Source organism: Budorcas taxicolor, chromosome 21 (genome assembly GCF_023091745.1).
Source record: "Budorcas taxicolor isolate Tak-1 chromosome 21, Takin1.1, whole genome shotgun sequence".
NCBI lineage: Eukaryota > Metazoa > Chordata > Mammalia > Artiodactyla > Bovidae > Budorcas > Budorcas taxicolor.
The window spans coordinates 65334970-65479148 of record NC_068930.1 but is presented as its reverse complement, the minus strand read 5'-3'; the positions used below and the strand labels follow the sequence as shown (position 1 = coordinate 65479148).

At 42.4% G+C, this 144179-nt stretch overlaps 1 protein-coding gene across 1 annotated transcript; it reads right to left on the bottom strand.

The window, feature by feature from the left end:
• Positions 1 to 34289: 34289 nt before the first annotated feature.
• VRK1 (VRK serine/threonine kinase 1) lies at positions 34290 to 114045 on the bottom strand. The gene is made up of 13 exons (XM_052659958.1): positions 113989 to 114045; positions 80466 to 80630; positions 75711 to 75766; positions 67665 to 67734; positions 66704 to 66791; positions 62581 to 62689; positions 62370 to 62462; positions 59920 to 60052; positions 59023 to 59143; positions 58662 to 58720; positions 54801 to 54979; positions 38994 to 39084; positions 34290 to 34380 (listed from the first exon to the last, which is right to left on the bottom strand). Exons 2-13 carry the CDS (start codon positions 80623 to 80625, stop codon positions 34349 to 34351), a joined length of 1191 nt encoding a protein of 396 aa, XP_052515918.1. The 5' UTR covers positions 80626 to 80630; positions 113989 to 114045; the 3' UTR covers positions 34290 to 34348.
• Positions 114046 to 144179: the final 30134 nt, after the last annotated feature.

Genomic DNA, 144179 nt, shown 5'->3' with positions numbered 1-144179 from the left:
GGAGCCTTGCGGGCTACAGTCCATGGGGTTCCAAAGAGTTGGACATCACCGAGCAACTAACTTGACTTTGACTTTTTGTGGTTGTTTAAGCATAAAATCAGAACATACTTTTTCAATTTTTATTTATTATTTCTTTCCGATAGCTACTGAGATGTTGTTGTTTAGTCACTAAGTTGTGTCTGATTCTTTTGCAATACCCCCAAAAACATATGTCCAAGTGCTAACTTCCAGAACTTGTGAATGGGCACTTACTTAGAATTAGGAGTCTTCATGGGACTTCCCTGGTGGGCCAGTGATTAAGACATCACCTTCCAGTGCAGGAGATATGGGTTAAATCCCTGGTTGGGGAGTGAAGTTCCCACATGCCTCACAGCCAAAAAACCAAAACATAAAGCAGAAGCAATTTTATAGCAAATTCAATAAAGACTTTTTTTAAAAAATGGTTCACATAATACTTTTTAAAAATTACTAAAAATGAGTTAGGAGCCTTCGCAGATGGAATTATGTTGAGAATCTCCATACGAGAGCATCCTGGGGTTAGGGTGGGCCCTACTTCCATGATTGGTGTCCTTATAACAGGAAGTCAGAAGGAGACTGAAGGCCCACAGAGGCCTGGGGAAGATGGATGATGTTCAGACAGAGACTGGAGAGATGCTGTCACAGGCCGAGGATCCCCAGGAGCCCCATTCACTGGAAGAGGCGAGCAAGATGATCCCCAAGAGCCTTTGCAGGTGACACGGCCTTGATGACACCTTCATTTAGGACTTCTGGCCCTCATACCTGGGAGAAAACAAAGTCCCATTGTTTTAACCCACCTAGCTGCTAGCCCCAGGAAATGAGGTTCAGTTGTCATGGGATCTACCACTAGCCAACAGTGGGGACTGGGCTTTATTCAGAATTCAGGATGGAGTTGGCACACTGTAACTCCCAGCAAACCCACCAACTAGGTCCAGACGTGTTTTGTGTAGCATTAGCAACTCTGGCCTTGGCATGATGGCCTCCGCATGTGAGCTCACTTTTTCTTTCTCTTCTGCTGCTTCTTCTGCACAGCATTCCTAGGCAGAAGGAGACAAAGAGCTGCAGCGGGGGAGCCCTTTGCTGGCTCTCATCCCACATCCACCATTCTGTACTGTGCGGTCACAGATCTGCCATGCCCCTCCCTGGGCACTTGCTGGCCCATCTGCAGATGGCCTTGCAGAGAAATGAGTCAGCAATTAGACCTTTAAAATCCACCTGCAAAGGACCCTCTCATGGGCCTGTTAGCCACAGACCACCCTGAGTTGTCATGTCACCATGGTGATAGCATCTCATCCCTGGGGGTGGGAGGTAAGGTGGTTTCTGGATGTATCCAGTCAGCTAAGACTGCCATAACAAAGTACCACTCTGGGGCTACCAGCTGGGTGGGTTAAGTGAACTGAGACGCATCATCTCCCCAGCTCTGAAGGCTGGAATTCTGAGATCAAAGTGTCAGCAGCATTGGTTCCTTCTGAGGAAAAGTGAAAATGAAAGTTGTGTCTGGCTCTTTGAGACCCCATAGACTATACAGTCCATGGATGTCTCCAGGACAGAATACTGCAGTGGGTGGCCTTTCCCTTCTCCAGAGGATCTTCCCAACCCAGGAACTGACTCCAGGTCTCCCACATTACAGGCAGATTCTTTACCAGCTGAGCCACCAGGGAAGCCTTACGAGGAAGTGAGGGAAATCTGTTCCTGGGTCTCTCCCAGCTTCTGGAATCCTCAAGCGTTCGTTGGCTTGTAGACGGTTTTCTCCCTGGAGCTTCTCATCGGTCTTCTGTGGGTGTCTCCGTGTCCAGATTTCTGCTTTATGTCAGGATGCAAGGACTTCATTTTAACTCAACTGCCTCTATAAATGACTGACTGCAGTGAAGGTCACAGTCTGGGATACTGGAAGTTAGGACTTCAACATGTCTTATGAGAGGGACACAATTCAATCTGTAACCTTGAAACAGCAACAACAACAACAACAACAAAATGGGTTGATTTAGCTCCTCCTCACATCTAACCAGCTAGAGGGTGCAGATCTTCTAGAAGTCAGTCCACCGCTTATCACAGGGGAGGTGGGAAGGGCGAAAAGAGCGATCAAAGGTGGTATTTGTCGATTCGTTGTGACAAGTGGTCAAGGGCCTGGCCATGCTGTCTGGGCTTGAATCCCCAGCTTCATCTTTCACTAACTTGGTGAACACAGACAATTTTCCTAAACCTTACAAGCCTCAGTTCCTTCTTCTGCTACATGAGAACCAAAGTCAGGGTCCCCGTCCTGCTGGGTGACTCTGAGAGTCTGTAAGATGCTCTAAACACCCAGAGCAGGACAGGCACATGGGGTGCCCCAGATGAACCAGAAGTGTTACTGTTGCTTGTGTACCCAGTTTCTTGCAGCTTGTGGGGGTTCCCTTCGTGCGTGGGGAGTCAGTGTAAGAATTCAGAGAATATATAAATATAAACCAATATGCTGGCATAATTTTTACAGGTTTAGAAATGACCACTCACCTTCCTTGCTGATGCAAATGACACATGGGCCTGGTGGGTTGGAAAGATTGCCAGTTGCCGGTACGTGTTTCCACCAGGGGCGACTTCCATGGGAGACAGCAGCCCCACGGTTTCTCCCACTGTAGAGACTGGTAAATGTTTTATACTTATTTACAAGGCAGAGCAATTATGTGTAATTATTCCATAATGCAAACACATTATGAATACTTACAGCACCCCTTTCCCCTCCTCCTCATGAGGAATCTGGCTGAACCGTGCGTGAAAAATATTTTGTGTAATTGAAATTTGGAACAGGTGTAAGAAGGGAAAAAGGAGCCTTCTTGATGGAGGTGAAGAGAACTGCAATCAGATCTCCTGCTAAAAAGAAAAATCAGAAACGAGGGACTTCCCCGGCCGTTCAGTAGCCACAACTCTGTGAACCCAATGCAGGGGGCCGGGGTTCGATCCCTGGTCAGGGAACTAGATCCCACATGCCACAGCGAAGATCTGGTGTGCCACAACTGAGACCCGGTGCAGCAAAATAAATAAATATCTTTTTAAAAAATTGGAAAGCTGGCCTAGGAAGGACTGGGGAGGGGCTCTGTTATGGAGGAATCCTGCATATGAGAGAGCTTCAGACTCAATAGGCAGAGAAATCGAGACCTCAGAAGAAGAGGTCCCAGACACAGCGAGGCCACCCCTGAAAGAATCTTCATTTGATCCCTTGCCCACCTCCCACATGGGGGGTCTTGTTCACCGGTGTGTCCCTGTAGCCACAGCACCCCAGAAAGGTCTGGACACACAGTAGGCACTCAATAAATGCCTGTTAAATAAGCAAGCAAAGCAATGAACACATCACTCTCTGGAGGGAAGCCGGAGGGAGGAAGAATTAGCATTAAATGAGCGCTTACTATGCAGGACAGTCACGTGCTCACGTTCACTCTCACAAACACTCTTGGGTCTGGGGTTTGACCCCAGTGCACAGGGGAGAAGCCTGGGATTCAGAAACACTAAGATCACAGAAGTACCAAGCTACGGAGATTAGAGTCTCGCTCAGGACTGGGCTCTGTCCGCTGCACCCCTGACCTGTCTCCCACATCTAATATCAGCACCCTGATAAAAGGGGCATGCTGTCTGGGTGCCCAGAACATCTTAAGTCCAGCAACTGAACAGCACTCCCACGATCAAAGGAGCCATCAGACACAAACGCTGTTTTCAGAAAAGAAAAGGAAATCTGAGTAGCTGGGGGAGGCCGTTCATCCAGGGAGCTCATTTTCCCGACAGCTGCATGGAAACTTGAACTACAGCCTCTCAACCTGAACTTCGACTTGGCCTCATTCTATATGGAGTGGCGACAGTTTGCCATCTGTCCTGGGTCTGGCCTGAAGAGGACCTCAAAGGGCAGATCTCGTCTCTTCTTGGTTGGCCTTGACATTCCAATCCGTCTGTTCTTACTTAGGAAACAATACTGGCATTTATGGCCTGACCCCTCACAGATGGCCGGTCAGCCGTCTGCTCCCTCTGTCCCTCCATCTGAGAGAGCTGGGAAGGGACAGTCACTTTCAATCTTGGGTGGAGCCGATAAAAGCCCTCATGGCTGGAATTAGACGTGACGTGACAGACGACACTCATGTACCTTTGCCCTAAGTGTCAACTGGAGACACCCCATGGAGACAACACGGACTTGGGAATCAGACTGTCATCGGACCCCGGCTTCCTCCATGCTAGCTGTGTGAACTTGGACAAAATAATTTACTTCTCTGTTCAGCTGTCTTTAGCTTCAAAGATTGCCCCTTCCCCGGTGGATTACTGAAGATTTAATTTAATGGGATAATGTCTGTAAATCACCCTGGATCTGACATGGAAGGAGCTTCTTAAACAGTAGGTATTACTGTTAGTAGGTTACTTAGGCTCTCAGCGAGTGTGTCTTAAGCCAGAGAAGTCTCCAGGAACACAGCTGCAAATCTTTGCCTTTGTCGCACTAAGCTCTTCCCAGAACCCATCCAGAAAGTAAGTTCATCACAGAGCCATGAGAGATCTTGGAAGCAATTTGATCAGCCCACTTTACAGATGGGCACACCAAGGACCAGAGGAAAGGGATGCCAGAGCCACCCAGCGAGACCGTGGCAGAGCCAGGAGTGGAACCCCAGGTCCCCAAGTTCTCCATCCTCACTGCCCCAGCTCTGTATGTTCTGTATCAGTTACTCTTGCTGCATAACAAATAGCTCCCAAGTTTAGTGACTTCAGACAACCACCACCATATTCTTCTCTGTATTCATTTGCTGGGCTGCCAGAGTAAAATAATACAGACTGAGTGGCTCAAACCACAGATTATTTTTTTCTTCTTCTCACAGTTCTGGGGGCTGCAAGTCCAAGATCAAGGTGTCAGCAAGTTTGGTTTCTCCTGAGGCCTCTCTCCTTGGCTTGCAAATGGCCACCTTATCGCTGGGACCCCTCTTGGCCTTTCCTCTGTGCACCCACATCCCTGGTGTCTCTTCCTCTTCTTAAAGGAGACCAGTCAATATTGGAATTAGAGCCTCACCTTTATGAACTCAGTGAACCTTAACTGCCTCTTTAAAGACCTGATCCCCAAATATAGTCACATTCTTAGGTACAGGTTAGGACTATAGCATATAAATTTGGAGGAGAGAGACATGATTCAGCCCATGGTAACATCTCTCACTGTTTCCGCAGGTCAGGGGGTTCGGAGGCAGTTCTGCTCCCAGTGGGCAGTTCTGCTAAGGGTTTCTCCGGCTGTAGCAGTCAGATGGTGGCCGAGATGGAACCATGGGGGCTGGGGCACGTGAGGACTCTCCACACAGTCTCAGGGCTCCGCCAGGGGTCTCTTCACAAGGACTAGCTTGGGTTTCCCCTGGAGGTGGGATGGCTTACCTGGCAGCACAGGGCTCTGACCCAGGTGATCAGCCAATGAGCTTTCAGGTGTGCGGTCAGGCAGGGCATCACTTTTGCCCCTTCTGTGGGTCACATGTCTCCGGGTAGGAGAGTGCACACCCAGAATCCATGTACACCCAGAACCTCAACATGTCACTTCATTTGGACACAGGGTCTTTGCAGATGTGATTAGTTACAATGAGGTTCTAGACTTCCCTGGTGGTCCAGTGGTTAAGAACCTGCCTGCCAATGCAGGGACACTGGTTTGATCCCTGGTCCGAGAAGATCCCAAATGCCATGCAGCAACTTAGTCCATACGCCATGCCTACTGAAACCCAGGCACCTAGAGCCCACGCTCTGCACCGAGAGAGGCCACTGCAGTGAGAAGCCCGTGTGCCTCAACCCCACTCGCTGCAACCAGAGAAAGCCTGTGCACTGTGCTGAAGACCCAGCACAGCCAAACATAAATAAATTTAAATTTATTTTTAAAAATGAGGTCCTACTGGAATAGAGTGGGCCCTCAGTCTATTATGACAGGGTGTCCTAATAAGGAGAGGAGGATTCAGATCCAGAGACATGGAGGAGACACAGAGGGGAGGGGAGGGAAGACAGATGCAGAGACTGGAGGGCTGCAGCCCCGAGAATCACCAAGGATGGCCGGCTGCCACCAGAAACCAGGAAGGGGCAAACAAAGAGTCTCATCTAGAGCCTTCGGAGGGAGCGTGGCCCAACCAACACTGAGAGCCCTTGGTGCTCCTGAATAAACATCAAGAGAATAAATTCCTGTTGCTCTATCCAGCTTGGATAATTTGTTACCCAGCCTCAGTGAACCAAGACACAAACCCAGCCAGATTCAAGGGGAAGGGAATAGAGTCCAGCCCTGGAGGGAAGAGGTGAAGGTCTCGAAGAGCACAGATCTTCTTGCAGGGGCCACCTGTCACCAGTGCCATCTGCCCCAGACTCTCAATTAGACAACTATGACTTAAGTCACAGGCCTCCAGACCCTCCTGAGCCAATCCAAGCTCTCGGGGGTGGACCACACCCAGCTTGGGGAGCTCCAGAACCATTAAGATAGTGGTTGGACCTGGGGCCAGAGTGAAGGCTAACTCAGGTGGGCAGAGAAGCTGGGGAGGAATGGCCTCTGGACTAGTATGAAGCGAGTGCCCTTGAAGCCTGAATAGGGATGTTGACCAGGCAATGCCAAGAGTCTGTCTGAGCTTAAGGGAGATCTCATCTTTCCAGGGCCAGCTGGGGCTAAAGAGGAGGACCCTTCTGATTCTGGAGATGCTCTGCTGCTGCTCCAGGCTGTTGTCCTGCTCTCTTAACACCTCACCTTCCACTGGGGCCAGAAGGAACTACATTGCAGTGTTTTGCATCACAAGTGCCAACCTTGATTCAGTGTTAGGGGTCCGGGCTGGGGGCCAGGGTTGAGGTCCCCAGCTTTCCAGGGCTATATGCTAAGACCAGTGCCCGGAGGTATCAGCAGGAAATCCTAATCATTCCATCAATCGGGATGTTGTGTGTGTGTGTGTGTGTGTGTGCGTTAGTCACTTAGTCATGTCCGATTCTTTGCAACCCCATGGACTGTAGCCTGCCAGGCTTTTTTGTCCATGGGATTCTCCAGGCAAGAACACTGGAGTGGATTGTCATTTCCTTCTCCAACTGAGATGCTAAGCGCTGCCATAAATCAAAACTCTACCTCGATCTCAAAGGAAATGTTTTCCTGCCTAAAAGTGTCAGATCAGGGGTGGGGCAAACTCCAGGCAGACCGTATTCGTGAAGGAAACTCTAGTGCACGCAAAAGCAAACTCACAAGTGATTAATGCCACCAAGTACAATAGAGGTTTATTTCTCTTTATTCTCTGTATTTCTCTTTATTCATGTAAAGCCCAAAGCAGTGTTCTGATGGGCAGGTGCCCCTTCGCCGAGGTGTGATTCAGGGACCCAGGCTCCTTCCATTCTGTGGCTTCTGTATCTTCTCCCATATCGCCACATTCGACTGCATCACTTACAGAAATGATAAGCTCAGCGTAGAGGGTTGCTTACTTCCTGTCTCCCCAACAAGAATGCAGGGGCCGTGCGGGCAGAAAGTTGAGTCTGTTTTATGCTCTAAAGTATCACCGAATGCCACGCAGTGCTTGGAACATTGCAGACCCTCAATAAGTCTGTGTTGGCCTAATAAATAAAAGGACTGCCAGGGCAATCAGGGCCGTGTGCCTCCTGATTCACACCAAGCAGGACAAGGAGAGGGGATTTAAAAACTAATATTCCTCCAGCTATGAAATACAGACTCCCTTTTCTGGCTTTTGAATCTGACCAGGCCAGTTTAGGAGGCATGCTACCCCAAGACTAGGATCCCCCACCCTCACTGACTTGGCTCTTTTTATCAAGCTTCTCCCTCGTGGTTGCAAGATAGCTGCTATAGCCCCAAGCATTACATCTTCACACTGTAGCATCCAAAGAAAAAAAGAGAACTCCTCCAGCAAAAAGGAGGTCCCCATAGATACCTCTCTCTTCTTGTCAGAGAGGAAACTTTTTCTCAGAAGGCTTCCTGAGCAACTCATACTCCCAAATAGGAAGACAAGACTTCCCCTAGCTGCAAGAGAGCTGAGCAAAGGGGCTAGCAGGATTTTTGAGCCTCCAGCATGGAATGTGAACAAGGGTGAGGGGTAGGCAGCCAGGAATGTTTAGCACACAGCCTCATTCATGACCAGCTCAAGGTGGAGCACTGTAGAGGCCGCAGGGAGGAAGAATCCGAGGTATCCAGGCCATCCTGGGAGAGAGCCAGCATGAGCCACACACGGCTGTTAGTCAACCAATGGGAGCAGAGATGGACTCTATGCCCGACTCTCTATGCCCCAGCCAGCATCGTCCCCCAAGCCCCACTCCATGGGGTGTGAGCAAGAAGATCCTGGGAAGCACCCATGAGTAGGCTCAGTGGCGGCTTCCCAGCTGGCTCAGCGGTAAAGAATCTGCCTGCCAACGCTGGAGACCCAGGCTAATCCTTGGGTTGGGAAGAGCCCTGGAGGAGGAAATGGCAACCCACTCCAGTATTCTTGCCTGGGAAATCCCAGGACAGAGGAGCCTGGCGGGCTACAGTCCATGGGGTCGCAAAGAGTCAGACACGACTGAGATAACTGAGCATGCGTGCATGCAGGTTCAGAGGTGCCCACCTCCCATAAGAAGGAGCACGGGATGGAGATAAAGCACGTCACTGCTTTCGACCAATCCCTGCATTTCTGCCATGGCTCCTCTCCAAAATCAGCAGCAGCACGCTGACCAAGGGAGAAACTGGCAAACAGCACTGCTCACCCACCTCACGATACCCGTGCATCCTCCTGAAGCTGTTTTCCTCCTATTTAATTTCCTCCTCTTTGAGCCACTGTAATATACAGTACAATATATATATTTTTTTTTCCCCCGGAAAGGACAGCTATTTTATCAGCATTACCAAACACCTTCAATTTGAACTCAGCTTGTAACCACAGCTGAGGACTGCTTCACGTTTAGTCACTATTATGTTGGAATGTTATTCATTACTTTTTCCTATTTTCAGCAGTATGTTTTCTATCAATGTGTAAATCTTTTGTGACTCTTTTTTCTTTTAACACGATTGAATTCTTCTCTACCACACTATTACTTGAGGAGAACACATGTGCTAAACTCCAGAGTGTCTTTGACTTCTTGGAAAGGAAAAGCAAGATGGAACTGAATTGAGGCTCTTTTCCCTGAGCCCATCCTCAGGACCTGCGGTGACCCCACTTCCTCCACCTGCCAAATGAGAACCAGGCTCCGTGGGGACACAGAGCAAAGTTGGTCTTCCTGGTTGCCCCAAACTTTGGGGCTCGGTGGGTCATGCAAGCCCACAAGTCTAAGTTGGAGAGGAGGTGGGTAGCCCTGGAGACACCCCCAACAGAGGGGACAGCCTGCTCTGGCCAAGGGAGCAGTTACAAGTGATGACAAGTGGAAGCAGCCTCGGCACATAGGAGAGTCAGGCTAGGAGCAGAGCCTCAGAGCCGGTCTCCACAAAGAGGCTCATCCCCTTGGGCAGGGGGAGGGCCACCGTCGCTCCTGATCACAGTCTGTGGCCATCTTTAAAGTCAGGGCTCTCTACCTGGGAGTCTTGGCTGGTCTTCAGAAAAAGCAGAACCCACCAACAGGGGTTGGGGACCTGACAGTTTGGGAAGAAAGAGAAGCAGGAAATGCCTCCTAACTTCAAGGTCTGTCCAATGCCATCTCCTCCAGGAAGCCTTCCTGATTCCTCCACCCTCATCCCTGTTGCTCTTCTCACAACATTCACTTGGGTTCTGCGTGTTTCTGCCACACCTGAACTTCTCTCATTCATCAGTGAAAGCCCAGAGCCAAATTTCTTCTGTTTTTTAAGATTTTTTTTGATGTCAGCCATTTTTAAAGTCTTTACTGAACTTGATGCAATATGGCTTCTGTTTTACGCTTTGGGTTTGGGGACCCCGAGGCATGTGGGATCTCAGCTCCCTGACTAAGAATTGAATCTGCGTCCGCTGCATTAGAAAGCAAAGTCTTAACCACTGGACCACCAGGGAAGTCCTGCAGAGCCTAATTTCTACTCAACACTCAGAAAATACTAGCTGACTTGCTTGATGAGCTCAGGCATGTTCAGGGTGGTATGGCCGTAGACCAAGTTGACTTGATTGAGACAGTCAGGGGTGCAGACACAGGTAAAGATAAGGCTGAATAGCGCCAGCCTCTGCAGCAAGTCCTCTGAGCTCAGGGTGAGGGTGCTCTCGAAACACAGCTCCTTGAAGAACTGACTTAGAGAAAGGCAAGGCACATCCACAAAGAAGGCGATGGCACCCCATTCCAGTACTCTTGCCTGGAAAATCCCATGGACGGAGGAGCCTGGTAGGCTACAGTCCATGGGGTCGCTAAGAGTTGGACACGACTGAGCAACTTCATTTCACTTTTACGCATTGGAGAAGGAAATGGCAACCCACTCCAGTGTTCTTGCCTGGAGAATCGCAGGGACAGGGGAGCCTGGTGGGCTGCCGTCTATGGGGTCACACAGAGTCGGACATGACTGAAGCGACTTAGCAGCAGCAGCAGCAGCAGCAGCAAGGCGCATCCAAGGGCCAGGTCGTGGCTGAGTGGTCCTTTGGAAAGGTGAATCCCATCATTTCCGCATCACCTGGAGAGCCTGTAATTAACCAGCTCCTGGCAGGTGTGTTGCCATTTACAAAGAGCTCTGGAGGACAGGAAGAAAAATACATTTGAAATGCCTAGGCTAGTGTTGGGTTACTTAGTATCTAGAATGGGCACACTGCTGCTGCTGCTAAGTCCCTTCAGTCGTTTCTGACTCTTTGTGACCTCATGGACTGCACAGCCCATGGAATTCTCCAGCCCAGAACACTGGAGGGGGTAGCCTTTCCATTCTCCAGGGCATCTTCCCAACCCAGGGATCGAATCTAGGTCTCCCGCATTGCAGGCAGATTCTTTACCAACGGAGATATCAGGGAAGCCCACGAGCTTAAGAGACCACTGATTTCAGAGAGGTTAAAATAATTAAGAACATGCATATAAGAATCCCTGAAACTTGGTTATTTGCAGACTTGGAGGCCATCTGGGACTGATGGAGGAGAGGAGATTGAGACCAGGCAGTGGCTACAAGCACTGGTCAGGATGACACACACGACTGTGTAAATCAAAACAATAATTCTTACTAAGCTTATTAAGATGGGTGTCTATGTGGAGGGAAAGATAAAGAGGGGCATGGGGAGAAAGTGGAAGAAGTAACAAGTAATGAACAATAAGAACAATGGTGACAAAAGCGAGAAAGGGATCTTGAAAATATTAAAGGAGGTCACCCATTCAGCTCATTTAATCCTGACAACTCTGACAACCTCCAGCTGGTAAAATGGAAGCTCTGCAAGAATGGGATGGAGACCCAGGTCCAGGAAGGGGAAAACTATTTATTGAGCATCTATTGTATGCCAGGTGCTTGTTTAGCCTCCTAACAATCTGCCCAGGCAGGCACGACTGTCCACGTTCTATAGATGCAGAAACTAAGGCTCAGAGAGGGAAGCTTTCTCGTCTGAGGACACACAGCTCAAAAGGACCAGGCTGAGATTTGAGGGTGGGGATGAAGCTCCACAATTTGCCTGTTTCACTGGGTGCCCTCTAAAGGTTCAGGCCAGGAAAGAGAGGCAGAAGAAAGTCTGAGGAACTAGAGCCTAAGGCCATGTCTGCAGGGAGTTAAAGGGCCGTGAACCCTGGAAGATGGTGGGAATGGGGAGCTCCAGCCAGTGGAGGAGCCAATCCCCTCTCACTCTACGGGAACTACGAGCTCAGGCGGCTTCATCCACAGGGCTCAACATGCGGGAGGAGACACGTGGCCCAGGAAGGCTACAGCCAAAGGGCAGGCTTGGGAGACAAACCCCTGTGGGTGTCTTTGCTTGCATCCACACTCTGCCCAGACCTCCAGGCAAGTTTCAGGGCATCTGAGCCCCGTGCATCCTTCCTTCCAGCTGCCTACAAACACTTCTGTGCCCAGCTTTGGAGGCCGGGCAGGAGGCTGATAACCAAGGGACAGTTCAGAAACAATGGGGTTGGTATTAAATTATGGGCCAGTTGAAAGTCAGGAGGGCTTCTTGGAAGAAGCGATCTTTTGAGCTGGCAGGAAGAAAGGATGACAGCAGCTCGCCAAGGGGTGTGGATAGACAGTGAACATCAAACCCCCAGGGCATCAAATCCCCAGGGCTGTGACAGCGCTGTCCTTGCACGGCCCTATGCACAGAAAAGGTGGGGCCTGTGTTGCCCTGATGAGAGATCTGAGTCCCAGAGACACGAGGGCTCACTTCGGTCTCTCTACCTCCAAACCCTGCACCCTTCTTGCAGTATCCCAAAGCCCAGCAGATGTTCAAGGTAACAAAACCACTGGGGCACAGGCGCCCTTCAAAAGGGAAGCAAGCTGGGGTGGGGAGAGACTTCGAACAGCCCCCTGTAACTGGAGCTGAAGTCAGAAGGCAGAGAATAGTCATGAGACAGGTGGGAGGGGGAGGCTTTGTTCAAAACTCTGACAAGTCTACCCTGACACCCCCTACGCAACATGTAACATGCAGCCCCCACCCCCATCCTAGCATCCTTATCCCAGTTCCAGTCCAGTTATTCAGTCATTTAGTCACGTCTCTTTGCGACCCCACGGACTGCAGCACGCCAGGCTTCCCTGTCCTTCACTATCTTCCAGAGCTTGCTCAAACTCACATCCATTGAGTCGGTGATGCCATCCAACCATCTCATCCTCTGTCGTCCCCTTCTCCTGCCTTCAATCCTTCCCAGCATCAGAGTCTTTGCCAATGAGTCGGCTCTTCACATCAAAGGGCCAAAGTATTGGAGCTTCAGCTTCCCAGCGGGGAGTGGGGGGTAAATCCCAGCTCACACCATCAAATCACATGCCAACCAAGCAGCTTCACTGGCCCTTGGCCTTTGTGCCCTTCCCACGTTAGTTACTTTATGTATTTAGCTGTTGTTTCCCTCCAGGAGACTGCAGCCCCCATGGGGGCAGAATCTGCTTTCTTCTCTGCTGCATCCTCCGATCTAGAACAATCTCTGCAAACAGGCAGCCTCAGTCAAAGCTTTGTTGAATGAATGAACTCATGTCCGTATTCCACACTGTAGCAGCACTACAGCACCCACGGTCCTGAGCTACTGGAGAGGCCACTGTATAGTCTGAGCCAAGTTGGGACATGCTCAGATGCGCAGGAGTGGTTAATGGTTAGGAGCCAGGTTGCCAGTGTGGGATTCCTGATCCTATCTCAGGCCAGGTAGTTTTTTTGTAGTTTTATGGTTTTGTGCAGGGCACTGAATTATACCTTCCTCATGTGCAAAACAGGAATGAAAATAGTACATCCTTCATGGTATTTTGTGAGCAGGAAATGAGTTAACACACATCGTATTCAGAACAGTGCCTGGCACTTATGAAAGGCCAAAGAATTGATGCTTTCAAACTGTGGTGCTGGAGAAAAGCCTTGAGAGTCCCTTGGACTGCAAGACCAAACCAGTCAATCCTAAAGGAAATCAGTCCTGAATATTCTTTGGAAGTCCTGATGCTGAAGCTCCAATACTTCGGCCACCTGATGAGAAGAGCCAACTCACTGGAAAAGACCCTGATGCTGGCAGAGATTGAGGGCAGGAGGAGAAGCAGGTGACAGAGGATGAGATGGTTGGATGGCATCATCGACTCAATGGACGCAGCAAACTTCGGGAGACAGTGAAGTGCAGGGAAGCCTCGTGTGCTGCAGTCCACGGTGTGAGACAAGACTCAGCAACTGAAGAACAACAGTGGGAGTGTCAGCTGTGTATCTGTTCGTGTTTACCGTGTAACAAGCTACCAAAAGTAGTGACTCAAAATGGCAATCCTTTACTTAAGGCATGAGTCTGCCCTTTGGCAATTTCGATGGACGTCAACTATGAGGTTCTTCTGCTTGGCCTGGCTGGACTCATTGGTGCATGTGCTGGCAATCAGAGATCACGCTCACATGTTGTTTACAGGGGGACCTGGGTGTGTGTCTCTTTCATCTTCCAGCAGGCCCTCTCAGGCTTCGCTATGTGGAGGCAGGCGTAGTTCCCGAGAGCAGAAAGAGAAAGCAAGCCCCCACATGGAGGCACTTCCCAAGGCCCTGGTTGCCTCATTTTGCTAATATCCTACTCAACAAAATAGAGCCACCCCCAGCTTCAAGGAACAGAGAGAGACAGACCATACTTCTTGATGGGAGGCGAAGAATTTGTGGCTGTTTTGCAATTTACTAGCCTTTCCTTTTTCAGAAAGACCAGAGGCAGCTAAAGGGAACTCAGAAAGCCTTTGCTGATGGCCAGATCGGCTAGAAGACTGGGAGCCCTCTGGCGTGTGGGGAATGGGAAAATCCACCCATCTCCCCCTCGCCCTCCGTTAACATTACTTCCCAGTCCTCTGCCATAAAAACCAGTTACTTTGAGAGGCTGACTTCTGCCCTGTCTCAAATGGTCCTTAAACTTCGGGGGGTGGGGTGCCATCTCAGAGCAGACCCTCTTTCAGGGGGTGGCCCACCTCTGCCTGCAGCATCCTTCTGGGGTGGGGGGTGGTGTTCTCATCCTCAGTCCACACCATCCAGGCTGTAAAAGCCCAGTTTCACTCAACGCCTGCTCAAACAATAATTTGAAATCAACGAATTCTGCTCTAACGTCCTCCGCCCCCATGATTACTGAGCTCTAGACACAGGGAAACAGACTTTCTCCACTGAGCCCTCGATCTGTGATTACCGTTATTGCATAATTGAGGACATCAGGAGCAACCGAGGGCCTCGAGCTGCCAGGCCCCAGCTCCCACTCAAATGGCACCCTGAGTTCAGCTGCTGGGAGACGGGGAAATGTTGGGTAATTGAGACTAAAGACTGTTCTGTGCAGCTTTCTAATTTTCTACAGTTAGTTCCTTTTCATTCTGCAGTGGGGTCCTTTTGGTAATTGACTTTCAAAAACTACTTGTTACATATCGCATTTAAGCAGGAGTGTTCATGGCAGGGCTGAGCTACACAACAGGTCTAGAAGTGGATTTCAATAGGGAAGCCAGCTCTGCAGATCTAGGCTACCCCCAACCGTGCCTGCCACATGCAAGTGCTCAAGAAACATGAGCTATGAGACACATTCGCACAGTTAGCAGTGGACAGAAATCATGGCACGATCCACGTGGCAACCACAAACAGAACCCCATGTCTTCCCTCTCACATCACAACATCTGGTAAAAATCTCAGAAGGACAAGTGATAAATAAGGAAACTGAGGTACAAATTTGGATCAGTCCTTCCCCCATGCAGTTTATTACACACCAACTCTAAGCCAAGCTGGAAATACTGACACGACTAAGGTACAATGTTCACAACCCTGACAGGGACACTGGTCGGGAGAGAGAACAAGAAAACAAACCGTAGTAAAGCAGCAGGAACGTCTACATGAAAAGGATTGATACAAATGCCAAGATGGGGCTGAAAGGAGAGGAACTCTGTGGGCACTAAGGAGGTAAAAATCTAGTGGGGTCTTAAAAGGTGAGCAGGAATCACCCTGGTGGAGAGAGGCGTAAGGCACCCCAGTTAAGGCAGCAGACAAATGTGCTGTCTATTGTAGGGAAAGGAAGAAATTCCCCAGGACCCATGTGCCAAGGGCATGCAGAATGGACTGACCTCAAGCCCCTGGCCTGGACAACATCCACAGTTTTGGGGGCACGTGCTATCAGACTGTTTTGCAGATAAGCTGTCCGTTTCTGCTCACATGGGTCCTCACGCAAGGCTCCCATGACATCCTCTGGGGAAGCCACATACACTCCAATCTTGTTTGGAGTCTTGTTTTCAAATTGCCACTGGAGTCCCTTTGTAAGCCATGTAACACTTTTGCTTTTATAGCAATATAATGTTTTTGATCCCAAGAGCTATATTCCTCAGCGTAACTATTTTGTTGCTAGATTTGGATAACTCCAAAGAATTTGGAACTATCTCCAAACATTAAATCTAGCCTCAGAGATTGATGATGATCTCTGCACTGTGCATTTTCAAAGAAATGGGCAGGGGACCTGGTGCCCAAACGCTGAAGACCCTGAGTATCCATCAGTGGCTCTTGTCTTTCATTTAGTGGGATTATTAAGCTGGTCCAGTCCTCATCCCCACCTTGGGAGTTAGCCAATTTATTCACTCTGGCCTAAACAGGTCACTTTCATTTGCAATTCTTGTAACTCAAGGTCAGTCAGAGGAGCTTGGGACCCCAAGATTTGGATTGGGGTTCAGAGAGCTATAAGAGGTTCTGCTTACTTTGACAGACAACATACTTACTGAGATACAGACAATACAGGATGTTTGTTATCAAAAGTCTGATGAGTGTTTAAAAGCCACAGTTTGTATGCAGACGATGCTGGGAAGAGTAGCAAAGCATTTTCCATTAAAAAATGTTGACAAAGTCTTTTTCCAGGGAACACGATCCCGAACCCAGATACATGAACCCAGAGCCCACTTCTAGGCCAGTGCATGAGTCACAAGATTCCCCTCCGGTTGTCAAGTATGGGGGTGCCCCCCTGCACCAGGCTGGTGTGTGAGCCCTTAGTCCAGAAGCCCCCCGACCCCGCCACCTGGAGGATACTGCTGTTCTAGGGTGCCAACTCTGGCTCTCGGAATTACATGCTGTGAACTAAAACCCCAGGGCCACAGAGGGTAGCAGAGAGAAGGACTGGCATTTCCAGCCTGGGAATTCCAGATTGAGGTCCCTGGGTGGGGGCTATGGTCCCCCCTCGCTCCTGAGGACAACCAGGTGGGTGGCTGCCCCGCTTTCCCCTTGCGCCAACGAGGAGGGTGACACCGTCATTCACCAGGAAAAGTTCACTTCCCAAAATACCACACGCTGCAGGTAAACGGAAGAAAGGTCAGAATGATGTAGGCGTGCGTGTTATAAACCATCTCGTACATAAAAATTGCCTAATTACTGGGAAGATGTGGAAGAGCACATATTACTTTGAGCAGCGGACCCTCAGGGCTGTGCAGGAGTGGGGGGTGCGTCTCGGGATGCTGAGAACTTCATGCTTCCTCTAGCTGCAGAAAATGCCAGAATTCTTCATATCCCCATCCCCATCACGTTATTACATATAAAGCAAGCTCTGTACCAATAGAAGGGAACATCACGCATATGCGAATCTTCTGTCTTTTCACACTTAAGTAATGTGACCGATCATTGTTTTTGACTCTTTGCTCTTGGGTTTTCATTATGAAGATTCAAAAGGTGTAAATTTCATCCATTAGGTTTGGGAGCACACATAGCACGTTATCTGAATGAATTACATTTTGTTGACTTGTGTCTATTTCAGTCAGATTTCAAAATAAGATGGGTACACATGGTATGCCCCAATCTCCTTTTATCTTGCTGGGCACCCAGTCTCTCTGTGGCCCAATTCAGCAAATAGAGGCTCTTTACCATTCAAATACAGTCTCTTCTGCAGCAATACTGTTCTGTTTTTTAAAAAAACTTCCTAATTCAATTACCCCACCCAAAATCATTTATTAAATGTCTCTTATGTTGTAGACTTTGGGCTTTGCTCCCGTATTTCTGTGAACTTTTTGGAAAAAGACCACACAGTAGATATGTAATTATAAAACTAGCTGTTCATAAATGTAAGACAGGGAGCAAATAGGAGGTTGATGGGATCTAAGCCAGCATGATGGGATCAGGGAGGGTTTTCCTGGAGGAAGTAAAGCAGACTTTTAAAGAATTAATAAGAATTATTTCATTGCAAATGGAGAAGGCAATGGCACCTGGTGGGCTGCCGTCTATGGGGTTGCACAGAGTCGGACACGACTGAAGCGACTTAGCAGCAGCAGCAGTTCACTGCAAAAGAGAAGAAAGGGCTTTGGGGGCAGCGAGTGTCCTGAGCAAAGACATGGAGGCTGACGGAGCAGCTCATTTGAATAACTGCCAGCTGTTTAAGATGCATGACATTGTCAAGAATTGTGAGTGGCAAACCCTTTATTTCCAATTAGTTTTTCTGTGCAGTAAACAGAGCTCCTTCTTGAGTCTTCCTTCTTCTTCCCTTCAGGGTATGATGGTGACATCAGTGTTAAAAGTCGATACCGTTTTTTCTAGGAAATAGCCACTATCAGAGTACAGAAGCCAGGATAACAGAGATTCTAGGGAGATGGATGGCAGGTGGAAGAGAGCAGACAGTGAGGCTTTTGGAAGCGCCAGTGAGGGACCTCTCTGGTGGTCCAGTGGCTAGGAGTCTGCCTTCCAATGTGAGGGACACAGGTTTGATCCCTGGTCAGGGAACTGGGATCCCATATGCTCTGGGCAGCCAAGCCCACATGCTGCAAATTAAGACCCTACATGGCCAAATAATTTTTTTTTTTTTTTTAAAGCTGATGAAACAATCCAGGGGCCATGGGAAGCAACTCTCTGACCATCACAGGAAAAATGGCAGATGCTAGTTTCTGCAATTCCATTTCCCATTTCTGCATGTGTGAACACACACACCTAAGGGTCATCTGGGTTGACTCTTGGGTCATTTAGGTGAAGGGTTGAATAGATTCAAACAATAGATGAAGAGAAGGTCCCTCATGTCAGACAAGGAACTCTCCAGACATGGCTCACTGCTCCTTCCTCTGTAGTTATCAGGGCACACAGTCAGAGTAGATTCTTCCTGGGGAGTCCTGCCCTGGACCAGCTGTCCTCTGTGGACGGGGCACATACGAGTGGGATAAAATATCCAAGGAAGGAGTTCATGGTCTTAATATTTCTAATACTCTTCAGATAGCTACGTTCCATTAGTGATGTAGCATGGTGTAGTGGTAAAGAATCCGCCTGCCGGTGCAGGGGACACAAGAGATGTGGGTTTGATCCCTGGGTCGGGGAGATCCCTTGGAGGAGGAAATGGCAACCCACTCCAGTATTCTTGTCTGGAGAATCCCATGGACAGAGGAGCCTGCCGGGCTACAGTCCGTGGGGTTGCAAAGAGTTGGACACGACTGAGCACACACACACACATTAATGATGCGCTTTGGGCAGCTGATACTTCCTGCCTTTCTAACGTGGATCTTCCTAAAGGACTAAATTAATTTAAAAAGTGAAAGAAAAAAAATGCAGCCAAGGGCCTGAAATGTGATCTGGACTGGGGCTGTGGTCCCCAGACCTTTACTGAGCACGCATCCCATCACTGGTCCATCCACCGCTTCATGGTCTGACGTTTGTCAAGCACCTTCTAGATGCCAAGAGTCGTGGGAGACACAAACCAAGAAGTGCTTCCTGCCGGTGAGGAGCAGACAGTGAGAAGATGTGACCACGCTGTAGGAAGGGGGCTTGGGAGGGCCGCACCCCCACACTGTGGAAGCAGAGGAAGGGCAGCCCCCGTCCAAAGACAGTGATCCAGGGAAGGCCGCACAGGGGAGCACAAAGGTTTGGGACCCCTCCTCTCGGGGGAGGTGCTGGGGCCTGTGACCACAGTGTGGTCTAAGTTCGCCCTCTGTCTCGCCTGGCTTATTCCTTCACTCCCCATGGGCACTGATATACGACCCTGGGCACCTCTTCCCAAGTCTACCTCCTGTCACATCAGTGGCTAGAAATCAGCCGCGGGGGGTCTTTTACCCCAGGGAAATTGTCAAACTATAGATCAAGACTCCTCCCCGCCAGGAAGTGGTTGTTAAACCAGTACCTACATGCATGCCCCACTGTTGGTCCCCAGACAACTCAGCGAGCTTCCTGCCTCAAGACCCCGTCCCTGCTCGGGGCCCCTTTCCTGGAGACCCGGTTAAAGACACCAGGTGACTCTAGGTGGGTACATACTAGCCCTACCTTGACATGGGGACTTCGGGCACTTCACCTGATCATAGTGAGCCTTCTGTTTCCCAAATGCGTTCTGGGTTGTATTACACGGTGTGTGGGATGCTCAGGGCACCTGCAAGTTGGTGGAGAGGACACCTCATTCCAGCGCAGCCTGGGACCTAAGCCCCAGGGTCCCCGTCTAGTAAATGGGGATGTGTCCCTCAGGTTACTATAAGGAATGGAGGAGACCAGAGCCCAGCCCAAAGCATCTCTCTGCATGAGTGAAAGGCTCTCAGACGGTGGTCCCTCAGAATGGGATTCTTTACTCCCCCAGAACCCAGTGGCTCAAAAACGTGCCAAGTGATTAGACAGATTAGGCCACAGCAAAGAAAGAAACAGGTAACCAGCCAATCCAAACACAAGACTTTCACTCCCTTTTCTTGTTGCCAACGTAAACAGAAGACAGAGAATTCTAGGAGAGGTATGCAATAGCCACAGAGTCCAATTCTTTAGGACCGCTCCGCTTTGCTTCCACCGTCAGACTACCGGAGGGTGTTGGTTTTCGGCATCACGCTCTTGCTGCAGAGAGCAGGTTAGATTTACCCTCGCCCATCTGTATCCAGCTACAGTTGAGGGTTAACTGTTACCTTGGAGTGGGTACGTAGCTGTAGGTCTCTCCTTGTGGAGCCTAATCAAGAGGATTTCTAGTAACCCAAGATGGCAGTATCAGGCTTTTCTTGGAAGCAGATGAAAGCCACTTGTCTTTAGCATTCCATCGTGCACCTCACTGATCCCTAAATGATGTGTTCGGTAAGACAGTCTGAGACACTGCTTCCGCATGGCTGTTTGGCAGGGTGCTTTCCCAAACTCTGTCTCACATCATTTGGAAATTAGCAGCAGGTGCAATTCAGGTGGGGTTTAGCAAGTAGAAACACAAGACACCCAGTTACATGGGAACTTCAAATACAGAATGGATCGTTGTTTTTAGAAAAAGTATGTCCCAGGCAATACTGGGGAGATGTTTATATGAAGAAGTTACGTGTTCATCTGAAATTCAAAAATAACTAGGTATCCTATATTTGGGGGCTTCCCTGGTAGCTCAGCTGGTAAAGAATCCACTTGCAATGCAGGAGACCTGGGTTTGATCCCTGGGTTGGGAAGATCCCCTAGAGGAGGTCATGGCAACCTACTCCAGTATTCTTGCCTGGAGAACCCCCATGGACAGAGAAGCCTGGCAGGCTGCAGTCCATGGGGTCACAGTGTCAGACACGACTCAGTGACAAACACTTTCTTAGCCACCTGGGACATCTTCTAAGTGATCTCAGCTACTGCCCCGTGACCAAGTCCTGCCGCTTTGTCCATCACATCCATGTTCTTCTGGAAACAGAGGGGAGCTATGAGTTAAGAACCTCTGCCTTTTCTAAGTTGGTTTATTTCTGGTTTGGTGCTTGATTTCCAAACAGGGGAGGGTACCACATTCTCTGAGAAGTCGGTGGTGGGTGGGGAGAGGAGAGAGCGGAGGGTAGAGGAGATTGAGAGCCAGAGCTAGACAGACACAGAGAGACAGGGAGAGAGATCTGAAACTGTGTGTAGCACTGGGCTTGCCCTCAGCCAGAGAAGATGCTTGATGGATTCTCACCTGCATTCCTGGACCAAATGAAATAAAGAGGTGGGGTGGGGGCGGGGGCGGGAATCTAAAAGCTTCTGCACTTCTGCTGACTATAGGATCAGTGCTATCATTGCTCACCTTTGGCCACCCAGGCTTGCACCCAAGGGAGTTAACGACTGAGGCTGTCCTTGCAGTCTATCGGTAATTATAAAACAAGATCGTCTTCCATAAGCTACAAGCAAACTCAGCTCTCATTACTTAATATTGCTACATTATGATCTGATGTCAGTAACTTGTTATTTCAACCCCTTCCTGCTTAGGAATGAACGCCACTCACGTTGCTGACCAAGTATTCCCAGTTCTTCTTCCCCGGGAAGGCTGGGCCGTGGAGTCTCCAAGGACTCATACTGTTCGTTCACAAGACAGATTTTCAGCTCTCTGCCGACACTGACCTTCTCCACCACACTCCCTGAGACCACTTCTGTCCTCTTCTCCAAATGAAATTATCCGTTTTCCCACTGTTTCCTGGTGGGGCATGGTTTCTTAACCATCCTCTATCCTTCCTACACTCTTTGGAAGCACCTCCCTTTGTCTGGGTCCATGCGAATGGGGCACCAAGATGTGATCTATTGGTTGCAGAGTCTATCAGTCAAGCAGCTTCTGGCTGGTGACCGCCCTTCCACCGACCTGGCCCAGGGGACGGTCAGCAGCTTACGTCTCCTTCCCTTCCCTATGATTTGCTACTGGGCCATGCCTTCTTCATCCTGCTCTTGGTAAGTGTTAGTCACTCAGTCGTGTCCAACTCTTTGCGACTCCAGAGGTAGCCCAGCAGGCTCCTCTGTCCATGGGATTCTCCAGGCAAGAATACCGGAGCGGGTGGCCATTTCCTTCTCCAAGGGATCTCCCCGACCCAGGGGTTGAACCGAGGTCTCCTGCATCACAGGCAGATTCTTTTCCACTAGTGCCACCAGGGAAGCTGATACTCTTGGGTAACCAATACTTTTTCCCTGAACATTTATGCTTGGCAGATTAATTTCGTTTTCCCAGTTTTCCTCAACTTCCAGCCAGTCATTCATTCATTCAGCAAATATTTATCCCCCATCAATGATGTGCCAGATGCTGTGCTGCTACAAAGACAGGAGGCTCAAGGACTGCTAAGGGGGAGGGACCGATAATCAGAAAGGCTGTCCAGACTCTTCTGACTTCTGATATCATCCAAAGTATAAGCTGCTGTTGCTGGTAACTTATTTCATCCGTAGACATGACGTTTTTGGGGCTCCAAAAAAAAAGTGTCATGTCTACAGAAGAAAGAATGACAGCAAGATCAAACCAGTCAATCCTAAAGGAAATCAACCCTGAATTCTCATTAGGACTGATGCTGAAGCTAAAGCTCTAATACTTTGACCACCTGATGCAAAGTGCCAACTCACTGGATAAGACCCTGATGCTGGGAAAGACTTAGGGCAAAATGAGAAGGGGGTGGCAGAGAATGAGATGCTTGGATGGCATGACCGACTCGATGGATATGAGTTTGCACAAACTCTGGGAGATAGTGAAGGACAGGGAAGCCTGGTGTGCTGCAGTTCATGGGGTCACAAAGTCGGACACGACTGAGCTACTCCACACCAGCATGATACGCAGGTTCTTATGTCTTTATATAAAAGACAAAGGAAATGTGTAGAGGACTGAGCAAGACAGCAGGACAGTGAGGACTTGTCTGGGGAGCTCTGCCCTCCAGCTACGACCACCTGATATGATGCCCACATTTCTGCACTTTTCCCAGGACCCTTTGTTTTGCTTAAGTTTCACTCTTTTTATTCCTAACTAGTGGCAAAGGAAATATACAAGAGAGGAAGGGAGGAAGGGGGAAGGAAGGAAAAAGGGAAGGAAGAGAGGGCGGGAGGAAAGAGGAAGGCTTAAAATGAAAAAGTTACACCAGCATCATGTTTAAATAAATCCAGAATATGATGTGATGATGACACTTGAAGATTTGCCCGTTCTGTTATTTACTTTTTTACGGGTTACTCAAAAATCACCAACTGTGTTTCAACCATCACATACCAGCACGTCCTGGCTGTCCCCTAGGGCTCAGGAGGTCAGTGCTTGGACAGCTCGGTTCATGTGACGTGTCCTCCTGACTCTACACTTTTCTTGAGCTCTGAGCACTCCTTAGAGAAATATATTCCTTTAATAGTTCTGCTTGCCCTTTCCTCTGCCAACAATTACACAGCACCTGGCAGGCAGTGTGCACCCACTGGTGTAGCAGCACAGAAGCAGCCCCTGGAGGGCTTCCCTGGGCAGCACAGGACCCCAGGTTTCCCAGGGAGCCGGGGAGAGAGATGCAGGGCTGGAAACGAGGCGGCTCACTTGGACCCTAGTCTTCCGTCCCCACTCATTGTGGCCTTAAACAGTTAACATTATCTCTAAAATGTTTAAGGCTAAAATGAAGGAAACCTCCCCAAGACTGGGATGAAAAAAATTAGAGAAAAAACAAGAAAGAGGTCCAACAAGTAACTGCTAAGACATAAAACAGAGAAATTGAAAGGAAGGACATAAAGACGACAAGAACGCTTCTCGGAACTGAGCAGCAGTCTCCGCTGGCCGGGAGGGCCGTGGATGCCAAGCCACGGCGTGCGAGTCTGAGACAGCCTCCGCAGGGCTTGCTGCCCGCGTCTGCTCCTGCTCCTCTGCGGCTGATTCTCCCAGCGCGCCTCAGGTGGTCTTTTAAAGGGGGAAGTGGCGCCTACCACTCCCCTTGTGTCCGTGTGTAACATTCCAAGGACTTTCCATTTCAAGGAGAATAAAACCCAGAGTCTCTCCTACAACCCTGCATGGTGTGGCATCGCCGAGCTGCCCAACCTCATTTCTGCCAGTCTTTCTTTCGTCCACCTCTCCCCCAACTCTACTCCCTGCCCGTCAAAAAGCGCTCAGCTCAGGACCTTCACACTTCCTTTTGCCTCCAATAGAGAACCATCCTCTCTGGATTGCTTCCTCCTCCTCCTCACTTGCCAGGTCTCCACTCTGACATCATCTCATCAGAGGGAGAGGGGTCTTCCCAGATCTTCCCTGATGTTGTCCCACAGACGTCCTCCAAATTCATTTTTCTCTTCTATGTTCTTCACTGTCCTGTCATTATGTGAAATTATTATAGCTATCTGTGTATTTCTTAGTTTCCCCTACCCGATTATAAGCTCTACTGAGAGTGAAAACTTCATCTATCTTACTCATACACCATCTCCAGTGTTCTGAACAGTGCCTGGGACAAAGTAAATTCTCAATAACTGGCAAATAATTGATTTCCTAATACAGCAAATGACAAGATGCCTCGTTCAGTCGTGAACTATTATAACAGCAAAGTTAAAGAGAAGATCCTAAACGTTTATCATAGAGAAAAAGAACCAATGCATTGGACGTCCCTTTGGCAACATTAAATGCCAGAAGGCAGTGGTGCAAAATTCTAAAAAATCTGAAGGGAAAGACTTTTCAACCTAGGCTTCTATACCTAGCTAAATATCTATTACATACGAAGACAGATTAAAGATATACTTTTTCAGACATGAAAAGATTAAAATTAACCTCCCACACGTTTTTAAAGACGCTTCGGGAGGATTACTAGCACAAAGTAAGAGTGAGGATCAAGAGAGGAGCTGTAGAACAGGAGATACACTACAGCAAAGTGATACGGAGTTCAGTATTACAACCAGGAGATGCCCTCGGTACAGAGCTCTGCAGGAACCCAGGGACTAACTGACTCAACAGAGCAAGGCAGGCTCCAGCTGATTTTTAGCATATATATGTAATATACTATAGGTTCCCAAATGTTTTATGGTATACTCTTTTAAACCTACTGTCAATCACTTTTTTCCATCATCCTCTCTATACAGTTTTAAAAAGTATAGTAGACATACAATATTAGTTACAGAAGTGCTATATAATTACTATTTACTATTCCTATCGATTTATTCAAAATGAGTATTTCCTAAAAATTAGTTAAAAATGATGTGTGGATAAGGGAGGTCTAACATATATTGCAGACATTCACTTAAGGCCCACAAAGGCCATCCATCAGCTAGAGGGTCCCCTGAGAAACCATGGGAGGGCTGTTTCTGCCTTCAGTCACCACAGGAGAAACCATCAAGCCCTGACCTCTAGAGTTTGACCTGATTTTCAAAGCCAGTTCTATTTTTATCAAAGGCCAATTAGTTACATATACATTTTTAATAGTATATTAATTTGACAGACTTAAGAGTTGAACCATAAAGGCAGCTGAGTGCTGAAGAATGGATGTTTTTGAATTGTGGCACTGGAGAAGACTCTTGAGAGTCCCTTGGACAACAACGAGATCAAACCAGTCAGTCCTAAGGGAAATCGACCCTGTTTTGGAAGGGTTGATGCTGAAGCTGAAGTTCCACTTCTTTGGCCACCCAATGTGAAGAGATGACTCATTAGAAAAGATCCTGATGCTGGGAGAGAGTGAGGGCAAAAGGGGGCAACAGAGGCTGAAATGGTTGGATGGCATCACCGACTCAATGGACATGAGTTTGCACAGACCCTGGGAGACAGTGAAGGACAGGGGAGCCTGGTGTGCTGCAGTCCATGGGGTTGCAGTTGTACATGGCTGAGTGACTGAACAATAAAATTTGACTGCACATAATCTAACACGGGATAAAATGACCTTGCCCTCTTCTGTCAGCTTCTAGCAGAGGACAGAAACCACCAGAGAGGCCCTCCAGCATTTCTGGCCCTCTTCTAAGACAGGTGAAGCTCTTCATCCTCGTCAAGGAGGGTTACTCTTCTCACTGATGGCAGCCCAGTCATCTAGCCAAAGGCTACAGGAGCAAATCCCGATGAAAGATCGTGTGTGAATGAGGACTATGAAACACACTCACAGTGGAAATGTAACTATAATGAATGCTTGGGTTTCACTAGAATTTGTCTGCCAGGTGGCCTTCAGTAGGGAGGATAGCACCAGCAAAGCTACAGCTTCACAGTTCTGAGAGTGAAAGCTAACCCAAGTAACAGCCAGACACTGGGGAGGGGAAAATATTCAAACATGCTTACTGCTTTAAAAATTAAGATTAAACTACAATTCCTAATATCTTCTAAATGGGGTAATTTACAAAGCCACCATTTGGAGTAAAAAAAAACCCACACAAATAAACCTGTACATTTTTGATGGGGATCAACTATTCCCATTTCAAAACAGGTCATGGGCAAGATGGGTAGCCGGAGGTGGGAATGAGCTTCGGATGCACTCGTCTGAGTCACGGTGACAGGACCTATTTACCGGCTAGTTTCTCCCCACATCTTCATTCTCAGGGTCCTGACGATTCAGAGAGGAAATGTCAACTGAACATGCCTGTGCTAGTCTAATTTCTTTTGACAGCCTGTTTCACAAATTATAAAAAAAATTTTGAAATTAAGCATCTTTGAAAATGGAAAACAGACGAACTGTCCCAGTACGGAGGGAGTGGGCACGCCATGTAGAAAGTAAAATTGTGGCAAACCAATTTGCAAAGGGCTGGAGGTATCAGTGTTAGAAATGGTCTGAATTAAAAAGCACGAACAATAGAGACTATCAATTAAGCACGAGGGCTCTGAGCCTATGTGCTGGCTCGTCTACAATTTTTTTTTTTTTTTAATGTCTGGCAGAATGTTTTACAAACTAAAACCCAGCAAGACTACAATTCTACCAGAAGGTGCCTCAGATGGTTTTGCTAATAATTTTGATCAGCTGAAATGGAGAAAAGCATCATTTCAATTATTCACTTTTCAAAACCTGTCAATTTTAAGTTGGAATATTAAATGCCCCTTTTCTTCCTCCACCACCAACCAAATAAAACCAAATCCCAAAAGAACACTCACAGAAAGGAAAAGGGGGTCGGCAGTGACATTTTCCAGTATGTTAACATACTAAAAATCTTGATGTTGATTTCTTGCCACTCAGAAGGAAGTAGGAGTCCAGCTTATATGTAACTTTGAGGGAGAGAAAGTTCCTTAAGAGAGCGAGCTAGGGGGGAGGCTGGCATTGCTCCTGCCACAGAGATACAAGTGCGAACCACCATATATTGGCTTTTGTTTTAATAGCCTTTTAACCAACTTTGTTAATGGACTGAATGCAATTTAGATATGGAACTTGGCTAAAACGTAGCTTCAATTGGCTATTAAAATTTAAGAGCCAACTAAGATAGCTAATTACAAAAAAAAAAAAAAGCTCCAGTGATAATGCTAAGCAGAATTAGTAATAGCAAATGACAGTCTGTCTGGTCTTATTCCCACAGGGAAAGAAACTCTTAACTGAAGTCAACCAGAGACTGCAGCCAACCTAACTGCATCACTGGCATTGCGGCATGCAGACCTGGCAGCCTGCTGGGACACAGCAGAAGAGGCAGTCTACCGAGCCCGAGGCAGAAAGCAACCGACTCTCTTCTCCATTCCAGTTACAACAGGTTCCGGGAAATCCTTTTTTTATGCGGTTGATGGGGAGGTGGTCTTTCCTGAGGAAACCTCCCGGTAAAACCCTGTGAGGAGTGAGGACGAAAGCAGACAGGCTCCAGAAAGCAGTTCAAAAGGAAAAGAGCCTTCATGACACGGAATGAGATTCTCCTGTCAGATATTTAGGTCTGAAAGAGACGACAATAAATATCTGACTGCTAAAAAGTTGAGCTTGAGGCGGGGGGCGGTCAAGTGGTGGTGGTGGTGAAAGTTCCACTTCTTTGCTTCATTATAGATACCCTCATTATGGCATCGGGGAAGTGCAGACTGGCTCTCCTGTGAAGATTTATCGTGTGTGGTGGCCACTTTGAATCGGAGGTGCCGGAGTCTTTAACATTCCCTAGTCAAGTGTCTCCCTGCTGCGTCTGTAAATGTCAGTCCAGTTTTTTCACGGCTGTGCGCACAGATTAGAAACAGCAGGAGAGCCGGGGAGTATGACTACAATACCAGTCAGGACACTTGTCTTCGTGGCACTGCTCAAGTGATTCTTGGAATGCAGGACCCCGCTGTTTTCTAATATTTACACACAACTGGAGTCATCAAGAGCAGTAAATGCAGTCTAAAGGCAGTCTGCTTCTTTTGTTAGGGACTTTACATTCAAATAGGGACATCAACAATAACACCAGGAAAAAGAAAAAAAAAACCCACAACCACCATTTTTAAAAGTTTCGTATTCCCCTCCAACCCCCACCTCCCCTCCACCCCGATTTTGCTGCTAAAAGACCAACCAGGTATTATCAGGACTGTTCCCTTAGCGCGACCCTCTCTTCCGACCATCTTCTGTGAGCATCACACAGTTCACTGGGAACAGCAGGGGTTCTGGATTCTTGACCCCGAATTGTGATTCTGCAGGCTGCGGTTCCTCTGACCTCCCAAGGAACAGACGGGGCCTTGGAAACCATTTTGATGTAATTTCAGCCACCTTTGCTTTCTGAACACTTTGCATGACATATCAAAGACTTATCTGGGGCCTTGTATCACCTGGAATACAGACTTCTTTTTCAAAAGCATGGTTAGGAGCTTTAAGAAAGGGTGGTGTGTGTGGGGGGTTGGGGAGCCCACTGTAACTGCATATGTATCTTAAGAAATGTCTAAACGATCCTATTTTAAACGATAAATTATAGGGTAAGTTATGTATTTGGTCTTAAGTTTTCAAACATCTACCAAGAATTTGTGGAAGAGAAACCTGAGAGGTGCTTTTCACCTTATGAAACCTACAGTGATGTTTGTCAATTATTTCTCACTGAAACTGGAACAAAAAACAACACAACTTCGGTGGCTGGTACAAGGTGATGGAGTGCTTACGTGTGGACCACACTTCACACACTTTGGCAACCAGTGCTAAACAGGTAAGGACGTGCATAGCACTCCTTCAGGTAGACTGACTCATGGGTCAGCACCAAAATATTCTACAAGAGGTAAGAGAAACACATGAAGATAAAAATAAAAAAAAAAAGCTTTTTTTTTTTCAGGGGTTGGGGGTGGGCAGTGCAGTGTGGAATCTAAAGTGCCTAGAACATGAATGTCTTCTTAAGGATCTTAAAGGCACAGGTCTCCACCTTGAAAAGTTCAAGAAATAAACCATTTCTCTTGGCCAGGCAATCTAACAGAACAATGTGTACTTCCAGATGTAATCTTCCGAGATACACAGCCCTAGAACGTCACAGTGTTCAGGGTTAGCAGACCCTTCAGTTGCTTCACTATGAATTTTAAGTACATCCGTATGAGGAAAGCTTGAAACATCTCTCACATCTGAGAATACCGAGAAGGTGCGCCATGAACTTCTGTACCATGATTTTTGTGTTACGGTCAGAAAAATTGTAAAATGCAGCAATTTTTTAGTTATTAAACAAACTGAGGCCCAGGTGTTATAATGTGCTCATTTACATAACTGCGATCACATTTCTAAATCATGACCACTTGCTTCTAAGACACCAGAAGCAGGAAAACCTAGAGAAAAATGGAAACAGATTTCAGCCTACTGTCCCACCTCCTCCCCGCCCCCACCCAAGGCTGGATTCGTGCCTTTAAAATTCCTTCCTGCCTCTGTACTCCAACCACAAAGATGATCTTATTTCCACTGATAACTCGACCCCTGACAAATGGTGGACCTAACCAAGACAAAAAGAAGAGTTTTTCTGAAGAGGCTTTTGCAATTCACAAATAAATCTGTACTTTGCTCAATGGAGAAATTTTACAGGTAATTTCATGACAAGACTAAAAAATTCAGGACTACTACTCATCAGCTACAAAATGCTACTGCTATAATTAAAAAAAAGCTCACCAATATACAAATAACAAGCCTTAGTACAGTGGAAACAGTAGTTATTTTATTTGTAAAATAACAACCAAGTGGTATGAGTTGCCTAAACCATCTGGGCAACAATATACTGCACAGAATCACTAATACAGCGAGTGCAGCTGTATTTACCTAAAGAACCCCTTTCCAATGTTAATTCTTCAGTGTGTCTTGTATTTTTTATATCAGTAGAGCTTAATGAGTGACAGGTATGTAGAATAAACTGTGGAACTTTAAAAGACACACATGCAAAACTTTAACAGTGCAACTAGTACAGCTGGAAAAATTACATGAAACAAGACTGAAAAATAATACGACCAAAGGAAAAGAGTTTGATTTTTGTGGCAGTGGGGAGATCATAAATGAATTTTTTTTCTTTCATTTTGATTTCTGTTAATGTGGTTTGGGCAGTAAATAAGAATTAATAAGTAAAACGGCACTAATTAAATCAGCGTGATGCTGGCATAAGAACAGACAAGACAGATCAATGAAACTGAACTGACTGACAGTCAGATCCTGGTGTAAGAATTTAACGTGTAATAAAACAGGCAAAACAGACCAGAGTGGGAAAGGGGTGGGGAAGAGAATTTAACAAATGGTAGTGAAACTACTGGTTAGCTCTTGGAAAAAAATCCATTGTGATCCTTATCTCACGGTATACATAGCAAAGTGAAAGTGAAGTCGCTCAGTCGTGTCCAACTCTTCGCGACCCCATGGACTGTAGCCTACCAGGCTTCTCCATCCATGGGATTTTCCAGGCAAGAGTACTGGAGTGGATTGCCATTTCCTTCTCCCATGGTATACATATACACTAGATTTCACATGGATTAAAAACTCAGAAGCATTAAAAAAAAAAAAAAAAACGCCCTGGTAAACATTTGATATCAGGATGGGAAATATTTTAAAACAGTGGCAGAAATGACAATGAAAAAGATCAACAGATGAAAGCCACAAAAATTAAGTCTTCAAAAAAAAAGGAGAAAAGTCAGCAACAAACATGACAAAAGATCATTACTATACAAACAGTGTAAACATACACATGCAGACAGTGAACAGAACGGTTAGTTTACAAATGCATGCTCAGGGTCACTAGCAATTTAAAAAAATTACCTTAAAGCGTAAAAATTAGTAGTAGGATGACAAAAATGTTAAGCTGAGCACTGATTTATTGGGTCAAGTGTTAACTGGTGTCATTTTGCAAAGCAAGTTGATAACGTGCACCAAAAACCTTCCATTTTCATAGTCTTTCACCCAAAAGTTCCCTTTGGAAAATCTAAGGAAATACTTCCAAACCTAGCGAGACTCTGAAATGTGTGTTAGTACTTTAGGGCTTCCCTTATAGCTCAGTCGGTGAAGAATCTGCCTGCAGTGCAGGAGACCCGAGTTCGATCCCTGCGTAGGGAAGATCGCCTGGAGAAGGTAATGGCAACCCACCCCAGTATTCTTGCCTGGAGAATTCCCTGGATAGAGGAGCCTGGCAGGCTGCAGCCCATGGGGTCACAAGAGTCAGACACGACTTAGCCACTGAACCACCATCACCACCAAAGAAACACTTGTACATGTGGACAAAGACTTCTGCCCAATTTTATCAAAGAATATTGTTTATAATACCCTAATACGGAAAAAAACTTAAACGTCCAGTATGAGGGAAACGGTCATGAAAATATAACGAATTCATAAGAAAAAAGTATTATGGAAGCACAAAGACTATATTTACAAAGTATCTGTAATAACATGGTCAGTATTTAACGTTCACTTTACAAAGCAGAATATAAAGATATGTAAAGTATGATGTTTAAAGACAAAAATGCATAGAAAAGATGTGTAAAATATTAACCGCGGGTTGCCTGTGTGTGGTAGAATATGGCTAGACATTTCTCTGTATATTCTAAATTTTCTACAGGGATCATGTATTACTAACACACTATGATGACAGAAGAATACAGAGCACTAAAAATAGAATTTTAAAGGATAAACAGCATAACACACACAAATACAATGAGGTGTTTATATTTCCACCAATTATTTACCGGTATGCAACTTAAGCTCTTGATATGCACATTTAAGTTAGAAATTAAAGAAGTAACTGGTGAGGATGGGGGGGTGGGGGTTGCTGCCCTGGCCTATTAGCGTTTGATTTGTCTTAAAGATCATATTGAAGACCACCTAGGAGCTACCTTACACCAGGGCTTCGATGGTTATCTTAAGATTTATCAGTTGTTTGCTAGAAAATACAGAGCACCTCTAGCTCCCGTTGTCTGAAGGCAAGTGCCTGGCACAGGTTGGGCCCTCAACAGAGCTGAAACCCTCGCTCATCACTAAGAACCTAAGGAAACAGAGGGGAAGGCAGGCCACGGTGGGGACAGGAACACGCCCCACGTGGACGCTGCACGGTAAAGGGAGAAGGAAGAAAGGCAGACCCACTGGATGCAGGGACCGGAAAGACAACCCAAGACTGAAAACAACAAGGATGGAGCTGAAAAAGTCAAGGATCGAAAGCCTAACTCCGAATGACACGGCGGTTATCTAACCACTTTTTAGAAAAAAATATATGGGTAAGAAAAACCAGAGAGAGGGAGAAGAACAGCAGAATGAGGGATGCAGCTGAGGAATCAAACTGGCTACTGGGTTTTCATTTCTGCAGCCCTGCCAACAGAGCAACATTCGAGAAAATGCCAGCACTTGTTAAAAACAATATGTGAGGAAATATTTGTTTTCTTAATATTTAACCAACAGGTTTTTGCTATGTTTTTGTGTTTTGAAAAATAAAAAGGCTAAGGCATATACACAAAAACACGCCACACACATTTTATCCTATTTTAAGCGTCAATGTGTTTGAAACAGAACTCGAGAGTTGATTTTAGGTGTTGCAAATAAACCTGAGTCCATAGCACCGATGAGTACTAAAATCCAGCAATCTACAGAAAACTGGAGGAGGTTCTGCCCAAAATCTAGTTCTCTATTTTGCAAAGACACAGAGCCCAAGAACTTCAGGAGGCATTTACGATTAACCTTCAAAGGAAAGCTGCAGATCTGCTTTCATATTTCAATATCCAACCACCACAGTGATAGACGCTTCGTGAGACAACTAAATACCCACGCTGGAGAGCAAAGGGTGAAGTCCTTGTGTTGGTTTGGAGTGGCTCAAACCCGGTACAACCCTGACAATTTCTGGTGTGTCTACATCCACCTGTACTATTATTTAGTGAATATTTTCTTCAAATTAACTTGCTTTTTTAACAAACTCTAATACCTAACTTCAGCCTTGTCCTAAGCAAGAGAAATTGCCAGTTTAATGTGCTACTTATATTCTGAATACATATTAAATAAATGCTTAAATATTTAAATAAAAGACCATCTAAAAACACTGTATAGGTTATAAGTCATAAGGCATTCCACCCTTAGAAAATCCAACCCAATTCCAATTTCTCTAATGAAGCAAATCTTGAAATTGTTTATGTTTAAATTCCAAGCTTTATTCCTAATGCAACTATAAAAAGTCCACATTTTAAAATTTCTAATCACTTAAACTCTAAAGTGTTTGGTTTTCTGTACAAATATACAAAAAATAAAACACTTGTAAGAAAAATAATCTCCTGTAAGTGAACAATAAGTCACATGTATATACTTGACAGTATTTCCTTAAAGGAAGCCAGTCTATAAAATCTTTGATCATACCACCATGTGATAACTGTTTTCTTATCATACAGCTTGCACACTTAACTAATTCTCATGTAATCTTTCCAATACATATTTCATTTCTCACTGATATACTTACTATTCTATGTTTTCTTCCATAATCCTTTCCCTCCTTTTTGTACCTCTCATTTCATACAGCAGGTGATTAATAAATGCTTACAAAACTGAACAAGATCAGTACAAACTAAAATCTTATGGTCACAACAAATTGTGTATTTGTATCAAGCAAAAAAGGACCTTTATTTTAAGTTGTGTATTTCCTTAAAAGTAAGGCTTTTGTCGGACATTTATACTCTGGAAAACATACAACAATTAAAAAGTGCAAACAAACTGCATGGGACATCTTAAAGGGTATAACCTTAAAACTGTTAAATTTTATAAATTAGGCTTTAATAAATTGTATAAAGTATTTATTTAAAAAAGTCTGCTTTTCAAACACATAGGTACTTCATTGTTACCCCCACTTCCATGAGACACACATGAAAATAAAAACACTTATACAGAAAAAGAGGAAAAGGTCGAATTGAAAGGAGGAAAGCCAAATGAAAGGAAGAAAAGAAAACCAGTTCACAATATTTACTTCTGCACTCTCTTTCTGGTTTTTGAACCTTGAAGAGAAAACAAAGAGATTTAAATCATTAATCATTAATTTACAAAAGCAAAATAACAAATATATAAGCATTTCCATATACAGTTACTAATATTCTAAATCTGACTGACTATGATTTTGTGTAGTCAGTGGACATGAAATTCAGACACCAATTTATAACTGTTAATACCCTGAAAATCTTAGAAAATTGTGTCGTTTTTTTTAGTGTGTCAAAAGACATGCTTACAAAGTCTACCTTCTACTTTGAGGTTATATGAGAATGCATCCGCTGGTAAAATATACTCCATTCACACTGGTCATGAACTATTTCTCCCCCCAATTTTTATTGTGCAATTTAAAACATTAACTCCTAATATAAATCATAGCAACGAGGTAGGTGTTCCTTGGGGGAAAGCACTGAGTTACGCTATTATGAAAAGCCAGGAATTTTGCCTAGATGTGTTGCTTTTTAAAGCCTGCTCCCTCTACTCTTCAGGCAGGAGAGCAGTGGGCTATTCCGAAATGCAAAGTCTTGTCCACTAGGAATTAAGTAGATCCCAATCAAGTCGCCTTCTAGAAAAGCATCACATCTGACATTGGCCTAACGTGCCTTTGGACAGCTCCTGGGCTGGGAGAAGCCAGCGCTCCTTTATCCGGGGCACGCGGATCCGCCTCCCCAAGGAGACGCTGTCCTCCTACACCCCAGGCCACCTCCACCTCGAGCACAGCAGAGGCAGAAGGACGAGCCCGGCCCAATCACAGCCGCCTGTGCTGGCAAGTGGAGTGTGCCTTCCAGGCCTCAGGGCTTCCTTCCGCCAGAAGAGAGCAGCGAAACCAGGGTGAGGGCAGCGAGGAGCCCGCAAGTGATCAATGAGCACACTGAACAACGAAGAGATCAATATTTCTTTTCTGAAGTGAACAAAACATCCTTTGAATCTAGGACAAAATGTCTACCACACATGTCTAATCACACAGTTTCTAAAGGCTTTCTGATTATAGGTTTATTTAGATGCTTAATTGGAAGATCAGGGATTTTTTTTTAATTTTTCCAGGTTCTAGTTTCTATTCAGTGGCCATACATTTCAATTCATGCAAACTTTAATCTTATATAAATGCCTTTTTTTTCACCACCACTCATAGTGCCCAGCCTATATACTCTGGTGGGCTTAAGAGTTTTTCTTCAATTTTTGTGATAAGGCCTTCTTTTAAAAATATGCCAGGGCAGATTTTTAGGTTTTTACTATTATAAGTTTGAAATTAATTTTGCATAGAAAACTGAGACCGCTGTGATTGTCTGAAACTGGCATAATAGAATACCACAAAATCAAGGTCAAAGGGAATACATCTCCCTTTCAATAAAATCTGAATCTACTGCCACATTACAAAGTACACTAAAGTTAACAGTTATAACTACTTTCTCATTAATGTCCTGATTTGACATTCTACTCTTAGATTAAATACCACTGCTACTTATCCCCATTCAATCTAGAGTTCAAATTTTCCACTGCAACTAAAAATGCCATCACCACCTGGAATTTATTATACAGGAAGTATTATGCAACTTAAGATACCTTGCTACAGGTATCAACTCAAAATGGCTCCTAATAACAAATTCTGACTGTTTCAAGAAAAAACCTATTTCTCCTCCAATCCCTTAAAATATATACTCATTTTCTTAATATTTTACTATGGGTAAAAGGCCCAATCATAAGACTAATGTGTAAAATTTAACATTTGAAAACTAAAATATACAAGATTGGAATACTCTTCTATGATGCAGAAGGAAAAAAAAAAGTGGGAAATTTCTTTGCAGGGTGCCTTAGAAATATCTCTTCCTTTACTAGACCATAGCTGTTCAAGGCGTAAACATGTCATGCTTTCCTCAAAGAACCCTCAGGAACAATCCAAAGTCCAAGGTACTTCAAAAATGCCATCACCAAGAGTAGGCTGTTGAGTACTGTCTATTGTATGGACAGTAGGGACAAAGTATACTAGCCATAAATATCATGGCTATATTAACTAATTGTTAGTGCAGTTCTAAAATACTGGCATGGTTTTGAAATGCCAGAATACATGTGGTTTTTTTAAAGGTTTATCATTTTGTGGGGGAAAAAAATTACTTGCAGCAAATTACCAAATTTCCTCAATTGGTAAAAATTATGCCTTGCATAAAAATAAAAGGATTAGAGGCCTCTGTTCTTCCTGAAAACCACCCCGTCACCCCCTCTCTTTCTTCAAGAAAACCTACACAATACACATTTTGAAAGCTTTCAGAAAGTGTTCTTACACAATAGACCCCCAGCTAGTCAAAATGAGTTTAGGTGTATCAAGAAAATTATACACATTTTTAAAATGGTCTAAATAGATATTAAAGGAAAGTTGCTCCCATTTTGCTAGGCACAGCATTCTGAAAGATCACACAGTGAGAAAAATCTCTTACCATATTGTAAACCATAAATTGTGTTTGAAAATAAAATTGTTAATGAAGAAACTGACATTTCTAAAGCAGCTGTTAGAGGTAACCATTCTTGAAACATGTTTCTGACACAAAATCTTAAAGCTCTAGAAACACAGAATTCACTGAATCGTATTATGTTATTTCTTTAAAAAATTCAAATGTAATAATGTGCCTTCTCCTTCAAGTTACTTTAAATTGATGAATACAAATACATACATTTTCATGAACCCCTGGATGGATTTTTTTCTTCGCAAGAAGCAATAACATTTTACTATCTCAGGTAAAATTTCTCTCATTTATGAATATTTAGATAGCAAAATACCTTAACTAGCCTTATATTTTAATGGAGAGAAAGAATTACAATGGGAAAATAACAGCATTTAATTAAAGCAATTCAGAGTTTATACAAGTAAAAGAGAATCTATTATCTTCATTTTTTTAACATCAAAAAAATCTGGATTGTTCTTAGTGATGGAGTCTATTCTCTTCTTTTGTCATTAATAAATAAAACAAAGATACTAATATATTTTCTTACAGTAAAAAACCATCAGTATAAGGATCTTAAATTAAAATTTTAGGTATAAAAAACACTTTTCATAATTACAGTCAAACTGAAAATCAGCACCAAAACAAATATCTCAGATGCTCATTAAGCAAAGTTCAGGGAACAAACGACCCTCAGGCATGAAGGGAGGCAGGAGGCTTCCCCAGGCACAGCTGGGAACTGGCTTCGGTCTACATGGGTATCAACCTTACTGTAACAACACAGGCCCTCTCCTAAACTAAAATTGCCTGTTTTAAATGTAAGGGGTTTCTTTAGGTAAAAATATTGCTCGATTGTTATAAATGCTCCTTAATTTGGCTCCCAGTCTCCATCATAGCTGTTGCCACTAGCCTCTGGCTGAGACATACTTCCATGTATTGCTCCCCGGGAATCCTCACTTTCTAATAACAAAATGAACAAGACAGGGGAGGGGGAGGGAAACAAAAACAGGAGGGAATGGGAAGACGGCAGCGGAAAAGTGAGAGGCACTGTTTCAAAGCCTTTAGCTTCCAGAGTGATGCTATACACTTCCTCTTCAGGTGCCCCAAGGGTTCTCTTGGGTAAATTCAGATAAACCTAAGGACGAACTATCCATAATATACAATGAAGAAAATGATCGTAAAATCAGGGTGAAGGTGATTCTCTCTCCAAAGTCAACTTTTGCCTTCCACAAACAGGCACCAGTGCTGCTTGTCAAAGGGAAGGAAAAATACAGCACTGGCCTGGCTCTACAGGGCACTGACACTTTGATGAAATTTTTCCCAAAATAAGCCTTTTCTTTCAGAAATCAGAAATATTTCAGGGCCAACAAACTAATAAATAAAAGGCAGACAGAGAGGAGAGAGATTTGGGGGGGAGGGGGAGGCCCTGGGGGCAGTGAAGAATGGTACTGTAGCCAGCTCTGAATCTCTCCTCAGCGAGGCAAGCAAACCATCTCTCAGGAACCCTGGAACATTCCCCCCGTTTTCTGAGCCCCACAGGTGTGCCTACACACCACAGGCTGGCCATTCACTAACCAGACCAAAGTCCCACCTCGTCTTGCCCTTTGTAGATGCTGCCTTGCTAAGGTCACTTCTGGAAGCCATGCTCTCAGAACCAGTGTAGGAGTCACTGAAGAAATGACTTTATACTTTGCTTCCTGCTTCAAGAGCTTGGAAAAGCGATGATTCAAGGCTTTAATTCCTTGCAGCCCAAGCTGTTGACAGAAGAGTTGGCAGACCTTGCGGTAAGCCATGTACTAACCACCTGACCTGACATGGCCCTTCAAGCCCAGAGTTCTATGGTGAAGTGTGGGCAGCCGGACAGAGAGCAGCCCGAGAAGTAAGTGTTCTGGTATCCACCTCTAACCCTTCCACAGCATTCTATCATGTGAATGCTCTGTGTATTGGGCTCCGTATCTGCAAAACGAGACCAACTTCTGGTCCCAACTTCAGGATTACTGGAAACATGATGAGAGTATATAACACAAAACATGAACAAGGGACAATGTGATGGATGGTGTCTAAGACCTTCTCTTACTTTTTAAAATTATACAATGAGAATGTTATGACCCAAACAGTTAACCCTTTATTCCGTGGGAAGAAATGAAATTTGCGTTTATTATATAAGAACTAACAGACCGTCAACTTACGGGTTTGTGTGGCCTCTTCTGTCTGTTTATCCGAGCATTCCATCTCTTCAACACTACATTCTACGCTCTTCTCAGCTTCTTTCTTTCTCTTCTTACATATAAAAATTAAAAGAAAGAAAAAGAAATGTCGCATGATGGTTAAGTAAATATACAAGTTTACCAGATATTAGCATGAATGTATCTATACAGGATTGAGTGTGCCAAAACATACAGGAGAATATACACAGCTTCATGGATGGGAGTCACCTAAGGAAAGGGTAAGGGATGAGAGAAAATGTGGTTAAGAGAAACTTTACCTATAGAGTTAGCACAGGAATGGGTACATTTGCTATATCCACCTTTTTATGCTTAAAATTTATCATTGAAAGTCATGTTTTAGCCACCTGGACTGACTATACAGAAACCCTTTTTGAAAGCAAAGTGTTCTACAAATTTGATACCATGGCTTGCTCAAGCCAATGATACTTACTTTTGCCATTTTACACTGTGGAAGCAGGGGTCGGGGGTGGGGGTGGGGAGTAAATTCATTTAATAGGAAAATATATACCTGGCCCATGTATTGCATCCGTGCTTATACCGTATAAGTTGGTTGGAAAATTACATTAATCAACTATGGCAAACTTCCAATAAATTTTTTTTTTTTAAGTTTAAGGCCATAAACCTTACTGTAAAGGAAGAGTCTTGAAAGTATACAGTGCTCCTAAAATCTCAGAAACAGAATGGATCTTCTAATACTCTCTCATGCCTTTGCTGTTTTCTATGTACTTTTCTAGGCAAGTGTTATTCATACTTTGGAGCTAAGGCCTACATTCTATCACACCCAATTCTTTCCAAATGTTCATGTAACTTATTTTTCTTACTTTCTATCACAACTATAGTTTCTAACTAGTTCAATACTGAGTAAAACATTTTAAAATTCTTTTTCTTTTTTTACTTTCTTAATTTTATTTTTTATTGAAATACAGTTAAGTTACAATATTGTGTTAGTTTCAAGTATACAGAAAGTGATCCGTTTTTTTTTTTTTAATGGAGGAAAATTACAATGTTGTGGTGGTCTCTGTTGTATATCAACACGAATCAGTCATAATTATAAACATTTATTATTTTTTAGTCGCTAAGTTGTGTCTGACTCTTGTGACCTCAGGAACTATAGCCCACAGGCTCCTTTGCCCATGGGATTTTCCAGGCAAGAATACTGGAGTGGGTTGTCATTCTTCTCCAATCATATATATATATGTATATGTATGTATGTATGTGTATATACATATCCTCCCTAAAATTCATAACATCTCTATGTGGGTATACCTATAGAAGGACATTAGTAATGAACTGAAAACTTTGTATTTTTCATACAGCTATTATCCCATGTAGTCTCAAATTTAAATGCGTTGAAATCCACATAAGAACTCAGAGCTTCTCTTGGCTTCCTAAAGTAAGTCTGTAGCATTTAGGAAATCATCTGATACCTCCCAAATCTCAGAGATCACAGCACATCAGAAGGTCCTCGTTTATATCTTCCTAACAATTCATTTTAAGTTAAACTTTGTTGAAAAGATAATTTTCCCAGCTTCAGGCCATACTGTGTACAGCTATGAAAGAGTATATATAATGCCTGCTGACAGGACATGGTTCTTTTTCCTAATGGCAAGCATGGGTTCCGTTCCACAGACAACTTACAGGGAAAGCACAACTCTATCCAAATGACATCATCTTAAAACCGCCAAATGGTCAGAACTGTTGTTATCTATGTACCACAATTAATCCCACTGTTTCAAAACACGCTGAGGGTGGCTGTGGAAAGATGAGAACTCAGACATACCCACCACGGTCCTGAAGAAAATGTGTTGCAAATATAAAAAAAATATCCTGACTAAACCTTAAGAAACTTTCAAAGGCATTCATTTAGCAGATTTGTATATGGAGGTATTGCTTCTCAAAAATAGCTGGAAGAGGGGCTGCAACTTCACATAAGTGATGAGAGAAGGGGCGAGTGCCTTACATCTTTCTTTTCCAAAGTGTTGCTTCATGATTACCATCTAAACCCTGCTGGGCTGAACAGATTGGTTCGATAATTACATACAATAACTGCAGTGGGCAGGTAACCCTCAGCTGGCACAGGGCAGCTCCCCTGTGAGAACTTCCATATGCAAACTGCACTGATGGAGCGCATTAGGTGCCTCTCTCCTGCCGGTGCACAGGCCTGATTAACGCCAGCCAAGACTCCAAGGTTAGCATGTCAGCAGATCTGTGATGCATTAGGCAGGAATAAACACAGACACTTTTGTTCGTTCGGACCAAAATTAAGGAGGAATATTTCAGTACTATGTTGCTTTCCATACAGGAGAGAATGCATTTTCCAGTTTTAGGAGGGCAGATTTTTAAATGCTCATTATAAAGGGAGCTATCCAATACGTTCTACCCAAGAACCCAATGCATTCATCTTGTTTTCAAGCTTATTTAATAAGTAGGAGCTTTCTTTATCCCCATGCAGGTAAATTACAGAGGAATGAAAATCAGACAGTATTCAACCAACAAAAGAAACACCTGTGTTTGAGCAGGATGCACTGGGGAAAGCACTGAATTTCATGAATCCACGCTCCAGCTGGGTGTCTCTTGCCCAACTCTTCTGACAACGCATACAGTAAAGATGGAAAGGACCAACGGTCTACAGACTAAGACCAATTAACAACAAAAAGAATATCTAAGTATGTTACTCATTTTACAAGGCAATGAGTAAACTTCCTAATAACGTGCTGCCAGCTTCTTTCTCCCGATATCACCAAATGCTTCACTTTGTTACCTGACAGCGTCCTGGGCTTCAGACAGTGCATTATTTTGGTTTTCTGTGAACAGAAAACAACTTTACAAAGTGTGCTGAGCTCTGACTTTGACATATTCCATATCAGGTCTCACAGGTCCCTTTCTTTACATTTATAAACAAAACCAAACTATTACAGGACATACAAGAGTAATTCATAAGCTTAGGATAAGGCTTTCTTTCAATTCAGCATGGCTAGAATATCTTTTAAAAATCAGGTTTATTTCAAAGGGCATGAGTGCATACATTACACATTGTATTTCTGAAGTGCCTAGATATGCTGGCTACAACTTACTTAATTAGCAGCTTCTCACCTCTAATTTAAAAACAGGAAGACAAATCAGCTAGATGCACTGAACTGATAACTTACTAACAGTCTAACTGAATGGAGGCCAGTAAGCTGTTTTAAGGAAAAAGAGAAGAAAAGTCTTCAGAGACAAAAACCAAGGACCAATTCTTTGCACCCCAACTCAAACATCCAAAGTGAAAGTGAAGTCGCTCAGTCATATCCGACTGTTTGCGACCCGTGGACTGTAGCCCACCAAGCTCCTCTGTCCATGGGATTCTCCAGGCAAGAGTACTGGAGTGGGTTGCCATTTCCTTCTCCAAAGATAACTTCTAAATGCTTTTAGCAGCATCTAAGAGAAGCCAATCAAATTCATGGTTACAGCAAAGGAGATGTGTGCTCAAGGGCTGTTATTGGGTTTTTTCCCTGCTTATTACAAAAGTCATAAATGTTTATTACATGGGACTTCCCTGGTGGTACAGTCAATAAGAATCCACCTACCAATGCAGGGGACACGGGTTCGATCCCTGGGTGGGGAAGATCCCACATGCTGCAGAGCAACTAAGCCCGTGCCACAACCACCGAGTCCGTGCTCGAGGGCCCGGAGGCCACGACCACCGAGTCTGTGCTCGAGGGCCCGGAGGCCACGACCACCGAGTCCGTCTGCTGCAGCTACTAAAGCCCGCGCACCTACAGCCTGTGCTCTGCAACAAGAGAAGCCATGACAATGAGAAGCCAGTGCATCACAATTATAGCATAGCCCCTGCTCGCTGCAACTAGAGAAAGTCCATGCGCCGCAATAAAGACACAGTACAATCAAATATACACAATTTTTTAAAAATTACTGCTCCCTCTATTCTGTTCCCTCCCTTCCTCATAGGAAACCATATTTTTAAAAAGTGTTTCTTACAGAAACTTAGAATGCACAGCTTAAAAAGTTTAAATGTTTGCTATTCCACATGTGTCAAACAAAGAACTCTACACACAAACATGAGATTGCAACAGACAGTTAATCTTATTGGACTTCTTTGATTAAGGCCACGGAAATCATCGGGCAAATGTAGACACTTTACAAATTATATTATATTCCTTAATAGTAGCCAGAAATAGAATATTTGTTACTAGTGGTAACTAAAAGGGAAAAGACAGAATGTATCTTCTATGACAGTAAAGAAACCTATGTGCTGCTGCTGCTAAGTCACTTCAGTCGTGTCCAACTCTGTGTGACCCCATAGATGCAGCCCACCAGGCTCTCCCGTCCCTGGGATTCTCCAGGCAAGAACACTGGAGGGGGTTGCCATTTCCTTCTCCAATGCATGAAAGTGAAAAGTGAAAGGGAAGTCGCTCAGTCGTGTCTGACTCTTCATGCTACACCACAATATTTATAAAACCAGTGGATCTTAGTTAAATTTCACTATCTAGGCAGAAAAAACTGAGGCTGGGACAGAAGCAAAGCTGGGAGAACTTGTTCAGTATTTCAATCTGGTGGGGGTAAGGCCGTGAGGACTCAGAGCTCATGGTTCTTATCAGAACTTCCTTCCACAGGACCATACTTCCTCCCACAAGACTTTTCAGAGTGATGTGGTGGTCACCAATTGCAGTGCTTTCACTGTAACAGACCCCTTCCTGGAGAGCCAGTGAGCACTTACATTCATGTGTTCCTGGCCAGCCACTGCCCATGCCCTCGTTACCTGCTCTCCCACCCTGGACCGAACCGCCATTATGCATGTTACACATGCATCCATATCTAGGGATCTGCACCTGTTGAGCAAATAGTCCACTACTACAGTAAAAACAAAGAGCTGACGATGCAAGCCCCTTAAAAACCATGTAAATGGACATGAAGTAATTCTAGAGATGTTTTGAGAAAAAGTAGGAAACGATCAGACATAATGGAAAAGAGAAGAGATGAAAAGATGGGAGGTGGGTTAGGAAATAAGCCCGTGACTTAAGTGAAGGGCAGATGAATTTAAAGAATGGTCTAAATGTTATAATACATCAAAGTGATTTATTATTTTAAATGAGTCTCTGTGTTAAAGGCTGTGATAAGAATAACACATGGTGTCATTTCCTTCCACAGTAACCATGATTCTACTGGAAAAGAGGCAGGAACCCCATCATGTATTTTCTAAGCACCTACTGCATACCAGGCTTCCCTGGAGATCCAGGTTTGATTCCTGGGTTGGGAAGACCCCCTGAAGAAGGGACAGGCTACCCATTCCAATACTCGGGCTTCCCTGGTGGCTCAGATGGTCAAGAATCTGCCTGCAATGTGGGAGACCTGGGTTTGATCTCTGGGTTGGGAAGATCCCCTGGACGAAGGCATGGAAACCCATTCCAGTATTCTTGCCTGGAGAATCTCCAGACAGAGGAGCCTCCGGGCTACAGTTCACGGGGTCTCAAAGAGTCGGACACAACTAAGCAACTAACACTTTCACTGATAAGAAGTCATTTCATAGTTCCATAAATGAGTCCAATGTAACCACACATAGAATATAGAATTTCACTCTGTGAAGTATTAATTCATCTGTAAAGTGACACAGGCAACACGACATGGTCAAACCCTGATTTTCCTTCCATGGCTAACAAAATGTGGAATATCTACGTCCTTCACCAGTTCAAGCTACCACTCTTATGCCATGAAGAATGAAGCACTGCCTGTAATTATATAAAAATGGTACAGCAAAGATCATTGCTAACTCATGAGTTAGCAAATAAAACCAATGCATCTGTAAACTCTGTCAGAATACATAAACAAGTGGAAACACTGCAACTTGGTGGCAAGCACACATGATTGCTTGCTCTATGGGCAACACATTTTTTAGCAAAAACGGCTTTCACAAAGTAGGCATAAACGTCCACTTGCTTATCTGGAGCAAATACTGTCACCCACACTCCTAAAGAAAATACAGCCACTGAGCAGTTAACAAGCTGAAAAACAAGCTGAATCTGAGCACGTGATCTTCAAGGAATACTACATGACTGAGAACTTACTCTCATCAAGTAATAAGGGCAATCACAGCCTGGCAAGATCTCCCAATATAAGCACTTTGGCAAACAGTAAATCCATCTTCCACAGAGTTGACAACAATGGCTTTTTGAGACTCTATCATCACATCACAAGCACCACAAATATGATCAAACTTGTGATCACTGAACAACTGAGAGCTGTATCCAGACATTCAACAAGCAAACGTCTAAAGACTAACACACGACAGTACTCTCTTCTGTGTTGGAATTAATATGACCTGAGGCTTCCATGACCTGTACCATTAACGTCAAAACCTCCAGCAAAGTCATGGTGTTTCAAGGGCAACTTACCGGGAGAGGCAAATGCACAGCTAGTGATGCTTTAATTGTCTTTAATATTTTATATCTAAAACCACTAGGAGATTTTCAAGTGCCTTGAGTTCATATGAGGGAAAAAACTATACAAATGCATAATAATAATAATAATTAATGGTTATAAGGCCCTGAACAATTCATCTAACTTCTGATTTTCACTTTCATCATTTGTAAGCAGATCTATATATCATATCAGTGCTGTGAAGTATATGCAAAATAACATGCAAGTACTGATAGACTACAGAGTACTACATAAATGTTCAAAGGAGACCCAAGGTTGATATAACCAGCACTGAGCACTATCAAGTCCCCTGGGTAAATTTCAAACTAAGAATTAAAAGCACAAGACTCTGAAGCTGTAATGTTGCAAACTAAAGAGGCCAATATCTAAAATACATATTTCAATGAAAACCAAACCCTCTGTATGTACTGGTGGGGAATTAAATGCTCTCAAGGCATTCATGAACAAGTTTCTTAAAAATAAACCAGGCTGCATTAGAGTTCCTATTAAAAATAGACTGCCTGACCTCCCCGCACAATACATCTATGCCACAACATTTCTAATTCCTAAACAACACGGGTGAATGGTGAACACAGAATCCTCTGGCATCAGAAGTCCTCCGCTTTACATCAACTGCCTAGGTCCTTTAGTAGCAATTAACAGCTTGAGGAAAGAAAGTTAACTTCAAACTCATTAATTTAACCATTTTTAATATGAGTGAGTTATGGAGCTCCAGTTTGGAACTTTTATTTCATAGCAATTATCATCTTGTTTTTCTTGCAAAATCAACTTTTACCCATTCCCCATCATTTACTATTCCAAACAATCAACTTGAACACACATACTCACCAAGTCAATGTAAGCCAGTCTTCGTTCACATCTGCCTGATATACTTGATTGCATAAACTGAACTTTAGTGATATATGATCTTAGTACAAAAGGTGTTGAGAGTCAAATAAAAGTTATTTAATTTGACTCTTTATTTTCTTGACATCAAGACACCAGAAAGACTTGAGAAAACGCACTCAGTGAAACAGCATTAATGCTGCAGTTAACACCTACTCTTCAATCATGTGCTCAGCACTGTTCTAAGCACTCTCTAAATCTCATTTAATCCACATAACAGTCTTATGAGCACGACAGGCAATATTATTATTTCCACAGAAAGATAACTTCTAAAAAACTCATCCCTTATTAAAAATAAATTCACAGAAACGTTTAATATAATTCCTAAAAACTAGTCATGATATCACAGAAAAATGGAATCTTGGTCTAATACTGTCTTTTGAGATCTAAGTTTTGAGCATACCTTATAAGCATATCTGTTTATTATGTCCAAAAATAAATCTCCCTACATACCATTCAAAGCACTTATATGATGCCAAATTTCCTTTTCTATCTCTTCCAATAAAAATTAAAACATGGCATGTATGAATAACTGCCTATGAATACAAAATGGCCATGAAGCTGATAAGTGCTATTATTTAAATTCTTTCCAGACTTAAATGCCCAATACCTGCTTTGTCTATTTGCAAAAGGAATGCTTTCCACATGGAAGTTAGAATTCTAAGATACTCAAATTTTGGTTGGCAGTGGTTCTCAGCTATGCCTGCACAACATAATCTCCCCTAAAATCCTAAGGCCTAGGTCCACTCCCATAGCTTTTGGCTTAATTGGTCTGGGGCGCAAGCCAGGTAGCGGAAGTTTTAGACGCTCCCAGGTGATTTTAATATGCAGTCAAGGAGGTCACCCCCTGCCTTTCATTTGCACTACAATCATCTGAGGCACCTGTGGTATGGTGCCCTCCCAGATCACAGCATGCAATACACAGCTGGAGACACCACTGCAGAAGAAAACATAGTCTTCCCCTCAAAAAGAAAGCTCATAAAGTAAACTGGAGGCTTAAAAAAAGATTTTAACAATTAAAGAAATGAGAAATGAGAAATAAAAGAAAAAGAGATAACAAGGAAACCAGATAGCTAACAAGAAGAAAAATAATCATTATTGAATTTGTAAGTATATTACAGAGCTGACAACTAAATGACATGAAGGTCTGGGATGATTATAGATGATGCAAAAGGAACAGACTAAGAATTAAATAAGCAGTTAGACATGGAAGATGTGTATATTCTCTACACCGTCAGATGCCACCACATACATCACTCAGGTAAGTAGAAGAACACCTAAATAAATATAGAGGTATACCATATCCATGGAAGAGAAAATAATACTGTGAAGATGTCAGTTTTTCCCCAAAGTCAATGCAAGCTCAATCAAAATCCCATTAGTATTTTTGAGGAAATTAGTAAAATTTATAGGTACAAAGGGCCAAAAATAGAAAGAGAATCTCACAGAAGAACAAAGCTGGAGAACTTAACTATCAAATATTACCACAAAGCAGTAGTTCAAGCAGTGTGGCACTGATACAAACACAGGAGAGCAGGCCAGTGGCAGAGAACAGAGCATCTAGAGACACAGTCCGCCACGTGCGGCCACCTGAAAGGCAGCTTCCTGCTCTAGGGACACCATGATCTTCGCCGTAAATGCTTCAGATCAGCCAGATAACCAGAGGGTAAACAAACACCAATTCACACCATTCACAAAATCAGATTATGTTGAATTACAGACCTAAGTGAAAAAGAAAAATTTCTTGACAAAATGATGATTGTGAACAAAATCTTTCTAGACTAGAATACACAAAGCACTAGCCATAAACACACACACACACACACACACACACACACACACACACACACCAAAAACCCCTGATAAATTAGGCTTCATTAAAGTTAAGAACTTCTGTTCATCAAAGATGTCATATTAAGAGAGTGAAAAGAAAAACCACAGACTGTATTAAAAAAATGTGCAATACACATATTGTATATACAAAGTACTTAACTCAGCCAATCAAAGAAAAGCAGACAACTCTGACATATTTTAATGGACCTGAAATGCACTTCACACACACACAAAAAGGTTAAGACTGATGTGCACATGAAAAGGTGTTCAAAATCAATATTCCCAAGGATATGAAACTAAAACCATAAAGAAATACTAGTAAACATCTACCAAAGTAGATAAAATTAACATAATGCAATAACTAGTGTCAGTGAGCAACTGAGACTCTCCTAAGCTGCTGGTGGGAGAGCAGAGTGGACAGAGCCTTGGCAGGATCTGCTAAAGCTATTAAGCATAAGCTCCTATGCCCTGGTAACTATACTATGTACACAGCCAACTTGAATTAATTATGTGTTTCTTAAAAAGAATTTATAAGAGTGGTTTTAATAGTATAATCGCAATCACCGAAAACTGGAAACAATGCATGTGTCCATGAACAGCAGAAGAAACAAATGAATCATGATACAGTCACATCAAGAGTCCCACGTGTGTGCTCAGTCACTGCAGTCGTGTCCGACTCTCTGTGACCCCATGGACCATGGTCCGCCAGGCTCCTCCGTCCGTGGGATTCTCCAGGCAAGAGTACTGGAGTGGGTTGCCGTTTCCTTCTCCCTAACCGAGTACTAACAGGAACAAAAACCAAAAAGACTTTTGCTACTTGCAACAGCACAGAAATTCGAAATACAAATGAATCAAAGACTCAAAAGTGTACAAAACATATGGTGGTACTGCTAAGTTTTTTTTAAAATAGCAAAATGAATTCACAATGTTAGATGTCATAATGTTGGTTATTCCTAATGAAGGGGGAATGGCTGGGAGACGTTTCAATGAATGATCCACATCTTGATTTAGGGGTCATTTAAATGCATGTGTTCACTTCCGTGAAGTTCAAATTTCTCACTTATTTGTGCACTATGCTGCACAGGGAGGGCTTCCCTTGTGGTTCAGCTAGAAAATCCACCCACAATGTGGGAGACAGAGCTGAGTTCAATCCCTGAGTTGCAAAGATCCCCTGGAGAAGGGAAAGGCTACCCACTCCAGTATTCTGGCCTGGAAAATTCCAAGGACTGTATAGTCCATGCAGTCACCAAGAGTCAGATACGACTGAGTGACTTTCACTGCACAGATATAATCTCACTTATTTTAATGGATTTTTACAAATTAGGGACAAAAGATACTTGACAAAATCCAAATAAGACAACATTCAAAGTAAAGAAATTAATAAAGGGATTTATTGATACAACAGGATTTATTGATTTTTTAAGGACAGAAATGGTATGGACTTAAGAGAAGCAAAAGATATTAAGAAGAGGTGGCAAGAATACACAGAACTATACAAAAAAGATCTTAACGACCCAGATAGCCATAACGGCATGATCACTCACCGAGAGCCAGACCAGACATCTTGGAGTGTGAAGTCAAGTGGGCCTTAGGAAACATCACTATGAATAAAGCTAGGGGAGATGATGGAATTCCAGCTAAGCTATTTCAAATCCTAAAAGATGATGCTATGAAAGTGCTGCACACAATATGTCAGCAAATTTGGATGACTCAGCAGGGGCCACAGGACTGGAAAAGGTCAGTTTTCATTTCAATCCCAAAGAAGGGCAATACCAATGAATGTTCAAATTACTGCACAAATGCACTCATTTCACATCACATGCCAGCAAAGTAATGCTCAAAATTCTCCAAGCCAGGCTTCAACAGTACATGAACTGAGAACTTTCAGATGTGAAAGCTGGATTTAGAAACGGCAGAGAAAACAGATCAAACTCCCAACATCCATTGGATCGTCAAAAAAGCAAGAGAATTGCAGCCGAATATCTATTTCTGCTTCACTGACTATGCTAAAGCCTTTGACTGTGTGGATCACAACAAACTGTGGAAAATTCTTAAAAAGATGAGAATACCAGACCACCTGACCTGCCTCCTGAGAAATCTGTATGCAGGTCAAGAAGCAACAGTTAGAACTGGACATGGAACAACAGACTGGTTCCAAATTGCGAAAGGAGTATGTCAGGGCTGTATATTATTAGCTTATTTAACTTCTATGCAGAGTACATCATGAGAAATGCTGAAGCACAAGGTGCAATCAATCAAGACTGCCAGGAGAAGTATCAATAACCTCAGATATGCAGATGACACCACCTTTATGGCAGAAAGTGAAGAAGAACTAAAGAGCCTCCTGATGAAAATGAAACAGAAGAGTGAAAAAGTTGGCATAAAGTTCAACATTCAGAAAACTAAGATCATGGCATCCGGTCCCACCACTTCATGGCAAATAGATGGGGAAGCAATGGAAACAGTGAAAGACTTTATTTTCTTGGGCTCCCAAATCACTGAAGATGGTGACTGCAGCCATGAAATGAAAAGATACTTGCTCCTTGGAAGAAAAGCTATCAGAACAAACCTAGACAGCATATTAAAAAGCAGAGACATTACTTTGCTGACAAACGTCCATCTAGTCAAAGCTATGGTTTTTCCAGGAGTCATGTATGGATCTGAGAGTTGGACCATAAAGAAAGCTGAGTGCCAAACAAGTGATGCTTTTGAATTGTGGTGTTGGAGAAGACTCTTGAGAGTCCCTTGGACTGCAAGGAGATCAAACCTGTCAATCCTAAAGGAAATCAGTCCTGAATATTCACTGAAAGGACTGATGCTGAAGGTGAAGCTCCAATACTCTGGCCACCTGATGTGAAGAACTCACTCCTTAGAAAAGACCCTGGTGCTGGAAAAGATTGAAGGCATGAGGAGAAGGGGACGAAAGAGGATGAGATGGTTGGATGGCATCACTGACTCAATGGACTTGAGTTTGAGCAAGATCCGGGAGTTGTTAACGGACAGGGAAGTCTGGTGTGCTGCCGTCCATGGGGTTGCAAAGAGTTGTTCACGACTGAGCGACTGAACTGAAATGAATGGGATTTATAGGGAAAGGAATTCTCAGTAAACACCAAATCCACTTAGATATAGATTAAGAGCAAACTACCATTAAAAAACAAATGTATCAACTGCAACAATCTAAATTTATATAGTTAAAATACAGCCTGCTATTCTATCATACAAAAACAGCCTAGACAGACCTTCACCAAATTTAGATGGTATATTTGGAGCAATCTGACTTCAATTATAGGCTACATGGTGTAAATTTAATGATGCTGAGGTGTGATCACATCAAAGAGACAGAAGTTGTCCACCAGAGCAGCTGCAGGCCACTGATCGGAGCTGGAAGATCTTTCTTTGCTCTTGTTCAGTTCTTTGTACCATGTTCCAGGCTGAATGCCAGCAGGAATTTATTTATTATTTATTTAACAATGGTTAATGATTTTTCAGAGGAACTATGGAAAGGTCAACTAGCATCACATAACTTAGAAAAGCAAAAAATTGCAAAGTAGGAAAAAAGGGTACTTGGACATCACTTACAGGGAGCAACAATATATACTGCTTGAAAATAAAATTAAAAAAAAACAAAAAAACAAAAACAAATTGTAGGCCCATGCTCTAGACCTAGTCAGCAGATCTCCAGGGATGAGACCCAAGAGATTTCAATAAACAGCTCCTTTTGTTGGCTTAGGCAAGCAACTTAATCAAAACCTTATAAAAAAATAGCTAATGGAGGTATTAATGTCTTTTAACTTGCTGAGTTCTTTTCAGTAAATTAAGCTGTTCTTAACCCAGATGGGACAGGGAGAAATTCTTTAAGGACAGAACTACATGTTATTGATCCCTGTAGCCCCGGGGACCTAGCCTAGATCAGGTACATAAATTAGACCTTACACATAATTGCTGAACGGTGATTTAAGAGTACACAGTGAATCCAATAACTGTTGGAACTATACCGACAGATTCCTAAGTGTGGAGTTCTAATCAACAGTTGAAATTTTTGGCTGCAGTACTTTTAAAGGATAAACTAATACTTAGTATCTTTCTACTTCAGCTTTATGTCAAACCCAAATTCTGTGCTTTAAATAATACCCTTAGGTTATTGAGACCAAAAACAGTTACAAGGGGATACATTCATATTTCACTACAGTTTCCAAATTTACTGTATCACAATCAAGTATGGCTATAAAATACTAGATTGAAGCCTTGCTTCATTTCACTGCTGATCAAATCTTACAGGTTTTGTTTTTTTAAAAACTCTTATCTCTTAGGAATATAAAGAGAAATATACATTGAAATGATTAAACTCATCCCTTTCAGAGATTTGCTGCTGCTAAGTCGCTTCAGTCATGTCCGACTCTGTGCGACCCCATAGATGGCAGCCCACCAGGCTCCTCTGTCCCTGGGATTCTCCAGGCAAAAATACTGGAGTGGGTTACTACTGCCTTCTCCGTCAGATTTGAGTGTCCTAAATACAAAGAATGTATACTTTTCTTTAAGTTTTTTAAAAAATTATGACAGAGGAAAAGAATAAAGAATAAATATGCAATTATAAGGATTAATACAGCTTCTATGACAAAGCATGATACTCAGCTCTGAAATTCTCTGAAATTCTGAAAATCAGAGTGAAAAAAAAAAAAAAAGAGGAATTTCAACTAAATACACGTTCCTAAAAAAGAGATGGAATATACTAATTTCTCAGAGAAGAAAGCTTTCTCTTTTTGGAAGTCCTCAGACTCACAAGTTGGATGAAGCTCTGCTTTTATCTGTTTTAGATGTGGTATATTTAGAATTTATTTGAAGAAAGTGTTCTGATGCTTAAAAACAAAAACTAATTCTTTCATTTTACAAATAAAAAACAAAAGGCTAACAAAATCAACAATTAATCTACAGTTAAATGCATAACAAGCAGCTTCAGGATCTTACCTAATCTTAACTTTGATTAATTTCTTTTCAGTACAAAAACAGTCCTGTGCCAGTTTTGAGGTGGGGGAAAAAAAAAGACAGCAAACCAATGAAGGAAACCTAACGGTTCAGTTTTTTATTCATGTTCTTTCCTTAAATGAAGCTTTATGCATGTAGGGGATGATCTAACAAGAAATTTCCAGCTTTCTGAACTATCCAAGGACACAAGAGAATTATAAGGTCACAGATGTTAGCTCTGCAGCAGACTGACCTATTCAGCTGTAAAGTCAGCCAACCTGGGGAAACAAAATTTTCTCCAGCATGTAGTTACAAACAACAGTGATTTGCACAGGGAAGGGAGATGGCACTGGACAAGTTCTCAGGACAACAGAGTTATTTTTCAATCAGCAAAATTTTAGAGCAAAACACTACAGAAGCCAGCTATAAATATTAATGCACAAAAATCTGTCCTGAGCAAGATGTGAGCTGTATGTTTATACATATATGCAAATTCTAAGTTTACCACCTTCCTGAAAAATCCAACTCAGTCTTCATTTTATCCTCTTCACATAAAACTGGATATGGTTTTCCTCATGGTTGTTGACCACAAAAATGGAATAAGGTGCAACTAGGACAAAACTTATGAAAGCAAGAAGATGTATATATAGATGCATATGTATAATTCCAGATTCTGTGATGAAATTATAAAGAAATCTGCTATTAGCCAAAAAAGTCAAACTTATGATCCAATTTCAAAATTCCTATCTCCTCTGTAAATTAAAAAAATTACGAAAAACTTTTAATATGCTGCTTATTTTAAAGGGAGAATATCTGTTTTTAACTCTTTATCTCAGTTTGGAATATGAGACTTCCAAAAACTCTACTCGAATTTCAGAGTTAATGACAATTAAAAGTCAATAATGTAAAAACATATTTTTCTTCTAAAAGTAGTCTTCCTTTTTCATATAAAAGCAACTAACACAATTTCAGATTAAAAGAGGAAAAAGTTAATCAATAATTATTAAAAATAACCAGTAAGATAATGCATACCTTAAAATCTGAATTTTAAAGTGATACCAGGGGTTATCTACAAGTCTGTACAATACTTCTACCATAGGTTTATTATTTAACATTTCTTTCCAAAAAATTAATCTTCTTATATACAGATACACAGCTTTATGAAGTGACATTTCTGTAAAGAGCAAAATAATGTTTAAATGGGAAATATACCAACAAATAAGGAAACTTTCAAATGCAATTTTCAAATAATAATTTTTCAAAACCAATTTTCAAATGGCAAATACTTGGACCACGCCAATGAACAAGGAAATAGTGAAACATGGGATCAACCGAAAGGGGTGACATGGGAGAAAAGGACACATGGTATGTAAATTGAGTGCTCCACCCAAATTCCTCTGCTAGATAGTAGTATCCCAAGTTAGACTCGTTCAGGGAATTTCTTAACTTGCTACCGGACATAAGAAATACATACTCATTTTTCTAAAACCCTCTATGTATTTTTCCATATCATAGAGTTTGCTTTTATGTAATGATGATAAATATTTAACTGCAGAGCAATCTGCTATTTTCTTTACTGAGCTACTGGTTTACTTGCCTATATTTGTTGCAAACAGTCACAGGTAACCCAAAGGAAAATTCAGTAACAAAACTCACCTTTGCCACTGGTTTTGCTTTCAAACTTCCATTCTCCACAACAGTGAGGTCCAGCTTGCCATCATCCTTACTTCCTATAGCTTTCAGTCCTTGCAAAAGAATATCTCGTAACTTTTGATAAAGAGGTTTTTCGACATAATCCAGTAATTTCACTGTTTCCATGTACTTAGCAATTTCATCTAAAAGAATAACACAATTATTTTGTAGTTTTATCATACATACAACATACTTACCTCTTCTAAGAAAAAGATTCACAACTATAGTAACATTAGAATGCAAATATATAGCTTGTTAAATATGTTTTTCTATCACATCTTCATTGAAAGTATGCTTTTGAATTCAGGAATTGTCAGATAAGTCAAATTTAAAAATGTATTTTTAGATACAATGCAAAAAACATCTTTTAATTCTGACAGTAAGAAAGAAGACAAGCTTAAAATTTAAATATATATAAAAACAATTACTAATATAATTTCAAAGCTACTTTTTAAAAGGACCTAAAATAAATATTATGAAGTAAAATGTGCTTAAGTACAATAAATATCATAGCCAGAATTTTTTTTTTTTTTTTTTGCCACAGAAGCAATTAGTTCTAGAGAAGACAGCTGCATTTTTTAGGTAAATGAAAAATAAAACATGAAGATCAGGTTGAAAAAAAGAAACACAAGCAAAGCCTGGTTGTCCCATATAAGAGAAAAACCAACTTGTGAATGATAAAATGTCTACTGTACACTGAGGCAGAACCAAACCTATAAAAAGAAATCTTACTAGTCAAGATCAACACCTCTCAACACCCATCTAAAAATCCATCTTTGCGTTAATGACTCATACATGTATATGCCCAGTCCAGCCTTTCCACTGACCTCCAGACTTGTATATCCACTGACTTCCACTGACTCATATACTGGTTCTGTAACTGGCATCTCACATCCCAACCAAATCCAAAATCCTGACCAACCCCTAAAACCTGCTCACCCTACGATTTTCTCTGTCTCAATTATAGAAAATCCCATTCTCCCAGCTCCTCAAATCCTCCTCCCACATCCAATAAATCAAGATATTATGTCAGTGCTACACACACACTCATTCATTCATTCATTCAGACATTTTAAAGTACCCACCACATGTCAAGCATGATTCTAAATACTCAGGTACATGAGAAAAAAGAAACGAAAATCCTTCCTTTCAACTTTCTTAATCTGACAAAGGGGATCTACAGAAAACTGAAAGCAAACGTCACCGAGTGTGGTGAAACACTGGACTTCCCTTCTGACAGAAGAACAGCAAGGGAGCCCACCTGCACCATTTCCATGCTGCCTGGAAGTCCTGCAGCTTTTAGCCGGTACAGGAAGGCAAGAAAAGAAACAGACGGCACTGAGCGGAATGGAAGATGCAAAACGGCTTACTCACAACGTGAGAGTGCATGTAGGAAAAGCCTAAGGAATCTATCAGAAACCTTCTAACCAATAAAAGTTAACAGAATCACGGGACATAAAGTATTTAAAAATCTATTTTACTTCTATACACTAGCAACAAGCAACTAGAAAAGTAATAAAAACATATCACATACAATGCCATCAAAAAGCATCAAATACCTACAAACATATATAATGAAAGATGGGCAAGATTTTTCCCAAATGAAAACTATAAAACACAGATCAGAGACACTGACACCAAAAAAGCTACAAAGTATCAATTGTATAAAGATGCCAATGCTCCCCAATTAGTCCAGAGTCCCTGCGATCCCACTCAAAATTTCAGCACATTGCAGAGGGAAAGGATATGTGTGAAAATGACAAGGTGACTCTAAAATGTACACATATACAAAGGATCACACAAATCAGCAAAGCCAAGTTTAAAGAAGAAAAAGTGCCAGAGGACTTAAACTACCAGAGAAAGCTATAGTAATTAAGACAGTGTGCCCCAAAAACAGAAAAAAAAAAAACCAAAAACTACTACTACTATGAAAGAGCCCAGAAATGGACTCACAGATTCGCACATGATTGAACACAAAGGTGGCATCACAGAGCAAGGCTGGTCTTTTCAAGAAAGGCCGCTGTTAACACTGTGAACTATGAGAGGCGATAGCGGTGTTAAATCATGTTCATCTTAGTAATCGGTCTCCAGTCTACACGTACAGGCAGATCTCGGGAGACACCGCAGGTTAGCCCCAGACCGCCGCAATAAAGCAAGTATCACAGAAAAGCAAGTCACCTTTTCTGGTTTCCCAGTGCACTGAAAAGTGATGTCTATGCTACACTGCAGTCTATTATGTGTGAAATAACACAGTATCTAAAAAAATATACATACCTTAATTTAAAAAACACTTTATTGCTAAAAAGTGGCCACCATTATCTGAGCCTTCAGTGAGTCATAATTTTTTGCAATAATATCATTGATCACAAATCACCAGAAGAAGTATAATAATAATGAAAAAGTTTAAAATATTGTGGGAGTTACCACAATATTTGACACAGACAGGAAGTGAGCAAATGCTGTTGGAAAAATCGGCACCAACAGACTTACTCAACATACGTTGCCACAAACTTTCAATTAGTAGGAAAAAAAAACACATCTGCAAAGTGCAATAAAGTGAATCGCTATAAAATGAGGTATGCCTACACAGAAAATCATCGCATTATAGAATTATATTTGTCAGTTATTCCTCAATAAAGTTAAAAAATAGATAAAAAACATTTAAAAAATGTAACAATGGGAATGAATTTCACAAATGCAGTACTGAAAGAAAAAGAACGCCACCAGAAACTAGAACATTAAAAATCCCTGCCCTCATGAAATTATCTGTTTTGTTCACTCTATGATTCCATTTCCATATAGCTCAAAGAGAAATCCTTGATGTTGCAAGTTGTGCTAGTGATTCATTAGGCCAGAGGAAGAGGTTGGTGACTGGGAGAAGGCAACAGGGAGCAAAGCTGAAAAAGCGCTAACATTCCACTTCCAGATGTGGTTGATAGGCTGCAAATTTAAACAGCTTAAGCTCACGGTAGACCTCCCTGAAAAGGAGACAACTGAGCAAAGGCTTGAGAAGGCCTCAAATATATCCAGACGACCACTGCTCACACCTGCACTGCTACTTCCCTTGTGAGGATTAAAGCAGGAGGCTCCTAACCGGCTCCTGTTTGTACCCGGCCTTGCCTCCTTAGCGGTCGATCTTCAAGACAGGAGCTGGAGAGAGTTCCCTTAAAGACAGACAGTTCACATCCCTCCTTCCCTCCACACCTCATGCACTCTTGCTCAAAGTAAAAGCCAAAGCCCGTGATGGCCTAGATGCAGGCATCAGCAGGCACTCATGTTCCTTCCACGTGGACACGTTCTTCCCCAGAGCTCACTCCGTCTCCTTCTCACAGCTGCTCAAATGGCACCTCCACAGGAGGACCATCCCAGGCCACCCTATTTACAGTAACAACCCACCCCATCCCTCCAATTCTATTTCCTATGTTTTTCGTTTTTGCCACAGTACTAACCGTGCAATAAACTGCAATTTACTCACTTGTTTACGGTCTACCTTTCCCAACTAGAGCTTCATGAGGACAGGAGTTTTTATGTATTTTGTTCACTGATGTATCCCTAGTGCCTAGGAGAGTCTGAGGCACAAAATAGAGCCCCAGCTAAGAAAACAGCTGCATTACTGAATGAAATGTGGTTCCTTGACCGAAAGCACTGAATAACAACTGAGTAAGGCCACCTGTGGAAAGGCCTACGCGAGCAAGGCTCCAGTGAGATGGTTACATTTAACGACACCGAAGCTCTTACATTAAGGGTTGTTAGTCTACGGACCTCAGGATGCTTTTCCTCTCAGAAAACAAAATCCTTATGAACACGGAAGAAGTCTTTTCTTACCCGGCTTGTTTTTCTCAGGAAAACATTTGTCCATCAAACTTGCAATATTTTCTCTGTATCTGTTAAAAATTGAAAGAATGAGCCACTGTTTGATGCTTGATGCCATGTTAAATTAATGACTATTAATACTTAATAACAGCGAAGAGCACATTAAGCAGCACTGTGCTGTCCTAAACACACTCACCAACATTCTTCTGAAATAAATTCAACAAAAATAAGTGCAAGGAATCTTCCTGTTAAACAAGTACTTTCTTATTTCTACATTAGTGTCAGTTAAAGCTACAGTCCTCATGAAGAAGTTCTGACCAAACATCTGCCTCATCGTTTTGCCCGAAATAATTTACTCCAAGTTTTCCTTTACCTGATTTTGGAATCTCTAACGTAGTTAGGATCTTTCAAATTATCTTCCCATGGCAGATGGCCACTAAGCCATTGGATCATGCAATAACCAAGGATTTCCAAGTCACCGCGTCTTGATGGCGCTGTGAAACAAAAGAAGCAGATTCAGCACAGTGAAATGATGTTTAAGGCAGAATTTCAGGTATATCTAAAGCAATAAGGTAAAAAGAGTCAACCCTATGGTCTTCTTTTTCATCATACAATCTTGACTCCATTTTGAAAAAAACACCAAATACTGGGCAGTATCAAAGAACTCATTTACCTCCAACTAATAATTTACTTTATAACCCAAACTGGCAAAACTCTACAATTTCAAACTGAGACTACCAGTCTACGAAATAAATTATAAAGCAATGACACATTTAATAGTGCCCTTGGAAAATGTGAAGATATTAAAAATGCTGCAAGCTATTAAGAAGCCCAGAGAACTGGGGGTTTTGGCTCCTCCAGTGTTGGACACAGGAAAAAAAGAAATAACGGCTGAAGAAATAGGCCAGCTGAATGAGTGACAAAGTAAGTCTACTGGTTACAAAGTTGTAGCTGCATAAAAAAACACAGACCTTTATGGGGGAAACCCCCAGCATTCCAATTAAGCTAAAGAAAAGCAAAAGAAGCCTCACTGAAGCTGACTGCACTACTGCGCCACCGACCCGTCACGACCTCTGAAGGTGAGAGGAAGGCGGGGAGCAGGTGCCCTGTCCCTCAGATGCAGTAGCCTGAGCTCTCTCTTCTTCCCCCGCCCCATCCTGCCTCTTCAGTTCTGATCCGTCTGCTTATCTACTGACGCAGGATGAAGAGCCACAGGAGTTCAGCGGAAAGCACTGGCACTGTAGCTAAGGTTCAGGTGCCTCGGACATACCCACACCGTTGTGCGCGTCGATGCTGGTGAATTCAATTGTGCCATCGTGACATCTTTTGGGGTCTTCTTTGTATTCTTTATGAGTCCCTTCTGGGCAGTATCGATAAGCAAGGCCATAGTCTACCAAGTACACCTATAAATGTCCAAGCACCAAGACAAATTAAAGCCTGTAAAGCTCAGAAACAGAGTACTGTCACTGGAGGGCAGATTCTGCCACAAAGCCACACTATGACACCCCACATGTTTGATCCAACACCCGAACAACATCAAGTACTTAATTCTGAAATGCCTTTTATTTAAAGAAAAACATTAAATGACCGTGTAGCTACAGTGCAGATAATACCAGCTGACTTTCTTACGCAAGTATGTGCTTTACTTGTAATAATCTTGTCTCCTCAATTTGAGCAAGTATCATAAATCATACACTTTTTCTTATGGCATCAAAAACAAAACTGAGCAGAGTAAACCATCAATACTTGTCGCACTACAACTGCCACACACTGAGTGCAAGTGCTAACTTAGCTGACACGTGGCGTGTTACTTTTCCCTCTCTTTACTTATAGAATAATCAAGTATCAATTCACTTCATAAAAATATTTTCAAGATTATAATGATGACCTCAAGAACTTTTAGATGAGGCTCTTAGGTACATTTAAATGTTATATGTTAAAGTCAAGTCTTCATAATTAAAACTAAACTTTAATATAATGTATACACATATCTATGGGCATGTACATGTACATCTGATTAGCATACAAAGCTAATAAATTTGGCTTTCCTCTGTCCCAGAGCCACATATTACATCTCCAACTCCAGGTAACTGTCTCGCAGATGTATGCATCTGGTCACAGGAGGGAAGTGAAGTAAAAATATAGGTCTGGATTGAGCACATACATCTAATACTAAAAAAATTATCCCATCCAAAGCGTATGCCCAAAGGATAACCAAGCTGCAAAAATATCTCCACCCGAACAAAAGGCAGCATGTTTCAGTCAACTATAAAGAGAAATTATATTTGTATTTATTATGTAAGTCTGGTCTACTTCAATTAACGGAATCCTTTCCATTCAGGTTCTTAGCTATGTATTGTTTGCTTGCTTGCTTATTTTTAACATAAATGCAAATAAAGTAAGTTGCCTGGAGATTCTGTGGCTGCCTTTAGGATTTCTCCATTAGCCTGCTCTAACGAGCAACTTTCTTCTAAGGTACCTATATAGCTCCTTACAGCCACCGTAACAGAGAGAGGGAAGGGGAGGACAGGAAAAGAAAGAGGAGCCAAAGGAGAAAGAGAAAGCTAAGCAAGAGGAATTCAAAGTCAGGCCTAAGACAAAGAAGAAAAAAGTACAGTATATTGACTTAACACACCTAAAATGCCTAAGTATCCCTTTCTTTCACAAGCTCAAGTTAACAAGTGAGAACATATATGAAATGGATTAAATACAGAGGCCCAACTATGACTTCAACTAAACCTGTGTTGAAGAAGACTCTTGAGAGTCCCTTGGACTGCAAGGAGATCCAACCAGTCCACCCTAAAGGAGATCAGTCCTGGGTGTTCATTGGAAGGACTGATGCTGAAGCTCCAATACTCTGGCCACCTCATGTGAAGAGCTGACTCACTGGAAAAGACCCTGATACTGGGAAAGATTGAGGGCAGGAGGAGAAGGGGACGACCGGATGACATGGTTGGATGGCATCACCGACTCAATGGACATGGGTGTGGGTGAACTCTGGGAGCTGGTGATGGACAGGGAGGCCTGGCGTGCTGCGGTTCATGGGGTCGCAGAGAGTCGGACACAACTGAGCAACTGAACTGAACTGAAACCTGACTTTTACCAAAATCATGGAGTCAGCTTCAAGAAAATTATAAACCCCTCTCACTCCAACTAAATTGACCCAAAAAAAGGTATAACATCAGCTTTTCTCTTTTCCTTAAAAAGTGAAAATTACAGTCAATGTAATAAGCTTAAAAAATGCATATTTGAATTCCAAACCCTATACAAATTTAGACAGCTAAGATATTTCTGTAAACCAATTGATTTCAATAATCAACATGTTAAAGAGCAAATTTTCCAAGTAACAGAACACTTACATTTGATGGATTTCTTGAACAAAGGAAATAAAAAAAGTGACAAAGCAGACAGGCAAGCGTAATTCATTGGTGCACTGTGTAATTTTAAGCTCCCACCCCCAAATAACTATTTGAAATTCATTTTGTATCACAAGTACTTCTTCTGAATATTATTTAGGGCAAAATAGCCAACTTGATAAAGTGCCAACAAATCGCATCAAAAATGTAGAATGTTAACTAGATAAAAGTGTCAGGAAGAAATTATTATTACCATATCTACTTCAAAAAGTAAAACTTCTGCATGGGTTCAGAAGTTCATAGCAACTCTATTTGTTTTCAAACAACAGGTTTTAAACAGTAGAAATTAAAGTTATAAAGCTACCTGGTCAGGATTCTTGTAGCTGAGAAGAAGATTTGAGGCCTTGATATCTCCGTGTACATACTCATGCTCATGAATATATTCCAGAATATCCAGCTATAAAGCATCATATACAATAAATTAATGCAGTACCTGACACCAACCAGCAGAGGACCAAGCGTCAACACAACTAGCCTTTACTGGATTAAAAACGAGAAGAATGTAGCTCACATACAATTCTTAAGCTTAGCTGCAAGACAGTTTTCCTTGAAAATCTTTTGGCATTTGCTTCATATATTTTCTGAAGGTCACTCCCAAAGCGATCTATTATCATAAATCTGTAACTAAAGACAAACAAGAAAAGTCAATGAACAAAATGTAACTCAGGAAAACCTACTCTGCCATGAGTACTCTCCTTTCAAAGTAATTCTTTTCAAGGCAATGTTTAGTAAGAAAGCAAAAAGCGAAAGGAAAGAAAGACATCTGAAACTAGTTCTTCCAATGAAAAATCTCAAGAGCTGCAAGGGCTGTCCTGGTTTTGCCTTTTATCTTAGGGGCCTCCTGGTCTCAACAAGTTACATGATACCGTATTCAATGCAAGGAAAAAACACCCACAGAGAGAAGACAACAGATGCTTTATGGTAAAGATAATAAAGATAAAATAATCTGAGTAAGGCTAATATCACTGATTTTTGTCATAGTTAAAGTTAATTTATGCTTCTGGATATCAGCTTCCTGTCTCTGACTGTTGTCTATTTTTAAGGGACATTTTAGCAGTATTACATTCTGTTAAAATCAAGACTGTCAAGAGATGCTATAACAAAAGCTAAATGCAATAAAACTGCTTAGATGGTATAAAAGAACTGTATACTAAGTACTTGACAGATAAGATTTGGGGAACAGTAAATGTACCAGAAAAACATGAAGATTTTCAGTTTTGCCACAAAAGCAACTCTGTCACCTTGGCTGAGTCACATTTCTTGTTTGGGCCCCAATTTCCATAGGTGTCAAACGAGACAGTGGGGCCTCACGCTTTCTAAGGTCTTTTCCAGCACCGAAACTCTAAGATTCAGTAACTATACATGTATTTCTGTATGCTGTGTATACAGTACACTTCAGGGCACTGGAAAGCAGCACCTGGTCGCAGTGAGATGGTTCATCTTTTGCTCTGTGAACCACTTTTATCTTTATTCTGAGCTGTCTAGTTAAACCATTCAATAAATCAATAAAAAAACCAAGATGTATCAAACAGTCAAAATGTATGAAGCTATTTTCTAATGGGAATAAGATTAATAATCACTGTAACAACAACAGCTGGCATTTACTGAAATATGAGAACAGCCCTATTCTAAGCACTTTAGATGTATTAATGTCAGTGCATTTAAACCTCCCATCACCCTGATGAGGCAGGCACCCCCAGGAGCCCCATTTTACAGCAGAAGAAAACTGATCATTAGTCATTTGTCCTCTAGGAAGTGGTGAATCCACGTTTTTGACCACCACACTAAATATATCAAAATAAATAAACATAAGTAGGACACAAAAATCTTACTTACATATTTTACGTTTCTAAGATAAAAGTACAGCATGACAATTCTACAGGAAAAAGGAAGAGCTAACAGTTAAAAGGCAATATGCCAAATAAAAAATCCAAGAGTCTACCTATTCTTGAGCTGGAAAAGTATTAGAGATCCTTCTAAACATCTTTTAATAAAATAATTAACATTTATAGAGGCAAAGTTATTTGTCCAAAGTCACGTAATTAGTCAGTGGCAAAATGTCTTCAGTTTTCTAAGACCTTCAGTACCCCGACCTCAAACATAATAAAGAGGGAACAGTGATGCTGACTTCCTGATTTCCTCTGTACAATAGGTTTTGAGAGGTTGAGGGAGGAAACCAAGGACACATGGATGTGTTTGTTTTTACAAATGAGTGATATCATTGTGTAATTATTATAAAATAACATGTAGGTAACAAAAATACAGCCTCTGCTGACACTCTGAAAGAGAGCTGAAGCACACGTGGTTTAATTCTATTGGAGATCTATTAACACATCACAGGACGGGAGCTCTGTCTTTATTCACAGATCACCCCACCGCTACTCTCAACAATTCCTCCCTCTTCTCACCATGCGTGAACTAGCCACAGCAAATGAAGCAAGATTCTGTATACTGCACAGAAATCTTTACCATGCTCTTCCACAAAATTATTTCTACCACTGAGGACTAAAAGAAAAGCTACTTCCAAGTAACATCTCTAAAACAAAACCACTGATGTATACTTTCCTGGGGACTTGAATAAAACAATGCAAATAATGGGAATCTATAAATCAGCATAAATGATTTAATAACGATAGCAGCTAACATTTTTACGAGCCTAACACTGTGCTAAGCACTATATTCACATCACTTCAGATGAGTTACAGGAAGAAGTAAGGACTTCTGGCAGGGGAGAAGGGCAGGAAGGAGTCTTACTTTCTTTTTTTTTTAAACTTTTGTAAGAACTAAAATGATTATTTCTTAAGAGCTTCAACCTAAAAAGTAAATCATTACCTTACGGGTACTTTCCCATTCAGAAGATATCTGCAGCCAACTCTATATCACAGAAGACATGGGCTCAGTGGTAAGGTCACCGGGAGTCAATGGGGGGTCAGCTGTGCCTCAAACATGTCTGTTCCTTGTTTAAGCACCGGTAGCAGCTTCCAGCCACCCACCGCACACAGGCTCCGAAGAGCCCTTTCTTCCATGTCTTCCATTACCTGCCTCAGCCTCTTTCTCCAAGTCATTTCCTTCTCTTTGTCATGTGTGTGCAATCACCCTTTCTTTGTTAAAGACCGATGGCCACAAGGCCACCCCGAAGGCCAGACGCCTACTCTGCCCCTGTGTTCAGGTCACTCCCCGCTGGAGATGCTATTCCTCATCTACAGTGCTTCTCTAAACCAGCAGTTCTTAATATTTAAGGGATTAAAGACCCCTTTGAGAGTAAAGCTAACACTCACACATATTCTAACAGCTTTACATGTAGTACTCTTTATTATGTGGGTAGGTGTTACTCAGCTCATAGATGTGGTAACAGAGGCAGAAAGGAGTAATGTACCCAGTCACACACATTTTAAGGGGCAAAACACAGATTTGAAACCAAGAGTCTGCATCTAGTCTGCTCTATACTATTTCTCTAAAAAATTTCATGAAAACTACAGAAACTTGCCGCAGCAAAACTGTAACAAAATACTATCTGGCCATTCCCTGGAGTTGCCGGGCTCCCTGGGTTCCAGGATCAGAACTTCCTGGTGCAGAGTGCTGGCCGCCCCCCAGCAGCTCCTCTGATCTCCATCTTGTCCATCGGAGCCCCGCTCAGGTTCAGGCTCTCTAGCCTTTCCTCTGTCTCATCGCGTGACCACCCTGCCCTTGCCAGTGGCTGGTTTAAGAATGAGCACTGATAAAACTCCAACAAAGAAAACATGGAGGGACGTCGGCCACAAGACCCTTGGGAATGGTTTCCCTGCCAGGAAACTGAAACTCACGAGAAGCAACCCTATTTTCTGCTGTGGGGGGACTGTTTGCGTGTGAAGTCTAGAAATAGGCAGTCACCATGAGACTGCACAATGGAGAATTAACAGAGAACAAAGCCAAGATAAACGAACCCGGGCACTTGATGGTGACTTTAAGAGAGCTGAGTCAGTTTTATCTTTACCTGCAGCTGAGAGCATCCTAACCAGTACATCCCAGTTCCAACCAAATCAACTCTCCAAATCTCATCTACCAGCATTGCTGAACGACACTCTATTCATTCAATCAAATATTTTTTAAAGTGACAATTATGCATCAAAAGCATTGGAGGTTTCCTCCAACTCAACTCTGCCAACAATGTCCTCTCCTCTCTGAATTCCTAAGACACACACAAGGCAGAATCACACAATTTGGCACTTAAACTGGTCTCTGGTTGTTTCAAACAACTTTGCTTTTCTCATCAGCTAGGCTGAAATCTCATCAAGGTGGGCAGATTATACTGATGTCTCTAACAGGAAATGCCATATCGAAGCCCGAGGGCTCCCTTTGACATAAGCAACATGAAGTTTTCTCTTTGCTTATTCATTATTAAGAGGAAAAAAATAACGCAGGCACAGTTGGCTTTGTGTTCCTACTCGTCAGCTGGGTTCCAGGCAGCCGCTACCACTTGGGACAAGCCCCCCAGACGAGAGAGAACACCTTGTTCATCTCGGCAGAAGGCACTCCACACATCCAGGTGAAGGCCAAGCAGTACTGTAGGGAGGCGCTCAGTACATAACTCTTGACTAATCAAACTGAACAATAAATGCTCAAAATGGGAGGAGAAAAACAAAACACGCATGTTTTTACCTTTTTCCATTTTTGTCATGTAGACCAGACCCCCAATACTTAGGGACACCCAGGTACTTCAGTTTATGGGTACGAATCCATTTCTGAACTACAAGTTAAAACACATGCATGTGATTTCAGTTTTGTTATACATAAGCAGGTTTTTATATCTTCAAGAATAGAATGTGTAAGATTCCACCTTAATTCACAAAAAATAAGTGAACAGTATATAATAAGCAATAAATGAAAAGTACTTTACAACTGAAACATTTTTATTAACCTACAAAATTGTGCTATCCTGCCCTAACTGTTGTTTTTAAAATGAAAAATCTGCAAAAGACATTTTTTTAAAAAGTCAAACCACAGTACTGCCATTAAGATTAATATCTCCAATTACCTAAGTGTTTACTTATTTCCAGAGTCTTACTTTTTACCTCATTCTAAAGGTCCTCAGCCAGGAAATCAAGCTCAAGGAGAGACAGAGCCTCTAGAGAGATTCCCAAACCCAATACCAGCCTACCAGAAGACTCCCTGGATCTGCAGAGGGGATGGAACAGGGGAAGGGGACAGGACAGGCAGGATCAGGCGAGCGGGAAGACATCCTGCCCTCCCCCTTGGCAGTCTGTTCTAGTTCATCGTGATGGCAACCCTGCAAGTCATGGTCTCCAGAACTGAGGAAAACACTCAGAAGAAGGTTTGGAGATCCCTGAGCCATTCTCATGGATTAGGGCTAACTCTCAGTTTTTAACACTATGTCCTAAATCACATATTATTTATTAACTCTGTATTATCAAGATAAGTGAAATATTATCGTAACAAATCCATTAAGAGATCAAAATTCTTTCACACAAATCTCATTAAGTACAATCTATCTATAAAGTAAAAAATAACAAAACCATACTGCTCTAATCTTGGCTTAAAACAAAAAACAAAACCAGTGGTCATTTTAAAAGTGCAAACACATGTGTACTGTATTTCTTACTTTGTTCTGGTTTGGCAGCTCGCTGGTAGAACTTTAATTCAGTAAAAAGAGGTCCATTATCACTGGGTTCCTTAAAATAAAAGAGTTCATTAGTACACACATTAGTTAAAATCACTGAGTTATTTTCAATGAACCTTCAAAAAATACTAATGTATCAATTTTTCTTTCCAAACTCTTTGTGACCCCATGGACTGTTCCCCCACCAGGCTCCTCTGACCATGAATTTTCAGGCAAGAATACTAGAGTGAGGAGCCATTCCCTTCCTCAGGGTACCTTCCCAACAGGAACCGAACCTGGGCTTCCTGCATTGTAGGCAGATTCTTTTACCATCTGAGCCACCTAGGAAGCCCTCTTCCAACAGTGTGATTTTGATATTTCAGTTTATAAACTGTGTTTGAGACTAAGTAAAATGCTTGGATATGTTTCAGATAGTCTCAGAAGAGTCCATAAGTCTTGTATTTCTCAGGGCTCATTTCTACATGTGGTAAACTATACAAAATCAGATATATAGCTTAATCTTTGCAGAAATTTAAGGAAAATTGTTAATCTTATTTTCACCATTATTACACTGTCTCTTAAGCAAAGATCAGCAACCATGTTAACTGTTTCACCAAGGGGCTACAAGATTATTTCTGAGATTTAACAAAAATTTCAACACTTGATTTAACCCATTAGTGGCAAAATCCCACTCTTTTCCTATTTCTCATTACAGTTACATCTAACTGGCAGGAAACCAATCTGATCACCAAGACAAGTGTTCTGGAACCCCAGAGCAAGCAAACATGTCTACGTGACTAGATCCTCTGTTTTCATTCCTATGATTTTCAAGGAGGGAACCCTGCAATTTATTCCCTGCATGGTAATTTAAAGTTCAGAGGGGAACGAGGCTCAACAAGCACGTTTTCCACCAATGTTAATGAACTATACTCATTTAAGGGATATGAACAGTCAAAATTATTTGTAAAGAGGCTTACATTCATAAAAAAGTACTTGAAAAATAAGAAACATCAGCCTGTTGGGAGTTTTGCCTAGCTAAATAAATCTGGGATGGTGGGAAACATAATTTTGTGAACTTTCTAAATAGTAAGTTTGGCATAATTAAAACTGATCAGTATTTAATGTTTGATAGTTCATGTTGATATTATCTTAATTATTAACAGTCTAAAAAATTTTGAAAAGTATCAAATTTTCAAATAAGGAGGCTAATATTTCTAAACTAAGTTTGGGGCTGTTTTCTTTTGGAGAAGTTCGGGAAGAAAGTTATTTCAGTCAGAATGTCTGTGTAACCGGACTTCCAGGGTCACCAGAGCATTAGAAGAAGCGGTAAGAGAAGTCTACCTTACCAGAGAGAAAATTTGCAGAAATATGTAGATTTCCACAAATATGCAAATACTTAATATATGTTCACGTTTTCTTTATTCAAGATACTCTGTCAGAGAAGTTAATTTTGCTCCTTAAAGTTTAAACAAAACTACTCTAAATACACAGTTTAGTATCTCAGATTTCCTGTTATTCAGAAGAATAGAAATCCCTAGTTTAAGTACTTACAGGAAGATAGATTAGACAATATGCAGAGTCAGGCAGTAGCCACTAAGAATAAGTATTCCACAGCAAAAGAGCAACATACATAATACTGGTATCAGAACCAGAAAATAAGCTAGCCTTATTTGTTACAGGCAAGCTTTGGAAGAGACTGGTATACAAGGGCTGTATACCATGTCTTAAGAAGCAGAAACTAACCAATATACTAAGGTGTGCCAAATCACTACCTGTGGACTCACAACCGCAAGTTTTGCCATAACCTGTAGTTTTTTCCTTGCAGCAATGGGAGCCAGGCAGACACTTGTGAATGCTTAGAGCCCATGGCTGAGAACAGGCCTGCAGCAAGAGTAACAGACTCAGTGTAAGAAATGGAAATTCAGGAGAGGAATTTTGGGAAGTTACTCTCCAAAGGCTAAATTTTAGAGTAGCTCATAACTCAGGTTTGAAAGGAGTTTCCTAAGACACATTCCTGGCTTATTACCATCTGTATAAAATTCTGATTTATTCAGTTTCAACCTATGTCATATCAACTTTAATTTTCAAGCTTTCCTTCAGGCAATAATTTATTAAACTTATAATAATAAGAATCAACCTATATAAATCAAGCTATTATATTGAAAGTCCCATTACAATAAAGACTCTTTGATCTCATTTCATCCTTTTTTCTAATTCAATAAAATTCCATTATAACAAAATAAAGGACCTACTTCCTTGGCATTGCACTCCAGCCAAAGCCAGCTATTTCTGTTGAAGAAAATACCTTAACTCATAACTAAAAATTTTATTAACATACTTCAAATCTAAAATACTTTGCCAACTCTATAATAGCCAAGATTTAGAAAAGAAATTGGGACTGACATTTTAACTAGAATATCACTAAACGTTTCCTTAAGACTTCTAAGTGTCAAAATGAAGATGACAACAGAAAAAAAATTAAAATGTGATATATTTCAACAGCACCATCTAAAAGCAACTGGCTGCCATTTAAAAATGAAGCTGTATAAAGTTTCTCCTTCCTACCAAAAAATTATGATATATGAATTGAAAATTCAGGTCACTTCTCATAACATCAGTGTGGGAAATTAAACATCAGTCTTCAACTTCTTTCCAGAGAACTTCAGACTACAGATATCTATTAGTACACGCTGGGAACAGACTATAACATAAAGAACTGTTAGAATACAAGATCCCAAAGCCTGACCTCTACCCCCAGTTTTGCTACTAGCTCAGGACATGACCACAAAGGGGGGCTGAATGAAGTAATCCATTATACAATCTGTTAATAAGGAAAAACACAGAAGGAGGGACTTCTGGTGGTCCACTGGTGGTCCAGTGGTTAAGAATCCACCTTGCAGTGCAGGGGACAGGGGTTCAATCCCTGGTGAGGGAACTAAGATCCCACATGCCGAAAGGCAACTAAGCCCAGGCAGCACAACTAGAGAGAAACTTGCCTGCCACTACAAAAGAGCGCGAGTGCCACAACCAAGACCCCATGCAAATAAATCAGTATTAAAAAAACCACAAACACAGAAAGACGTTTTCCTCCTTGCATTATCCAATTTACCATTTCTCTCTGCACGTTTACTTTCCTGAAATAAAATACAGAGCGTGTCTCTCAGGTCTCCATCACAGGTGACCCAGCACCGTGAGTCCAGGACCACTCCCATAAGTCAGTAAGGGTTAACCAGACACGGTCACTGAGGAGGACAGAGACTATACCTGCTGCTGCTGCTGAGTCGCTTCAGTCGTGTCCGACTGTGCAACCCCATAGACGGCAGCCACCAGGCTCCCCCGTCCCTGGGATTCTCCAGGCAAGAACACTGGAGTGGGTTGCCATCTCCTTCTCCAATGCATGAAAGTGAAAAGTGAAAGTGAAGTTGCTCAGTCATGTCTGACTCTTAGCGACCTCATGGATTGCAGCCTACCAGACTCCTCCATCCATGGGATTTTCCAGGCAAGAGTACTGGAGTGGGGTGCCACTGCCTTCTCCGGAGACTATACCTAGCATATACCTACACATCTATCTTAAATGTGTTAGTTGTTACTTCACTTCAAGACCAAATGTAAGAAATGTGTGGATTAGTATTTGGAGCTCTTGTGCATACCCGTTAACACTATGAGTGCAATAATCAAATGTTCTAACCAGTCCTCCACACGGAGACAGAAAGCCTACCAGAAGCACAGGGCACCTGGTGACCCCCGGGAATAAAAGGATCATAGGCAAAGGTAAGCATGGCATGGGCACAGAATCCCACTGAAGACTTCAGAACTACGGTGCTCTAGGCGCCAGACCCCACCAGTGGCTCTCAACCTTGATGCACAACAGAATTTCTTGAGGAGACTTTACCAAAAATACGGATAACCCAGCCCTGCACTTGGAGATTGCAATTATCCCGTGTAACCGGAGCTGAGAACCACTGTTTGATTTGATATGCTATAAATTATTGTCTAATTTCACATTAAAAATCAATTTGCCTTTATTTCTTAAATATTTTTTTTTCTTTCTCTAAAGATAAAATACCAATTCACTTTAGAAAATCTGGAAATACTATATTTTCTTTCTATATATAGTTATTTTATAAAATTACCTCTGTATTATAGTTTTATATCTTGCTTTTTGGGTAATTAATTATGAAGCTTCCCCAAAGAATAATACTTGTTCTTTGAAAAAAATGGTATTTAATAGCTCCTGATGTTTAAACAGCAAATGTTCATAAACAGTTCTGATCTTCATACTGAAAAGAGGTGATAATCATTTCACATGTTTGTATTTGATGAATCATTCTGACTTCTACAAAGCTCTATGAGAATAAAAGAACTGCAGGTTAGTAATGAACAGAGCTATGGCACTGCCTATCACAAGTGAAGACAAATCACAGACAGGCCTGCGCTAAAAGGCACAGACAAGAGACAGAAACAGGCGCATTAGGAAGTTACAAGGTGGCAAGCAATTATGGCCAAAAAGTTTTGAAAAGAATAAAACAGGCATTTAAGGGTGGCATAAAGAAAACAAACTTTAAAACAAGGCCTTTAAAATCTAGTTAGGGAGATAAAATTAACACATAAAAACTAAAACAAGTAGAGCCATGAGAAGGATATTAGCAAGTGAAATTGTAAAACAGATGAAACTATACAGAACGGGGGCTACAGCGGTTTAAAGGAGTTCAGGAAAGACAGGTATGAGGGAAGACGACCAACAGCAGTCACTAACCCACCCCTGAGACAGGAAAAAAAAAGTCAACATTGTTTTGCTTATGGATTTTTCCAGGATCACAGACAAACCAGGACACTGAAAATGTTACTGAAATATTAAATGCAAGAGAGAAATCAGCTGAATATTTATCATCATCCTAAGTTACAAAGAGAAGACGTAATACAGGCGAATGGGGGTAGAACCAAATTGGGAGACAGGAGACACAGAGGACTGAACCAGGGTTGATGACAAACGGCTTTTAACTTAGAAATGTAATTTGCTACCTTAAGCAGTGAGGAAATACTTGTTTCTACCCATTTTCTTTCATAATTCTGTAAGCAAAAAAGACACTGAATAACAAATAAAATTCTTAGAACTACTCATAATGAAGAAGAATATTATAAGTCTAAAATAAAACATACTTTCAAGAAGCTAAGGTTACACAGAAGAAAAAGAGACATGGTTACATAGCAGCCCCACCTACAAGCCACGGCTCAGACACTTTCCTCCGAGACCTAGAAATAACTGTTCAGGTAAAGCAGCTGCCAAGTGGTCAGAGGCAACTGTATTTTCTGAACCTCACTAATATGACAAAAGTTCATAAGGGGACTTGTTTTCTTCCCACAGTGGAAACTATTTAAAGATTCTAAGAAGAAACTAATCTTACCCATAGATTTTAATATTTTAATTTGTCATATCAAAGACAAATGCAGATAATATTCCATGCAAATTCCATGCAAATGACCCAATTTAATAGTACAGACTTTTGTTCCTCTGATATAGCAGCAAACTAAGTATTTCAAAGGAATTTAATACATGAGAAGGAAGAAAAATCCAAAACGAAAAGGCATAAAGAAAAGTGAAATGGCAGGGGAAACAAACCAATCACATCCACTCTACAGTTACCCACATTGCTTCCACCCACGGGCGTGACGGAATAGCTGGGATCCAATTAGCCCTCTCGCAGTAAACAAATATGAACACTGGACAAAATACAGGAAAATTACTATTCTCAGACATCCGACAAAACAGGCAGTACAGGACTGTGACTTCTAAAGGACCGGAGACAAGCAAATGAGCCCCAGGACAGGATACTTGAGACGCTGTGGGGCCAGAGGGGAGACCAAGCTCAGTGCGCCAAGAAGCTTGACACCTACACCAAACAAGGAGATGAGAAATGCTTTCATTGCAGGAATATTAGGAAAAATTAACAACCAACATCCTTCGTAAACAAAGATGCAAAAATCCTTAATGAAATATTAGCACAACAATTCCAGCATTATGCAAAAAGCATAATACACTGTAACTAACTGGAGTGTCTGTTAAGAATACAAAGTCAGTTTACCATTCAAATATCAATCAATATAAATGCCACATTAACAAAATAAAAGAAAATGCTATGATTCATCTCAAAAGATGCAGAAAAAGTATTCAGAAAATAAACAGACAAACTACAAACTAGGAGAAAAGATTTACAACACATATATTTAAGAAAGGACTTGTATACAGAAAAACTCTTACACTGAATTATAAAAAACAAAGCTGAGTTATTAAAAAAAAGAGGGAGAAGGGTGGTGCCAGAAGACCACAAAAGACTGAAGCAGCTCCACAAAGGAAAATATATAAATTGTCAACAATCATAATGCAAAAGTGCTCAAAACCAGTCAGCAAGTAAATAGAAGCTAAAACTATGAGACACTACTATACTTCCGGTATCACGGTCACAACACACCAACAACACACCTGACAATCCCAAGTGTGAAAGGGGCACAGAGCAGCTGGAATTCTCACATGTTACTGGTGGCTGTGTAAAACAGTAACAACCACTTTGGAAATCTGGCTAGTACTTTCTTATAAATTTAAATATGCACCTTCCCTATACACCAGTAATTCTAGGTACTGATCCAAGAAAAAGTGACCAGAGTATTTACAGAAGGTCTATTCACATAAGAGCCCAAAACTGGAAACAATCCAAATGTCTATCAACAGGAAATAGAAAACTAACTCTAATATAGCTACCATATAATACTACGACATAAAGACTGACCAAGCAACTGAGATGCCAGCAATATACCCGAGGCTTTAAAACACTATGCTGAGCATAAGCAGTCAGAGACAAAACAAAATGTACTGCATAAATACCATTTACAGGACATTCTAGAAACAGTCCACACGGAGGAAGGAAACTCAGACAAGTGTTTCCTCCACGGTGATCAGAAAATGACACCAGAATCTTTTGGGAGCGATAGAAATGCTCTGTATTTTAACAGAGGTAGGATTATACAGGCATATGCACTTGTCAAAAAAGGATTTAAACTGTTTATTTCATATCTATTTCATTATAAAAACTACACGTGAATAAAAACTTGGTGAAAACAATCAAAAAACAACTCAGATCCAAGAGTTATTAACTCAAATGGGATCAAATATATATATATTTTTTTAAAAGAGAGTAAAATAAGACAAACCAAAACAAAAAACCTTGAGGTAATTCTAATTCCAGAAATCTGTAGCCTTTAGGAAAAAAAGCAGTGTTGGGGAACTCTGGTAATTTGCCCAAATAACAGACCCTTTCACTTCTTCTATTTAACAAGAACATGTTCTTCATACATAATAAAGAATTTTGAGAGGGGAGTTACAAATGTTGGTAAGCAACAAGATGCACACACCCTCACTTACCAGCAAATAGTAGTTAAAATGCTTGTTACTGCCAATATATAAATTGACCCGGCTATTCAGAGTATGTCTATGTTAGACAAGATATCGTCTGCCTTTACCCAATACAAATTAATTTCAATGTCAGTGTAGCAAAAAGAAGTTTCAAAGTGACCACAAATAAATAACTGTATTTACTAAAATGAAAGGGGAAGGGAAAGATAATGGGAAATAAAAAGAAAACTGACCAAGTGCAAGTTCAGAAGCAAATGCATGACAAAATACAATAAAGTTCATGAAAGTAGTATAATCTTGTAGGATATAAAAAAAGCATCTCATCTATTATAAATACAGCTGAAATAAAAAGAATGAGCTAAATATTTTTATTCCACACCTGCAAACCTCCAGCTGATCATTCATTTTTTCCACAAATACTAGTGTCACTCTAACTCAAAAGAGGGGAGAGAATTTTTGAATTCAAATTATTTAAAACTATAAAACTACGTTTTGTATCATTTAATAATTATGAAACATTATTAAAAATGCAGTACCTTATGGTTTAATTAATTCTAGTTATTAAAAAGAATGCTTTAAAAAATATATACTACAACTAAATCAACAGAAAAGAAAAAAATCAGCCAGGAACATTTCCTTACCACTTTTACAACACAGGGTGCATCGCTGCCCACGGATTTTGAAGAATTCGTATCAGCTGTTTGAAAAAGTGACATATAATATCAGAACAAGAAGTAGCACTATTACAGCCTATTACTAACCCCTTGTTAATATGTAGATCTGTATATCTATAACCTCTTGGTAGAATAAATTTCAGTTCCCAAATATGTGTCTCAGGATATCATTACTGCATATTTCATCAATTTTAAGACTTTTTTCCCACAATTTAACATGTCTGAAATTGGAAGTCATCTTACAATTGCTGCTATTTTCAATGTGATCATCAATTAAGTATGGAAAACTGAGGTAAAGATTTCTTTAATTCAAAACTACTCATGATCTTTGATATGCTAACATATGCTCTAAATTCCCAAGAGGATGATAACTGATACAATTTCTTAAATTTAACAAACTAGGGAATCCTTTTAAGAAGTAGCATTAGGTAGGAAGGTAAGAAGAGAGGGAGCTAAAGTTCTAAAAAGCACTCGTTTGGGGTAAAGATAGATCAATGGTTCAGGATATTGGCACTAGACCTTTGAAATGCCATCCAGAATAATTTTAATGTGGCTGTCAGTATTATTTTGTGCAAATAAGAAGCATAGTTGCCCTGAAATGCTGAATTAGGAAAATAAGGTTTCCCACACTCATTAAACACATATTTTTTTACCAGATAGCTATTACATGCCAGTTTCTAAGAAATTAATTTAGCAATGAATAGGAGCAAACAATCTCTACTTTTATGATGCTAACATTTCAGTAGTTGGACACAGACAACGATTAAAATATAAAGTATATTTGATGGCAGTAAGCGCAAGAGAAAGAAAAGCAGGAAAGGAAGGTAGAGAGCTGCAAATTAGTAAGAGGAACCTCAGTGATAGGGTGTCACTGGATCAGTGGTCTGAAGACAGTGAAGGATGGAGCCATGGAAATAATCTGGGAGAACATTCCAGGCAGTCCAGCGCAAAGGCCTACATGTGCCCGGAGAGGAACAAGTGAGGTGCAAAGTAACAGGGCACAGATCAGAAAAGCAGCAGAGAACAAATACAAAGACAGGCGACCTAACGCTGTGGCTATGAACGCGATGGCGAGCCACTGGAAAATGGAGAAGAGAAACGGTAAGCTCAGACTGATTTTCTAAAGAATTCTGCGAGTGGCTCTGTGAAGAATGGAGGGTGGACAGTAAGAGCAGAGAGTTAAGCTAGGCTATCAGAATACTCTGGGTGAGGAATGGTGGCAGCGTGAACCAGAGCGGCAGCACACAAGGTGGTGATAAGTGGTCGGATCGTGGACATATTTTTAAAGAAGGGCCAACAAGATCTGCTGATGAATTAGATACAGAGGGTAAGGCGGGGTGGGGGGGAGGGGTCAAGATGACTCCAGGTTTTTGGCCTGAGCAACCGGAAAGAGGAAGTTGCTACTTGCTATGACAGAAAACTGCAGGAGGAGCTGGTGTTTTGGGGTGTCGTAAGTTTGAGATACTGATTAAACATCCAAGTTCAGGTGTTAAACAGGCAGCTGACGTACAAGTCTTGAGTTCAGAAGAGTGGTCCAAGTTGGATAAAGAAATTTGAGAGTCATCAACACAGAAATGCTATTCATTCAAAGTCATGAAACTGGAAGGGCCCCTAGGGAATGAGTATAGACAGAGGAAAGAAGAAATCCTAGGACTGGGCCCTAAGGCATTCTCACAGAAGAAGCTGAAGAGATGGAGAGGGACGGGCAAAGGGAACCGAGAAAACATCAATCAGCTGGAAAGCAGCAGTGCTGTGAAAAGGCTGTAGCTGAAATACTTCAGACGACAGAAGGACCACCAAGTCATACAAACAGCCAAATGGGCAAAACGGTAAGTCTGAGCTCCTTAAGGAACAGTCCTGCTGTGGTGACTACATCACCCAGACACTGGATTAATAACAGAGCCAAGTTAAATTTTTTAAAATAAGCATTTAATGCACAAGTGTTGAAATGAGGATAGTATCCCCAAAATACTGCACAATTCAAATGAGGAAAGGGGGAAAGGGAAGTTCGATAATTCATTCAAACAACAAATACTGAAAAAAAAAATGCCAGATACCAGGAAACAAGAAGAAGAGTTGTTTCACTGCCAAGGAGGACATATTTATTCTGGGAAAAACAAAAGTAATCTCAGTGCAGCGTGAAACATACTATGAAAGGGTTAACAGAGGAGCATTATAATCAGATACCACCTGCCCTAAGTTCAGCTTTGGAAAAATAAAGCAAAAGAAACATCACATAAAAAGATCAAGAGGCAAAGGGCAGCATGAGAGTTAAAGACAGATTCTGAGGAAATAAAAGGGATGAGGAAAAAAGTTATATAGGGACCAGACTGCGCAGAAGGTCTGGGACGCCATTCTCAAAGTCTGGTACTGCATCCTAAGATCCCTGGGGGAGCCATCGGAGAAGCATAAACTAAACAGAGTAGGTCACTCAAGCCACAATGTGAATAACAGGACATAAGAGGGCGGGGCTGAGCAGAGAAAAGTCACTGCTATACCGAGAATCCAGACAATGACCTGCAGGACCAGCAAATGCTGCAGGACCAGCAAAAGAGAGGGAGAAATGAATGTATCTGAGAAGTCTCACAGTTGAAGCAACAGCACCAGATGAAATACCAGGGATATTAGTTTAATAACACTTGAGAATGCTTTCCAGTATCTGGCTTGAGGGGTATCATTTAATCAGATCATATTCTTCTGATCCTGACAGAATCACAAGATGGAAGAGGATGATATAAATTTTAGACATGCCTGTGGGTCACCCAAACAGAGATCCCTTGTAGGTCACTGACTATGGGCTTGGACTCAAGGGACCAAGAAAGGCCTTGGCTACTAATAAAAGATGGAAATCAATAAAAAAGAGACAACAGAAGCCAAGAGACTCAATGAGATCACTCTGAGAGAGACTACCCAGAAGGAAAAGCGAGCTGAGAGCACAGAGGGACCTACAAAGATGACCGAGCACATCAAAGAGGCAGGAGGAAACCCACAGGTGAAGGCGTGTATTATGAAAGACGACGGAAGCAACGATCATGAGGAGGAGAGGTAACCCATGTCAAATGCTGCAGGAAGTAGCTAGACAAAAAGGCAATCTTTTAGCAGAAAACCATCAGTTAGCAGAAACTGCTGATCATCTTGAAAATGGCTGTTCTGGTGTTGGTGGGCAGAGAGAGAGAAAGTGGAGGCTGCAATACTAAAGAAAACTCCTTTTCCAGATCAATCTAGTTTTTAAAAAGTGAAAGCTTTATTACAGAAATCTGTCAAACCACTGAATATTAAAAATACTGTTAGATAGCACTTTCTGATGAGAAATACCAATACAGATAAAACGGCCAGCACACAGGCAAAGCGAGCTGCAAATTTGCCAAAGGTTACAAAAGCAGCTTAACTAACACAAAATGAAGAATTTACTTGCTTTAAGACAAGCTCCCATTCCTAGTATAGGAAGTCTTCAGTATACACATTCTGTAGTAGAGCAAGCTTACAGAACTGCCATCTCTAAATTACAAGGTCAGCTACTAACCTTTCATGACTTATGAAGGCTTTCAGTTTAAATCAGATAGTCTAGGTCCCTGGGATGGGTTTGGGTCTTAATAAAACTAAAGAAACAATTTATTTCCCCTAAGACAGGTGCCACTGATCTAGAGACACAGTATTTATAAAATACAGTAAAGTGCTGGTTTTCAAACTATGTTTCATGAACATACCTCTAGAGACTGCAGCTAACCAACTACAACTCATTGGTCCTGGCTGAGTCAGACCCCTCCTGACTAAGAGCAGTCGCTCTTCCATCTATGTCGGTGGTTCTCAAGCTTTCCAGGCATCTACCTGCACCACCTGCAGGGCTTCCCAGTCACAGGGATATACCTTCTCCCTACAGCTGCTGATTCGTGGGTCTGGGGTGGGACTCAAGAGAGCACACTTCTAACAAGTTTTCATACGATGCTAATCTAGTATTAATAGTAGTATTATGAGGAAGATGCTGCTTGAAAGAAAAGGAAAGTTTTTAAAAAGAAAATTTTATAAACCTCATACAGAAATTTAATAATTAAATAAAGATTAGAGGAGTAAGAATATACAATAGAAAAGTCAGAGAGAAGTATCAAAAGCAATCATTAAATGCACTGTATCAATACTAATATTCTGAGAGACACAGCTTTAGAAGCAATCAGGTAAAATGTTTTTCAAATAAACAAACACAGTATCTCAGGGTTCCACAATGGGTCCCCTAAAATTTAAATAATATGCTAATTAAATAGCACATTTCAGACTTAATATGCAATTTCTAGGTCATTCTCTTAAATTCCACCATGATGACTATTAAGGTTGCATAGAAAGAAAAAATATCCATGCCTATTAAAGATATGAAAAATCTCCAAATTACACTAAAACAAAGGGAATGTATCCTAATTGGGTGGAGGTGGGGAAAGAAAGATATGGCTGTCTTTGGGTCTCAAAGGAGATTAACAGCATACAGAATATCTAAGAAATATGAAGCCTATGCTCACTGGTGGCAACCCTAGAGATGTTTTATCCTCTATTTCTGCTGTGATTACATCAACCGTCTTCTCCACTCCCACATCAGAGAGGTATTTTTGCCTAATAATACTATGTTGACGTAGGCTATTAGGAGCATCCTGTAAAAGTTTGCAATTAAGAAAATATTTTGAAAACAAACTTGTAAATCTTTGGACTGACAATCAGAAGTAGTGGAATACTTACCAAGATATATACAACCAAAGCCACCTTGGCCAATGGGAGACCCCAGTTTCCATTCCTTTTTGGTCATATCAGTGATTATCTCCCCGGCTGCAAAATGTTCTGCAAGACGTCTCTTTGCAGGGCCCTGTCTTCCAGCCTGAGCCGCTTTTACACGAGGCATTTTCACTATAAAACAAAGCAACACTCAAAAATGTTTTCACTGAGGAAAGCTTTCTAGGCAAAGATGCTATTCAAATTCCTACTTACTCCGAAGTTTAAATAAAGGACTCATAAGTGCTTAATTCTGTTTATCTCTTAACTTGGAAGAGGAAGCAATAAGTAACATGATCCATGCAATTACTTGCTAGAAAATATTTCAAGTTCCAGTGGTATAAAATCATCAATGACTAAAAATGCCATTTAATGCTAACAGTGTATGGGGGTGGTGTGTAATTTCAAACTCTAAGAAAAACCTATTTTAATCTACTAATTGAAAAATATTTAAAACAAACAGTTTTTAGGATTCTATAGTTCCTTAAAACTATATTATAGATGCAGTAAAGAAAGAAGAGAGATCGATCAAAGCTGTAAGGTAGTCTGCGACATCTGAAATGGCTGTTCAGATAAACGGTGTCTGTTAAGACTTGACAAGTTATGTAGGTAGTTTGGTTTTGAGCCTGGATATTCTAAATACATACACACCACATTAGACTGGAAAATTTAAGCAAGTATCTACCCATTATCAATTCTACCTACACAAACTCCATTTATGCAAATGCTCTTTATTAATTTACTGTGAATTTTTAAATTTAACTTTTCCTGACAGAGTACTGATATATATCTTCATTGTCTATATCCTAAGTTTTCAAAATAAATGAATGTCAATTAATATCATATCAATTAATTCTTTTAATGTGTTTGTAATCATTAAAAGTTTCCTGAATGGCATTTCAGTGCAGCCGTTAACAGCCCACATTCAAAACATCAAAAAGAGGTGATTTTGACAGCTACAGTTAAATAGATTGAGTATAATAACTAAAACACACAGTACTATCAAATACTAAAAGGAACGCCTTCTAAATTTTATCCAACTTTATCAAACCACCAGAGTGATATCCTATTAATTTCCTTATAGCATTCAAGACAGTTTAAATGATTTAATTAGAGAAGATCCCTGAACTTAAAAAAAAAAACATGAAACTACAAAATGAAAGATCACACCTACATACTAATCAACCCAGGACGACCAGCTCTAAGACACAGCCTAGGCTGGTAAAATTACTGAAATTAACAGTAGAAGAAAATATTCTTTGTGCTTCCAGGCCAAAAAGAAGATACTCTGTAAGGAAAGTAAAATCATATTGTCATCACAATGACAGCAACACTTTATGCCAGGAAAAAAGGGAAGTAACATATTTAAGACTCAAGGAATGAAAATACGAACCAAAGAGTCTATACTCAATTAAATTTCAAGTGTAAAGACTTCAAAGTGTTATCAACATAGAAATGGGGGGAAGGAGTAAGAATCCACTAGAAAACAAGCCTCAGATATCCCAAATGACTAAAGAAACGTCACTGTAAGAACTGACAGTGAGCAGTAAATAGATAATTATTTGCAGAACTGAGTCTCAATAAGGGTTATAAAGGAGATGATAGACTATGTAATAGGGATATGTTCTGACAACGCAGACATACCACAACTGCAAAAAACGGGAAAACAAGCTGGAAAAAATCAACTTTCGCTCATACTGTGGTGATCCTTGGTTTTGTTAACTAAGGATACTGCAGGCAGACATGGAATAATGCAAATGAATAATTATGTGATGTTTTAATTCTACCATTGCTGTGTCCTTAAAAAAATAGGATTCAAATATGGAAGAGGATGCAGATGAAAGAAGAGGCAGGATTATATTTCGAAGTATTGTTTTTAATTCAAAAGGTATTTTCTCTTTTACACAAAGAATATATATATAAACACACAGAGACATATACCTTGGTATTCCCAAGCCCCATTCACAAATAAAGAAGCTTAGAAAAAGAAACAACACGGTAGCAAACAAAGAGCATTCCTAGTGTACAAACTGTATTCTTGAAATACTATTTCCTGTTAAAACGGTGCCTTGAACAAATCACTGATTTCAGGTGTGGAGCTAGAAATGTACAAGATAATCTTGGAAGATCTCGTCATTTCTAGATGTCAAGGACGCTATCAAAAACTACTACAGTTATGTCAAATATGTCTAAGGAGTCAACCTTGAAGATGCTACCACTAACCAAAGATGAGCCAATTTGAGTCAGTAAAGATAATAACCATAATGGATTAAAACACACAAAATGGGTAAATCAAAGAGTTTGTAACAGTAAGAAAACTTAAGTGGTCACCTCCAGAGGATAGCAAGAAACCACTCAATTTTGAAAACCAGTGAATAAAGGGAAACAATCAAGCATCCATCCTTCCTTTTGTATATGAACTGTACCACCAAGTAACCAAATAGAAGATGAAGAGAAACTTCTCCTTACACAGAAACATTTCAGCTAGTAAGTGAGTAAGAATGGTTTTAACTTAACACCACTTCCACCTCCTAATGAATTACGGGATCCAGGCATGGAGCACTGATAGACACTAACATCACAAGGAGAGAACTATTCAGACAGTACATGCCTCCTGATAAAAGAACACACCACTAGCCATGAAAAAATCCTGCCAAAAAAGAAACAAAAAATAAACAGACCCTGACTCTGATTCAGCCTATCAAGTCACAGGATATGAAGGGACCAGAACAATATGATAAACTATGACACGGGAATGCAGTCAGCAGAATTCTAACTGTGGGAAGGAAACCCTTATGGTGCATATGATCCCACTTCTTCAACAGATACAGCAGGGAAAAAGACATGGGGGAGAAGAAAACGAGGTTTTAAAACATATCTAACAAAATCTGGCAAATCTAAACCACAGTGTTGAGGGATACACACCTGAATGATAAAACTACAAAGAGAAGAAAGCAATTACCATAAAAGCTGGAGGTGACTCTGGGGAAGCGTAAGAAAGTCGGGATTTGGATGGGGCCCGCAGTGGGCACATTTTTCTTGACACAAGTGGTGGTCACAACAAAAGTTCCCTCTGATTCCTTATGTCTATATGTGCATAATAAGGTTTTCTGAGTTGTGACATATTTTATGGTTTTTAAACTTTAAAAAATGACTGTTCCTATAATTAACAATCACCAAGAGATCAAAATTGGAAGTCTTTCATACTCCATGAGCTTGGTCCAATCACACACACACAAAAAAAAAAAAGAAAGAAAGAAAAAATAAGATTCCCAAGTAAAACCTGTACTTCATTTCCTGTGAACTATTGGTGGCCTTTTGCTTTTTCATTCACAGGCACTCCTTATACATTCTATACGTATTAAAGAAATTAGCTCTTGGCATTGCAACTAATCGTCCCAATTTATTTGTCTTTTGAGATTGTTTATTTTCAGTTCTGGAGTTTTACGTCATCCTTAGAAAGACCTCTCCCAGTAAAATTACTTTTTTTCAAACATCTCCCATGTTTTCCTTTAGATATCTTATGGTTTCATAAAATTCTTTGCTAATTTTGTCTGTCTACACTTATACTGGTCTAAGATATGAGGTGGGAATCCAGCTTTTTTCCCTTTTAGTCAGTCATCCATACACATCAGGGAGCTGCACCAGTATTGGAGCAGCTCACTCCAGTGTTCTCGCCTGGAGAATCCCATGGACAGAGGAGCCTGGTGAGCTACAGTCCTCGGGGTCTCAAGAGTCTGACACAACTTAGCAACTAAACCACCACCATATATATCAAAAAAACCCAAGTAAACTAACTACAGAAAACAGTTCATATAAATTGCATAATGTAGGTCCTCTGTATCACCAGTTTATTTGGAATGGAATGGAATGGAATGGAAGGTTGGTTACTAGTTAGTATTTGAAACTAACCTCATCCCTGGGTTAAAACTTCCCTCATACCTCTATCTACTCCACGTTAATGTGAAGAAGTCACTGAAATATACTCTACTGCTCTGACAGAAAGGGGCCACTACAACACAGAATTTTCTTTAGAATAATCTTAACTGAAACTCCTTTCCTCTGGTGCCTTTTTGTGGAAAAAGATACGGTGGTCCCCCTCCGGGCAGTCCTACAATCTTAGATGGGCCACAGACAAACAACAGCCACGCCAGTGCTCAGAGCTGGCTTCTGCTGGGTGTGAGAGGGCGACAATGACAGTCAATTAATAAATAAGCATCTGGTCAACAACCTTTTTAAAACATTTACTTTTAATTGAAGGATAACTGCTCTGCAATGTTGTGTAGGTCTCTGCCATACATCAGCACAAGTCTGCCACAGATACACATGTGTTCCCTCCTTGAACCTCCCTCCCATCCCACCCCTCTAAGTTGTCACAGAGCCCCAGTTTGAATTCCCTGAGTCATAGAGCAAATTTCCCCGGCTATCTGTTACATATGGAACAACCTATCTTTTAAAATGTGAGGACAAACAAAAGACTTAAACAAATGCAGCTGGTTATGCTCACTTCATAAAAAGACTTTAGAAGTTTGTCTTCTCTTACCACAATATAAAGAGTTTAAACAGCATTTAAATTATCTATCCCTAAAAAGTTGTGAAGATCTGCACTGTGGATGGAGAAGGCAATGGCACTCCACTCCAGTACTCTTGCCTGGAAAATCCCATGGACGGAGGAGCCTGGTAGGCTGCCGTCCATGGGGTCACTAGAGTAGGCCATGATTGAGCGACTTCACTTTCACTTTTCACTTTCATGCACTGGAGAAGGAAATGGAAACCCACTCCAGTGTTCTTGCCTGGAGAATCCCAGGGACGGGGGAGCCTGGTGGGCTGCCATCTATGGGGTCGCAAAGAGTCGGACACAACTGAAGCGACTTAGCAGCAGCAGCAGCAGCAGCAGCAGCACTGTGGAAGCCTGACAATACCAAGTACTGGTAAGGATGCGGAGCAAACAGAGTTCTCACATACGAGCCAACGTTTCAACCACACTGAAAATCTGCTGTGAGGAGCTGCGACCCGACCCAACAATTCCTCTCCTGTGCACATACCTAAGAGAGATGGATACACATCCACCAAACCCACGTTAAAGGATGACAGCAGCTTTACTCAGAATGGCCAAACACTGTAAGTCCACACGTCCACCAACAGGAAAACAGATGCAATAAAACAGATGAACCACCGGAGACATCACTTTGCCAACAAAAGTCAGTATAGTCAAAGCTTTGGTTTTCTCAGAACTGGATGTGAGAGCTGGACCATAAAGAAGGCTGAGTGCTGAAGAATCGATGCTTTGAACTGTGGTGCTGGAGAAGACTCTTGAGAGTCCCCTGAACTGCAAGGAAATCAAACCAGTCAATCTTAAAGGAAAGTGAAAGTCGTTCAGTCGTGTCCAACCTTTTGAGACCCCATAGACTGTAGCCTGCCAGGCTCCTCTGTCCATGGAATTCTCCAGGTCAGAATACTGCAGCAGGTAGCCATTTCCTTCTCCAGGGATGGAACCCAGGTCTCCTGCACTGCAGAAGGATTCTTTACCACCTGAACCACCAGGGAAGCCCAAGAACACTGGAGTGGATAGCCTACTCCTTCTCCAGGGGATCTTCCCAACCCAGGAATTGAACTGGGGTCTTCTGAATTGCAGGTGGATTCTCTACCAGCTGAGCTACAGGAAAGCCCATATCCTAAAAGAAATCAACCCTAAACATTCATTGGAAGGACTGATACTGAAGCTAAAGCTTCCAATACTTTAGCCATCTGATGCAAAGAGCCAACTCACTGGAAAAGACTCTAATCCATCCTGGGAAAGTTTGAAGGTAAAAAGAGAAGGGGGCAGCAGAGGATGAGGTGGTCAGACAGCATCAACAACTCAACGGACATGAATTTGAGCAAACTCTAGGAGATAGTGGAAGACAAAGGAGACTGGTGTGCTACAGCCCATGGGGTCGCAGAGTCGGACATGACTCAGCGACTGAAGATCACCCACCCAAATGGTATGTTGATAGAAGGAGGCCAGACACAAGACGACACATTCCATGATTCGTCTCATGAATCCGTGATGTACTAAGTCACTTCAGTCGTGTCCTACTCTTTAGACCCATGGACTACTGGAACCCAGCGGGTTTCTCTGTCCATGGAAGTCTCCAGGAAAGAATACTGGAGCGGGTTGCCATTTCCCTCTCCAGGAGATCTTCCCAATCCGGGGATCGAAGCCGCATCTCCTGAGTCTCCTGCACTGGCAGGCAGGTTCTTTACCGCTAGCGTCACCTGCGAAGCCCACGCCATAATGACAGAAGTCAAATAGCAGGATCACTGAGTCAGAAGGTTTCTGGGGCTCTGGTCATGTCCCATACCCCAGTCTGGGTAATATCTACATTGTATGTTCACATCATTAAAATTAATCAAGTTATACACAGGACTTATTTCATTCTATTTTTAAATTTATGTAAAATTAACAGCTGATTACACAAACCTTAAGTGTTATTAACAGTCAGGATCCAATCAGAAGTTAAAATGCATAAGTAACTCAAAAAAACTCGTAATAAAAAATTATTAATTTCTAAAAGGTACTATTGACTATTAAAAGGGGTAAGAGAACTCTAAGGAAGAGCAGAGGCAGGGAGCAGGTACAGTCTACAAGATCAAAGGAGAGAAGACAGAAAGGAACTCCTCACTGGATGGGCTGTGGGCACAGCCCACTGGGCGGCAGAGCCCTCGAGGGCGCCTGCTGTACACAGGACTCCACCTGCTGGGGTCCTGGTGGAAACAAGATAACTGCTACTGGGATGCTAAACAAAGCCGTGGAGGATAAGCATGCTTTGCTCATCCACGCTTTAAAAGGGGTGGAGGGTGGGGACCAAGCACACTGCAACAGCAGGAGAAGCCCCTTCCCCACTCTGCCTAGCAATGTCCCTCCCTCACCCTCTACTGACTAACCTAACATTGTTCTGGAGAGGAAAAATGCTTACAGGGTCTAGTTCTAGCATCATCAACAGAGCAAAGAAAGATGTTTATGGAATTGAAAGGCAATAAATTGATAACCTGCATAAATGTTCACACAGGCTGGCAAATCTCTGTGTGCGCACACACACGTGGGCACCAACCACACTGGAACATTCTCACCCAGCAAGTGTCCCTGGGCCCTCTTCTGCCTCCAATCCAGACCTGATCAGGCCTCAGACCTCAGGGAGCCCCCTCCTGACACCCCCTGCACCCTGTCTGACCTGCACTCCACTCGGTCACTCCTCTTATTCTCTGGTTCAGAGTAAAAGACGGCTCCGAGCTTCAGAGAATACGAAGTCTGTGTGTCTCAATCTCCTTGTCCTTTTAAGAGGATTTCTAAAAAGAAGAAAGGAGAAGTACTTAAAATCAGAAGTCTCTGGTCAAAAACTAATAAATAACATGACCATAAGCATTTGCCTCAGTAAAGAACTTAAAATATTCATTGGAATTAAACAATTGCTTTAGTATATTATAGGTTTCTGTTAACAATGAAACCAATACCTACATTAAGGTTTCTATTAAAAGAATAAACCAGAGGGAACAAACCTCCACCAAATTAAATCTTTCTGCATAATTTCTGCCCAGCTGGAGCAAAGCAAATCCAAGTTATGATGCCCAATCCAAGAGAGAGATTTCAAAGAAAAGAAAGTTCACTGCCACTAACCATTACATAATCTGACCACTTCTTCTCCCACTGACATTAAATGAAATTCAGATTCAAGTAAAAAGCACATGAAAATGTAAAGCAACACCACCCTTTACTGAAATCATTTGCTGGTATATTCCATATTAGCATATTCACCAAAACTTAATTGTAAACAGAGTAATTATGGTACTAAAGTTATTAAATACACAAAGCAAGCTTGGAACTATACATATTCAAATAGAATTTCAGTGGCAGATCAACTTTTATATTTGAAACAATACCCTAATTAATAGTCAGCTCTGATAATAAAATGGTCCTCTGTTTTTCAGATAACATTCCAAAAAAAGTTCTGCTATGAATATTAAAAGAAAGTTTTGTGAAAAGATTTTTAAAATTTCAAGAGCTATATTTATCACAATATGGTACTGTATTTTAGACAACCGGCATTTTCCAAGTCCTGGATTCAAATTTGGAATTTTTTTTTTAATCCTCTGTTGAAGAGAGGAAAAAAAAGCTTGAATGAATCCAATAATGCTGCTTACACTCAATGAGCTCTGAATTCATCATATCCAAACTGGGAAATTACAATGCTGTATAAAGCTTGTCACATATCAGATGACTAGCCATACATTTTCCCTAAAATAGGTGTGTACTTGAGTTTCTCTGAGGGGATCATATATTTTTATGAAATTTTCTTTAAAGTCATAAGTTCTCTGACGCTTTTAAACTGCACAGAGACACGCTGATTCAAGGATAATTCTGAACAACCTGGACTATTCACTAGGCCATTAACATGGTACCAACACATTGCTAGCTCTCCTCTTTGCAGCAGAGAGCACTTTCTCGCCCCCAATCCCCATATACACTTGCTGAAAATATTTTCCCTACACAAAGATCTAGCTCTTCTGCAGTCAGACATGACCTCTCAAGTCCTGTTCTTACTGCTTATTGCATTTGATAAATGTTCCCTCTAAGTCTATGAGCTCCCTAACTACAGACCTGTCTTACATTCACGGCACTTGGTAAGAATTCAATGTATGTGTCAAAGTACGCAGCAAAAAGGTTAGTAAGTTATTTTTTCCTCAAGTAGCTGACATCTAACTTTAAGCTTAATATACATCCAAATGGAGAGGACAGTGCCACTCCTTTGAAAAGCCCAGCAATTGAAATCCATATCAAACCCTATTTAGTCTCCTCAAAACTGTAATTCTCCTCCCTAACTCATAATTCTCAACAGGGGACCTCATCTCCTAATTTAGAGAAAAAAGCCAGAAACTTCAAAGGGAGTCTCTCTATCTTTCCAAGACTCAAACCTACAAACCACCTGCATCCACTTCAAGTCCAACTTTGCCTCCATCCTATCCTCCAACACCAGCTCCTTCACCTGTATCCCATCCCCTCCTACTTCCTGACTGACACTATTAACTAACCCTTCTCTCAAACATTCAACATCTCCCTCAACTAGAGCCTTCCCATCAGCTTTTAAATATGCTCATGACATGCCTATTAAAAAAAATTTTTTTTAATTCCCCTCTGCTATCATCAGTACCAACCATCTTAAACTTACCTGTTCTTACTAATGTACCCTTTCGCCTCAAGTCACCACAACTCACTCCACCTGGATCAATGAGTCCACTCGACCACTCTAGCTCAGGGCACTAAACCCAAGTACCCTTCGAATCACCTCATTCACTCTGCTCATTCCCCAGCAGCACTCAATACTGCTGTTCACCCTTTCTCTTGCTTTTCTTGCACTTTGCTTTCATTCTGTTGCTTTTGCTTTCTCAACAAAACACTTTCCTGGTTCTCAATCTACTGCTTCCGGCCCTCACAGCATAGATAATTTGGAAGACACAACAGTGAGTAACAGCTCATTCTTTCAAGGAACTCGTTCCACTTTTTGATGTATATTTTTCCAGGACTGCATCACTCTAAAAAAGCAGACCATCTATATTTCCACAGCTTACACCACAATACAAATTTATAAGAATAAATTACATAAAAGAAAAACATGCTGTTAAGTAAAATTAAGACCTCTGGAAATAAAGCTAAGGGCTTCAAAAGTAAGATGGAGGCATATGCAGAAAACATAACTGATTGATGTGACTTCCTTAAGCTAACAGATCTCAAGAGTTTATAGCCTTCAAGCAGTATGTGCACACCCGTGCTCAAAGCAGCACTATTCATAACCACCAAAATGTGGAAGCAACCGAGGTGCCTGTCCACGGGTGGGTGGGTACACAAGATGCGGTAAAAACATGACGCAGAATCTGCAGCCTCATAAGGACGGAAATTCTAACCCAGGTTACCATACGGAGGTACAGAGACCAGCGGTATTATTTCAAACGCCGTTCTTGTAGATGTTAATTACACAAATCTATCCGTTATCACAGCAGTAAATAAAGGTCAACCGTGAGTGATGTGAACTTACGAAGGAGAGGAATGGTCTGTTCATTCATTCATTCATTCATGCACTCAGCAAGCATTCCCTGACCACCTGCCACTCACCAAGCACTGCTCCAGTTCTCCTCTAGCTCTTCACTGCTCTCCAAGGAACCAGACAAAGGTCCTACCTCTGACACATTCTAGAAGAAAGAGAGTAAAACCTACCAGAATGGGAAGACTATCTAACATTTTAGAGGATGAAAGGCTATGTTCAAAGAGAAGAAGAGCATGTCAGGCGACAGAGGACAGGGAGAGCACGGTGGCTGGGGGCAGCGTGTGGTGTCAACAGAGAGGTCACTGTCAGCCCCCTGAGAAGGGGAGATCCGAGCAAGGACAGGAGGGAAGTGGGAAAGCTGGCCATGAGTATCTGGGCAGAGGGCTGAGCAGTGCAAAGCCCCTAAGTGAGGAGTGTGCCATGCAAGCAGAGAGAGCAAGGGTGCCAGGTGGCTGGTGTGGAGTGGGCGAGGGGAAAGGAGAAGTCAGAGAAGGAACACAGGAGCAAGAGATCAAGGGGAGCCCCAGGGGCCACTGCAAAGACGCTTCTGACCTTAGCAAAAGGGTAAACAGGGTACTAGGAACAGGTATTATACTTGCATCTTGATTCACAATCCTTCAAGTCAGTCAGGATGAAAATCACACTCTGATTACTCAAGTCAAGAATTCTCCCACTGACCAATTTCTCACCAAAATTTTTACATTTTTAAAATGTTTCTGGCTAACGTGAATTATTCCATCCTCAAAATTTATTCCATCTACAAGCTGAACTTGATATAAATCTAAAACCTTAAGTACTTTTGTCATTAAAGTCACCTCAAGGTAGGACTGGTTTTATAAAGGATCAAAATTCATTTCTCAACAGCACAGACAAGGACTAGACCTTACCCTCCCTTTAGCATACACATAAGTCACGTGGTAATGCTATTACCCTACGTGGCTGCAACTTTGGGACAGGAAACACAAAGCTTCACTATGCTATGCCTCCTTTAAAATTTAAAATAAAAATAACACTGAATCATACAGAATTCTGTACTACAATATGTAGTGTCTGCTTCATTAACTCATTTGCTCACCAATTATTTACCTCTGTGCCAGGAACTGCTCTAGCAGATGGAAATAAAGCAGTAAACAAATCCGACAAAAATCCTGCCCTCACTGAGCATAAGCTCATTATTTGAGGAGAGAGACAATTGTTTTTGAAATCTGAAACATGTGCTATGTCCAATGATGACAAGTACTGACGGAAAAAATAATAAAGGAGGAATAAGGGATGGGGTCGGGGAGCTGGGGCTGAAACTGAAACGTGATCGGTAAAGCCGCACAAGAAAATGACATTCAAGCCAAGACTGGTGCTTCCCAGGTGACTTGGTGGTAAAGAATCTGCCTGCAATGCGGGAAATGTGGGTTCGATCCCTGGGTCAGAAAGGTCCCCTGGAGAAGAAAACGGCAGCCCATCCTGGTATTCTTGCCTGGGAATCCCGTGGACAGAGGTGGCCAGCGGGCTATGGTCCATGGCATCCAAGAGTCAGAGACGACTTAGCAACTAAGCAACAAGAAAGCAAGGGAGGCCGGCCAGGCAGTGACAGAGACAAAAGGCATCTCACACTGAGGGAGCCACAAGCACAGAGGCGAGGGCCAGCGCCTGCCCAGCACAGCAAGGAGGCTGGCGCAGCTGGCGGAGAGCGCACTGGCTGACGTCAGACGCGGAAGAGGGCCAGGTGCAGCCATCACGTCCAGGACACAGGCCACTGTGAGGACACCGACTCTAAACCTCAGTGAGGTGGGAAATCATGGCAATGTTTGGAGCAGAGGAGTAGTATGCTCTGACTGAGGTTTTCAAAGGACCACTCTGGTAGAGGCGTCAAACAGACTTGGGGGGCAAAGGGGGCAAGGCAGAAACCGCTACCAGCTACTAGGACAGCGTAGCCACTGGAATAGCCAACGCCTGCCTTCATGCTTCCTGACTAGTCGGAATGGCAAGTTTTTAAAAACTGATTTTAAGCCACCAAAGAGAGGGATACAGAATAACAGGAGGTTTTTCCAACTTTTTTTTTTTAACTTTATACAAGCTATCCATTCCCAAAAAAACAAGTCTCCAGTGCCAAGTGGAAACAATCAATATTAGTGACAGATGGTCTAGGAAACATGCTGATCATCTCTTACTCTAGATTTTCTAAGCTCTATCTCGTGGCAAATTAGTTCACCAGGAAATGAAACATTTGAACTCATTTATTCCAAAGGCCTTTATAGAACACCTCAGTATATGCGCTGGGCAATATGCTGGGGCTACAAATATAAACACAAAATGCAACATTTGGCTTCAAGAAGCTGCACTTAGCTTCATGCAGAAGCACCATCACACAGTTAGGATTTAATATTAGACCATCAGCTTCAAACAAGGACCAATAAAAGCTCGCCAGGTAAAGAATGTTTCTGAATTCTTTGATAAAAACTATTTATTAAAGAAAGTGAGCAGCTGCAGATATCTACAAGATTAAACTTTATTAGTTTCATGGTGGGAAAAGACGTGCCTCTTCAGTGACGGAAGTTTTAAGCCATTAAGAGCTATGAAACTCCTGTTTCCCCCTTTTCACTGAGTGGCAGGAAGTTCAAAAGAAAAGTATAAACTCGATTACATAACTACCCATTGTGGGAGACAGTAATTCTCAAATCCTGGCTACACATCATGATTATCGGTAGAACTCTGAAACACTAAACCTATTTCACAAGAGCCCCAGTGCCTTATGTTTTAATCCTGCACAGGGAGCTGTGAAGTGCAATCTGGACCATTGGTCTATATACATCATCCCTCCGTATCGTCAGGAGATTGGTTCCTCGACCCCCTTAGAAACCAAAATCCACTCAAGTCCCTTACATAGAATGGCACAGTATTTGCATATAGTCTATGCACATCCTCCCATATACTTTAAATCATATCTAGATTATCTATAGTAATGCAATGCAAATGCTATGTAAATAGTTGTTCACGCGGCAAATGTAAGTTTCACCTTTAGGAATTTTCTGGAAATTTTTTCTGAGTATCTTTGATCCAGTTAGTTGAATTCACAGTTGACTGAACCTGTGGATGCAGAACCAATGGATATAGAGGTCAACTGTGTTCTGGCACATCTTCCTTTCCTCATTAAGTCAATCATTTTCAATTAAGGGCTCTATTACATACAACTCTATTGCATCAGAAAATTTTAATAAAAGCCTCCTTCATTGCAGAAGTTGGGTAAAACATATAAAGTAGTGAATGAATGATTCAGAACGACTCCCCCCGCCCCACCCAAATCACCTTTTTCGTATCCCACCTCAGGCCGAAAACCTTCATTCATATTTCAAACTTATTTGAAATTAAGAAATAATTACATATTTGGTATAAATGGCTTCCCGCCAGTCTACAATAAGTCAAAGAATAAAATCAACTAGAAGATAATCAGTCAATAAGAACTTCATCACCCCTTTTGCTAAATTGTATCAAGAATAATTTGAAAGCAATACATCTAAAGACAATTCTCTTACAAATGAGCCAGCTAATCAGAAGTTGATTAATGTATCTGTTGAGTGCCAAGAAATCATATGAAAAATATAGAATCTTGAGTTTATATATCCTTCCCAACAATATACAGGGTCTCTTTTATATATTTACTTCATTTTATCCCCACAAATCCTACAGTTGAGACAAAACTGTGAGGATGGCCACAGGAATGAATGCAGACTTACTACCATTTACCATAAACTAGTGAGAAGCAGGAAGGTTTCCTCTGACTTCCTGTTCAGTTCAGTCGTTCAGTCGTGTCCGACTCTTCATGACCCCATGAATCACAGCATGCCAGGCCTCCCTGTCCATCACCAACTCCTGGAGTTCACTCAAACTCATGTCCATCGAGTCGGTGATGCCATCCAGCCATCTCATCCTCTGTCGTCCCCTTCTCCTCCTGCCCCCAATCCCTCCCAGCATCAGAAGTCTTTTCCAATGAGTCAACTCTCTGCATGAGGTGGCCAAAGTACTGGAGTTTCAGCTTCAGCATCATTCCTTCCAAAGAACACCTAGGACTGATCTCCTTTAGAATGGACTGGATGGATCTCCTTGCAGCCCAAGGGACTCTCAAGAGTCTTCTCCAACACCACAGTTTAAAAGCATCAATTCTTTGGCACTCAGCTTTCTTCACAGTCCAACTCTCACAGTCATACATGACCACTGGAAAAACCATAGCCTTGACTAGATGGACCTTTGTTGGCAAAGTAATGTCTCTGCTTTTCAAATATGCTGACTTCCTGTTAGGGACACCCAATCAATCTCCTGGGCTTTCTTGTGGCTCAGCTGGTAAAGAATTCATCTGCAATGCATGAGACTTGGGTTCGATCCCTGGGTTGGGACCCTGGAGAAAGGAAAGGCTACCCACTTCAGTACTGTGGTCTGGAAATTTTCATGGACATTATAGTCTTGGGGATGCCAAGAGTCGGACACGACTGAGCAACTTTCACTTTCACATTTCAATCAATCTCCTAGTTTCACTTAGAGAACCATGCATATCAATACAAGTATGAAAAGTAATCATGGCTGTTATGAATACCCTCAGCAACACTAACAAGTCAGTTAGTGTTAGTCACTCAATCATGTCCAGCTCTTTGTGACCCTATGGACTACAGCCCACCAGGCTCCTCTGTCCGTGGAATTCTCCAGGCAAAAATACTGGAGTGGGCTGCCATGCCCTCTTCCAGGGGATCTTCCCAACTCAGGGACTGAACCAAGGTTTCCAGCATTGCAAGCAGATTCTTTACTATCTGAGTCAAATATAAGACAACAAATCATGCGAATTTAGAAGTGAACTTCCATAGATAATGATCCTATCAATTCATAGGTTTATTCCTGAAGAACATTAAGCTAAACTCAAAGAAACATTAAGCTAAACTTAAGACTGTGACACAATCTTTAGAAGCAATTTGTCATACTAGTCATGGTTTTGCACCTAAGCTGCAAAGAACTAGGTGAAGACTCAAACTTCTAACTTGGAAAAAGAAAGCAGATTATCTTCATAGGAGAAAAATTTCCTTCTACTCAGATTTTTTAAACTTGTATTAAAAGTGATTAACATTAGATTTTTATAAAAAGTTTTAGTACAGTGAATAAAATGTTTAAAATACAGTATCAGATGTACTTCAATTTTTATTTCCTTTAAATGATATCCAGAAGTTCTAAAGGAGGAACACTAATTGCAGAACTAACTTTAACTGAAAATATACAGCACGGCACAATTTAAAACACACGCCCAAGACACCTCACTGCCACCACTTCCCCCCAAAAGTAACAATTTCATGTGGTTTCTGCCCTGCACTTCTCCTTCCAACTTTTGATGTAGTGGTTAAAAGATCCAAATAGGTCTCCACGAATCAACCGTGAAGAAGACACTACAGTAATACCTGGAAAACTCCTTACTTTGCCCAGACGAAGGCATCGACTCAAAGAAAGGAGCAAGCTTAAAGATGCCGAATTCAAAGGGAGGCAGCACCTGGCCCCTTGACCCAGAAGCTCTACAAAAAAGAGCTAAAAGGAATGCTTCTTTATGTAAAGAAAACACTGAAAATTTTCTAAAATTAGAAACTTTGAACTATATTGCTAATTTATGAGATAACATTTAGCACACTTTGATGCTCTTGTTAAATGATAGATTTCCCATTAGCTCTATGGCGGCAGGGGTGGGAGGGGTGCGGCGTGGCGGAAAAATTAACTACCGAACTTGGGTCCCGGTAATTCTCCAGGTGTTCACTATTAAATCTCCACAGGATAGCGACTGAACAACATCCTTCCTTGTACACTCTTGCAGCAGGGCTCCAAGGAAGACTATTTCTAAATACTCTAAAGGAAATTAAGATGACCAAACAGTCACCGTAAATCAGAATAGGGCTACAGTCATTAAAAAATTCTGCATGAAAACATAATAAACATTTCAGCATCCCAGAGAAGGGTGTTCTATGCAACACACAAAATAAAACACACAGGCCTCAAGAAAATTAATAAATTTGACAAAATAAAAACTCTCCACAGATTAAAAACACCATAAACAAATTCAAAGACAAATGAAAAATATGTACAGAATATGTGACAAAAGGCTTATTTTCTCAGTACATATTAAAGAATCCTATAGATTATAAGAAAGTCAAAAATACAACAGAAAAATGGCAAAGTGGCAGAGAAAGGCAAATTCATGGAAAAGGAAATACAAATAACCTTAAAAAAAAATTAGAGGAATTAGCAAATGCAAACAAAGTAAAAAAGGGATATAATGAACTCCTATGTACACATCACCCAGTTTCAACAATTACTCACATACTACCAGTTGGTATACCCAATTCATAGCCCCTCCCAAGAGTATTTCAAAGCACACCTCAAATACAGTATCATTTCATATGTAAGAAGTATTTACTTCTAACAGGGACTTTCTAAAAATACAACCACATTAACATTGTCACATCAAACAAAATAACAATTCCTTAATATCACTTAATAAATAAATGTTCAAATATCCCCAAGTGTCTTAAAAAAAAAATCTTCCTATAGTTGATTTCTTAGTCACTGTAACTGGCTGATATGTCTCTGAATCTCTTAAGCAGACAAGTGCCACCTCCCTCTTTTTCTTTTTCTTTCCCTTGTTGGTGTTCCACACTTTGGATTTTGCTGATTATCTTTTAATTGTCAAACTTTACCCCTGTACTTTTTGTTACTGTGATTGCTAAAACTGCTCTATCTCTGGTATCTACCTTTCAGCAAGAGACCACCAGAACACACCTCTAGTCCTATGAGTTGGAAGAACACACACCCACAGAACAGTGGGGCATCTTGATAAGAGAATGGTGTAAAGAACTCCCTGGGGGTACAGTGGATAGGAATCAGCCTGCCAATGTAGGAGACATGGGTTCGATCCCTGGTCCAGGAAGATGCCACATGCTGAGGGCAACTAAAGCCTGCACGCTGCAACTACTAGAGCCTGCGGGCCTAGAGCCCGTGCTCCGCGATGAAGGGCAGCCTCTGCCCACCACTAGAGAAAAGCTTGTCCGAAGCAACGAAGACCCAGTGCAACCAAAAATAAATAAACTAATCTAAAAAAGAAAAAAAAAGAATATGACAGGATTTGGGTTTTGCTCGGGTAAGCCTGGGGAGGGTCTAGGAGGGAAGCTTCCCTGATAGCTCAGTTGGTAAAAAATCTGCTGGCAGTGGAGGAGACATCAGTTCAATTCCTGGGTTGAGAAGGTCCCCTGGAGAAGGGAAAGGCTACCCACGCCAGTATTCTGGCCTGGAGAATTCCACAGACTGTACAGTCCATGGGGTCACAGAGTCGACACAACTGAGTGACTTTCACTTTTCAGGGAAGCCAGAGTTTCTCTAAACTGGGTGCAGTTAGAAAGCACGGGGAGTCTATGTTGGGTGTCTCAATAAATCTTATTTGAGAGGAGACAGGAACAAAGACAAAGTGGTAACTGGTAAAGAAGCTGTGGTCACTCACTCCAGCCAAGTATTCTGCGGATGGCAGCAACTCTGGCATTGCTTGTGCTTTGTCTCGGTTTTCTGTGCTCGCAGAGAAGCCTGGTGTGAGGCGTTTTGTGAGGCTGGCTGCTGAGCTGGAGGACGCAGGGCCAGCTGTGCCCCGGGCAGCTCCTGACGCTGGGCCACTCCTCGCTTTTCTTTTGCCCTCGACAATGAAGCCCTTCCAGCTGGCCACCCTGTCCCTCTGACTCGACCCCAAGAGTGTTGGATATTTTTCTGGTCTCACAACCCGGGACAGTACGTCAACAGGGCCAAGAATCAAAACGTACGGATGGCAAGTATAATTTTTTGTAAAAGATGCCTCTTTTGCTAATTAACAGAAGCACTGAGAGAGTAGAGTCCATACTGCAGAATCATTTGCAAAATGAAAAGTTTTTAGGTGGTAAAATATTTGCTTTAATGACTATATAAACATCATAAAAATAGTATTGAAAGACAAAAGAGAAACATATCCTTGTTACTACAAATACACAGCCTACTGTTAAAAGAAGGATGACTTCCAAAGATCAAGAGGACAAAAGTAACAAAATAACCGATGTATAACTCGCCAGAAAAATGCTTTTCGTTGCAGTTTGCTAATACAAAACATGACAAAAATTCAGCTGGAAAAACTTGGATGTGATAAACTACTGCAGAATATACGATAAAATAGGTAAGAAAATACTGTATAAAAACAGTATGAAGAGACCATCTTGTAGATTCCAGTGAACAACGCTGAAGATTCTAAAGTCAGTTTCTTCTGCAACCTCAGCATCTGGATGATGGCATTTGTGTTACCATTCCTTACTGAGAGGTCCAGATAAAATCAAGTACTCAGAAATCTACCTGCAAAAGAAAAGTGATAAGAGCACCAGCCCATACCCCCTTGCACGCCTCTCACGATGCCTGTGACACCATGTATCACCATGAGTTGCCTATGTGCTGTGCCTGTGTGATGTATTTTATGAGGATATGAAGTCAGGGAATCTATCTTACCCCAGTATCCCTTGAGTCTAACATATCACCTGGTGAGAAACCAACAGCTATTTCCTAAAACTAGGCTGAATGAAGCTGTGGTCCAGGGCCACCTGCTATTGAGACAAGGTCCAACTTCTCCAGGTCCTTTTCCTTAACTAAAATGACTTCAGTTAAAGTTTAAGCAGGTGCTTAACCTACTGGCTTTTAAGGGAAGAAGCATGGTTCATTTTAGAAGCAGGATGAACTACAAAAGGATCTATTCCAATAACCAGGAGATGTATATTTTTCATTCTAAGGTATTTCACAATTATATATTTTGCCAATGGAATCTGTTGCCAAGAGAATGCAAAAGGGCTAGAGAACCTTCTTGACCTGCCTGCTCACTTCAGGAAAAATAAATGGTCCCTAAACAAAAGGAAAGAAATATAAAGGAAGGAAAATCGAGGGAAGAATGTTTCTAGTTGCAAATACATCAAGGTGATTCAAGGTGAACATTAGAAGGTTAATGAACTCAATAAGAAAAAGGCAACCAATTTAAAAACATACCAAGGATTTAAATAGAAATTTCTCCAAAACAGATAAACAACTGGCCAAGAAACACACAAAAAGATACTTGACCTCATTAGTCATTAAGAGAAATAAAAATCAAAACCGCAATGAGATACTACTTCACACATGCTACCACGGATACAAACAAAAAGACAGAAAATCACCAGAACTGGTGAAGATTTGAGAGAACCGAACCCTCAAACAACTGCCAGTGAAAATGTAAAAAAGATGCAGTCAGTTTGGAAAACAGTTTGGCAATTCCTAAAAATAAGTTAAACAGAGTTACCACGTAACCCAACAGTTCCAAGGGTAGTATATACTCAGGAAATATGAAAACGTGTACACATAAAAAACCTGTGCATAAATGTTCACAGTAGCATTACTCATAATAGTCCACAAATGGAATCCACTCAAGTGTTCTTCGATGGGTGAATGGATAAATGTGATATATCCATACCCTGGGATCTTATTCAGCAATAAAAAGAAACAAAGCACAGATTCTGGTACAACACGGATGAACTTTAAAAACATGCTAGGTGACAGAAGACACTCACAAAACACCACATATGGTATGACTTCAATCATGTAAAACTTCAAAAACAGGTAAATTTGCAGAGACAAAAGCAGATTAGCAGTTTCCTAGGGCTCTAGGGGGTGCTTCCCAGGTGGTTCAGTGGTAAAGAATCTGCTTGCCGATGCAGGAGATGCAGGAGACACAGGTTTCACCCCTGGGTCGGGAAGATTCCCTGGAGGAGCAAATGGCAACCCACTCCAGTGCCTGGAAAATCCCATGGACAGAGGAGCCTGGTGGGTTACAATCCATGAGATCACAAAGAGTTGGACCGGACTCAGCAACCCTGAGCATGCACGCAGGGTTCTGGGGCGTATGGAAGAGAATGAAGACTGACTGCTAGTTAGTTGGTGGGGGAGTTCTCTCAGGGTTGACGAAAATATTCTAAAATTAGATTACGGTGATGGTTACAGTCCTGTGGCTAGACTAACACTGAACAATACCCTTTGAATGAGTGAACTATACGATAACTGAACTGTGTCTCAATAATGCCTTTTTTTTTTTCTATGACAGGTGGCATGCGGGATCTTAGTTCCCCTACCAGGGATTGAACCCATACCCCTGCACTGAGAGCGCAGAGTCTTAACCACTGGACTGCGAGGGAAGTCCCAATAAAGCTTTTTTTAAAAAAAGTTAATGACAGGGAAAATGTGATATCAAGAATGACGAAGGAGTTATGACATTCTGCATAAGGAAATTATACTTTCTGAATGAAGGACAGAAATCACCCCGACACAGACTACCAAGAAGACTGAGGAACCAGCTAAAGGCAGATTTTGCTATGTCACCAGTGTGGTTCCTGACCGCTTCACTGAAGGCACCAGTACAGTACACAGCTATTTGCAGGAACTGCCACATGGGAGAGAGAATTCACCGAGACCGTAACTCATTTGATCACGAATGCCTTCTGCTGATCCCTGAAACTCTACATTGTCATCTGTGGTTCTTAGAAGTTCAAGTCGGAAACCAAAGGAAAGGACAACTGAAATGAACAGTTGTGTCTATGTGAATGGCATTCAACCTGGAATTGGTGTCCTGAACGACGGCTTACCAAAACAGGACAGTGGGCTCCTGGCAAGGGACAGAGTACAGCAAGATCAGAAGACCACGTGCGGGGCAAGGCCTTGCCGCCGTGATGAAGAAAAACTAGATGGCAGGCTCACCATAGCAGTGATCACATTAAGCTGGGGGAGATCAGGAACACATTAGGTCCCGGAAACCAGATTCATGAAGATTCTTACAGGCCTAAATAAAACTGCACGCTGAGCAGAATGATTCAACAAACCAGAGCCAGAAGGAAGACCAGAAACATTTCATTCAGATCCTTCATACTGCAGGTGAAGTTGAGGCCAGACGGTTTTAATAGTCTGCCCAAGTTCAGAAGGTGCATTAAGGGTAGATGAAGGCTGAGAATGCAAGAATGCTCACTCTCAGGCTGCTGCTCACCAGGCCCAGCACTACCTGCTACTAGCTGTGGAGATAAGCGAACGGGGAGAAAAGGAAACTTGGCCCACCTCACCACACACAAAAAATCAATTCCTGGAGACTGAGACCTAAATGTGAAAGGTCAAAGGATAAAACTTCTTCAAGATAACATAAGAAAATATCTTCACAACCACAGAGTAGCAAAACTTTATGAACAAGACACGGAAAACACTAGTCAAAAAGGAAAAGATTTGTAAACTGAAATTGATTAAAATTTAGAATTTCAGTTCATCTACAGACACAAGAGTGAAATGGCAAGCCACAGGATGGAAAGAGATTTTTACAGTTCATATTTTCAACAAAGACTTCATATCCAGAATACACAAAAACCCCAACATTTCAATAAGAAAAAAAAAAAGACAAGACGATTTGTTTAAAATGGGCAAATGACACTTGAATAGACACTTTATAAAACAAGATATTTAAAAGGCTAATAGCAAATGAAAAGGTGCTCAAGTCACCAGTTAACAAAAAAATGTCAATTAAACCACACTGAGATCTTCAACACAACCACAGAATAGTTTAAAAAAAAAAAAAATGTAATGTTTAACTGATAGTACCAAGCATAGGTGAAGCTGAAGAGCAATGGGAACTGTGTTTTCTGATAGAAGCATGAATTGGTACACACTTTGGAAAACTGGCAGTAACTATCAAAGCTAAAGATACACATACACTGGGACTAGCAATTCTACTCAACTAAAATGAATACAGATGTGAACCAAGAGATATGAACAAGAATGATTTCAGCAGCATTCTTCAAAACTTCTCCAAAGTGGAAACTTCCAATATCCACCTACAATTACAACAGAATGGATAAATTGTGTCTACAATTTATGGTGGTTTTTAAAAATTGTCACAGAACTTTCGACACACCTTTCATAAAGATGTGAGGTCTAAGTTTTTTCCCCTTGAATCCAGGCAGACATGTGTCCATTTCAACCAACAGAGTACAGTGGAAGTGACGCTGTGTGACCTCAGGATGAGTCACTCTCAGCAAGCTTCCTGTGGGAACCCACTCCACATGCGTGAAGAGCCAAAGGCCCCGTGAGAACCTGCAGCCAGGGCACAGCCACCTTCAGAGCAACCGCTATACCAGTGACCACCTCTCCGTCTCAACGGAAATCTCTGCTTCTGGATGCAGACGATGACTTTCCTCTGGTTGAAGACCATCATCGACCCCGTTTACACCCTTTCCAGCAGCAATATCTGAACACCATCCAAACAATCTACTCAAAAGCTGCAAAGAAGCAAAGCAAGTTTCAAGTAGAAGTCTTTGCCTCCATTCAAACTGTTTTAGATATACCACTGGAAAAACAAACAGCCACTTTCAAAAGAAAAAAAAAGTTAAGTACTCCAGTCAACAATCCCAGACGGTCCTGGTCTTCATGACATCCCAGCCAAAGCGCCATACACGTCAGTGAGGAACCCTGAAACGACAGGTCAAGCTGTCCTAACCAAATTCCTAACCCACAGAATCCATGAGCATAGTAATATGGTTGCTGTTTAACTCCCACTAAGTTTGGTGTTGTTGTAACAGATGGTGGCTCAGACGTAAAGCGTCTGTCTTTGGTGTTAGGTAGTAATCAATAACCAAAAAACTCATGTATTATACAGTAACAGTTAACCAGAATTAGAGAGCTACTACCAACACACGCAACATACTATATGCAGCATGAATGAATCTCAGATGTGTGTGAGCTCAGTCACTTAGTCACGTCCAACTCTGACTACAGCCCACCAGGCTACTCTGTCCATGGGATTTTTCATGCTAGAATACTGGAGTGGGTTGCCACGCCATCCTCCAGGGGATCCCAACCCAGGGATCGAACCCAGGTCTCCCACATTGAAGGCAGATTCTTTACCGTCTAAGCCAGCAGGGAGGGTATGAAAGTAAAATAAAGAGTAACTCTAGGTTTTCAGGCATAACTGACTAGGTAATACCATTAACTGAACAGTTAAACCATGGGGCAAATAAAACCAGGAGGAGCAGAAAGCAGACAACGTCCTATTCATTTTGTATTCAAGGATCTACCCCAGTATTTAACACACAATCTCTCCAGCTTCCAAGATAAACTCATTTTCACCCTACTTCTTTTGGCCCACCCCTTCCTGGTCTCCTCTGTTGCCTCCTTTGTGTCCAGCTGCCTCTTAGTATCAGGATTCCCAGGTTTCCATGCCCAATTCCCCTTTCAGACACGTGCATGCACACACATATCTTTCTCCCATATTTTCAATCTCAGTTGATAGCATCGTTATCACCTACTTGTTCTTTTAAGCTAAAAACTTCAGAGTTGACCAAGAATTTGGATTGCAGTTAGCTAAATTTAAAAAAAAAATTTAACAGGATAAGCAGATGTTATCATGTTAAAACCCCAAAACTAATGCATAAAAACAGGCTAAAGAAGACATGGCTTAAATAGATCTAAGGGTTTTACTCAACTCTAGGTTCAACATATCACGTGGTCATTAAGAGGATACAAGCTGATAATAAAGGATACAGCTGAAAGCATGTAGATGATGAAAGGTAATCTTTCCTATCCTAACAGAAAAGTGGATCTAAAATAAGGGATGCAACTCAAAAAAAATTTTTTTTTAATTTATCAAGCCCTGCATGGAGTACTGCATTCAATTTTAAGTACTACCATTTAAAAAAATAAAAATAAATTAAATCAAAGGAAAGTCACTCATGTGGTGAAATGACATGAAATCAAGACTTGTAAGAAACAGTTGATGAACCAGATGACGTTTCAACTCAAAAAGACTGAGAAGACTTGATGACCATTTCCAAGTATTTGAAAGACCATAATGTGGAAGAGGGATTGAGCTTGTCCTACATGCCTCCAAAAGACAGAACTGGGTAGGAAAAATACAGACTTCCACTCAACCTAAGAAAGTACTTACTGACAGTCAACACTTCATTAAGAACAGGAGCGAGCAGTGGCTCTCAAACAGGGACAATTCTGTGCCCCCTGGCCGGGGATGGTGAACACCCAACAATTCAGAGAACAATCCCACACAACAAAGGGCAACTCATCTAAAATGTCACCAGTTCCATGACTGAATAACCCTTTTCTATAGGTAGTGAGCTCCCTGTTGTTGGAGGCAATCCATTATAGACTAAACAATGTGATGATATCCAATACACGACTTTCAAGAATGGTATTAATAGGAAATGAGTGGAAAAAAGATTTCCTGTTTCAAGTAACTCTCCAGAGAAAAATGCCCTCAGGTATATTACAGCAATGATGATGATGATACACGCTTACTGAACACATACAGTGGACCGGTCATTACACCAAGCAATTCACTGTACATGTTTCACAGGCCATTCTCACAACCACCCTATGAAACAGCTATTATTTCACCTTGATGTGATGGTAAAATTAGGTTACCCTGATGTCACACAGCCATCAGTCTGTGAACTCAGGTCTACCTGACTCCAACCAATTATGTACATCACTGTCCACACCATAAATACCTATGGCTTCAGAGCTTCTGTAGGCTAGAAAAAAAAATGCAACAGCATCTATTCTAGAAGTATCGGGACCATGTCTGAACAGTTTTGTACTCACTGCAAACCAAGTTGGCTTGGAAAAAAAGAAAAGGATTATTTGAAGTAGTCCTGGGATGAAAGAGAGGACAATTATCCTGATTGTCCCCAATTGCCTACTTCTGTAAGCGCCAAGAAGCTCTTACATACCCATGGAATCTCAGTCAGAGGCTGAGATTAATGATGGCATCCCTTTATCCATAGGCGTGAACGCTCAGGATGGACAGACGTTTGAACATCCCCGACTGGGAATCCTGCCCTTAACAAATACACGGGTTTCTTGGCTGCCTCTACGCATGCCCATCTGTCAGGATGGCAGTGTGCCTGCTCACATGTTGGTCAAACTGTCACTAGGGCATAGGTGCCAAGCAATGATAGTTTTAAATGGGCAGCTTGCATAGCACTGTAAGAGCTTGCTCTTCTGCAGAAAAAAAAAAAATTCTGTTTTAATACTGAAGGGTTGCGATCATGAGTGAAATAGTCTTGGTCAATCTAAACATTTCAGTGGGGAAAAGATCTAGACTTGTAGAAAAGAATCAGACTAAGAAAATTAAATCAAAGAGAAAAACTGCTCTGAAGGCAAATAAGTGATCACACGAAAGCTTCTCACACTGCCAGTCTTTCATTAATACACGTCACAGTAATCTCTTATGCAGTAAAATCCTTTGCTCAACAAGTCATCACTGATGTTTTATAAAAACGAGATGATACGCTTTTCCATGTTTTAAATTTTAAAAAGTATAAATGCATGGATATTTAGCAGTTTGACATTAAAAAAGTTCTATTTGTTGAGAAGCTATTTTTTAAATGACAGAAGTCTAATCTACATCTAAGATAATCTTTTAAATGCACAAGAGAAGGCAGAAACCAAATGAGAGTCCCAAAGGTGAACAGAAAAAGAAATATAATTTGTTCAGGGACAGAAATCAAGAACAGGAAATGGTTGTTAAGAAAACAGAAACTGAGTATTTCTGGTCACAAATTAATAAATTAAGACGGGGGCTGTCACCTGTCACATCCTCAACTACAAGAAAAATGTGTCTAGACTACATCTAAGCTTTCTATTCCCTCTCTAAAGACCCTTCCCTCACTGGCAGGAAGCATCTTATGTTCTCACTGCCTGGAAAGTCCTTCCTCAGACTAAACCCTAATCCTGCCATCTGAGCTGTCTGTCCTTGTTCAGTCCTCGGTGACTCTGAAGAACAGCTGGTCATCACCACTCTCCGTGTGGTTCTTCAAATACAAGTATCAGGACGTTCTGATTAAATAACCCGAGTCTGCTCTTAGCCATGATAAATAAAAGAGATTCCATTAACTTTTTCTCATCGGACCAATTCATCAACTCTTTTATGTTTTCATCATTTCAGTTGCTCATCTCTTGGACTCTTTTTAGGCCTGATAAGAAATGTCATCCAAAGTTAACAACGAGCCAACACACACAACTTACTACAGGAAGCATTAATATGGAGTTAGAAAGTCCAGCAGAGTTCTCAGTAGCCATCACTAAGGAGAAAAATCTGAAAAAGTGGCACAAGTCTGAAATCTACCAAAGCCCTTCTGAGAAATACAAGGGACTTACTGTTATAAGGTAACAACACTGTCAGGGTCATGGCTGTATCTGCTCTTCCTACTAACCTAGCACTGCCATCTGAGTGCTTGCTTAGTAACTCAGTCGTGTCCAACTCTTTGTGACACCATGGACTGTAGCCCGCCAGGCTCCTCTGTCTGTGGGATTCTTCAGGCAAGAATACTGGAGTGGGTTGCCATGCCCTCCTCCTCCAACCCAGGAATCGAACCCACGTCTCTTATGTCTCCTGAGTTGGCAGGCGGGTTCTTTACCACTAGCACCACCTGGGAAGCCCCATCACTGCCATACATACCCCTAAAAAAAAGTCTCTTGAAGACTATTTCTACCATATCCTTCTTCCTGCTCCAGAACCCACAGTACCTTCTAGCAGTCAATAAATTAATTATAAACTAGCCAGCAGCTTCCTAGACACATGAATGAATTATCCTCCCCTGATGTCCCTCCTCCCCTTCTCTCCCATGACACCCCAAAACAGCCAGTTCTAATTTTCTCTAGGACCTAAATTTGCTCATGATATTCTCTAAAATGTTTTCCCACTTCCCCTCAAATCTATACATTTTTTCAAGACTCAAGCCATGAGTCTTTATACCTTCAGACATCTGTATTAATTTTCATACTTAATTGCTTATTCATTTCCTTCTGTCTTCATTTTGTTTGCAGTTTACAGCCAACTAATTTTTGATAAAGATTAAAAAAAAAAAAAAAGACTCAATGGAGAAAGCATAGTCTTCTCAACAAATGGTTCTGGAACAAGCAGACATCCATTTACAGAAGGAAAAGAAAAGAAAAAGACCTAAAAGTCATACTCCATGCAAAAATTAACCCGAAAGGGATTCACTAATCTCAATGTAAGACATAAAATTATTAAACAGTTAGGAGAAAACTTGGAACATCTATCTGACCTATGGTTCGGTAAAGAGTTCTGAGACATGCATGACACCAAAAACGATCCATACATTGGTAAGCTGGACTTCATGAAAATTAAAACCTTTTGTGCTGCAGAAGACACTGTAAGAGAATGAAAAGACAAGCCACAGACTGAGAAAACACATTTACAAATCACATATCTGGCAAAGGACTTGTATTCAGAATATATAAAGAATACTCTAAATTCAACAGTAAGAAAACAAATTAGAAAACAGGAAAATGATTTGAACAAAGACAGATATGACTGTGTGGGAAAGAAAAAAAAAATTCCTCTATCATTCTAGGTTCTTTTGCTACTCTATCAATTAAATTGGCCTAAGACAAATTAACAGGAGAAAAACTAATTGTACCTCCATAAAAATATGGGACCCAAGGACAGGACAGGCCACTGAGGCTTATTTGCCATCCTGAGCAGAGGAGGGACATGGGGCTGGGACTTCAAAGAGGAGGAAGGTAACTCAGACATGGGATCAGATGTTTGTTATTAGATGCCACACAGTTAGGTCTTTCAGTTAAAAGTTATCTCTGGTAACAGCTCTCTCTGACCAGGCTCCTTATCTAAACTAATTTGTCAGTTGAGGGGGCGGTAAAAAGCTCTGAAATCTTTTGGGTCTTCATTGTCTTTGGCTTAAAGTAATCCACTTGCTATAGTGACACATTTTGTGGAGGCTTGTTCTGAACCACTTCAAAGGACAAGCATATGGAAAGATGTTGAACATCATTAGCCATCAGGAAAATGCAAATTAGAGCCATTCTGAAATACCAATATACAGCTATTAAAATGGCTAACATAAAAAATACTGCTAACACCAAATGCTGGTAAAAATGTGGAAAATTGATCACTTATATAGTGATGACAGGACTGTAAGATGGCACAGCTCTGGGAAAGTTTGCAGTTTCTTAGTGGATAAAACATATACTTACTCCTACAACCCAACATCATGGAGCATAATAGTGATCAAAATTAGGAAACTCACTGATACAGTGTTAATAAGTACTTATTCAAACTTCTGGTAGGCTGCAGTCCCATGGGGTCACTAAGAGTCGGATACGACTGAGCGACTTCACTTTCATGCACTGGAGAAGGAAATGGCAACCCACTCTGGTGTTCTTGCCTGGAGAATCCCAGGGACGGGGGGAACGTGGTGGGCTACCGTCTATGGGGTCACACAGAGTCGGACACGACTGAAGTGACTTAGCAGCAGCATTCAAACTTCAGTTTTTACCCTGTGTGTGTGTGTGTGTGTGTGTGCACATCCCGTGACATTTCATCATATGTAAAGATAATTAAAACCATCACAATAACCAAGCCACCGAACTGTTCAATCACCTCCAAAGAAACTCCCCCAGGCTACACTACAGTAACATCATACTCCCAGCTCTCACTGTGGCAAAAGGGAACCACTTTTCTCCACTGCTGTAACTTTATCGTCCTGGGAACGTCATATAATGGAGTGTGAATCACACAACCTTTTGACTCGGTACTATGCCCTTAAACTCCATCCAAACTGTTGCTCGTGTCAGTAGTTTGCTCCTTTTTGTTAGGAGTCGTTTTCCATTATATGGCTAAACCTCATTTTATTTGACCATTCACCCACTGAAGGATGCGTGGGGCTGTCTCTGGGTTTTGGCTTTTATAAACGAAGCCACTAGAACATTCACGTACAGGTCTTCATGTGAACCTAAGTTTTTATTTTCTGAGGATAAATGCCCAGGAGTGCAACTGCTGGGTCATGTGCGTGGTGTATGTTTAACTTTTTAAGAAACTGTCAAACTAAATCCCAGAGTGGCTGCACCATTTCACATGGGCTGCAACATGTGAAGTAATGCATTTCAAAGTCACAATTTCTACAATATTTTCTAAAAGCTTGTAAAACCAGTAAGATTAAGCCTCTTAAATGTTATATCCTGGCCTTTTTTTTTTTTTTAATGAATTTCTAAAACTTTGCCCCTGATTCCCAAAAGACTTTTTTCCTTATTACCTCTAATAAAGAATGCATAATTAGATACAATCTGTACGGTGATAGCTCTGCTACCATGTTAAATAGTAAATTACAATAACAAGTGGAACAAAACCAACAATTCCAGCAGAAACAGCAAAAGTTTGTTTCTCTATGTTCCTGACAGTCTATGAAGACTGAAGGCTTAATGGCACTTTCTAACACGCCATGTGATCACAATGCATTTATACGCAGCATTATCAAACAATGGCATTTGTTCAGCTGTTATTAATACTTCATAAGACAATTTGAGGAAAGCAATTAATCTGAAATAAAGCTGTAGTTATCTTAGCTCTAAGATTTCTAACTTCATGACTTTTTTAAAAATTCTGGATCTAACTGACAGAGATAATGGGGCCTCTCTGGGATTCTTGAAACAAGGAGCCAGCACTATCGAGACTGTCTGCCCCAAACGTGAGCGGCAGCAAGACGGGCAGCCTGCAAAGAGAAAACTAAATAAACGCACAGAAGGAAACTATGATGCCAGGCAAAGCAAAAGATGGTGCTGCCCTTTGCCCACTGGCCTTCCAGTTCTCATTCAGACTGGATACTGAGCTCCGTTAAGACAACTGTGCCCAGAACATTCCCAAATCTCAAATGAATAACCCTGCAACTTAATTACATGACTTCCATCCAGCGTATCTTCCCACTTATTACATACGGCTTCTTAATCAACACTCCAGTCTACGTGTAGGTTTAATATTCACCCTAAACATTGGGCAGTGCGGACAGCATCTCATTTTCAAGTCGGAGATGGTTCCTTTCTCTTGGGTCAGAGACCCATGGAGAGACAGGACTAACTGCCAAGAATCATGGAAATCCACGTACCTCCATGAAGACTAAACAAACAACACAATTCAAGCTGACAAAAACGCTGTGGCTAACAGAATCCTTGATAAATTCACCAATGAATGTTACTAGTAGTAGTTTCCTGTCGTTGGTATTTATCAGTGAATATTAAAAATCAAACTCCAATTACAGGGGAAGGGCAGATTTCATACCTATCCAGACTCTAGAGAGCTTTTCTTTCCTCAAGTGTTGTCCACTTGTCATCCAGAAAAGACAAGAAGAATGCGCTTGAGTTTGAGTGCAGAGATTCAAGGTGACATTGGGAGAGATGGAGCACCACTCGAAATTAGTTCAAAACAACAACCACGGAATGTTAGGTACTTAAATATCATTCAGAAACTAAGGGGGCAAGATATTAAAGGGCATGGCCCTCTTTACATCTTTTTTTAAAATTATTTTCAGTGGAGGCTAATTACAATATTATGGTGGTTTTCGCCATACATCAACATGAATCTTCACATCTTTATAAAGGCAAGTTAGAACATATTCACAGGAATTTGGGTCAAAGGGGCCAAATGTATCACAGAGTATAAACACATCTAGGTTACACCACCCAGCTAAACGCTTTAGCAGGATTCCATCACTTCTCCATATCATCCTTACACCCTTATTAAAAATTTCCTGTTTTCTATACTTTACCACTCACAGTATATAGTTTTTCGAATGTGCCATACACACTTCACTTTTCTTGGGCTGGGTGCTAAATAACCAAAGCTCAAAAGAATGACCTCTATTAGCTTAAAAGATAAGTTGCTTCGACAAGACACTACAATCACAAGAACAGATTCTGCCCCCAGCACAGTTCTAGGCACAGGAAATCTGGTGAATAAACAAGTTCATCTCTGGTCACTCTGAAAAATAAACTTGGCAAACATGCAAAATGTACTACCAGTCTGAAAAACATTCTCCAGGCCTATTCGGTAACCCATCCACTCTTAAAACTCACGAAGACCAATTTCCAGGAAAGCCTCAGCCACACACACACGGAGGCAGCACTTAATTTCCATTAGGTTCAATGCCTGATCTATGAAGATACTAACATTTGCATAAATTCAGGAGTCATCTTTCATTTTGATATGAGGTAAATTTTTAAGCTTTGCCTCATTTCCAGTAAGTTTTATCAAATCAAAAATACTTTCAAAGTTTTATTTTTTAAACCAAAATTCTATTCATAGCACATCATATCTTATTAGGGATGGCTTTAAGGAAAAATATGTACATAGCTGTCAAAATAAAAATCGTTTTTTTCTTTCCAAGACATCTGGGACCCTGACTTACATTATTTCTTATTATTTCACATTAGCTCTCAAAAAAAAAAAAAGAAAAAGCCTGGCCTATTTAAGAAATTTAACTTTAGGGTCTGTCAACATTTTCAATGCACTACTATTAATTTTTAAATATACAACTTGCACCCTGGAATAAAACTTAGCATAAGCTTTCCACTTAACCATCTCCTGGGCACTTACTAACTTATATGCCATGTCACATTCCTTCATTTTCTCATTTGTTTAACAAATATCCTCTCACAATTTTTACTGTGCTTAACATAAGCCATTACACTCTAAACCTGGTATTTGCACTAGACTGTTGTTGCTGTTTAGTCGCTAAGTCGTGTCTGACTCTTTGTGACCCCATGGACTACGGCCCGCCAGGCTCCTCTGTCTATGGGATTTCCCAGGCAAGAATACTGGAGTGGGTTGTCATTTCCTTCTTCAGGGGATCTTCCCGACCCAGGGATCAAATCTGCGCCTCCTACTTGGCAGGAGGATTGTTTGCCACTGACCCACCTGGAGGCCCTTCTGCACTAGATACCAGCATAATAAATGGACAGTAATGCTTAACACAACTTTACTGTCACTAGATTCAAGCTGGGTTACTATTATTATCCCAGAATCTAATGAGCAATGTTGACATGCACAGAGAACAGCACCTGTAGCAGCTTCAGCAGAGAAGTTTGTGTTAAGTGACTACGGAATTCCCTTCTACAGATGGCTGATGAACATCATCTTATCTTGGGGGAGAAAATGGCAACCCAACCCACTCCAGTATTCTCGCCTGGGAAACCCCACGGACAGAGGAGCCTGGGGAGCTACAGTCCGCGGGGGTCACAAAGAGTCTGGACACAACTGAGGGACTAAACAACAACATAAAGAACCCCTGCTGCCCTCTGAAACTTCTTCAAAACTGTAGATTAAATTCTTCCCCAAAAGTATCACACTCAGCAGGTCATGAAAGGTAAGATGCCTTTATTCTGAACTCTTAAAAATAAATGCTGCCCTATTTATTTTTAACTCTCACCAAGTTCAGCCTCCACAGATGGGCAACTGCAGTTAAAATAGCAAGAAATGAGAAAACAGTCATTAATGAGGCTCTTCAACAGTTCCTTAAACGCACCACCCTCCCAACAGCAAAACTGGTTATTTCCAGGCCGTTCCAAGAAGAGATGAGGTAAAGAAAGAGTGAACCCCAAGCAAAAAAAAGGCGGGGGGTGGGGGTGAAAAACGGGTGGCCTCAACGGGAACCTAGTGTCTGCGTCCCCTTCCTCGCTCTCTCTCTCAACCCAAAGACTCTGGTGCTTTTTGTCTAAATAAATCACCTATGAGTTTTGACACCAGAGCCAAAAATTATTTCGACAAAAGGAAAAAACTACTTGCTGCCCTTGAATACGGCTACATCAGCAAGGGTGCCAACCCGTAGCTACGGAGGGGCAACAAAAAACCGTCAGAAGGATGCTAAAATCCCTTGTAAAACTCTCCCACAGAGCTTCACAGCCTTGAACCTTGCGGTCAAGTGCAAGCAAGCTCTTACCGGCCTCAGCCGGACACCGACTGGTTAGAAACGCCTGGAACGCTACCCTCTGGGGAGCAGGCTCCTTCCCCCATCTCAGGTCTCAAGACCAACGTCACCTCCTGAGATGCTCTCCGTCACCCCTACCACTCCGGCCCACCGTCGCCTATCCTATTACTAGGGAGCTTTCCGGCATCTGCAAATGGTCCTATTTGCTTCTATTCCGACTCCCCTGCAGAGTATGAGCTCCGAGAGGGTGGAAAGACCCTGGCAGTCGAGACTGGCCTTACAAGGGCCATCTCCCAGACCCGGCCCGAGCTACCAGGACACGGCGCGAGTCTGACCGGCCTACGTGTCAGCCAGACGGGAAGCTGAACCTTGGGGACCCGCCCGGCCGGTGCAGGAAACCCAGGGCCGCAGCGGGACCTGAAGGAGCCCCGGCGGGAGAGGACGCCGGCGCCGCGCCGACCGCAGCCCTAGACACCGCCCGAGGGCACGGCCGCCCGGCCGCCCCACGCTAGCCCAGCTCCCCGGCCGCCCCCTCCACAGTCCCCGCTCTGCGCTGGCGCCCTCGGACCGCTTGGCGCGCGGCCGCCCTACCCCAAGCCGCAGACCGTCGCCTTCTGCCCAGTACGAACTTCCCGCCGCTTTCGCCGACTTGCAACTCCGCGGCGGCGCCGGCCCCGTCACACCCTGCAGTATGGGGCCTTCCCATTGGCTCAGGCGAGAGGGAGAGGCGGAGCGAGCAGGAACGCACGGGATGGGCGGAGCCCGCGCTGGCTCCCGCTGGCCCCCCCAGGAATGCCGGGAGCCGCGGGCGGCCCTCGCACTGCGTGCTGGGAAATGGAGTCTTTCACTGGCAAAGCGAGATCGCGTTGGCTCGGCCCCTGTGCGCCTCTGGGAAATGCGGTCTACAGTCTCTTGAATCCGTTCTTATCGTCGGATGTTGTATCCGTCAAAGCCCTAGGAACCGAAGTAAATATCGCCCGTGTTCGCAGTAGCTTGATTTATTAAATAATGTGTTGAAAAGAGTTGGATGTAAAAGAATATTCCCGTTTGGCCAAGCGGTGCTTCCATTTTCCCACCTACTGGTCCACACCTGCATGCTTGTCACACAGCCGCTTGGTTCTGTATATTAGGGCCTGGCTCTGGAAGCAAACAGCTCGCGATCAAATCTCGGCTCCTCCACTCTGTAACTTTGTGAACTAAATGACTTAACCCCTATGAGTCTCAATATCTTGTTTTTGTCAGGATTAAATGAGATATCCTAGAGACAGTGCTTTGTCTGTAGTAGATGCTCAATAAAGAGCAGAGAGTATTAGTCTCTCCACTCATAGCCACAAGTCTAGATCCTGTCTGTCAAAGCCTACATCCATGCCTACCTAATCTGTGTATTCCATCCGTAATTATCTTATGTTATAGTTTGCTATGTAATTCTAATCAGTTGTCTAAGCCTTCGGTAATCCATACCCATGAGACAGTAAGCTTATTTAGGGCAGCGATGCTGTTCTAGGTCAATCTCCCCAAAGTCATAGGCAGAGGGAGATTTACAGTGAAACTAATGAGGCTTAAGCACACGTCTAATCCAAAGCCTTCTGTTAACCATTTTAGTGGATTTTTGTTTTTTGGGGTTTTTGTTTGTTTGTTTTTAGTTTTGTTTTGGGTTTTGTTTTTTGGTTTTTTTTTTTTTGGCCAAGGTAAGATATTTTTGTATGATTTTCTTTAAGCTGCTGCTGCTGCTAAGTCACTTCAGTCATCTCCGACTCTGTGCGACCCTATAGACGGCAGCCACCAGGCTCCCCCATCCCTGGGATTCTCCAGGTAAGAACACTGGAGTGGGTTGCCATTTCCTTCTCCAATGCATGAAAGTGAAAAGTGAAAGTGAGGTCACTCAGTCATGTCTGACTGTTAGAGACCCCATGGACTGCAGCCTACCAGACTCCTCCATCCATGGGATTTTCCAGGCAAGAGTACTGGAGTGGGTTGCCAAGCAGACCCCCAAAATTGTGTGAACTTTGGACCTCACCGAACCTGGAATCCCTATCCACTGGACAGTGCAGTATTTTGCCTGTTGAGGTGCATTTGCCCCTCCAGATACCCTCCAATGCTCCAGATGCTCCTCCAGCCTGCCCTCCTCCCCCTAGAGGTTGATCTGTCCAAGCCACTACCAGGTTCCTGGGCTCCAGGCTCCTGGAGGATTTGGCCAGTAGGGAACCCCACAGAGGAGTGGAAGGAAAGAGAGATGTTGCTGAAAGTAAGTAATCCCCTCAATCCTGGTTGGCAAGGTCCTCTGCAGTCGGCTGAAGGCCACTGCTGCCTGGCCTTCCTCTCCAGCTTGCAGGGACAGCTCCCTCCCTCTGTGCCTCAGACCTGCAGCTGATAACCCCAGGACCACTGCTGCGCCAAGGTTACTGCTCCATCCCCATGGTTCCCACCCTCACACTTTTGCCAGTAGTCTCACTGCAAATAAACCCTCTGCAGATAAACTCTGTTTTAAATGTGTCGTCTGCTTCTTGTGGAGACTCTGATGGAAACACATGCACAAGGTGAGCACTCAGTGAATACTTGTCAGCAAAAAGGTCTCAAGATTCACACATCTCACGGGTGTGGAAGAATCTCCCCAGCAAGAGTCTGTGGCCAAAATCCTTTGAGAGAAAGATAGTCTACATATGGACACACACATATGCACACACACACGTACACATGTGCAGACACATACATATATACACATATGTGTGCACACACATAGACACATGTATACATACACATGTATACACACAGACACACATAGACACATACACATGTATACACACACATAGACACACATATATACAAACATGTATACACACACATACACATACACACACACACACACACACACACACACACACTAAGGAGTCTTGGAATAGGACTTATTTGTCCCACCATCACCATGTTCCCCTAACCTCACCATACAGTGCCAAGGGTCCCTCCCTTCACACAGGGTTGAAAACTGGCTGGCCTTGAAACACACTTTAATCAACAGGGCCTGGAATATTCCAAGGTGAGAACGGAATGTATTTATTCTGCAGCTCATGGCTCCCTCACCCTCACTCAGATGACTTGCTGTTAAACAATGCTTAGATGCAACCATGCACCAAGGCAACTGACATCTTCGACACCACCCACAGGTGCTGAGATGTCCTACTGGTGCATGGCAGGACATCAGTCCACACTGCTATCACAGAGACTGTGTGTTTGATTGTATGTGTACTGTAGGTACAGTTACAGCCCTGGGACACAGGAGCCCTCAAAGGATGTTTATGCATTGATACCTTGGTATCAAGATCAGGGTTCTGCAGAAGATGACCCATGAGACTTGATAGATCTGGGCTTTAGGGTTTAAGAATTGAACTTGAGAGGAAAAGTTCTTGAGTATAGTCCTGCCATATATTCAAAACTATCTATACCATCCAAACAGATGTTCATTGTTGTTCAGTCACTAAGTCGTTTCTGACTCTTTGCAACTCCATGGACTGCTCATGTCCATGGAGTCAGTGATGCCATCCGACCACGTTATCCTCTGTCATGCTAAAATCGATCCCTTCTCCTCCTGCCCTCAATCTTTCCCAGCATCAGAATTCTTTCCAGTGAGTCGGCTCTTCACATCAGGTGTGACCAGGAGTTGGACTAACCTCTGGGAACTCTGGGGTTTTCAATTTAATGATTGTTTACAGAGGTCTTACAATGTATTAGGCACTGCGTTTTTTCACATGCACTATCTCCGTTCTTAAAGAGGGGAAAAAATGAAAAACTTTACATGATTCCAGGCTGCCTGAATCTACTTACAGCTTCCAATTTTTTTTTCTTTTACTGCCCCTTTATGCATAGCCTCACTACATGAGGATACATCTTAGAGGGAAATAATTTCAATGCTGTGATAGAGATTTATGGAAGATGCTGGCTTTTAGTTGGGTAAAGAGATTCCTGGACAATGGATCATGGTAGATAAAGCAAGGTGAGTCATGAGTGGGTTCAGCCTGATGAATTAATTGTTTTCCTCCTGCCTGGCAAAAACAGACCAGCTGAAAATCTATGCATGGCATCTGTGTGATTTGCCGCATAGTCAGGCTCTGGCGTGCCCTCCTTTATTTCCAGGCACTCTCCAACCCTGGTAACATGAGTATAAAGACACAGACAGGGAATAGTAATACAGGGAACTTTGGGAAAGGGAGAGGAAATTGGCAGTAGCTAGATCATAACAGAAGCTCAGTCTGTGAAGTTCAAACAAGCATGAACGTCATTAGCAAGCAACACTGCTCTGGCAGGCTTCAGCAGATACTGGACCTAACAATGAGTCAGTTTATGAGTCTTTGCCCTTGTTTGTTCCATCTATAGAATGGGCACAAGCATCCTGGACCAACCAGTTCCGCACCTCCCAAGGCCAATGAGAGGTAGACGAGGTTGTGACTGAGAAGGGCTTTGATCTTCATGAAACAAAGCTGCTAGGGTGTCCTTGCTCAGTGTAGGCATCCTAACAACAACCCAAGAAATTATTACCTCCTGGGGGGAGGGGAAAGGGAGAGGAGTGAGGAACAGAATATGTTCCAAAGTCTTCTGAGTGCCCTGGCCCAGGTTCCTACTCCTCCGTCCCCTTTTGATCTCATCCCAGGGGTCCAGAGACCCTATTTCCATTTTAGCAAGGACTTTTGAGGATAAAGTTGGCACTTTTACCATGTGCCAACCACTTGATACAGTGGTTGATACAATCTATAGTATCCTTACAGATTTATAATCCAGACATGATTATAGACATGATTGCAAATTCTGGTAACTATGATTTTTATGAGCATTTATTATATGCTGGGAAAACTATCTCATGTAACTCTGAGAGGTAGGTAATATAATCCCCAGTGTCCAGATGAGGATACAAAATCCCAGAGAAATGAAATGTTTTGCTCAAGGTTGTACTGCTAGTGGCGGCCAAGAGGGCTGGCTAATTCTAAATCCATCCTGGTACCAATCATACCTGCTGACTCTTCGAAAATGTAATGAGATAATATGGTGGCTCTTAGATTCCGTGCACTGAGAATGCAGGAAGAACACACTGTTCTGCCAGACCTCATAGTCAAGGTAACACTGACCTAGTTACTCAGCTGAACTTATCTAGCAACTCTCACAATAGAAGAGACAGGTTCTTTCAGATTTAGTGATACAATAATCAATGATTACAGGCTTCCCTAGTGGCTCAGTGGTAAAGAACCTGTCTGCAAATGCAGGAGCCACGGTTCAACCCCTGAGTCAGGAAGATCCCCTGGAGAAGGAAATGGCAACCCACTCCAGTATTCTTGCCTGGAGAATCCCATGGACAGAGGAGCCTGAAGGGTTACGGTCCATGGAGTTGCAGAGTCAGACACAACTGAGCGACTAACACACTAAGGTCAGAAGTGGATGAAAGAGGCTTTAAAGTCCTAGGAAAACATTTCCTTCGCCTTTCCTTCATCCTGGTAATGATGACATTGATGATGATAATGATAATGATGATGGCAGCATCCATTTATTAAATTTTAAGCACTTTCCAGGAATTGTGTAATAATTTATAAACCTTCACAATAACCATTGGAGTTTGATATTATCCCTCTGCCAACTACAGAGATAAAGAAATTAAAGCTCAGAGAAGGTAAGTAACTGACTCAAGGTCACACAGCTAGTGAGTGATACATTTGGACTTTAAGCCAAAGTTTAGACTGATCCAGAAGACCAACCATTTAATTGCTCTCCATGCCGTGCACCAACCATTCATCATTTTGTGTGTTTGTATCTCCTGAGCAGGTTTTAAAGATGCCATCGTTATTTGTCTTCCCCAAGATTTGAGAAATTAATGGTACAGAAAAATTTAATGTGTGAGCCTCTGAGAGTGATTGAAATGTTTCACACTCTGCTGGTGAAACTCCCTGAGCTGGGGGTGATGTGAGCGGCCAGCGGATGGCTTGCTTTCTGTCTACTTGTCGAGAGGAGTGGCAGATATGGTACTGAGACTCACACACATTTCTACTGCTTTCTACTGTCATTTCCTGCTGCAGAGGCTGCAAATCTAAAAGCTGTGTTTCCCAGGCATCCTAGGGCTTTGGATTCTGGATGTAAATTAGGTTCCTCCCATGAGATTCCTCAAGGAAGATTTGGAGGCAAAGGGAAGTGTCAATGCAGTCATGGAGTCTTGGGATTTTTCTGCAGCAATGTTCCAGTGCCATGTGTGCAATGCTGTGTGTGTCAGAAGGCAGCTGTGTTGGTGGCAGTAGGAGCTTCCTGGTTGGCGGGTGATGGGTACAATTGTGAATGCATCCTAAAGAATTTAACCTTGCCCCAAAACAGCTCTGGCCTTTGTCCTCAGCAAGGTGATCTCTAAGACCTTGGAATGTCAGTTAGGAATGTCTGTGTTTGCTTGGGAGCCTTGGGTCACCAGATTGTCCCACAATATGACTTGGTGTGGTGGCTGGCCATGCTAGAAGGATCAGTAATGCAATCTACGTGGATTCTTTCAGTCATATGGTATCGGCCAACCTCTGGAGGGACTGGAGACTGAGCTCAGCACATGGACAATGAATCACACATTTGTGATGGAGCCCCGGTTAAAGCTCTGGAGACTTAGCTGACTGGTTGGTAACACTCTGTGTGCATGGTCACACGTTGATGCTGAGAAGGTAGAACTGTCTTTACTCCACAGGGAGAGGAGCTCCACATTCAGAAATCTCTTGGGCTCTGCTTTTGCCCTTGCAATTTTTATCTGCATCCTTGGCCCACAATAAAAAGTATCCATGAGTACAGCAGCTTCTGGTGAGTTCCATGAGTTCTTCTAGAAAATTATCAGAAAACGAAGATCATGGCATCCGGTCCCATCACTTCATGGGAAATAGATGGGGAAACAGTGGAAACAGTGTCAGACTTTATTTTGGGGGGCTCCAAAATCACTGCAGATGGTGACTGCAGCCATGAAATTAAAAGATGCTTACTCCTTGGAAGAAAAGTTATGACCAACCTAGATAGCATATTCAAAAGCAGAGACATTACTTTGCCAACAAAGGTCTGTCTAGTCAAGGCTATGGTTTTTCCAGTGGTCATGTATGGATGTGAGAGTTGGACTGTGAAGAAGGCTGAGCACCAAAGAATTGATGCATTTGAACTGTGGTTTTAGAGAAGACTCTTGAGAGTCCCTTGGACTGCAAGGAGATCCAACCAGTCCATTCTGAAGGAGATCAACCCTGGGATTTCTTTGGAAGGAATGATGCTGAAGCTGAAACTCCAGTACTTTGGCCACCTCATGTGAAGAGTTGACTCATTGGAAAAGACTCTGATGCTGGGAGGGATTGGGGGCAGGAGGAGAAGGGGACGACAGAGGATGAGATGGCTGGATGGCATCACTGACTTGATGGACGTGAGTCTGAGTGAACTCCGGGAGATGGTAATGAACAGAGAGGCCTGGCGTGCTGCGATTCATGGGGTCACAAAGAGTCGGACACGACTGAGCGACTGAACTGAACTGAAGGGTGGTTTGGACTATAGGACATTTCACCCCAAAACAATGAATTTCACCTTTTTTCTCAAGTGCACACGAACATTCTCTAGGATAAATCACATCCTGGGTCATAAATCTAGCCTTGGTAAATTTTAAAAAATTGAAATCATTTCAAGCATCTTTTCTGATCACAATGCAGTGAGATTAGGTGTCAACTACAAGCAAAAACTATTAAAAATACAAACATATGGAGGCTAAACAACACACTTCTGAATAATCAACAAATCACAGAATAAATCAAAAAGGAAGTCAAAATATGCATAGAAACAAATGAAAATGGAAACACAACAACCCCAAAAGCAGTAAAAAGCAGTGCTAAGGAGAAGGTTCATAGCAATGCAAGCTTACCTCAAGAAACAAGAGAAAAATCAAATAAATAACCTAACTTTACACCTAAAGCAACTAGAAAAAGATGAAATGAAGAACCCCAGGGCTAGTAGAAGGAAACAAACCATAAAAATAAAGCAGAGATATATGAAAAAGAAATAAAGGAGACTACAGCAAAAATCAGCAAAACTAAAAGCTGGTTCTTTGAGAAGGTAAATAAAATAGACAAACCATTAGCCAGACTCATCAAGAAAAAAAGGGAGAAGAATCAAATCAATAAAGTTAGAAGTGAAAATGGATAAATCACAACAGACAACACAGAAATACAAAGGATCATAAGAGACTACTATCAGCAACTATATGCCAATAAAATGGACAACTTGGAAGAAATGGACAAATTCTTAGAAAAGTATAACCTTCCAAAACTGAACCAGAAAGAAATAGAATATCTTAACAGACCCATCACAAGTACAGAAATCAAAACTGTAATCAAAAATCTTCCAACAAACAAATGCCCAGGACCAGTTGGCTTCACAGGTGAATTCTACCAAAAATTTAGAGAAGAGCTAACATCTATTCTACTCAAATTCTTCCAGAAAATTGCAGAGGAAGGTAAACTCCCCAACTCATTCTATGAGGCCACCATCACCCTAATACCAAAACCTGACAAAGATGCCACAAAAAAAGAAAACTGCAGGTCAATATCACTGATGAACATAGATGCAAAAATCCTCAACAGAATTCTAGCAAACAGAATCCAACAACATGTTAAAAAGATCATACATCATGACCAAGTGAGCTTTATCTCAGGGATGCAAGGATTCCTAAATACTCACAAATCAATCAATGTGATACAACCACATTAACAAATTGAAAGATAAAAACCATATGATTATCTCAACAGATGCAGAGAAAGCCTTTGACAAAATTCAACATCCATTTATGATAAAAGCTCTCCAGAAAGCAGGCATAGAAGGAACATACCTCAACATAATAAAAGCCATATATGATAAACCCACAACAAACATTGTCCTCAGTGGTGAAAAATTGAAAGCATTTCCCCTAAAGTCAAGAACAAGACAAGGGTGCCCACTCTCATCACTACTATTCAACATAGTTTTTAAAGTTTTAGCCATAGCAATCAGAGAAGAAAAAGAAATAAAAGGAATCCAGATTGGAAAAGAAGTGAAACTCTCACTCTTTGCAGATAACATGATCCTCTACATAGAAAACCCTAAAGACACCACCAGAAAATTACTAGAGCTAATCAATGAATATAGTAAAGTTGCAGGATATAAAATTAATACACATAAACCCCTTGCATTCCTATATACTAACAATGAGAAAACAGAAAGAGAAATTAAGGAAACAATCGCATTCACCATTGACTTTCTTCATCTACCTAAAGAAACAAAAGATTTATATATAGAAAACTATGAAATACTGATGAAAGAAATCAAGATGACAGAAATAGATGGAGAAACATACTATGTTCATGGATTGGAAGAATCAATATAGTGAAAATGAGTATACTACCCAAAGCACTCTACAGAATCAATGTAATCCCTATCAAGCTACCAACAGTATTTTTCACAGAACTAGAATGAATAATTTCACAATTTGTATGGAAATACAAAAAACTTTGAATAGCAAAAGTAATCTTGAGAAAGAAGAGTGGAACTGGAGGAATCAACCTGCCTGACTTCAGACTATACTACAAAGCTACAGTCATCAAGACAGTATGGTACTGACACAAAGACAGAAGTGTAGATCAATGGAACAAAATAGAAATCCCAGAGATAAATCCATGTACCTATGGACATGTTATCTTTGACAAAGGAAGCAAAAATATACAATAAAGAAAAGAACAGTCTATTTAACAAGTGGTGCTGGGAAAACTGGTCAACCACTTGTAAAAGAATGAAACTAGAACACTTTCTAATACTATACACAAAAATAAACTCAAAATGGCTTAAAGATCCGAATGTAAGACCAGAAACTATAAAACTCCTAGAGGAAAACATAGGCAAAATGCTCTCTGACATAAATCACAGCACAATCCTCCATGACCCATCTCCCAGAGTAATGGAAACAAAAGCAAAAATAAAAAAAATGGGACCTAAGTAAACTTAAAAGCTTTTATACAACAAAGAAAACTATAAGTAAGATGAAAAGCCTTCAGAATGGGAGAAAATAATGACAAATGAAGCAACTGACAACAAAGAATTAATCTCAAAAATATACAAGCAGCTTATGCAGCTCAATATCAGAAAAATAAATGACCCAATCAAAAAATGGGCCAAAGAACTAAACAGACATTTCTCCAAAGAAGGCATACAGATGGCTAACAAAAACATGAAAAGATGCTCAACATCACTCATTATCAGAGAAATGCATATCAAACCCACAATGAGGTACCATATCATGCCAGTCAGGATGGCCACTATCCAAAAGTCTACAAGCAATAAATGCTGAAGAGGGTATGGAGAAAAGGGAACTCTCTTACACTGTTGGTGGGAATGCAAACTAGTACAGCCGCTATGGAGAACAGTGTGGAGAGTCCTTAAAAACTGGAAAGAGAACTGCCATACGACCCAGCAATCCCACTTCTGGGCATACACACCAAGGAAACCAGAATTGAAAGAGACAAATGTACACCGATGTTCATCGCAGCACTGTTTATAATAGCCAGGACATGGAAGCAACCTAGATGTCCATCAGCAGATGAACGGATAATAAAGCTGTGGTACCTATACACAATGGAATATTACTCAGCTATTTAAAAAAAAACACATTTGAAACAGTCCTAATGAGATGGATGAAACTGGAGCCTTTTATGTAGAGTGAAGTAAGTCAGAAAGAAAAACACCAATACAGTATATTAATGCATATATATGGAATTTAGAAAGATGGTAACGATGACCCTGTTCATGAGGCAGCAAAAGAGACACAGATATAAAGAACAGACTTTTGGACTCTGTGGGAGAAGGTGAGGGTGGGATGATTTGAGAGAATAGCATTGAAACATGTATATTACCACATGTGAAACAGATCACCAGTCCAAGTTCAATGCATGAAACAGGGGACTCAAAGCCGGTGCACTAGACAACCCAGAGGGGTGGGATGAGGAGGGAGGTGGGAGGGGGTTTGGGGATGGGGGACACATGTACACCCATGGCCGATTCAGGTCAATGTATGGTCAATGTACAATATTGTCAAGTAATTAGCCTCCAGTTAAAATAAATAAATTAATTTAAAGAAAACCCTCCCCCAAACTTGCAATTGCTGTTGGAATTGAGAGAGGTGGGCTGTGTTCTGTGCAAGTGACTAGAACTCTGGCAGAGTTCCTGAATTCTCTAGTCCCTGTGGCGGCCTCCTCATTCCTCCTCTTTTTGATTGTACCAGAGCTAGTGCTTCCCAGGTAAAGCAGTTCTGTCATGCTCTCACTAGTGTCTGCTAGTCTAGCCCGTCAGCAATTTTATAAGTACCTAACTCCCTATATTAAATCCCTTTGTGCTTAAAATACCTGCAATGGTCATTGCACCCTGCATTAAACTTCAGCTAATGTGGGAGAGGAACTGACCCTGATAAATGACATCTTGTATCAATTCTAACAAGCAAGCTTTTCACATTTTAAAATGTGAAAAGTCTCTAAAATCAGAGTATGTCCTATAACTGATCAATGCCATTGTAACTGGTGTTGGTTTTATTTTTTCCTTATTAGCAGCACATGAAATAATGGGTTATTTTACAACTGATGGAGCCTTGTGTGTGTTAGTCACTTAGTGGCATCTGACTCTTTGCAACCCTGTGGATTGCAATTTGCAAGGCTCCCCTGCCCATGGAATTCTCCAGGCAAGGATACTGGAGTGGGTTTCCATTCCCTTCTCCAGAGGATCTTCCCAACCCTGGCACTGAACCCTGGTCTTCCACATTGTGGGGAGATTCTTTACCATCTGAGCCACCGGGGAGCCTGAGAATTTATTAAATTCTAGGATACTTGGTGTTTGCTTCCTCAAATTTGTCTGCAGACCATCTCTCCTCTTTGTTCCACTCCCCACGTTGCACACTGGATCTGACACTCTTGAACTCTCTCAGTGATGTGGAGCTTTCCTCCTTTCTCCCACCCCATGCTTTTTGAAAGTGAAGGCAAACATCCTTAAAGAAAGGAGGAAGTGGTGTGGTAATGTGATAGGAGTGTAGGTTTTATGAAGGAAACAGATTCTGGAACTTCTTTCTACATTTAATTACTGCATGACCTTGGATAAATTATTGACCTCACTGAGCTTCCTCTCTCATCTGTAAATGCTAGCAGTTGTTGGGATTCAATGATATAGCATGTGTAACATTCCTGGCTCCTGGTAGGCACTCAGTAAAGTTTTTGCCTCCTCCTGCTCATCCTTCTCTTATTTTCTTCCTTCAGAACATCAGGAGGTGCACTTCACTCCATCTCCAAGAGCTAAGCTACAAGCAGCTGCCATCGGGAATTGGCAGGCGTTTGCCATGGACCCAGGTCACATACACATACATGTTCACATCCAGCTGCCAAGTTGCAAACTAGGAAAGTTAGAGGAGCTTTTCCAAAGACAAAAGCAAATTGTTGCTTTTATCTTTGCAACCATCCAGCTCTTGTTATGTTTTGATTTCAAGACTGCTCCAAGATTCTGAGACAAAAGGCACTATATAAAAGCATTATTATGAGACTCAAAGGGGCTCTGAGCAAAACAAAATCCTTTCATGACAAAAGAATTGGAGAGATATGATGCTAAATATAGTCACTGTGTGGAAAGTGTTTTTCCTTTTTTCCACACATCATCACCAATACCACCTCCCTGGCTTTAACTAAACCCATAGCCTATCAATTAGTCTACAGGCAAATATTTTTAAATAATAGCAACCAACATATCTCAGCATCAGACGATAGAAGCAAGGTCCGATGCTGTAAAGAGCAATACTGCATAGGAACCTGGAATGTTAGGTCCCTGAATCAAGGCAGATTTGAAGTGGTCAAACATGAGATGGCAAGAGTGAATGTCAACATTCTAGGAATCAGCGAACTAAAATGGACTGGAATGGGTGAATTTAACTCAGATGACCATTATATCTACTACTGTGGGCAGGAATCCCTTAGAAGAAATGGAGTAGCCATCATGGTCAACAAAAGAGTCCGAAATGCAATACTGGGATGCAATCTCAAAAATGACAGAATGATCTCTGTTCGCTTGCAAGGCAAACCATTCAATATCACAGTAATCTAAACCTATGCCCCAACCAGTAACGCTGAAGAAGCTGAAGTTGAATGGTTCTATGAAGACATATAAGACCTTTTTAGAACTAACACCCAAAAAAGATGTCCTTTTCATTATAGGGGACTGGAATGCAAAAGTAGGAAGTCAAGAAACAATTTGGCCTTGGAATGCGGAATGAAGCAGGGCAAATGCTAATAGAGTTTTGCCAAGAGAACGCACTAGTCATAGCAAACACCCTCTTCCATCAACACAAGAGAAGACTCTACACATGAGTATCACCAGATGGTCAACACCGAAATCAGATTGATTATATTCTTTGCAGCCAAAGATGGGGAAGCGCTATACAGTCAGCAGAAACAAGACCAGGAGCTGACTGTGGCTCAGATCATGAACTCCTTATTGCCAAATTCAGACTTAAATTCAAGAAAGTAGGGAAAACCGCTAGACCATTCAGGTATGACCTAAATCAAATCCCTTATGATTATACAGTGGAAGTGAGAAATAGCTTTAAGGGCCTAGATCTGATAGATAGAGTGCCTGATGAACTATGGACTGAGGTTTGTGACATTGTACAGGAGACAGAGAGCAAGACCATCCCCATGGAAAAGAAATGCAAAAAAGCAAAATGGCTGTCTGGGGAGGCCTTACAAATAGCTGTGAAAAGAAGAGAGGCGAAAAGCAAAGGAGAAAAGGAAAGATATAAGCATCTGAATGCAGAATTCCAAAGAATAGCAAGGAGAGATAAGAAAAGCTTCCTCAGAGATCAATGCAAAGAAATAAAGGAAAACAACAGAATGGGAAAGACTAGAGACCTCTTCAAGAAAATTAGAGATACCAAGGGAACATTTCATGCAAAGATGGGCTCGATAAAGGACAGAAATGGTATGGACCTAACAGAAGCAGAAGATATTAAGAGGTGGCAGGAATACACAGAAGAACTGCACAAAACAGATCTTCATGACCCAGATAATCACAAAGGTGTGATCACTCACCTAGAGCCAGATATCCTGGAATGTGAAGTCAAGTGGGCCTTAGAAAGCATCACTACGAACAAAGCTAGTGGAGGTGATGGAATTCCAGTTGAGCTCTTTCAAATCCTGAAAGATGATGCTATGAAAGTGCTGCACTCAATATGCCAGCAAATTTGGAAAACTCAGCAGTGGCTACAGGACTGGAAAAGGTCAGTTTTCATTTCAATCCCTAAGAAAGGCAATGCCAAAGAATGCTCAAACTACCGCACAATTGCCCTCATCTCACATGCTAGTAAAGTGATGCTCAAAATTCTCCAAGCCAGGCTTCAGCAATACATGAACCGTGAACTTCCAGATGTTCAAGCTGGATTTAGAAAAGGCAGAGGAATCAGAGATCAAATTGCCAACATCCGCTGGATCAAGGAAAAAGCAAGAGAGTTCCAGAAAAACATCTATTTCTGCTTTATTGACTATGCCAAAGCCTTTGACTGTATGGATCACAATAAACTGTGGAAAATTCTGAAAGAGATAGGAATACCAGACCACCTGACCTGCCTCTTGAGAAACCTGTATGCAGGTCAGGAAGCAGCAGTTAGAACTGGACATGGAACAACAGACTGGTTCCAAATAGGAAAAGGAGTACGTCAAGGCTGTATATTGTCACCCTGCTTATTTAACTTATATGCAGAGTACACCATGAGAAACGCTGGGCTTGAAGAAGCACAAGCTGGAATCAAGATTGCTGGGAGAAATATCAATAACCCTCAGTTATGCAGATGATACCACCCTTATGGCAGAAAGTGAAGAGGAACTAAAAAGCCTCTTGATGAAAGTGAAAGAGGAGAGTGAGAAAGTTGGCTTAAAGCTCAACATTCAGAAAACGAAGATCATGGCATCTGGTCCCATCACTTCATGGGAAATAGATGGGGAAACAGCGGAAACAGTGTTAGACTTTATTTTTCTGGGCTCCAAAATCACTGCAGATGGTGACTGCAGCCATGAAATTAAAAGACGCTTACTCCTTGGAAGGAAAGTTATGACCAACCTAGATAGCATATTGAATTTACTTTGCCAACAAAGGTCTGTCTAGTCAAGGCTATGGTTTTTCCAGTGGTCATGTATGGATGTGAGAGTTGGACTGTGAAGAAAGCTGAGCACTGAAGAATTGATGCTTTTGAACAGTGGTGTTGGAGAAGACTCTTGAGAGTCCCTTGGACTGCAAGGAGATCCAACCAGTCCATCCTAAAGGAGATCAGTCCTGGGTGTTCTTTGGAAGGAATGATGCTAAAGCTGAAACTCCAGTACTTTGGCCACCTCATGCGAAGAGGTGACTCATTAGAAAAAGACTCTGATGCTGGGAGGGATTGGAGGCAGGAGGAGAAGGGGATGATAGAGGACGAGATGGCTGGATGGCATCACCGACTCGATGGACATGAGTTTGAGTGAACTCCAGGAGTTGGTGATGGACAGGGAGTCCTGGTGTGCTGTGATTCATGGGGTCACAAAGAGTCAGACACAACTGAGCAACTGAACTGAACTGAACATATCTCAGGAGATATGCACATACTATGCACCAGAAATGGTCCCAAGTACTTCACATCTAGTGTCTCCTTTGGGTTTCCCAGTAGCTCTATGAGGTAGGTACCATAATTAGCCCATTTTACAGATGTGGAAATTAAGTCTTAGAGAACTTAGGCAGGCAATTTGCCCAAAGTCACACAACCAATAAGTGGTTGAGGCAGGATTTGAACTCAGCTCTGAGATGTCAATGATTATGCTCTTCCTACCTGGGCTGTGGTAGGTGTTCAATAAACCTTTGTTAAACAATAAATGAATATACTTTGATTTACACTAGCAGATTCCTTGAAGGGCTCTGCACTGTGTCCTGAATCCTCTTAAGTTGCTTGACAGATTTTTAAAACCCCTGAGGCTTTTGTCTCTGTGTTGTAAGACCACTGATGTCAAAAGGAACATAGAACACACGTGGTCCCAGACCTTCAGAAATATGATCAACTGACATAAGTGTCAAGATCAGGTGGAGATTAACAGAATTCCTAGAAGACAGCAAAATGGGACTGGAAAGAAAAGGCATTGCACATCTGTTATGGGAGGCATTGAGAGGTGGCTGACTTATGTAATCCTTATTATCAATCCTGAAAGGCAAGCGTGATTATAATTTCCTATTATGTGAGAATAGGCTCTTTAACCATGACTGTGGCTCATTAGTGACAGTGGGCTTTTATACTTGGGATTCTTTGACTCCAAAGCCGTGATAAGTCCACACTGCCTACTGAAACTAGGTCAGTGGACTTTCCCCCACTCTTTTTATGCATATATTTCTCTGGATAATACCCTGAGAGACAGTGAATAATCAGGCTGTTGATAAATCATATGCACGTCAAGCAAACAAGTCAATTGTTGTTTTGCCTCTAACAGGTGTGTCTTGATTGCAGACCATTAGTGACCATTAGAAAAGAAACCCGGGTTGCAATTTCCCAGGATTTGTATTTCTCACCAGGGAGCTGAGCTCAGACAATATTTTCAGAAGCTAACACCTGCAGCAGAGGCAGAACTCATGACCTAACAGAGGTAACATTTATCTTCGGAAATTAAAACTAAGCCACAGGATAATCTGTGAAGTAGATCATTGTTTCCTCTGCCTGGCATTGATCTTACAGGATAGAGATAAAGCCTTGGGTGTTTTAAAAATCTGAGAAAGAACTTTAAGAGGATTCAGGACACAGTGCAGAGCCCTTCAAGGAATATGCTTGTGTAAATCGAAGTTTGTTAATTTTTTGTTTCACAAAGGTTTATTGAACACCTACTACAGCTGGGGTGCTGTGCTAGGTTCTCAGGATAGGAGAACAAGACAAGACCACTGGCCCACGGTTGGCCCATTATCTCTCCTTAAAGCACGTTCTCCTCCTGAACATGCTCCTCCTCCTTATTATAAAGCAACAAAAAATTAATTTAAAAGCAAAGAAATGATAATGGTTCTTATAACACTAGAGTCTGCCCTAGTTTCACTTTCCTTTTCTGAAAACTTTGCAATGCTGCCTGCTTGCACCACTTCTTCAGCTCCAGCTTCCACATCTTTACGGCTCATTGCTCTCTTTATGTTCATATCTATGCAGATTTTAGAGGGTAGAAAGAAAACCTTGGGAATCATCATGACATAGCTTGTTAGAAATGGAAACGGACAATAGAATGTCGCACAGCCATAAAAAAGGAACGAAATTGGGTCATCTGTAGAGACTTGGATGACCTAGAGTCTGTCATGCAGACTCTAAGTCAGAAAGAGAAAAATAAACATTGTATATTAATGCATATATGTGGAATCTATAAAAATTATATAGATGATCTCATTTGCAAAACAGAAACAGATACACAAACACAGAGAACAGTATGAACACCAAGCAGGGAAAGAGAGGAGAGCGGAGTGAACTAGGTGACTGGGATTGACATATATACACCGTTTATAATTTGTATTAAATAACTAATGAAGACCTCCTGTATAGCCAAGAGAACCCCACTCAGTGCTCTCTGAATGGGAAGGAAATCCAAAAAAGAGGGGATATACATATACACATGGCTGACTCACATTACTGTACAGTAGAAACTAACACAGCATTATAAAGAAATAAAAATTAATTTCAAAGAAAAGACATGAAAATGCCTTATCCATGAGGATGAATGAACTAACCCAAGGAGGGAATATAGATCAAAAAAATAAAATAAATAAGTCAAAGGACTTCCCTGGTTGCGCAGTGGATAAAAATCCTCCTTCCAATGCAGGTGACGTGGGTTCGACCCCCTGTCCAGGAAGATTCCACGTGCCACAACCACTGAGCCAGTGCACCTGAAGCTCATGCTCTGCAACAAGAAAAGCCACTTCAATGAAGAGCACACGTGCCTCAGTGGAGTAGCCCCCATCACTGCAGCTAGAGAAAGCCCACATGCAGCAACACAGACCCAGCACAGCCAAAAAGAAAAACAGAGCGTTCCAGCGGCAATGGTGGACTCACTTATGTCATGCTCATCTCCCACAGGACGGTAGCCAGCCGCTGGCAGACTGAAGGGGATTTGACCCTTGAAAGAAGGGAGCCACTGTGTGGGAGACCCATGTTTATCAGACCTTTCCATTGAGAACACTCCACAGTCCACAGGCCACAAGGTGGCTAGAACTCAAGAAGGAAACCACAGTCCTTTGAGACTGAAGAGTCAGCTGCATGAGAAAACCTCCCAGGCTGCGCAAAAGGAAAGCAACAATTGGAAAGGTGAAAGAGCAAGCGAGCCAGCTGCTGCCCCTTGCAAAGGAGACTGAGTCCTACCCAAGTCAGAGGAGCTTGGTTATTTCAGGTTAATTTCTGGTTCATTACAGGCTACCCACTGAGAAGCAAAAAGTACCAGGCCTGAAGGGCTTCCTAGGTGGTGCTGGTGGTAAAGAATCCGCCAGCCAATGCAGGAAACGCAAGAGACTTGGGTTCGATTCCTGAGTCAGGAAGATCCCCTGCAGGAGGGCATGGCAATCCACTCCAGTATTCTTACCTGGAGAATCCCCTTGGATGGAAGAGCCTGGAGGGCTACAGTTCATGGGGTCACAAAGAGTCAAACACGACTGAGGAACTGAAGCAAACTGAAGGATTATGGAACTAAGAAAGGGAGCCCAACAATGTCAGTAGTTTATTTTAGGCACACAGCTAATGCGTGGAAGGGCTGGGACTCAAATCCAAGGATTCTGCCTCCAGAGCCCACGCCCTCAACCACTGCATTCAACTTTACTCCCTCAGCACACTGTATTCTTCCTTTAAAGCTCTCACCTTCAAAGTCAACACCCAATGTCTTCGCACAGTCAGTTGCTTGTCTCCTGCATGAGAAGAAAGATTCCCTAAGAGCAGAGGGCTTGCACAGTGCCTGGGTACCCGGGCCCATAAAAATCTGTTGAATGAACAAATGAATAGTTTGAGGTGGCTGACTCACCAAAGCCTATGCATGTGTAATGTATTGATATGTTTCCTATTAGTAAACACATATTATTAAAAATGCAGTCCCGCCATATAATTTCACTCCCTCTTATGATACTGGAGGGAATTAAATCACCAATAATCACTCTGGTTGTAGCTGGGTTTATTTGCACGTATCTGTTACTATGTTTAAGCACCATCAGGAATTTATAAGCATAATATGAATGACTCAGTATTTTGATTAATCAGCTCAGTAGGGGAAATTTCCATGGGTAATCAGACTGAACATAAAGATAGGGCACATGCTGAGAATGAATGGAGGGGAGGGGCGAGAGAGAGAGAGAGAGATGAAATTACTTTGTAGTCAGAAAGGCAGTTTGAGTCAAGGCCACAGAACTTGCAAAGTTTCTGTTTTTATCATTTATCTATTTGTTTGGCTGCACTGGGTCTTAGTTGTGGCCTATGGGATCTAGTTCCCTGACCAGGGGTCAAACCAGGGCCCTTGCTTTGGGAGCTTGGAGTCTTAGACACTGGACCACAAGGGGTGTCCCACAAAGGGAAGAGCTTATGAAGGCGAGCAGAACAGACAGTAGCTGGAAGGTTTTTGTTGTTGTTTTGTTGCTAAGTTGTGTCTGACTCTGCAACCCTGTGGACTGTAGCCCGCCAGGCTCCTCTGTCCATGGGATTCCCCAGGCAAGAATACTGCAGTGGGCTACCGTTTCCTTCTCCAGTGAATCTTCCCAACCCAGAGATCAAACCCTCATCTCCTGCTTGGCAGGTGGATTCTTTACCACTGAGCCACCTGGGAAGTCCCAAAGTTTCTGTTTTATCATAAACTTAGGTTGGTAGCTGTATTAGTTTCCTGTGAGTGCCATGACAAATTGTCACAAACAGGTGACTTAAAAGAGCAGAAATGTATCTCTCATAGTTCTGAAGACCAGAAGTCCAAAATCAAAGTGTCAGCAGGGGGATTTCCCTGGTGGTCCAGGGGCTAAGGATCCAAACTCCCAATGCAGGGGACCTAAGTTCAATCCGTGGTCAGGGAACTAGATCCCACATACCATAATTAAGACTTGGTGCAGCCAAATAAATAAATTAAATAAATATTAAAAGAACAAATGAAAAAAAAAACCAATGCCCCCAAAGTGTCATCAGGATCAAAAACTAGGGGAGAACCTTTCCTTGCCTCTTCCAGCTTCTCGTGGATTTGGGCATGTCTCAGCACTCCTTGGCTTGCGGCAGCGTCACTCCAATCTCTGCCTCTGTCTTCTCACGGCCTCCTCCTCTGTGTCCATCAAATCTCCCTCTTTTTTCTCTTTTAAGGACACCAGTCCCTGGATTTAGGACCCACCCTAAACCCAGGACGATCTCATCTCAAAATCTTTAACTTGGTTACAACTGCAATGACTATTTCCAAATAAGGCAGCATGTGCCGGTACAGGGGTTAGGGCTTGAACTTATCTTGTTGGGGACATGATTCAACCCATAACACCAGAGAGGCAATGTCACTGCCATTCCCTTGAATGGGATACAGAGAGGGGGGCTGTGCTGACAATTTCCTTCTGACTTCAGGTGCTGCTGGGCATGTCCCCCGCTGCCGCATATCCTCCCCAGATTGGATCCTGCTCTGGCACAAGCACAACCACTCTGAAGGATCCCCACTCTCCAGAGATGGAAACAGAGGGCATCTCTCGTTTTACCAGAAGTTTAAGGTTAAACCAGCTGGTGGAGTCAAAGTTTGAACCCAGGTGTGGTCTTCTCCAGAGCTGGGTATACGTCCATCCCACACTACCTGGAACACTCTCATTATAAGAAAGCCCCTGTACTCTTTTTAAACCCTTTGTTAAATACAAATTCTTCCTTAGAGAAGCTAGTCAAGCCTTCATGGAAACCTCGATTGTGGAGGAATGTATTAGATGAACTTCTAGAACATAAAGCCATTTAATACATTCCTGAAATGTATTCTAATACACTCAAGAGATCCCCCTGGGAGGTCTTCTAGAACACCAGAGATCCCAGGGGTACCTGTGGGGAGAGAGCAATAAGGAGGAACTCCGATATAAGGGTAAATTTACAAATTGAGAAACTGCTGCCCAGAGAGGCTAAGTGACCTGACCAAGAGTACACAGCAAATGGGTAACATAATCATAAATCACATCTGAGAGTCCTAATTGTGTAAGGAAACTTAGAAGGAACCAGCCAACCTGAAATATTCAAATTTGCTGTGCCGGAGGGTTGCTATCAGCGGAAGCTAGTATAAACAGCAAAGCCCGAACCAGACCGAGGAGAGGCTCCCCTGCGTCACCCCTTTCCAGGAGGCCTCTCTTGCTGCAGAGTTCAAAGAGGAGAGTCCAAGAGCGTGAAGCTGAGGGTAAGAGGCCTGAGTGCTTGCGATAGGCCTGCTACTGAAGACTCAAGTGACCTTGAGTCAGTCACTTCTCCCCTCTGAGCCTCGGTCTGTTTAACTTGAAGCAAAAACATAGGATTTAATCATCTCAAAAGTGCCTCTGGCACCAAGCATTTCTTATTCATAAGCGTCTACTGCTTGAGCAAGCCTCCAGGCCAGCTAGAGCAAGTTCAACCCCAAATGCATATCTGCCGTTTCCTCTGCCCCACATCCTCTCCTCCTTCCTCAATCAGCAGCTCCCTAGGAGGCCAAAGGGAATGATCCTCGATAACTTTTTCTTCACAGCTGAAAGGTGCAGACCCCACTTCCTGCTGCCACTCTGGGTGGTGAAGTGACCCAGGCCTGGCCAACTAGTGTAATTGTACCCGAAAATGCTGATTGGCCCAGGGGGGGACACATGATCCAATCTGAGCAGATGAGGTTCGACTCAGGGGCTTTGGTGGGAAATACTGCGAAAAAGTTCTCTTTCTGCTCTCCTGGCAGAGAATGTGAACTTGGGGCAAATGGAAGGAGCTTGACTGACCATGATGAGAGAGAGGGGCACCAAGTCCTTGTAACAATGCTGGATACACTGTTGCCTGAACACTCCGAGGTTCGAGGTTCGAGGTTCGTAGAGACATGAGTTCGAGGTTAGTAGAGACATGAGCCTGATAGTCACTTTTTTCTTTTTTTGCTTAAGACAGTTTGAGCTATCGCTTGCAACTAAAAGTTTCCTGATTGATTCAAAAGCCCTCATATTAAGAATGAGAAAATGGAAACCAAGAGTAGGAAAAAGACTTTTCCATATAAGCTGACAATAGGAAGCACCTTAGTGCCCATCAACCCCAATTCTTACTACTCACAGATAAAGAAATTGGTGTCCAAAATGAGATGAAACTTCTTATGCGTACACAACATATACACATACACACAAAGTGGCGTGAATCATCTCATTACAATGCTGAGAAACTCTGTTTATCATCAAACATTTCATATATCCTATTACACATGAGAGTATTATCTAGCCTGGTGCCGTGAAATGCTTTTTCCCATAATGGAATTTTACTCTGGAAGTGTATTTTGGTATTAAAAGGTTCCACTTTATAATGTCGATGGTTCAATCTGTGATCTAAAAGGCACTTAAATGCTTTGAACAAGAGGCATAAAAAGCTTTTATTGCAAAAGGCTTTCTGGATCTACCAATTTTGCCATTGATCCTTTTCCCCAGAAGGCTTCTCTGGAAGCAGCCCAGGCAAAAGCTAACCCCACAGTGGGGCTGGACCTCCAGCGAGTGAGTAACACACGTTTCAGAGGACTGCATTTTCCATACACCCATTTGCAGATATTGAAACTATCCTGGTTGGACTGCAGCAAGCTTCTTCAGGCACGTGCCTTGAGCAAAGACATCCAAGCCATCCAGAATTCAGAGCCAAGTCCAAGAAGCTTGATTCTAACTCCCTTTGTTACTCCCAAGTGTGTGTTTTTGGTTGGGTCACTTCACCTGTAACATTGCTGTATAGTCGCTAAGTTGTGTCTGACGTTTTCCCACCCCATGAACTGCAGCATGTCAGGAGTCCCTGTCCTTCACTATCTCCCAGAGTTGCTCAAACTCATGTTCACTGGATCAGTGGCACCATCCAACCATCTCATCCCATCCTCTGCCGCCCCCTTCTCCTCTTGCCCTCAGTCGTTCCCAGCATCAGGATCTTTTCCAATGAGTTGGCTCTTCGCATCCGGTGACCAAAGTATGCACACTGCTTCCGTGTCCTCTCTCAGGCAAAGACAACACCCTCAGAAATACGGCTCCTGGGACCTCCCTGTTGGTCCAGTGGTTAAGACTTCACCTTCCAATGCCAGGGGTGTGGGTTCAACTCCTGGTTGGAGAGCTAAGATCCCACCTGCCTTATGACCCAAACATTAAACAGAAGCAGTGTTGTAGCAAATTCAGTAAAGACTTAAAAAACATGAAAAGAAAGAAATATGGCTCCTGGCTGCAAGGAGCTCATTGTCTAAAAGGCAGGAAGGATGCGTGAACAGATATGACACGGTGCGTGAGATAAAGGCACGCCTTGCAGGGTGGGCTGGGGTGGGGCGGATGTCAGAGATGCTTTGTCTGAAAGATGAGCTGCTGCTGGAGGGAATAGTCAGAGGAGGCAGGACTGCTATGGAGGCAGCATGTGTAAAGCCCCCAGAGAAGGACAGGGGGATTTCTGGAATGACAAGTACAGTGGGCTTTGTATCTGCAGGTCCAAGATGATTGAATCTGTGGATCTAGAACTGTGGATACAGAGGCCCGACTCTACTAGGCCGTTATATAAAAGGGGCTTGAGCATGTGAGAATTTGGTATCCACAGCGGCAGTGGGGGCTGGAACCAATTCTCCAGTGGGTATGGAGGGAGCAGTGTGACTAAATTAGGATGGAGAACAGGAGATGAGCGAGAGGAGTAGAGAAGTGTGTAGAGGCTGGGCCCTGAAGAACTTCCTGAGCTGTGAACACCAGGGAACTCGGGGAGGCTTCAGGGGAGATTATGACAAAGGCTGGGACCTGGAATCCTTTGTTTGCATCTGGACACAGCTGTCATCAAGCAACAAGATACAAAGAAACTGCAAGGGACTGAAAATAACTGCAAGCCTGCACATTTGGCATCACTGACTCGATGGACATGAGTTTGAGCAAACTTCAGGAGATGGTGAAGGACAGGGACACCCGGCGTGCTGCAGTCTGTAGAGTCGCAGAGAGTCAGACACGACTTAGTGACTGAATAACAATGCACATTTGGGGCAAGTTCTGGACAAAAGATACAAAGAGACCAGAAAAATTTAACTGCCACTTTTGAACAGCCTAGAGCAAAGCCAGGGGGTTGGGAACAAAAACAGGGCACAGCACATGTCCCTTGTACACAGTACCCCTGGTGGGGAGGGCAGAACGCCTAAGCCACCGCTCTGGCCTAATCCCTGGACACACCCTGCTCTCATTCCGGAGAAGGAAGAAACTTGCCTGCCCCTCAGGAAGCAAGCAAGCAAGGGCCCCAGTAAAGCCTTGCCTGAATTTCTCCTCTGGTCTGTAGTCAGTTTCTACTGATTGGGGGAAGGCCAAGAACCCTGGTTGGTAACCATTGAAGAACTCTATATTTGTGAGTGTGCGTGTGCATGCATGTGAGTGGGTGTGTGCAGGGGGCAGGAAGATGACATGGTTTGATCTGTGGTTAAGAAGGATGGTTCTGGGACCCTGTGGAGAAGGGCATGGAGAGACCACCAGCTGGAACACTGGGTCACGGTGGATAGTCAGGATGGGCTTTAAAGCATAAAGATGGCTGCTGAATCTGGCACTCTGCTGATGGAGACGTGGAGTTTGTTTCCCTTCCTCTGAAACTGCGACTGGCCTTACTGACTTGGTTGGTCAGCAGAATGTGGGAGGAGGGACACTGAATTCTAAGTCTAGGTGATAAGAACCCTTGGAGTTTTGGCTTGGCCTTGGATTACTCACTCCAGAAGGGGGCCAGCTGTCCAGTTCACCCAAGACTGCTGTGCTGGAAGGATGCCCGAGCTAGCCACTCGGAGGTGTGTACTGGGAGCAAGATGCCAAGCTGGGCCTGGCTGTTCTAGTGATACCAGCCCAGTCAGTCATCAGACATATGAGGGCAAATTCATCTTGAATAATCCAGTCCTAGCAAACACAGGGTGGCAAAGAGGCAAGGAACACAGCCTGCAGCTTTGGTGGAGCTGCTTGGCTGTCTCTGATTTTACAAGATGCCCGAGCTGAGGCCAACCTTTTGTGGAGCACAAGTGTCTCCATTCCTAACCCACAAAACTGTGCCTATAACGGAAGGCCCGTTGTCTTATGCCACTAAATTTTGCGGTGCTTTAGTGCCCAGCAAGAGATTCACAGAACAACAGACAAGCTCAGAGCATCAAACAGAGTAAAAAAATCACCTGTGAAAAGATAGGAAGCAGTGTGCGCGCACGCGCACGCATACACACACACACACACACACAAGCTTCTCAAGCTCCTTTCCTAGTTCCCTCCCACCCTGCCTCCTGCCCCAGCAGGTGTCACTTCATTTAGCCACAGTTCTGAAGTCACAGGGACAGTGGCCCACTTGAGAAAGTACACGGCATACATCTGAACAACATCGTTAGCGGGTGGATTTTGCTAATCAATGAGAATTTCATGCAGTTCCAGGAGCAAGCAGTAACCACCATGTCAGCTGGTATTTCATTCCCATGGCAAGGTCATCTTTGCAGCAAGTTCTTACGTTCCTGCATCAAATCCAAGACCTTGCATCAAAGCCAGTGAAAACCTCCCTTTGGAGAAGGCATTTGCGGGGGATTTCAAGCCCTTTATCTCCTCCCAAGGCTCAGAGTCTACCTGGAAGAGCTAAAGGAGAAGCTTGGCCTCGGCTTTGTCTTCAGACTAGAAATGCTGGGGCTGAGAGGCCTCGGGGAGGGGAGGCCATTCCTCAGAGGGAGAAACAGAGTCTTGGGGGCCTAGCGTGAGCATCCTCGCCAGGCCACTCGTGGAGAGGCTCGGGCCCTGCTCCGGGAGGAGAGAGCAGCACACAGATCCTGGCTCTGAACCTAAGAGCCTCTGCAACCTGAGAGCTGGTTATCCATGGCTCTCAGTCTCAGGTGGTGTGTGGGCCTCAGTGACCTTGCAGACCGTCTCTTAGGTCTGGGAGAGTGAGCCTTGAGACCAGCTTTCGAAGCAGTTGCTGTGAGTTGAATTATCGGGTCTCCCCAAATTTCATGTTTAAGTCCTGACTCTCAGTACCCAGAAAGATAGCCTTATTTACACACGGACTCATTGGAGATGGGATTTAAGTTCAGATGAGGTCCTCTTGGAATAAGGAGGGCCCCTGCTCCAGAGTGACTGATGTCCTTATAAAAAGGGGAAGTTTGGATACAGACATACCCACGGGGCAGGGAAGGCAGTGGCACCCCACCCCAGGACTCTTGCCTGGAAAATCCAATGGACGGAGGAGCCTGGTGGGCTGCAGTCCATGGGGTCACTAAGAGTCGAACACGACTGAGCGACTTCACTTTCACTTTTCACTTTCCTGCATTGGAGAAGGAAATGGCAACCCACTCCAGTATTCTTGCCTGGAGAATCCCAGGGATGGGGAGCCTGGTGGGCTGCCGTCTATTGGGTCGCACAGAGTCGGACACAACTGACGTGACAGCAGCAGCAACATACCCACGGGGAGACCACCAAGCCAAGGGGACACCAGCAGGGGGAGAGAGGCCTGGAACCCATCCTCCCCAGAGCCTCAGAGAACACATGGACCTCTGACACCTTGACTTCAGCCCTCTGGCCTCCAGAGCCATGACACAGAGCTTTCTCTTGACATTTACCACCGAATTTGTGGTACTCTGTTACAACAGCCATAGGAAGGTAACACAAGAGGTTGTTTGTTTAACAAAGATGCATCCGTCAAGCTCACTCTATGTCCTGAGCCTCATGCACAGAGGTGGGTAAGACATAGTCTTTCCTTGCACTCGTGAGTCCTCTTGAGAGAGATACTCTGTACACAAGTTCAAAACAATGGCGGCGCCGCGGTGCAGAGAAGAGGCACCCACCCCCGTCTAGGGACTCAGGAAAGGCTCCTAAGAGGAAGTGACATCTAAGATTTGAGTGACCCCCTCCTGATGCAAAGAGCTGACTCATTGGAAAAGACCCTGAGGCTGGTAAAGATTGAAGGGAAAAGGAGAAGGGGGCAGCAGAGAATGTGATGATTAGATAGCATCACTGACTCGATGGACATGAATTTAAGCCAGGCCATTCCTGGGGTCACCTAGACAGCTGTGACCACCTGCTCCTTCACATCTGGCAGGGAACCTGTTCATCAAGTCCACCCATCTGAGGCCAAGGCCATGGGTAGAGGTGAGAGGGAGGAAGTTGCATCATACATAAGGGCAGCCAGTTGGGCATCTGATTGGATATCTGACCCAAGGTGAGCTAGTAAATCCCTTCCTCCAAAGGTGTTTTTTAAAATTAATTAATTAATTTTAATTGGAAGCTAATTACTTTACAATATTGTGGTGGTTTTTGCCATACATCGACATGGATTCTTAACCACTGGACATGACATGACCTACATCAACATGAATCAGTCATGGGTGTACATGTGTCCCACCATCCTGAAACCCTTTCAACTGCCCTCCCCATCCCATCCCTCTGGGTTGTCCCAGAGCACCAGTTTTGGGTGCCCTGCTCCATCCATCGAATTTGCACTGGTCTTCTATTTTGCATATGGTAATACACATGTTTCAATGCTCATATTGTCCCACTCTTGCCTTCTGCCATATAGTCCAAAAGCCTGTTCTTTACATCTGTGTCTCTTTTGCTGTCTTGCATATCGGGTCGTTCAGTTCAGTTCAGTTCAGTCACTCAGTCATGTCCGACTCTTTGCGACCCCGTGAATCGCAGCACGCCAGGCCTCCCTGTCCATCACCAACTCCCGGACTTCACTCAAACTCACGTCCATCGAGGCGGTGATGCCATCCAGCCATCTCATCCTCTGTCGTCCCCTTCTCTTCCTGCCCCCAATCCCTCCCAGCATCAGAGTCTTTTCCAATGAGTCAACCTTTCCCGTGAGGTGGCCAAAGTACTGGAGTTTCAGCTTTAGCATCATTCCTTCCAAAGAACACCCAGGACTGATCTCCTTTAGGATGGACTGGTTGGATCTCCTTGCAGTCCAAGGGACTCTCAAGAGTCTTCTCCAACACCACAGTTCAAAAGCATCAATTCTTCAGTGCTCAGCTTTCTTCACAGCCCAACTCTCACATCCATACATGACCACTGGAAAAACCACAGCCTTGACTAGACAGACCTTTGTTGGCAAAGTAATGTCTCTGCTTTTCAATATGCTATCTAGGTTGGTCATAACTTTCCTTCCAAGGAGTAAGCGTCTTTTAATTTCATGGCTGCAGTCACCATCTGCAGAGATTTTGGAGCCCAAAAAGATAAAGTCTGACACTGTTTCCACTGTTTCCCCATCTATTTCCCATGAAGTGATGGGACCAGATGCCATGATCTTCGTTTTCTGAATGTTGAGCGTTAAGCCAAATTTTCCCTCTCCTCTTTCACTGTCTTTCTAAATTTCATACATAAGCGTTAATATACTGTATTGGCCTTTCTCTTTCTGGCTTCCTCCAAGGGTTTTGAATTGAAAGAGAGACAGGTGGACACCAAGAGAGCCCAAGACAGAGAGTGAGAGAGGGACTTCCCTGGTGGTCCAGTGATTAAGAATCCACCTGCCAATGCAGGGGTCATAGGTTTGATCCCTGGTCCGGGAAGATCCCGCATGCCACGGGGCAGCTAAGCCTGCGGACCACAACCACTGACGCCTGGGAACTCTAGAGCCTGTGCTCTGCAACAAGAGAAGCCACAGCAATAAGAACCCTGCACAACGCAGCTAGAGGGCAGCCCCTGCTTGCCGCAGCCAGAAAAAGCCTGGGCATAGCAAGAAGCATTGCAGCCAAAAATAAAAAAAAAATAAAACTGTTTCAGAAAGAAAGAGAGGGAGGTGGAGAGAGAATTTGAGCGGCCCCTGTCCTTGGTACTAGCCGCTGAGGCTGGCAAAGTTCACCTGTAAGAGGTACGGTTTCTTTTTTCCTTCCCTCCAATCTCATTGGCCCTTGTAAGGAAGACTGCCTACCACCAAGTGCCTTGGTGGGTTCTTTCACAACAACACAATGAAAACCAAGAGAAATCTTGGCAAACTTTAAAGAAAATACAGTTAATTGCCGCTGACAGTCTCCCTTTAGTTACACAAGCAGGCCCTGGGTTTAATCACATGCATTACTGTAATCAGCCTGCCAATCACATTTTGAAATCTTTCATTTTTGACATAATTACAGTAGAATACCCACAACCCATCAATAATATGGATAAGGCAAGATTGATATTGTGTTTCCAAATGGGACCTGACAAAGCCATCACTGCTTTTGTTCAGAGGAAGAAAGGTGGGCCGGCTAGCATCTCCCTCTCATGTCGGGCCTGGGCTGAGCGGGCCTGTCTGGCTCGTCACTCACAAGAGCCTGGAAAATCCCACTCGTCAGAACAGTGACTGGGAATTTTCCGTTATTCAAGCCTCAATGAGTGTGATCCTCATTGAGCAACAAATTCCAAATGAGTGCTCCAACCAGGGACTTCTGTGCATAGACGGTATTGTGAAATGAAAGTCTGTCATGGATCTCTGTGTTTTGTTAATTTGCCTCGTTTTACCTGTTAGCTCCTTGCTGTAGATCAGTTTATCCGTATCTACTACTCTTAAAAAATAAAAAGCGTGAGGGACCTCCCTGGTGGTCCAGTGGCTAAGACTCTGCACTCCCAGCCGAGGGGGCCTGTGTTCCATCCCTGATCAGGGAACTAGATCCCACATGCCGGAGTTAAGATCCCACGTGCTGCAACTACAAGATCTCGCCTGGAGCCACTGAGATCTGGCACAGTCAAATAAAGAAATAAATATTAAAAAAAAAAAAATACGTATGAGAAACTGTAAACTTTGAACTTACGAGTTTTCCCAACAATTCAGCCAAGACGGGTAGTACCTCCGTCTCCTACCCTTTGTATCTCGTCCTTTCAAGCTAGAGCTTTGTTTTTTATTCTCAACCTTGAGTTTTAGAAGCTCTGGAAGCATGGGCAGACAAATTGCTAAGAAGATTTTTTTTTTTGCATACAGAATTCTGTTCCTTCAGGAGAAGGCTCGTGATCCATGTGGCCGAAGCGCTTAGGTTGGGAAAAAAGGAGGCAGCTCAGGAGAAAGGTCTGGCTGGCTAGAGTCCATAGGATGGCAAAGAGTCAGACATGACTGAAGTGACTTAGCACGTACTCACGCAGGTCTTAGGAGAGTGTTCTCACTCAGACCTTTTTTCTAGAAGCATCCCAGGTGGCTCAGATGGTAAAGAATCCGTCTGCAATGCAGGAGACCTGGGTTTGATCCCTGGGTCAGGAAGATCCTCTGGAGGAGGAAATGGCAACCCACTGTAGTATTCTTGCCTGGGAAATTCCATGGAGAGAGGAGCCTGGTGGGCTACAGTCCATGGGGTCACAGAGTTGGACACGACTGAGCGACTGACACACACACACACACATCCTTCATTAAAGACATATGGTGGGTATGTTTGAGCAACTGAAGGTGGCATGAAATAGCTCAAAAGCAAGTCCTGGGGAGCTAGGACAGAGGCCCAGGGGGTCAGCAGTGTGGCTCTGAAGCCACCAAACCTCAAATATCTTCGCTGACTGCTCACCCTGAAACTCAAACCCTTCTCAATAGGCCAGGACCCCTGCAAAGCTTCCCCAGGGCCCATACCATGCCTTCAGGCTTCTGACCTACAGAA

Coding starts and splice junctions, on each gene's coding strand:
- VRK1 (XM_052659958.1), bottom strand. CDS start 80,625: ATGCCTCGTGTAAAAGCGGCTCAGGCTGGAAGACAGGGCCCTGCAAAG. Junction 67,735..75,710: donor CACCCTGTGTTGTAAAAGTG/GTAAGGAAATGT, acceptor TTTTATTTTAAG/GAACCCAGTGATAATGGACC. Junction 58,721..59,022: donor GTTAGAGATTCCAAAATCAG/GTAAAGGAAAAC, acceptor AATTTTTAACAG/ATACAGAGAAAATATTGCAA.